The 136,335-nt window shown below is 42.9% G+C and overlaps 1 protein-coding gene across 2 annotated transcripts; it reads right to left on the bottom strand.

Moving 5' to 3' along the window:
- Positions 1–11,212: 11,212 nt before the first annotated feature.
- On the bottom strand, positions 11,213–97,014 carry AP1S3 (adaptor related protein complex 1 subunit sigma 3). Of its 2 annotated transcripts, none has more exons than XM_030802927.1 (5): positions 96,866–97,014; positions 37,753–37,931; positions 35,962–36,070; positions 25,592–25,729; positions 11,213–12,399 (listed from the first exon to the last, which is right to left on the bottom strand). In XM_030802927.1, the coding sequence occupies exons 1-5, from the start codon at positions 96,866–96,868 to the stop codon at positions 12,238–12,240; spliced, it is 591 nt and encodes a 196-aa protein (XP_030658787.1). In that variant the 5' UTR covers positions 96,869–97,014; the 3' UTR covers positions 11,213–12,237. The 2 variants fall into 2 exon arrangements, with proteins under 2 accessions (XP_030658787.1, XP_030658788.1); XM_030802928.1 differs by lacking the exon at positions 11,213–12,399 and adding an exon at positions 15,887–19,335 and having other exon boundaries at positions 96,866–96,994.
- Positions 97,015–136,335: the final 39,321 nt, after the last annotated feature.

The raw sequence follows: 136,335 nt of genomic DNA on the forward strand, positions 1-136,335 counted from the left end.
TTTTGAAGATACATCCAGCAGATCTTAAAGGTGGACTGCAGGTGGGTCAGTAAGGGACAGGATAATCCAGCCCTAGAAGTGGATTCTGTAGGCTGGACTTGCCAGGCACCCTTACAACAACATATAGTAGATTTCCTTGGTTGCCCCCAGAGAGTTGCCCAGAGAAGTGACATTGCCCTGTTCTGCCACTCTGACAGCTGTCACCAGCAGATTCAATATAAGATGGCCTATTCTTCACCCTTGGCTGCCAGTGGGGCCCAAAAAGATATGAGCAGGCTCAAGGGTTGGCAGTCTCGGGCTTGAATCCAGTCCCTCCCAGCTACCAGCTGTGTGGGCTTTGCAAAGCTTCATCTCACTGAGTCCCTCCTCTTTAAAGTAGGGGTAATACAATCTACAATACAATAAAGTAGGAGTAATACAATCTACTTCACAGGTCCGTTGTGAGGACTAAGTTGGAAAACTCTATAGACAAGCACCTACCAGGATGCCTATACTCTCCCACATTGGATATCACCATTAAGTGAATGAAGGCAGCCATCTCCAGGAATCAGTAGTTCTGTGAGCTGTTTAATAAGTACTTGCTGGAAAAATATTTCTGGCACTCAAATACAATTATGAAATACCAAGTTCAAAGGTCTCTTTACAATAGGAGTTTCCAGAACCTGCAATGGGCTAAAGATGTGCTGTGATTTTCCATGAGAAAGAAGAGAGTATGCAAATTTTCTAAATGTTTCTCAAGTATTTTCATAGGACCTTTATTTTCTTAAATATCTCCTGAGATGACTTGGACATTTCACATCTTGGAAAATAGTGGTATAAAAGCTTTGTGGGGTTTTTTTGTTTTTGTTTTTGTTTTATTTAGACAGGGTCTCACTCTGTCGCCCAGGCTAGTGTGCAGTAGCATGATCTTGGCTCACTGCAATCTCCACCTCCTGGGTTCAAGTGATTCTTCTGCCTCAGCCTCCCAAGTAGCTGGGATTACAGGTGCCCATCACCACACTCAGCTAATTTTTTGTATTTTTAGTAGAGACTGGGTTTCACCATGTTGGCCAGGCTAGTCTTGAACTCTTGACCTCAAGTGATCCGCCTGCCTCAGCCTCCCAAATTGCTGGGATTATAGGCATGAGCCACCGCTCCTGGCCACTGTAAAAGCTTTGTATTTCAAGCCCCAAGTGTTTAGCAGAAAAAGCCATTAGCCCACTTGCCCTCTCTGAAGGGAAGTGCATGTAACAGGATCCAGTCCCCACCTTCAGAGCTGCCAGGAGTGGCAGTTCAGAAAAGCGGAATCTGAAGCCAAGTCTAAGAGGTCAAATTTCAGGCAAAAATGCTTGAGCAACATGGAACTGAGAAAAGAAGGCAAGCAGGGAGTCTGGCGTTGGAGACCAGAGAGCAGAGGTGGAAAACCAGAATCCCAAAGGTAGAAACAGGACAACAAAAGAGAAGAGGGAGAATGGAGAGGATGGTTGAATAGAGGCCAATAAAAAAGGAAGGAAGTTCAATCTTAGTTCAAAGCAAATACTGTGACTGTGGGAACGTGGCCCTCTTCCTCCTATCCTTGGCGTGTTCTATCTGGGCTAGGGGCAGGGCCTAAAGAGGCAAGTTCTGATTAGATAATTGAGATGTTCGCATGGACTTGCCAACTGGACAGAAATGGGTTGGTGCCAGGGGTATCTCTTTTGGAGCATCAAACATGTAGAGGCCCCAAGAAGAGGCTAGGGGAGGTAGGATCCAAGCAGGAATGCTCAGCGGAGGCCACTGAAGGACCCCAAAGATGAATAACTTGTTTCTCACTGTTGCCTGCGGTTACCCCTGCTCGGCCCGAAGCTCTAACCTCTTACTATAGGTCACATGTTCATAGAGGAGCCCTGTGTGGAAACCCTCAGTACCTCTAAGGACACCCAGGACTTTGAAGTTCCCTAAAGAAACACCCACATCTCTGTCTTGCCCTCCTCCTCATGTTCAAACTTCCATTCCTCCATTTTGAGCATATTCTTGGCCAATCTAAGACCACACAAAAATCAATTTTTAAAAACATCATGAGGCAGGAATTTGGCCCTTATTCAGCTGTTTCTTTGGCAAAGTTCCTCAACACATTTGTCATCAACCAACTCACCACTTTCCTGAACCAGTTTTTTCTGTGACTGCAGAGTGTATGCTTCAGAAGAATGTCTGCTATCACTGCATCAGCTCAATTCCACTCAATCAAGTCCTCATCACTGGATCTGGCTGACATGTGTTGAGCATTCGCTAATTGTCAGGCCTTGAACCAAGCTCTGACATGCTTTACTTAATTTATTTAATTCCCGCATCCCCACAACAAACTTAAAAGGAAAGGAGGTAATTTTTTTTTCCAGTTTCACTGATGAGAAAACTGTGAAGTTGGGAAAAACCCAAGTTCTCACAGAGAGTAAGTGCCTGAGCTGGGATTCCAACCCAGATCCAAGTGCGCAACCTTACACAGGATGTTAAATAAGAAATCCTAGTCCAATTCCAATGCTGAACTGGGAATCTGGAGGTGCAGGTTCCAGTTCCAACTCTACAATTTGCTTTCTAGTGGCAAAGTCACTCACTGGGCCCCTCCTCCCTTAAAACAGAGGCCTGGGGTTATGAGATGCATACCGAAAGCCCTTTCAGTAAGAGACTAGTCTATATCTGTAGATTATAACAGTCATTGGTCCCTGTGCTCATTTTTCTAAATTTAATGCACCCACCCCAATCTTATCTTGAATTGTAGCTCCCACAATTCCCATGTGTTGTGGGAGGGACCCGGTGGGAGGTGATTGAATCATGGAGGCGGTTTCTCCCATACTGTTCTTGTGGTAGTGAATAAGTCTCATGAGACCTGATGGTTTTATAAGAGGTTTCCCCTTTCACTTGGCTCTCATTCTCTCTTGTCTGCCACCATGTGAGATGTGCCCTTCACCTTCCACCATGATTGTGAGGCCTCCCCAGCCACATGGAACCATGAGTCCATTAAACCTCTTTTTCTGTGTAAATTACCCAGTCTCAGGTATGTCTTTATCAGCAGCATGAAAATGGACAATACACAAAGGTTTTTTCCTTCTATTCAGTTTTTTGAGGCAGCCTGGGGAATTTCCCTGGATTCTTTTCATTCTCTTTTCATTCCCAGGATCCATCTCCCTTCCCCAAAGCACTCTCATTTTCTTGAGGGTGACTCCTACTCTGACCTGTGGGGTGTGGGGTGGGCACTTGGCAGTAGGGTACTTCTGGGCATCTGCCTCCCTCCACAGACATGGAGGGATGCCTTCATCTACCCTGGACAGCCAGGGCTGGGCATGACACCATACCAGAGTCATTCCGATTTACGCTCACTGACCTCAGGACACTAGACACCATGAATGATCTCAGATCAAATCTTGTGGTGCTTTGGGAGCCACAGTTCAGGGGTAGCAGAAGCTACATTACGTGGTATGGCATCTGTGCCAGCTGCAGCTTCCTAGCTACACTGCTTCTGTAGAGCGACTTCAGCTGCCATCCTGCAGCTGAGCTCTCTAGAGCTGTCCTGGGCCCTGCCCTTTTCCCACTCTGGTTTTCTAGACTCTTGATCAATATGATGTGCTTGCTAGTGTCGTTTCAGTTCTTCTTCCCTCTCCTTTCTCTTTCTCCCTTCCTCTCTCTCTTTCTTTCCTTTTTATATTAGAGCCATTGCTTGCTATCAGGAACCCTGGGTAATACTACTATTTAGGTTTGAGTTTACATGTCAAGTATATCCTGGTGTTTGAGATATTTTTTCCACCAATTCTTCCGAAACTAATCTTTTAAAATTACCTTCAAATTCACTTTATAAATCATACACACAAAGCTGGTCTCATTAAATTGACATGCCTTATTTTTACCTAAAATGTTCTCACCTAAGTCAATCATCCACCATATTCTCCAGGCGTCACTTCAAGAAACTTCCAAATACCAAGCGGCCGACCAGTGATTTGGCCACCTCACCAGCTGGCAGGCAAGTGAGAAAACACTGCTCTGGTGATCCTTTCCCAGGGCCAGTTTTGGCTTGAAATTGAGCCCCCTAAGGACCTCTCCCATCCCAAAGTTGCTGCTGCTCTATTACAAACTCATTCATTTCTGCCATTAGCATAATTCACCCAAGTCCTTTCTGTACTTAAGGTATTACTAAATAAGGGATGTATGAACGGACAAATGGATGAAGGAGTGAATAAAAGAACAAATTTTCCATCTTTCCTGGATCTTAAACTCAGACATTTGAACGATGTCAACCGTGATCCAGCCCTGGTTCAATTAACTCCTAGTTCTTTGTGTGTGAGGTGTCTGGCCTAAATACAATCTCATCCACTGGAATTATGAAAGGGATCCTTGGAAGCTGTTTCAAGAACTCCATTTTGCTGTGACACCGTAAATATCTCTAACGTGAGGGAAAGAAGTGGGCACGTTAATGTAATGGCCAGAAGTATAAGGCCCTCACATGATTTCTAGATTTTTTTATTTTTTTATTTTTTTCCGAGACAGAGTCTTGCTCTGTTGCCCAGGCTGGAGTGCAGTGGCATAATCTCAGCTCACTGCAACCTCTACCTGGGCAGTTAGAACCACCGAATCGGCAAAATTGCCAGTCATACATACTGACCCTTTGCTTACTGTCCCCTTCCCCCGGGAACATGGAGATACGTTTTGAGTCAGAAGAAACAAAGCCTGAAGTGTACTAATTGCAAATATTGGCTGAGAGCTTTTACTCAGCCGTGTCAATTCTGGCTCTCACCACATAATCCCAGGAAATTGAGAAGGCCTGACCTTCTCACAGACCCCACTGCACTCTGCCCCCAAAACACCTTCCCAGACTTTCCCTCCAACTGTCCCCTTCCTGGTACCCATAATAGTTTTTTTTGTTTTTGTTTTTGTTTTTATTGAGATGGAGTTTCACTCTTGTTGTTCAGGCTGGAGTGCAATGGTGTGATCTCTGCTCACTGCGACCACCGCCTCCCGGGTTCAACCGATTCTCCTGCCTCAGCCTCCCGAGTAGCTGGGATTACAGGTGCGCACCACCACGCCTGGTTCATTTTTTGTATTTTTAGTAGAGATGGGGTCTCACCATGTTGGCCAGGCTGGCTCCAACTCCTGACCTCAGGTGATCTGCCCACCTCGGCCTCCCAAAGTGCTGGGATAACAGGCGTGAGCCACCGCGCCCGGCCTCCATAATTGTTTTCACATACCACATACCAAACTACTGAACAATAGCATCTGAATTGGGTTGTGTCGGGGGTCCCCAATACCACCCTCAGGCTCAATGATTCCCTAGAAGGACTTACAGGATTCTGAAGCCATTATAGTCACAGTTACAGTTTATTGCAGTGAAAGCATATAAATTAGAATGAGGAAAAGCAAAAAGGCACATGGGGGGAAGTCCAGGAGAAGCAAGGCATAAGCTTCTAGCTTCCCTTCAGTGGTGTCACAGGAGAATGCATTTAATTCTCCCAGCAACAACATGTGGCAACATATGCAAAGTTTTGCCAACCAGGGAAGCTCACCAAGCATCGGTGTCTTTGGTTTTACCTAGACACCAGTTGCCTAGGCATGCAGCACCCATGTGACTGACCTCAGCTACCCAGACTCCAGCCCCTTCACCGAGAGCAAAAACAGTGTTTGGCATAAATTACAAAGCTAGGATCAACCTATCTGGTCACACTGGTACAGCATGGCCCAAGGCTGGGGTATGCAGAACACTCTTATCAGGCAAAACATTCCAGGGGCTCAGACATTATGTCTCAAGAGCCAGCCAGTTCTGGAGGCAGATTTTTAAATGTGCAGAGCTTGAGCAACCTAGACACGCAGAGTTAACTGTTTCCAGTACAGATTGTCAGCAAAGAAAAACAAATCTCCTCAAATGGTTCTATCAACAATATAAAGGAAGGCTGGGCATAGTTGCTCACACCTGTAATCCCTGCACTTTAGGAGGCCAAGGCGGGCAGATCACTTGAGGTCAGCAGTTCAAGACCAGCCTGGTCAACATGGTGAAACCCTGTCTCTACCAAAAATACAAAAAATTAGCTGAGTGTGGTGGTGCATGCCTGTAGTCTCAGCTACTCGGGAGGCTGAGGCAGGAGAATCACTTGAACCCGGGAGGCAGAGGGTGCAGTGAGCCGAGATCATGCCACTGTACTCCACACTCCAGTCTGAGCAACAGAGCAAGACTCCATATCAAAAGGAAAAAATAAAGAACAATTGAGAGAAGTCAATACTGTATAAGGGCCTTAACTTGGCTCTCGGCCCTTTTTTACATTGTTCACTCTAAATTCTTGTTTCACATTTCCATATATAAACAAGAGCACAAAGTGCATGAATCAAACATATGGGGAATCTTTACATTTATCAACATGAAATATCATTCTCTTTTACTATTATCTGTTCTTCCTCACTTGCTCATCTGTTCTAAATAGGAAGGGAAGGGAAGGGAAGGGAAGGGAAGGGAAGGGGAAGGGAAGGGAAGGGAAGGGAAGGGAAGGGAAGGGAAGGGAAGGGAAGGGAAGGGGAAGGGAAAGGAAAGGAAGGGAGGGAGGAAAGGAGGGAAACTACTTTTCCTGTCCCTTATGAATAATATATTACCTAGGTCTCGTATACAATGTATTTGGTAGTCAATCATTCTCCTGGGAACTATCACTTTCAGCTACAGTTAAGCTTCTTTAAATGTATTTTTCCATTTTTGTTTACAGATATGCCTTCCTAGGCTTTATCTTCACATCACTTGCATTTACACAGATTTCACATGGTATCTAAAGAGAAAGTCAACACATTTTTGTAGCAAAGGGCAAAAGGAAGACTGAAGAGACAGAGAGAAATCAGCATGCAACTGCTTTCTACTTCATGACTTGGAAATAATAATAATCAAAAAGTTTTATAATCTTAAAAAGTGATCCCCTATCATAATCTTGCACTAAAATAATAATCTACATGACACATTTAAAAATACAAAAAGTGTACATATTTGGGTAGACTTGAATCACATTTTTGAAAAGCCAATTCCTCCTTGTACAATCACATCAACAAGCCATCAGGTTCTTTTTCATTATGCTGGCAAGGCTTGGCAATGGGCTCCCCACCCAGATGAATAGCTTCAACAAAAAAGCTTGGTGTGTCATGCACATAAATGGTATTGAATGAAGGCTGGCTTGGAAATGTGGCAGTTTAACCTCTGCTTCCAAACCTCTTATTTTTATTTCCCAAGAAAGAAAACATATCCTCATGGTGCCACTGCTAAGTGCTCAGTTTTAATTTTGATCATTTATCACAAGAACAGCAGCAAGCAAGTAATCACCATGTTCATCAACTTTCAGCAGTTACTGATATCTCACTGTGTGCCAGGCACTGGTATGGGTGGTAGGAACCCAGTAGTAGAACAGAAAAATTCTTGGACAGTAGAGTGTCACCTGTCACCTGAAGTTTTGGAATCCTATCAAGCTTCAAAAGTACAATATTTTAATATTATTTCTGGATTCAAGACAACATAAGAGACAGTACAAACTCTCTTGATCGAAAATAAACTATTTGATGATATACCGTAGAAATGATCATACAACTTGCTGGATTCAAGAACTTCTTATGATTCTTCAAAAATCTTCTAGTTTGGCAGTATTAAAAGAAATATACCTTTTGGCCAGGCCCGGTGGCTCATGCCTATAATCCCAGCACTTTGGGAGGCTGAGGTGGGAGGATCGCTTGAGTTCAGGAGTTCGAGACCAGTCTTGGTGACACGGAAAAAAAACCTTCTTTTTTTTTTTTGAGATGGAGTTTCGCTCTTGTTGCCCAGGCTGGAGTGCAATGGTGCGATCTCTGCTCACTCCAACCTCCATCTCCTGGGTTCAAGAGATTCTCCTGCGTCAGCCTCCCAAGTAGCTAGGATTACAGGTGCCTGCCACCACGCCTGGCTAATTTTTTGTATTTTTAGTAAAGACCATGCACCATGTTGGCCAGGCTGCTCTCGAACTCCAGACCTCAGGTGATTTACCCACCTCAGCCTCCCAAATTGCTGGGATTACAGGCGTGAACCACTGTGCCCAGCCGGAAACAAACAAACAAACAAACAAACCCTTCTTTACAAAAAATACAAAAATTAGCTGGACGTGGTGGCATGCGCTTGTGGTCCCAGCTCCAGAGGCAAAGGTGGGAGGATCACTTGAGCCTGGGAGGCAGAGGTTGCAGTGAGCCAAGATCATGCCACTGCACCCCAGCCTTGATGACAAAATGAGACCCTGTCTCAAAAAAAGTTAAAAAGAAAAATACATCCTTTTAAAGGAGAGGTTTTAGATTCTAATCTAGTAGCGATGAGAAATTGTGTCAATGTATGTAAGATATCAATAGACCATTAGGAGACTCAGAAAAGTTATTTCTCTCTCTCCAACGCACACATACACACACACACACAGCCCTCCCACTCATCCTGGACTTTTTATGTCCGGGAAATTTATATTTAAATATCTGCAATATAATATTAAAAGTGATCAATTAAGTACCTTGTGAGGCATAGATTTAATGCAAAGGGATTTCAGAGAAAGGAGAAAGAATGGAATGAGAGAGGATTCAGGAAGACAGTAGTACGTGAGTTGGGTGTTAAAGAATCTGGATATAGGGAGATGGAGCAAACAACATTTAGGTAAAAGGAATAAACAGAACAAGCAACAGCCAAAAAGAAGAGAATAATACATCAACCTGAAGGAACTGTGAAGGGGGGTGGGTATGTAATTTAAAAGTACAGAAGCACTCAGATCATGGAGGGTCTCAAAAGGCAAACTAAGGGGCTGCACCTGTAACCACAGAAGCAGAGTAAAAATCTAGCATAGGGGCAAATGAAAATGCCCAGGGGGCCAGGCACAGTGGCTCATGCCTGTAATCCCAGCACTTTGGGAGGCTGAGGCAGACTGATAACCTGAGGTCAGGAGTTCAAGACCAGCCTGGCCAACATGGTGAAACCCCATCTCTACTAAAAATACAAAAATTAGCCAGGAGTGGTGACACGTACCTGTAATCCCAGCTACTTGGGAGGCTGAGGCACAAGAAACATTTGAACCCAGGAGGCAGAGGTTGCAGTGAGCCAAGATGACGCCACTGCACTCCAGCCTGGGCGACAGAGTGAGACTATGTCTCAAAAAAAAAAAAAAAAAAAGAAAAGAAAAGAAAAAAAAAGAAAATGCCCAGAACTAAGCTAGTACAGAAATCAGAGAAGTGGGCAGGTACAGACAGAGGTGGGGGCTGTGGGAAACAGCAGTGCAAGCCTCCAGCTCCAGCTGATTCTTGCCACACAGGAGTGCAGGGTCAATATTGCCAGCTCTTACAATTTTCCAAGAAAAACAAGACTGTTTGTATGTGAAATAACATGATTGATTCAATTTTTTTATACAGTGACAGTCAAACGAAATTTGTACGCAGGTGCAGGGTAACCTGTGGGACCCAATTTGTGCCTCTACAAAACTGACATGATATGTGAATGGCAACGTCACAGTCTTTCTACTTCTACATTTTGGTGTCTATTTCTTAGAAGCCTGCTTTCCCAATCATGCTTATTATCCACCCTTTTCCAGAGAGTCGCTTGTGTTATCTCTAAAGGGTGCTTTATTTGTGCACTTCCTGTAAATAAACTTGATTTCACATATCCTGATCCTCCTGATGGTAGCGCACAGTTTTTTTTGTGCACTGGGGCATGTTCAATGGTGCAACAAACCCACTGCAGTGGCGTAACACAATAGAGGTTGACTTCTGTTGCTTATATTAGTCCAGTTTGGCTGTCCTAGTTGGTTGGCTTTCCTGACAGCCTTTTTACAGATTCCTCCCATCTCATGGCTCTGCCTTCTCTGGGTCCTGGAGTCTTTTTGTTTAGCTGTAAACAAAGAATGGAGGTCTCATATGGGAGAGTTTTATGAGCCAGACCTGCAGGGGGTATGGGTTACTTCAACCCACATTCCACTGGCCATAATTCCACCATGAATAAACCAACCTTCAAGAGAGGCTGCAAATTCAAGACCAGCAAAAAATGTAGTCTTCCTCGCTGCTCTCCTTTCCTTCTGAAACATGTGAGAAATCCCTCCTCCAAAATTCAACAATGCAAACTTGTTTTTATTTATTTATTTATTTATTTTGAGACAGAGTCTCACTCTGTCACCCAGGCTGGAGTGCAGTGGCACCATCTTGGCTCACTGCAACCTCCACCTCCCCGGTTCAAGCAATTCTCCTGCCTCAGCCTCCCAAGTGGCTAGGATTACAGGTGTGAACCACCATGCTCAGCTAATTTTTGTACTTTTTAGTAGAGACGGGGTTTTGCCACGTTGGCCAGGCTGGTCTCAAACTCCTGACCTCAGGTGATTTCCACCCAACTCAGCCTCCTAAAGTGATGGGATTACAGGCATGAGCCACCGCTCCCAGCCAATACAAACTTGTAATTCCCCTTTTATTCCAGGAGTGGTTCTATCCACTCTTATAATGACATATTTCATTTAAAGAGCACTCAATATTCTGTACTTGTGTCATTTAAAAGGGTGAAAAACATGCTTGAATGTCATTAGGATTGTATTTCATACCAGACTCATCAAATATTCTTATGGGGTAACACCTTTGATCAAGACAAAGTTTAATTAAACAAATGACTAGCACTGGCATTTGATCAAAACATAAATGTTACAGCAATGATTATTCTTCCCTCTTGTATGTATTGAGTGAATTAGACCACTGTATGATCTCATCTGATTCTAACATTCCATCCATTCCAAAGAGCAAGTCCAAGAGCCTTGTCAGTGGCACAGCCAGGACCAGCATGAAGGTCCTCAACTCCTACTCCACTTTGACTCTCTAAACATAAATATGATACTCAGTAATATGGTTCAGAACATCACAACCAGTGTATTATGGACCGCTTGTTTGCTCTGAGAGACTGATAGTTGAAAATCATGTATAGAGATAAAAAAATCAAATCATTATTTTTATTGATCCAAAAGTTCACAAGAGTTGAAGTAATATTTAAGTAGTATTTGGACGGCTGTCTCAGAAAAATTCCTAAATTCAGTAATTATGTATTTTGGCTCAAAATACTTTGAATATAAAAGGCACTGATAGCCAGGCAAGATGGCTCACGCCTGTAATCCCAGAACTTTTTGGGAGGCTGAAGCAGGAGGATCACTTAAGCCCAGAAGTTTGAGACCAGCCTGGGCAACATAGTGAGACCCTTTCTCTACAATAGTTTTTTTTTTTAAATTAGCCAAGTGTGGTGGCACACACCTGTAGCCCCAGCTACTCAGGAGGTTGAGGTGAGACGATTGCTGGAGCCCAGGAAATCCAGGTTGCAGTGTGCTGCTATCGTGCTACTGCACTCCAGCCTGGGTGACAGAGTGAGACCCCATCCCATTTCAAGAAAAAAAAAAAAAAAAGCACTGGCAGAAAGCAGAGAGGACTTGAATAAAAGTCTCTGCACATGAAGCACTTTCTAAAATTATCAGTTGGTTTAATTTTATTAATACTCCATGATTTATTATTCTTGAGGGTATCTCTTTGTAAACGATTTAAATTTTCTTCCAAATTAATTTGCTCTATGCTCTTATATTTTTAATAAATGTTCAACTAATAAAGTATGTACAAATTGTTTTATTATTGCTATTATCATGAGATTAGGTGTTTCAAGTAGAACCAGTAATTGATTTTATTCATTTTTTTCTATTAACGTGCCTTGTTTTATTCATTTATTTATCCATCGTTTTGGTATTGGCTTTGAATATTATAATTAGTCATAGTCTAATGCTTGATAAAATCTCATTAAAAAGTTCTTTCCAGAAATAAAAAGATGCTCATTTCTAAAAACAGAAAAACATAATTAAACCAATTCATTATAGAGGACAGATTATCAGAAATATATTTAATCCTACATAAGTAAAGATACTTATATTTTCATACTTTTTTGAAGTTTATTTTATTAAATGATAATTAATATTTCAATGTTTTCAATTTTACTGCATTCATTTTCAAAATTATATTTTTATTGAACTTTAATTTTTCCATTTATTTTGCATACTAAAAAATGCAAATGACCTAAATTATTTTCTGAACTTAATTTCTGACTACAAATGTGTGTAATTCCCTTAGTTCTTTATTCTTTGCATTTCTACAGTCCTAAGTTTTACAGATATTTTCCACCATAATAAAAAAACTTTATTAAAACTGGAGGCTTCCCAAATTCAACAGATCCCTCCACAAAAAAAAATAGTTTTAAAAAAGTTTAAGTCACTACTGATGCAGTATGAGGACTATCTCACATGTGGAACCAAGCTCTTCATAATTCTTTTTTTTTTTTTTTTTGATACGGAGTTTTGCTCTTGTTGCCCAGGCTGGAGTGCAATGGCATGATCTCGGCTCACTGCAATCTCTGCCTACCAGGCTCAAGCAATTCTCCTGCCTCAGCCTCCCAAGTAGCTGGGATTACAGGTGCCCGCTGCCACATCTGGCTAATTTTTGTATTTTTTTTTTTTAGTACAGACAGGGTTTTACCATGTTGGCCAGGCTGGTCTCGAACTGCTGACCTTGTGATCCACCTGCCTCGGCCTCCCAAAATGCTGGGATTATAGGTGTGAGCCACCGTGCCCAGCCCATAATTTTCCCTTTTCTTCAGCCTAAATGTCTTCTTCTTTTCAAAATGTTATCAAGTAAAGCAATAGTGTCAAGTAAATTATACTGGCATCTTTCTACTTAGCAATCATTTTACACACAAATTAAATAAAAATTTAAACAACGGCAAGTATAATATAAGAAACAAAGTTTCCTAGAAGTTACAGCAGGCTGGGTGTGGTGGCTGACGCCTGTAATCCCAACAATTTGGGAGGCTCAGGTAGGGGGATTACTTGAGCCCAGGAGTTCAAGACCAGCCTGGGCAACATAGTAATAACTCATCTCTAATTTTTAATGCTTTAAAAAATGTTGTAACAATATCAAGTATATCTCATAAAGCTGATTATGAAGTCAGCTAACAATAGCAAAAGCTCATGTAACTCACACAATTGCAGAACTGCTCATTTTACCAATCTGTGTGGAAATTCTCAACATTTTCCAAAGGAAAGAGAAAAAGTGCCACTTTCGAATAATATTATCACTGGATAGAGAACATGCAAAGACACGAAAATAATTTTAATCCAGAATGGTTACGTTGTAAATAGATCATCTCAGGTTAATTGATCCTTGTTAGTTAGTAACTGTGAAACCCTGAAGAGAAATGCTTAAAACATTATTTATTCTGTAAAGCTGCAAAACAAACTAGTAAGCAAAATAGTAAATGAACACTTTAAATAAGTTAAATATAATGGAAACACTGCATAAGTTATGTGATAGCACAGATGCAAGGAAAAAATGCTGAGATTCAGTTAATGCGTGAGCTTATTCATGAAGAATTTATCGAAAGTTCTTGCGTAGGGCTGAATTGCACATTAAATGGTTCTATCAGAAGGTAAGTCTAATAAAGCCTGAGAAGGTCAGGCACGGTGGCTCATGCCTGTAATCCCAATATTTTGGGAGGCCAAGGTGGGAGGATTGCTTGAGCCCAGGAGTTGGAGATCAGCCTGGGAACTCAGGGAGAACGCCCCTCTCCCCCCGCTTCTCTAAAGAAAGTTTAAAAATTAGCCAGGCATGGCAGTGCATGCCTGTAGTCTCAGCTATTTGGGAGGCTGTGGTGAGAGGATCCCTTAAGCCCGGGAGTTTAAGGTTGAAGTGAGCCACGATCATGCCACTGCTCGCCAGCCTGGTCAACAGAGCCAGACCTTGACTCAAAAAAAAAAAAAAAATGGCGGCCCTAAATGTTACAGACCTTTCTGTTTTTAGCAATATGTGACAAAATAGATTATTTCTGCTTAATACCAAAGTACATGGTCTACTGGTAAACTTTTGTCAAGAGTTTGTCAAGAGTTAAAATAAGAATTGAAAAAAAAAATTAATGGTCTTCCTTTGCAGATTATTGGAGAATATTTATTGGCTTGCTTTACTCATATTCCCCAGCATCTGAATGAACTTAATCAAAAATTTTCAGGGACCATTGTGAATAAGTACATTATCAGGTAAAATTTACCAGTAAAATGTATTGATTATAACTTAGAAAGGTGAAATTAAACACAGTTCACCAATGATGTTTCATAGGTATTATAATATGAATTCTAAAGAAGATGCTGGCTGGGCGCAGTGGCTCATGCCTGTAATCTCAGCATTTTGGGAGGTTGAGGTGGGCAGATCATTTGAGGTCAGGAGTTCAAGACCAGTCTGGCCAACATGGTGAAACCCCGGTTCTACTAAAAATACAAAAATTAGCCAGGCATGTGGTGCACACCTGTAATCCCAGCTACTCAGGAGACTGCGACACAAGAATCTCTTGAACCCAGGGGCGGAGGTTGCAGTGAGCCGAGATCGCGCCACTGTACTCCAGCGTGGGCAACAGAGTGAGACTCTGTCTCAAAAAAGATTAGAACAATACATTTGACCAAAGCTTTATCATTATTTTAGGAGGTTTGATATGGAAAAAAACAGTTTGAATCAAAAATCCATTTGCTTTATCACAAGAACTGTCAACTTTACATTTGTTAATGAAAGAAAAGGAGCTGTCACTAGATTTAAAAAATGATCACATCATTAATTACATGTAAAGAGATCAGATTACCAAAATGTAGGTGAATGATGAGAAAAGTCAGTAGGAGCAAAAGCGATAAATACTCTTCTCTCATTTGCTACCACTTACTTTTGAAGTTGCTTCTTGAAGGGGTGGCCTGCCCCTCCACACCTGTGGGTATTTCTAGTCAGGTGGGACGAGAGACTGAGAAAAGAAATGACACAAAGTATAGAGAAACAACAGTGGGCCCAGGGGACCAGCACTCAGCACACCAAGGACCTGCACCGGCACTGGTCTCTGAGTTCCCTCAGTTTTTATTGATTATTATTTTCATTATTTCAGCAAAAAGGAATGTAGTAGGAGAGCAGGGCGATAATAAGGAGAAGGTCAGCAAAAAACATGTGAGCAAAAGAATCTATGTCATAATTAAGTTCAAGGGAAAGTACTATGACTGGAGGTGCACATAGGCCAGATTTATGTTTCTCTCCACCCAAACAGCTCAGCAGAGTAAAGAATAACAAGGCAGCATTGCTGCAAACATGTCTCACCTCCCACCATGGGGCGGTTTTTCTCCTATCTCAGAATTGAACAAATGTACAATCGGGTTTTATACCGAGACATTCAGCTCCCAGGGGCAGGCAGGAGACAGTGGCCTTCCTCTATCTCAACTGCAAGAGGCTTTCCTCTTTTGCTAATCCACCTCAGCACAGACCCTTTACAGGTGTCAGGCTGGGGGACGGTCAGGTCTTTCTCATCCCACGAGGCCATATTTCAGACTATCACATGGGGAGAAACCTTGGACAATACCCCGCTTTCAAGGGCAGAGGTCCCTGCGGCTTTCCACAGTGCATTGTGCCCCGGGTTTATTGAGGCTAGAGAATGGCGATGACTTTTACGAGGTATACTGCTTGTAAACATTTTGTTTACAAGGCACGTCCTGCACAGCCCTAGATCCCTTAAACCTTGATTTTATACAACACATGTTTTATGAGCTCCAGGTTGGGTCAAAGTGGTTGGGTCAAAGTGGCTGGGGCAAAGCTACAAATTAACAACATCTCAGCAAAGCAATTGTTTAAAGTACAGGTCTTTTTCAAAATGGAGTCTCTTATGTCCTCCCTTTCTACATAGACACAGTAACAGTCTGATCTCTCTTTCTTTTCCCTACACTTCTTGTTGGTAGGTACCAAGAAATTAAAGAGGTCATATTAAAGAGACATCACCAGGAATTATGAGTAGCAATTTCAAACATAAAATCTGACTTAAAAAAAAGTATATTCATGAAAACACACCAAGTTCCTCATTAAAAAATGTTAAAACATTTTATTTTGAAAGTTTTATAGAAATTTAACATTTATTGTCTTTCCTTTCCCTTGGTAGTTTGATGGTAATTACATAATATAAAGAAAACACAGTGACTATTTTAGCCTAGGCCCATGTGAGATGTCCCTAAAATCCTTCAAATTTACCCTTTACCCCACTGCGCCATATAGATATGTTTACTTTCTTTCGTTCTTTTTTTTTTTTTTTTTTTTAGACAGAGTCTCACTCTCGTCACCCGGGCTGGAGTGCAGTGGCGCAACCTCAGCTCACTGCAACCTCTGCCTCCCGGGTTCAAGCGATTCTCCTGCCTCAGCCTCCTGAGTAGCTGGCACTACAAGCATGCACCACAACACTTGGCTAATTTTTGAATTTTTAGTAGAGACAGGGTTTCACCTTGTTGGCCAGGCTGGTCTCGAACTCCTGACCTCAGGTGATCTGCTGCCTTGACCTCCCAAAGTGCTGGGATTACAGGCGTGAGCCACCTCGCCCGGATGAGATATATTTACTTTCTATGTGTGACATTGATATGAAGTCTGAGAAGCCCTGTCCATAGCTAGAGTGTCTAATATGGAATTATCCAGAACATGTGTAGTATATTTGAATGAGGTTCAAGAGATATCTTTATCCAAATATGGTGACAAATTTCAAAAGAACTGGAAAAACTGTGATGGATTTACATGAGGTCCATCTTTACAAAATTGTATTGAAAAAATAAAGAATTCAGCCGGATGCAGTGGCTCATGCCTGTAATCCCAGCACTTCAGAAGGCCAAGGCGGGCGGATCACCTGAGGTTGGGAGACCAAGACCAGCCTGACCAACATGGAGAAATCCCAACTCTACTAAAAATACAAAATTAGCCAGGCATAGTGGCGCATGCCTATAATCCCAGCTACTCGGGAGGCTGAGGCAGGAGAATCGTTGGAACCCAGGAGACGGAGGCTGCAGTGACCTGAGATGACATCGTTGCACTCTGGCCTGGGTGACAAGAAGCGAGGAAAGAAAGAAAAAAAAGAAAGAGAGAAAGAGAGAGAGAAAAAGAAAGAGAGAGAGAAAGAAAGAGAGAAAGAGAGAAAGAGAAAGAGAGAGAGAGAAAAAGAGAGAAAGAGAGAGAGAGAGAAAGAAAGAGGGAAAGAAGGAAGGAGGGAAGGAGGGAAGGAAGGAAAAATTCTACCACATTAAAAAGTTAAACCACAAAACTGAAGATTAGCTAAAGTAAACACAGTGATCAATCATGCATGACAAACTTCAAGCTGATGCCATAATTGTAATTACATGGTAACTTGAAGAAATATTGGATAGTAAAACGCTAATGATTATTTTATATGCTAATCTGAGTTATTTCCTTTGAATAATGGTTATATTGAGGAATTGGTGAATTTTTCCCTTTGTTCTTCTGCTTGCTTTGCTGTTTTCCCTAAATATATCTTGAGACGAACTAAAGAGAACATTTTTCCATCAGGTTTTCTAAAAATCTACCAGATGGGATTTCCTAAAGAATCCAACAGGAAACGCACTCTTCTAGGAAATCACTGGAGGTCCCAAACCACTCTAATATGAATGATACCAGACCTCAAAGCTGACATTGAAAATGCACAGGTAAAACATCAAATAGCAGGCAGCAAGACAGAATACTACAAGCTTTTACTTTTTCTTTCTTTTTTTTTTTCTTGAGACGGAGTCTTGCTCTGTCGCCCGCCTGGAGTGCACTGGTGTGATCTTGGCTCACTGCGACCTCTGCCTCCTGGGTTCAAGCCATTCTCCTGCCTCAGCCCCCTGAGTAGCTGGGATTACAGGCACCTGCCACCACGCCTGGCTAATTTTTTTGTTTGTTTGAGAAGAAGTCTCGCTCTGTCGCCCAGGCTGGAGGGCAGTGGCATAATCTCGGCTCACTCCAACTTCTGCCTCCCAGGTTCAAGCGATTCTCCTGCCTCAGCCTTCGAAGTAGCTGGGACTACAGGCGTGCACCACCACACCCGGCTAATTTTTGTATTTTTAGTAGAGATGCGGTTTCACCCTGTTGGCCAGGATGGTCTCGATCTCTTGACCTTGTGATCCGCCCACCTCTGCCTCCCAAAGTGCTGGGATTACAGGCATGAGCCACCACGCCAGTCTAATTTTTGTATTTTTAGTAGAGATGGGGTTACATCATATTGGCCAAGCTGCTCTCGAACTCCTGACCTCAAGTGATCTGCCTGCCTCGGCCTCCCAAAGTGCTGGGATTACAGGTATGAGCCACCGCACTTGGCCTACGGGCTATTTCCCTGTAATAATGTATGATCACTGTTAGGACCTGGTTATACAGAATTTTCATTCCAGGAAGCACAAATGTGATATATTTACAGTAATAACGGTCAGCAGCAAATCTTTTCTTTGGGGAGGAAAGGGCGAGAAAAGAAAAAAGGAGGAAAGGAATCTACCATATAGGCTGTGATAAGCTTAAATGCTCTAAGTAAGCCATGTAATAAGTCTTCAAATGCATTAGAGATACATTAAAACATATTTGAAATGAAATTTCCAGCATCTAAGAGTGCTTGGAACATGAATTTTAAAAAATAGTAGCAATAATTATTATTGCTATTGTTATTAATTCTTATACTATTTTAGAATAATAAAAGAAGTCATAGATGCTGTATCTCTAGGTCTCTATAAACCTTAATAAATATATTGTTTGTAGAAAACCTTATTGGAATGTCCCTTATATTCAATTAAAAGATAAATTAAAATCTCAGTCAAGATAGCAGCTTCTAAGGCATCAAAAACACCTATTAAATTCTATACTCTTTGGTTATTTTCTTAATCTCAATTCTGAAAAAAAATGAATTCAGCACATTAAAATCAGACACTTTGTATGTGAATTGCAGTTACAATACTATTAAGTGTATGAAAAATGTCTAGCATTACATATAAACTCTGCACTAACATAATTTTGAATTATTATACAATTTAAAAAACTAAACATTTAGAAAAAGTATTAATGACATCGCATATACTTTACATTCAAAATCATGGATTATTACAATATTGTGTCAAATGCAAAAAAATTGCAGCTAATTTATCTAAACTAGCTTAAAAACATAACATGGAGTTAATACATTACAAATATTGTCTGTTGGGTTAGGTGGTAGTTACTTTAAACATTTAGAGCTACAAGTAACCTGTACAGTATAATACAGACACATAGTTTTTTTTCTTTGTTTTTTTAAATAATACAGACACATAGTAATTATAAATATGTTAAACAACTTTAACTTTGTTAGTTAACAAAGAATCCCTTTAAATTATTTTTGGCATGGTGCCTGAGGCTCCATCAAAAAACGGGATGAGAGGCATTGCTTATTTACAGCTTCATAACATGTAGTGCTGGAGTCTTCAAGTAGATTTCCAGTTAAAATGTAGGCTTGTTCATGTATTCTTCCATTGTCTGAAAGCGAACAATAAATTAGAACAATTTTCCCTTTAAGTCACATCCTTCCGCAGACTGTGAAATCTTCTGCATTCTTTTATTTATTTGCCATTGTTGAAAACAAGTTGTCAAAAGGATACATGGATATAAAATCTTTGCATTCTAATCAAAGTTTGAGTATAATTTGTATACACATCCATATGGGGCTGGAATTAAGTAACTTTCAACTGAGAAAAAGTTAAGCTTGATCATAAAGTGAATGTCTGATAAGAGAAATGCTTGGCCAGCGTGGTGCTCACGCCTGTAATACCAGCACTTTGGGAGGCTGAGGTGGGCAGATCACCTGAGGTCAGCCTGGCCAACGTGACAAAACCCTATCTCTATGAAAAATACAAAAATTAGCCGAGTGTGGTAGCATGCACCTGTATTCCCAGCTACTCGGGAAGCTGAGGCAGGAGAATTGCTTGAACCGGGAGGCGGAGGTTGAAGTGAGCCAAGACTGCACCACTGCACTCCAGCCTGGGTGACAGAGTGAGACTCCTCTCAAAAAAAAAAAAAAAGAGAGAGAGAGAAATGCTAAAGCAAAGTTGCCAAGATATCACTGTTGACTTAAGATAAACACATTTGCTAAAATGATCAGGAGGACCACCTAGGTACATGTATTAGAGAATGCTGAATTATGTCTGTATAACATATGTATCGTTACCTATATTGTGCAGAGCATCTTTATTATACATGTCAAGACAAAAAAAAATAAACAGACCAAAATTCTTAAGAATTTCTTTACTTCTCTACCAAGTTCACAGGAAAAAAGGTATCGTTTCTGCCATATGTTTTCAAAGGTTTCCTCCCAAAGTATACAAATTATGTTTTTTAACTTTTAAGTTCAGAGGTACATGTGCAGGTTCGTTATATAGGTAAATGTGTGTCATGGGGATTTGTTATACAAATGATTTAGTCATCCAAGTATTAAGCCTAGGACCCATTAGTTATTTTTCCTGATCCTCTCCCTCCACCCTCTGAAAGGCTCCAGCGTGTGTTCCCTTCTATGTGTCCATGTGTTCTCATCATTTAGCTCCCACTTTTAAGTGAGAACATGCAGCATTTGGTTTTCTGTCCCTGCACTACTTTGCTCAGAATAATGGCCTCCAGCTCCATCCATGTCCCTGCAAAGGACATGATCTCATTCTTTTTTATACTGCCCATCAGTTACTAAGTTTGCTAACGTGCCCCAAAGCCATATTTTTTTCTTCAGCATTTAAAAAAAAATGTTTGAACAGACTCACAATTACAGGTAGAGTTCAAAGTTAACAGTGATGTTGCAGGTTCTATACCATGCAAGACAGATGGCCTTTCTCTTGCATGCTCTCCTACTTTAAACATATATATTTGTGTCACACCAGGGCCCCAAGTTGAATCAATAAGAAAGCTCGAGAAGACAAAAAGTCAACCTGCCTCTTTCATTTGAGTCACTATCTGCTCATTTAGCAATCCAAATTCGACTTGTTCTTAAGTTTAAACCCCAGGGTATATGATTTACATGAACCTGCCGGGAAATAGGCTGACATGGGCTGAAGAGACCACGGCTACTGGCCGAGCAAGATTGCTCAGGAGATACCAGGGCTAGAAATCTGCCCTTACCTTCCAAAGAGGTTTTCTAACTGGTTTTCACCAACTCTGTCTAGAATTCCATAGTTCCTCTGCCGAAAAACATTTGTGTTCAGTCATCCACATTTACTCAACAAAGCTCTCACCTCCTAAATGGGCACTGGCCGAGACAGCCGCGTACCCCTCTACCCCTCTACAGATGCTGCCCGTGGGGTCTTTTAACTTAGCAGAGGGATCATACAGGACATTGGGCCATGCTGGTTTTGTGGAATCTAGAGTTTACACCATTTAAATGGGAATACAAAGTTACAAATACAAAATCAGGTATAAAGTGTAGTTAGAATAAGAAAAGAAATGACCTCAGATTATGAACTTTGAAGATGACAAATATCACCAAATAAAAAATGGTTGCATGTTATTTTCATTAATTAATTGCTTGACACTCCTCTATCATATATTATATTGTATGGCTATGTACTTTTTGCAGTTAAAATATCTCATTTTTGCAAAGTGGACAAAAACCCATGACCGGATGAGGGCATTGCTAGGCCCTGCCTGTAGCCTCGAGAGGGGCCTGGAGTTGACACTTTCCTGTCTTTGTGGTTCAGTGGCCGCTAGTCATTGGCACTGCTCACATCACCAGATGACTCAGTCTGCTAAACACCACACCAGCTGCCCTGTCTGAGGCGAGCCAGGCTGTTACTCAAGCTATGTAAACCAATAAGGTAAAAGTTGGTATTTTCTTGAGCTTGCCACTTTAAAGGTTTGGGGCAGACTTTTAGAGCTGGCAGAACCTTAGTTGCCCTTACCTTCGCAAGACAGGAGCTGGAGTGTATCTTGGGGTGTCTTCTGGATACATCTAGCTCTGTGGTGTTTCTTATGCATATAGTACATGTATGTTACGACTTCCTACTGCATTGTGGTTTGGCTTAGCTGTTAACATGGTTTACGCTTTTAAGGGTGACAGTGTTGGGGTGCACCTAGCAGTTTCGCCTGCATCCACACGAGGTATCCTATTGCTCATGAGATACAATCTGACCCTCCCCTTCTTTTTTTTGAGACAGGGTCTCACTCTGTCATCCAGGCTGGAGTGCAGTGGTGAGATTACCGCTCACTGCAGCGCGACCTCTTGGGCTCAAGTGATCTTTTTACCTTAGCCTTCCAAGTAGCTGGAATTACAGGTGCACACCACCGCACCTGGCTAATTTTATCATTTTTTTGTAGAGACAAGGTTCTCACTATGTTGCCTAGGCTGATCTCAAACTCTTGACTTAAGCAGTCTTCCTGCCTGGGACTCCCAAGATGCTGGGAATACAGGCATGAGCCATCGCACCTGGCCTTGAGCCTCCTGTTAGTCAGTGTAAAATATCTACTGTTTGTCGCTCCCATGTATTGCAAGTCCTGTGGTTAATGACCACTATCGCCTTTGAGAGTTTCATTTTCTTTTCTTTCTTTTTTTTTTTTTAAAGACAGAGTCTCACTCTGTTGCCCAGGCTAGAGTGCACTGGCATGATCTTGGCTCACTGCAACCTCTGCCCCCTGGGTTCAAGCGATTCTCCTGCCTCAGCCTCCTGAGTAGCTGGGATTACAGGCGCCCACCACCACGCCTGGGTAATTTTTGTATTTTTAGTAGAGATGGGGTTTCATCATCTTGGCCAGGCTGGTCTTGAACTCCTGACCTTGTGATCCACCCGCCTCGGCCCAAAGTGCTGCGATTACAGGCATGAGCCACTATGCCCAGCATTTTTTTTTTTTTTTTTTTGAGATGGAGTCTTGCTCTGTCATCCAGACTGGAGTACAGGGGCAGAATCTCGGCTCACTGCAACCTCTGCCTTCTGGGTTGAAGCGATTCTCCTGCCTCAGCCTCCCAAGTAGCTGGGGTTACAAATGTGCACCAAGACGCCTGGCTAATTTTTGTATTTTTAGTAGGGACAGGGTTTTGCCATGTTGGCTAGGCTGGCCTCGAACTCCTGACCTCAAGTGATCTGCCCGCCTCGGCCTCCCAAAGTGTTGGGCTTACAGACATGAGCCACCACGCCCGGACAGAGGGTTTAATTTTCCTTCTAATAACTTTGTGCCATTGCCAACATTGTTGTTACCCCCAAATAAGTATCCCCAACCAAGTAAACAGTTCCTTTCTTTTCCTCTTATCAACATCTAGCCACCACACACTCAGAATAAGCTTTGAGCATTTGGAGATTTGAGACTATGTGTCTTCTTACTAAATCTGCAGGCAGGTGTAGCTTTTTAAAAGTTATTATTCTAAGTAGGAGTTAAAGAAAAGTCTTAGGGCCTACTCAAGATTGACAGCTGTTCTCACAGCTAAAGCAATGTCACAAAGGCCTCCCTTAATCTTCAGTAACTACAAATACATGATTGGGTCCAAAGGACAGGAAAAAAAAAAAGCAGTAATTGTTTTCCTTTATGCAAGTATATTACTGGCTCCTATCCAGTTTAAACTTCTTAAGAAGGCAAGATATACAAAGTCAATTTTTCAACAAGCTCCCCAAAATATTCACTGACTTCACTCAATACCAGAGCCCAAGAGAACGCTAATAACACTCTCTGTACTTGGCAAGTGTTGTTAGTGCAACAGGAGAGACTGAGAAGGTGGCCATGACATTGCCTGCTCACAATAGGGACACCAGGGCTAAATGCAAGGTCCCCTGAGACCTACCCATCAAGTCCCTCCACTCAATCACCAGGAACGTGAACTACCAATTAGCATTTAATTGTGAAAGAGCTCACTCTTGAAATACCTACTTCCTAGATTTAAATGGAACTAGCAACACCAGATTTATGACAACCTTTTTAAAACTGTTTCCTAATTTGAGAGGACTTCAAATTAACCCAGTAGTGTGTCTTGGCCCCCAATTCAGCTTTAATTACTGAAGTGCCAAAGACTCCGTTAGAAAGTCTGTTTCTCCTGTAAGGAGATTCCACAGTCAGGACCCTGAGGTCCTGAAGTTAAAAAAAACCTCCACCCCCTCTGCCTGCCCCCAACTCCCAGCGTATTTTATGAAACACTGTTTTGTGAAATTTCCAAACCACTGATTTCTCAAATACCTTGTAAAGTTTTCCTCCCTGTGGCATTTGGAGACAATCAAATCAACATCAGACAGTTTAGATGCACTTTTTGAGGTGAGACACCTCTGGTAATGAATGCATTGGCCTTCTAATAGGCACACACAGCTGCTTACAGCACCCACTCAAATAGATGTTTTCCTCCACATCCATTCACCAGAGGACTGATTCTCTGGCTGGGCGGGAGCAAGTAATCAGCCTAAAGATGCACCAAAATAGTTGCTGGGAATTCACACCTAATGGTGTTTTGTTAATTTAATCACTCTCTTCAAAATAGCAGAAAAAAGTAGCTTTAATACCAGTTTTACTTATTTATTTATTTTGAGATGAAGTCCCGCTCTATCACCCAGGTGGTGCAGCGGTGCTATCTCAGCTCGCTGCAACCACCGCCTCCCGGGTTCCAGTGGTTCTACTGCCTCACCCTCCCAAGTAGCTGGGATTACAGGCACACATCACCATGCCCAGCTAATTTTTGTGTTGTTAGTAGAGATGGGGTTTCACCATGTTGGCCAGGCTGGTCTTGAACTCCTAGCCTCAAGTCATCTGCCTGCCTCGGCCTCCCAAAGTGCTGGGATTACAGGAGTGAGCCACCGCATCTGGCCAAATGCTAATTTTAAAAAGGTGCTTTACAATGCTCTGGATCCTCTTGACCTACTTATTTGAAAATAGGAAGATGGGAAGACCCACTGAGGCTGTGGGAAGAAGAATCTAGAGGTGGCAGGGATGGGATGGAACCCAGCCCCTCAGAGCATCTCATTTGGGAGGGCAGAGGTCAGTGGTGAAGTGCTCTTCCTCACTGCGTCCTGGGAGGAACGGAGGGGCTGATGTAGGTAAGTTCCCTGAGGAGGTATGATGCAAATCTGTGCTGCCTCTAAAAGAACATTCCCACTTTATTTTATATAGAAATCCCAGAGTCCAGGGCAGTACCAAATGGATGCTTCCGGGCCCATTTATACCTTGGCAAGCAAACCACAGTGTTCCCAATTTCTTTATGCAAACAGGAGCACACATACAGCCTTCCCAAAAGGTGTAAGAAATTTTAATTAAAATGATAAATGCCATGCTCAATAATAAAGCTTTAATATCCCTGGCAAACAAAATAACAATGTACTGCTATTCTCCTTTCCCAGGGCAGCATAGGTGTTTTAATGAAAGTCTTTTTATACATCTCATAAAATTATTCTTGAAAAGAATATCACTAAGTATTTGATACCTTTTTGGCAGTGAAGGACTCTTGCACTCCAAAGCTCAGCCAAATGTGAAGAGCAAAGACTCTAAAGCCCAATTGCCTGGGTTCAAATCTCTATTCCACACTTCCTAGCTGTGTGAAATTGAGCAGGTCATTTAACCTCTTGGTGTCTCAGTTTACTCATCTGTAAAGTGGGAGTAACAGTATCACCTACCTTTTTGAGTTGATGTGAGGATTAAATAAGCTAACACATATAAATAGTTTAGAAACCGTACCCAGCACAGAGTAAGTACTCAGTAAGTCTTGGCTAATATTATATTAACACCATCATCATCATCATCATCATCATCATCATCATCATCTTTCTCCCATGGTTTGGGAAACCGTACTGACCTCCTGTAACATATCAGAGTCTTCAATGGCTTTGACAGCAATTTTCTTGGATGTTTCCTGAATTTCTCCACCTATTATAAACTCGTCCAGGATGAAATAAGCCTTTTCAAAATTGAAGATAATATCCAGCTCGCAGACCTGGTGGGACAAAAACAAATGTTTTGATCAACTTGCAGTTGTATCAGGGGAAACATCTGCCCGAATCTCGAGCTTTTTCAGTTTGCACTCATGTGGTGTACCAAAAATAAAAATATCAGATGCCATTTTAAGGACAGAAAAAAAGAACAGGGAATGCCAGGCCTTTAATAAATGGAATGCTACATTCTATTAAAGCAAAGCACGTCCTTAGATAATAATGTTTTGTGTTGCAACAGGAAATTGGAGGCTCAGTAAGGGAATGAGGCCACTCGGCTCCTCTTTCTAACTGCACCAAGAAAACTGAGCCCCAGCTGCATTGCAGGCAGGAGGGCAGAGCTTTATTTCTCCTGCTCTCTGCTCTGTGAATCTTGGCTTCTAGCTTTAGAACTCTCTCAGAAACTAACTCTTCAGAGGAAAATTAGCTCAACTGTGTTAATTTTTCTCAAAATTATGTCACAGCCAGTGGTTCTCAAACTCATTCCACAGGCTCATTAAAACACACTGGTGCTACGGCCCACCCCCAGAGTTTATGACTCAGGAGGTCTAGATAAGAACTGAGAATCTGCACTTTTCACAGGTTCCCAGGTGACGCTGAGGCCACTGGACTGGGGGATTTCACATCCAGAACCCCTGGCATGGACCAAAGCAGAGTCTGATAGATTTTGGTGTTTATTTAAGTGTAGCAAGTATGGCAAGATCGCTCCCATCATCCAAATAAGACTCATTTCCCATACTCACACACCATCCTTGCTGTCTTACTCCCCACTTATTCCTCTACTCACTGACACCTTCTCTTTCCGTACCATACCCCACCCACCCAACTGAAGCTGTTCTCTTGAAACTCTGCTCATTGAGTCTCCAGACTGCATAAATGTCTTCTTTTGAGAAGTGTCTGTTCATATCCTTCACCCACTTTTTGATGGGGCTGTTTTATCTCTTGTACATTTGTTTAAGTTCTTTGTAGATTCTGGACGTTAGCCCTTTGTCAGATGGATAGATTGCAAAAGTTTTCTCCCATTCTGTAGGTTGCCTGTTCACTCTGATGATAGTTTCTTTTGCTGTATAGAAGCTCTTTAATTGGATCCCATTTGTCTATTTTAGCTTTTGTCACTAGTCATTAGAAAAATGCAAATCAAAACTACAATGAGATACTATCTCACGCCAGTTAGAATGGCGATAATTAAAAAGTCAGGAAACAACAGATGCTAGAGAGGATGTGGAAAATGGGAATGCTTTTACACTGTTGGCGGGAGTGTAAATTAGTTCAACCATTGTGGAAGGCAGTGTGGCAATTCCTCAAGGATCTAGAACCAGAAATACCATTTGACCCAGCAATCCCATTACTGGATATATACCCAAAGGATTATAAATCATTCTACTATAAAGACACATGCACACGTATGTTTATTGCAGCACTGTTCACAATAGCAAAGACTTGGAACCAACCCAAATGCCCATCAATGATAGACTGGATAAAGAAAATGTGGCACATATACACCATGGAATACTATGCAGCCATAAAAAAGGATGAGTTCATGTCCTTTGCAAGGACGTAGATGAAGCTGGAAACCATCATTCTCACAAACTAACAGAAGAACAGAAAACCAAACACTGCATGTTCTCACTCATAAGTGGGAGTTGAACAATGAGAACACATGGACACAGGGAGGGAAACATCACACACCAGAGCCTGCCACGGGGTTGGGGGCTAGGGGAGAGATAGCATTAGGAGAAATACCTAATGTAGATGACAGGTTGATGGGTGCAGCAAACCACCATGGCACATATATATCTATGTAACAAACCTGCACGTTCTGTGCATGTATCCCAGAACTTAAAGTATAATTTTTTAAAAAAAGGGAGGAGAAAAAAAAAGAAAGGAAGTCTCCAGACCTCCCCAACATTTACCTCTCAGCTGCATGTGGTACTCTTCACCAATCTCTGTTCCTTGAAAATCTCTTCTCCCTTGCTCCCCTGATTTTGGCAATACCGCTTAATGCCTGTTTTTCTTGTCTATCTCTGATAATTCCTTCTCAGACTCATTGGATAATTTATCTCCCTCCTACCCTGCACTTGTTTAAGAAGTATTTAAGGTGTGCCTAGCACATATCAGTCAACAGAACAGACAAACATCTCTGCTGCATGTTGCTTATATTCTAGCCATCCATCTTCTGCTTGAATATTCATGTTCCTCAAGGGAGCCTCTTCTCTTTGCAAAATGCATATTCTCCTGGGCAATCTTGCTGACTCTCTACAGCTGTGTCTAGCATGCAGGTAGCTCAACAAACCTAGATGACTAGCCCTGATCTCCCTCTGGGCCACTAGTCCAATATTTTCACCCACTAACTAGACATCTTTACCTGCCTATTCCTCAATCCATGTCACCATGTCCCAAACTGATATCAAGATTATTCTTTTTCCTTTAGTCCCTATTTTGCTTAGTAGTTGCAACCTCTTTCTAATTGCTCCATCTAATTCATTCTAGAGTTCAACCAACATACTTCCCCTTCCCCATTCATTCCTCTCCCTCCCTTAATCTCATCTCTCTGGATTTGGTCATCAGTTTCTACTGATTCTATTGTCTAAATAAGTCCCTACCTTCCTCTCTTCTCTGCCTTCACAGCTGCTGCTCAGGCCTACAGCACTTCTCCATCAGGCCACTGTGATGACCTTCCAGGTGGCGGTTGTGCCTGCTCAAGGCCATTGACCACGAATGCTTTGCTAAAATGCTGATCTTGTGCCTCTCCTGTGTAAGGTCTTCAGGACAAAGGCATATAGGAATCTCTACCAGCCTGGGCCCTGCTGTCTGATTTCATGTGCCAGTGCTCATCCACGCATCTGACATGCATGCCACAAACTCACAATGTCACGGTGCTTTTTTGTGCCTTTGCCTTCTGCACATTCCAACAATTCTTGGATTGTGTCCCCAAATGTCCTTTTCTTTATTCTCCTGCTGGCAAAACCAAGCTCATTTTTTCAAGGCCAAATTCAAAAGTCAGGCACATGGCGATTCCCCACATCCCCTTTTCCCCATTCAGATTTCACATCACTTCCTATGGGTTCTCACCTACATCTTCTGTGCACTAGTTTATGCTTATTGATTACTAATCACTCCCCCATACTGCGAGTTCAGGGCAGAAACTTTGTCTTCATCATCTTTATATCCCTGGTTTCTGGCACATTGTAAGACACAAAAAATGCTTGTAAGATAAATGAATGAGCAAGTTTAAGTAGAGGCCTTGTCTGGGCATGGTGGCTCATGCCTGTAATCCCAGCACTTTGGGAGGCTGAGGCAGGCAGATCACTTGAGGCCAAGAGTTCAAGACCAGCCTGGCCAACATGGTGAAACCTTGTCTTTACTAAAAATATAAAAATTAGCCAGGCATGGTGGTGCACGACTGTAATCCCAGCTACTCAGGAGGCTGAGGCAGAAGAATCACTTGAACCCAGGAGGCAGAGGTTGCAGTGAGCCAAGATCATGCCACTGCACTCCAGCCTGGGTGACAGAGCAAGACTCCTTCTCAAAAAATAAAAATAAATAAATACAGGCCTTGTTTCTAATATGCTAGAGATTATGGCATCCCAGATATAATTCTATGGTTGTACTGAATGCTATAACTTTGCATGAAATAGATGTCAATATTTTAGCAAATTCCTCCATATATTTACAAGTTAGGTCAATAAACTAGCAAACTCCACAAGGAACATGGTTGAAGTTGACAGATCCAAATGAATCCAACTTCTGTACAGAATTACCATGGCATACTGGGGATATATCATAGTTTATTTAAGCAGTTCCTTTATGGATATGGGCAGACTTTGGGCTGTTTCCAGTTTTTATTCTAAATGACGCTGCCATAATTTTTGTTGTGTATTGTACACTAATTTGAGTATAGCGTAGGAATAAATCCCTTGGGAAATTGTTTGGTCAAAGGATTTGTTTACTTAAAATTGATAAATACTAAAATGTGCTCCTCCAAAGTAGTCTATAAGACTTAAAAGTTTCACTAACAGTAGGAGTGATTACCTATTTATGCCATCTCCAGCAATGGATAGTCTCTAAATTTTCAGATGAACATTAATTAAATTTGCATTTCCCTGCTTATTAGTGAGACTGTACATCTTATTAGATATGCACTGGCCCTTTCCATTTCTTGCTTTGTCTACAAATTACTTCTTAAAGACTTTTTTTCTATTGCAATATTTGTCTTAGAAATTTGAATGATTCTTTCGGTGTCACAGACACTGTCTCCTTTCCCTGCTGTTGTATATGTTGCAAGCGTTTTCTATGTAGAAGCTAAAAGAATAAGGTAGATTTACATGCACAAATACGGCAAGAGCTCTAAGATAGACTTGTAAGGGGGAAAAAAAAGAAAGTTGTAGAATAATATGCAGAATGCAATCCCATTTTTAAAAACCGTATATGTTTAAAGGGATATGTAAAAATATGCATCATTTTTGCAGTTTTAAACAATAGAAAGAAACAAAAAGAAATCACAATAGATTAGACATCCATGTACATGAAAGAAGGTATGAGAAGGAAGCAGTTACCAGAGGTCAGAAAAGGCAGAAGTCAGGAGTTATAGTAGCAAGCTGAGGAACCTCGGAGTTCAAGGCAGGCGTAGACCAGGAATCCAAGACAGACAGGAGCCTCATTAGGAGAAACCAGCAATTAAAATCCTGCAAAGTGAACCTGACAGATACTAATGAAAATTCTCTAGGAACTTTTTATACCCCACTTTGACGCATCCCCAGGTCTGGGTCCTCCAGCAGCCATGGGGCAATTAATTTACTGTACTAGTTTCAAGGGATAAGGGTAAGGTAAGGTGGTAGGCAGAGTTAGAGAGACAATACACACACACACACACACACACACACACACACACACACACACACACCTTGATATACAGTTACTATCTTTAGCTCTGAAGAGAAATGAATATGCAAGTTCCATAGGCATTATAGAGAATGTTACAACTGAGCAACTATTTCACATACAGCAACTCAAAAGTGCTACCCTATAGTTATTATTTGAGTCTACTGCCATCTGAGAATGAAAGAAAATATCCAGGAAGACCCTTAGACCAGTTCATTTTTTTTTTTTTTTTTTGGAGACAGTCTTACTCCGTCACCCAGGCTGGAGTGCAGTGGAGTCATCTCAGCTTGCTGCAACCCCTGCCTCCTGGGTTCAAACTATACTTCCACCTCAGCCTCCCAAGTAGCTGCGATTACAGGCATATGCCACCATGCCTGGCTAATTTTCTTATTTTTATTTTTAGTAGAGACAGGGTTTCACCATGTTGGCCAGGCTGGTCCTGAACTCCTGACCTTAGGTGATCCCCCCCACCTTGGCCTCCCAAAGTGCTGGGATTACAGGCATGAGCCACTGTTCCCAGTCCCAATTCAGGTTTCTGAAGCTACTGCCTAATTACTCATGCCTGTAATCCCAGCACTTTGGGGGGGCTGAGGCAGGCTGATCATTTGAGGTCAAGAGTTCGAGACCAGACTGAGCAACATGGTGAGACCCTGTCTCTACTAAACATACAAAAAATTAGCCAGGCATGGTGGCACATGCCTGTAATCCCAGCCACTCGGGAGGCTGAGGCAGGAGAATCGCTTGAACCTAGGAAGCAGAGGTTGCAGTGAGCCAAGATTGCGCCACTGCACCCCAACCTGGGCAACAGAGTAAGACTCTGTCTCAGAAAAAAGAAACAAAATAAAATAAAATAATAAATTCCACCTTGAGGTTGTCCCAATACAACAAAAATATATCCTTGATGCTCAAGTGACTACACTCCTTCTAATTATGCAAATACCCCTGGCTTCTTCCTCCCTCACCATGTTAATAAACACATGAGCCTCTTTATTTTCTCGTGTATCTAGATTCTGAATAAAGCTTTAAAAAGATAGAAACTATCATTAAACTTTATTTTCAATGTCCTAGCCTTGTGCTATACTGTAATTTGGCTTGAGGTTCTTTTCTTACAGCAGAATTCATGGTGCAGTGAGATTATTTCTGGCATTTCACCAACCGAATCCTTTTGGACAGAATCTAAGAAGCACATGTACTTATTAAATTGTGCTCTAAAGTAAATACAAAAAGTTTCAAGTTACATGCAGCAAATGCTTCAAATAATAGTAAACTATATAAGTACCATAAAGCTAAATATAAAATAATAACAGGCCGGGCGCAGTGGCTCACGCCTGTAATCCCAACACTTTGGGAGGCCGAGGTGGGTGGATTACCTGAGGCCAGCAGTTTGAGACCAGCCTGGCCAACATGGGAAAACCCCATCTCTACTAAAAATACAAAAATTAGCCAGGTGTGGTGACACATGCCTGTAATCCCAGCTACTAGGGAGGCTGAGGCAGGAGAATCGCTTGAACCCAGGAGGCAGAAGTTGCAGTGAGCCGAGACCGCGCCACTGCACTCCAGCCTGGGCAACAAGAGCGAGACTCCATCTCAAAAATAAATAAATAAATAAAATAAAACAAGAATAATGCAATGTACAACTATATAGAAATGAATAGTTTATTAAGTATTGCTATCACACCATCTCTTTGCCCCTCCCAGCAGCCCTATAAGGTCAGCAAAGTAAACACTTCTCTTAACCTTTTTGAGGGTCATTTTTCTCATCTGCAAAACAGAGATACATGACAGGCCCCAAATCCTTGAATTGGTGAGTGAGTGAGCCTACACCAGCATCTGGGGACTCATAGTGCTCTTCCCCTGAGAGCAAAAAACAAACAAAAAACTCCCTACATCAAGTCCAAAAGCTCTCTGGGACATCAACATCCTCACACACTGAGGCACCAGTAAAAATTCACACTATAGTCTGTAATGCAGAAATATGGCAGGTATCTAAATCCTCAGACTCTTATCTGGCATGAGACTTTGAGGCATTTCCTCTGAGCCTCTATAAATTGGGGTTAATGCTACTTACTGAAGATTGGAAGATTAACTAGCTAATCCTTGTAAATCTCCTTGGAATTGAAAAGTGCTAAAAAAATACACAACTTAAATTAGTAGCCAGAGATTTTGATCCATCTGTCTTCAGCAGATAATATTTTCCAGTGTTATAAGAGAAGCTCAATACCAAGTTTTCCCCTAGATAACATTATATAAGGGCAGAATTCAAGGAAAGCTTTAGTATTAATATGGGAGGAAAAGAAAACCAAAGAGAAATATTTTACTGCTAAAATTATGTCACTGAGAATCAGTACTGGAAGTCTTTGCTCATCACTGTTAATTAACAAGAACTGAACTTCTACTGGGCATATGGCCTTGAATTGCTCTTAGCTGCTCTTAGCTTAATGAAAGATTCATTGAATTTTTTAATAAATTAAATTTTGGTACATGACAAAGACAGAGCTTCCAAAAGTATACCAAAATAGAATGGGAAATTATTGTTAGAGAAATGGGAATTCATTCTGACTCTCCTTGTACTTTAAGTGGGTTTAGCATTGGTGAAGGTCACTCAAGTTCTCTTGAGAAGCAGAATGCCCTGAGATATCTGGCTGAAATTTGGTCAGATAGATTGAGATCAAAATTCAGCCCCAATTCACATTATCACAGTTGGTTTAATCTAGGAAAATGCAACAGGTCAAGCCAGAGTTTGGAAATGAGAAAGAGAAGGCAGGTTATGGGAATGCCCAGACCTCAGGGAAACTTCTTCAGGCTCTTGCAAAAGGCCAAGTCTGTAGTTTATTTCAAAGGAAAGTACAAAAATGTGAGAATTCATTTGAATAATAGTATTAAATTAAATAATATGTTTGAAAACATGTTATTATACATTTGCAAATTTCTCCTTTAAAAAATGAAAATAAACTTGGTATACCAAGACGAGAAAGAAAAGATGGTCTAGTTGTCTTATTACCGTTATATACTGACCAACAACCTGAAATCCCTGAAGCAACATTTGAGTTCTTACAATATCATTTACAAGGGGGAAAAAAGGGAGGGAGGAAAAATTCTTTTAGAAATCTTTCCAGTGTTCATCCTTATGAAAAGTGTTGCAACAAATCTGATAAAATTTGTTCAATATTACAAATACTGCTCATTCATTAAAGAGAATAACAAAAAAACTCTTCTGGAAGTAAATTATCCTAACACTTGACAAAAATCTTCAGTGAGTAAGGAAGAGGGAAGAGGGTATTATGAGAAGAAAACAGTTTCCAAATCCAGTGATTTATTTCTTGAGACTGTTAACTGGATTAAATGTTTTGGAACATTTGCTATCAAATCTGGCCCACAGCTGTTACAAGTTAAGCGGTGGGGGGATAAAATGAGTCACAAAGCATGGTCTCAAGAGAATTGCAATTTGGTGGTCAAGCAAATCGGGTGCCAGTTAGGGACACTCCAAGTTCATTCCTCATTGCTGGAGAACTGTCAGGTATATAAAAAGGGAAATGTAGGCTAGAGGTGGTGGCTCACTCCTGTAATCCCAGCACATCGGGAAGCCAAGGCAGGCAGATCACCCGAGGTCAGGAGTTCAAGACTAGCCTGGCCAACATGGTGAAACCCCATCTCTAATAAAAATATAAAAATGAGCTGGGCATGGTGGGGGGGGCCTGTAATCCTAGCTACTCAGGAGGCTGAGGCAGGAGGATCGCTTGAACTTGGGAAGCAGAGGTTGCAGTGAGCAGAGATCATGCCATTGCACTCCAGCCTGGGCAACAAGAGCAAAACTCCGTCTCAATAAATAAATAAATAAATAAATAAGGGAAGTGCAACAAGGATGGAGGAGTGGTCAGGGATCCATGCTTTGAAAGGTTAAACAACAGGCTAGGGGGTTTGATTTTATTTATTGTACATGATGGAAAGTGGCTGTGAAGGAATGCCACACCTATATCTGGGTTTTTTAAGGAAGATGGTAACTAATAAGGCAAGAGGGCGAACAGAGAAAAGCTCAGAGGCATAAAAAGCCAGGTAGGATGTTTAAGAGAAAAGCAAAATTGAAATCCCAAGTGAACCTATATTAGTGAGAGTGGAAAGAAGGAAATGAATGTCAGCCCAATTTGAATAGACAGAGGCAGATTCTGGTAAAGCATAGAAAAAGACAAAAGAAGCAGCGTCCTTTTGCACTGAAGGATCCTGGAACATGACAAATTCCAATCACGAGACGGAACAGATTTTCAGTAGATGAGTTTGGTTCTGGACCATGAGAAGCCCAGGGAAGACTGTCACCAACAAGGGGAAGGAAAGTCGCTTAGTAAGGGATTTCCAGGACAGAGAGTCAGTACACACAGAGTTAGGAAGAGATGAGGGCATTTAGGGATGGGCGGAGGAAGGGAGCTGAGTGGAAGAAACCAAGGAGGTGCCTTCAGAAATAACAGGACAAGAGTCAGCAGAAATCAATGTCATGGCAAAATCAAAAAGGGCGAATTTAAAGAAAGCGTCATGGTGAGCAAGGGTCCAGCGCTGCAGCGAGAAGCAGGTGAAAGCAGGTGAAGACTCAAGAGGAATCGCTGGTGTCAACCCGCAGGAGGGTTCAATGGTAACTTGCTGATTTCCTTGCAGAGTAAAGATGGATCCATGCTGTAAGCACTGCCAAGTGAAAGAGTTCTGAGGACTGGAGCACCTAGTATAGTATATCACTTGGCAGAAAATGCGAAAAGATTATTGAACAGCAATGTGAAGGAAAAGGATTTGGGTTTTTTGTTTGTTGCTATTTTTCTTATGCATAAATAATTAAGAATACTTACAGCTTAGAAAAAAAGCCAGAGAAAGGATAAAAAGTCAAAACAGAAGAGACGACAAAGCCAATGAAGAATAAAGAACAGAATATCAAGAAATGCTTCACAGTTAAATTCTGGTTCACTGAAATAAGGTCTCTGGTGTATTTGTGGTATGAAGATAAAGACACATCCACTTCTTGAAAGGTTTGGGTGGCCGGGCGTGGTAGCTCATGCCTATAATCCAAGCTCTTCGGGAAGCTGAGGTGGGAAAATTGCTTGAGGCCAAGAGTTCAAGACCAACCTGGGCAACAGAGCGGGACCCTGTCTGTATTGAAAAAGAAAAAAAGAAAGCTTGGGGTCTTTCATTTACTAAGAATTACAGGTTGGGAGAAAAGTCTTGTATTCTAATCTTAGGGGGGCTAAGGTGATCTTCGGTTCAAGTTCAATTCATATTTTAGATGTGACAGAGAGAAGGGATGTGACTAGAGATAGAACTGAAGTAAGAGCTGAGATGGGGACTGTAGCTAATCCTAACCGACAAGGACAACACTTACATTTCCAAAATATTTGTCCAGCAGCTCCACGTAACGATGCACAATCTCTAGCGTCAAGAGCTCATTGTCCTGATTTTCTATTGCACAGCAAAAATATAAACTAGCATACCTTGAAATGAAAGATAACAAAAGCAAAATATGACAATACATTAAGCAACCTGGAAACAGTTTTTCCCGTGAATATGCAAAGTCGCCTCCTCCCTCGCCGAGCCTCTCCTCACCCAAGAATGAAATCATTATTCATCACCCCCAATAGCCTCCTGAAATATAAATCAGAATATATGAAAATTCTGTGGGGGTTGGATTACTTCCGTTAATTACGCATGAAAGGCTCTCAACAAAATTTTACCTTGAAGAGCTATTATCAGGAGAACAGTATCCTTTCGCCCCTGGTAATCAGGGTGTGTTCACACCCCTCTCCAGCTTGTCAATTGTTTTTTGTAAAATAGAAAGCCCTGACCACTGCTGTCAGGAGCCCACGCTCCCCACTCTCCCACTTCACAATGGGCTTCAGTCATTCTGTGTGAGCCTCCCTCCTCAATTTGTCAAACTCCAACCTTGGGCCCAGCAGAAGGAGCTTTGCAGGCACTTGCTGGTAATTTACTCCATTGAATATCAATCTGTGAACGTTACCTCCGTGTTTCCCAACGAGCATTATAAACACCCTTTGCAAGAGCATATCTAAGGAGCATAACTCCTTCCGGAAGTTGCAGTAGGGTGTTGGATGCAGGGTCAAGTCAGCTGTGTTCTGTTCCTGGCTTAGGCATCGATTACCTGGGTCTCCAAGGGCAAAATTATGTTACCTCTCAGGCTTAGTTATCTCATTTATAAATTGAGGGTCCTTTCTAGTATGGTCTTGCCATGGCAAGCAGGTATGGTAAAAACAATATATGGGCTTTAAAGCCAAAAAGATCTAGATTTGAATCCTGGCTCTACCAATTAACACTCAATTACTGTGACTGGGAACTGACTACTTAAACTCTTCGTGTCCTCAATGTACTCACTACAAATTCAAGTAACAGGCATAATAAGAGCTGCCCCACTGAACACATCCCCATCTCTCTGTCATACTAACCTCCATTTTTTCCAAAGCACTTGTTACTAAGTGGAAATATTGTATTTGGTTACTTAATAAATATGTATACTACATGAGAGCAGGAATGTCATCTGTCTTGTTCAATGATGTATCACAGCCATTAGAACAATGCCAGGAATGGCCAGACGTGATGGCTCACGCCTGTAATCCCAGCACTTTGGGAGCCGAGGCAGGTGGATCACCTGAGCACAGGAGTTTGAGACCAGCCTGGCCAACATGGTGAAACCCCATCTCTCTTAAAATATAAAAATTAGTCAGGCATAGTGGTAGATGCCTGCAATCCCAGCTACTCAGGAGGTTGAGGCAAGAGAATCGCTTGAACCCAGGAGGTGGAAGTTGCAGTGAGCCAAGATCATGCCATTGCGCTCCAGCCTGGGTGACAGAGCAAGATTCTGCCTCCAACAAATTAGAAAAGAACAATGCCAGGAATGCAACAGGTGTTCATACCACTTTTCTTGAACGCATGCGTGCACTATCAAGGTGTAGTTTATTTACCTAGAATCCATCCTGGCACCTAGAATTTCTTTCAATAAAATGAGAGTTCTTTTCTAGTTAGTCTATTGGTAGAAATATCTGAGCCCCAGCCTTCAAAGATTTCAGTAAATGATGGAATTGGTATAGCAATCTAAAATGTTCAGGATTAAAACAAACCAAAGCAAGACTGAGAAATTGAGCTCTCAAAAAGTTACTCACACCTTTTATAAACAAGTTTTAGCTCCTTCCAGTCAACAAAACTGCTTGTCCTGTGACCACGGGAGAGAATAATCTGAACAACTTCCCGGGTGATCTTTTTCCTCTCTTTGTCAGGGAGAGTGATGTACCATTTCTGTAGCCGTAATTTCCCTTGTCGACTGAAGAGCAATATGAAATGTATCTAGAACAAACAAAGGACACGAAAAATAGAACCCGATCAGCCAAGTCATTCTGCCGTTCTGCAAAGACACTGAAATTCAATGATGGATTTACATAGAAGGATAATTCTGAACAGATGAAAAAATACTTACCAGCATGAAAACTATCTCATCTGACAAATTATATTTAACCCATCAGAGAAAAAAGAAATGTGTATATCACAAACATAGCTGAGTTTTATTATAGGAGAAAAGTAAGTTTTTTATTTTAATTCTTTCTTTTTTTTTTTTTTTTTTTTTTGAGAAGGAGTCTCGCTCTGCTGCCCAGGCTGGAGTACAGTGGTGTGGTCTCAGCTCACTGCAACCTCCACCTCCTGGGTTCAAGCGATTCTCCTGCAACAGCCTCCCAAGTAGCTAGAATTACAGGTGCCCACTTCCATGCCCGGCTAATTCTTATATTTTTAGTAGAGATGGGGTTTCACCATGTTGGCCAGGCTGGTCTCGAACTCCTGACCTCAGGTAATCGCCCCATCTCAGCCTCCTAAAGTGCTGGGATTACAGGCATGAGCCACCACACCTGGCTTTATTTTAATTCTTTTTAAGTGTTATAAACACACATAGGGAAAAATACATCAAGAAAGTAGTAGTACTTCTGTTTTTAAAACATTAATTTCTTCCTTTACAAGACAAAAAAAAAAGTGTTAAGAACAACAGAAGGATTTACTTTAAAAGTTTTATTCCGGCACCATATTTAACTATAGAAACATAATGATAATATAGAAATAAAGGGGAGAAGGAAAGGAAGTGAGGCTGAAGCAAGGGGAAAGAGAAAGTAAGAAGCTGTCTTAAACGTAAGCTTTTTTTGTTTGTTTTTGTTTTTGGAGACAGAGTCTTGCTTTCTCACCGAGGCTGGAGTGTAGTGGCATGATCTCGGCTCACTGCAACCTCCCCCTCCCAGGTTCAAACGATTTTCATGCTTCAGCCTTCCAAGTAGCTGAGATTACACATGCACGCCACCATGCTCAGCTAATTTTTTTGTGTTTTTAGTAAAGACAGGGTTTCACCATGTTGGACAGGCTGGTCTAGAACTCCTGGTCTCGGGTGATCCGCCTACCTCAAAGCCTCCCAAAATGCTGGGATTGCCAGCATAAGCCATGACATCCAGTCTTAAATGTAAGCTCTTTTCTCCATTTTGCACGTTACTTGGCTGAGAGCTTTAGAATCAACCATCTCAAGTTACAATTGTCTTTGGCTTCACCATAGACTCTTAACAATCTAGACAGTATATTGGCTACACTAGGAAACAACCTGATTTTATTTTCACATAAGTTCTGAAATGTGTATTTGAAATGATGGTAATGAATTTTAAAAGGTTTAAATAAGCAGAAGACATTAGAACATCTGGAAATTTACTTCAAAACCTTGGAAGGTACAGTACTTGGTGGCTCACACCTGTAATCCCAGCACTTTGGGAGGCCAAGGCGGGATAATCACTTGAGCCCAAGGATTTGAGACGAGCCTGGGCAACATAGTGAGACCCCATCTCTAAATTTTTAAGGTTCTGTTAGAATTTTTTTTAAAAAGAAATTTTTACAAACCTTGAAGGTATGGTATATTTAATTTTTGGGAATTGTCAGATGGCCTAGTATTTATTGTATGAGAATTAAGTTTTCTCAATCCACGGTATCAGAAGATCAGGTTTAGAATCATAATTTATTTTGTTAACAGTTTTGTTTTGTTTTTTAAAAAATAAAGTGCATTGTTTCAGTTGTGTCATAAAGGAAATTATATATACTGGGAACAAAAAATTATTAGATTCTAAGAAAACGTTTTACAGATAAAAGATTCAACTTTAAGCCAGGTGCAGTGGCTCATGCCTGTAATCCCAGCACTTTGGGAGGCCGAGGTGGGTGGATCACCTGAGGTCAGGAGTTCAAGACCAGCCTGACCAATATGGAGAAATCCCGTCTCTACTAAAAATACAAAATTAGCCAGGTGTGGTGGCACATGCTTGTAGTCCCAGCCACTCGGGAGGCTGAGGCAGGAGAATCGCTTGAATCCAGGAGGCAGAGGTTGCAGTGAGCCAAGATCACACCATTGCACTCCAGCCTGGGCAACAAGAGTGAAACTCCATCTCAAAAAAAAAAAAAAAAGATTCAACTCTATTGAAAAGGCTGAGGCCTAAATGCCACGACATAAATCATTACAACCCACTAGGTGGCGATATCTGGGGGTCAAATGAAACCATGCTTTTTACTCAGATCTTCCCCTAACCACCTCCCCCAGCTGCCCCACCACCACCCCCTGGCCCCAGCCTACAGAATCTGAGGTCTTCAAATTGGAGTGCAGTGGCTCACTGCAGCTTCAACCTCCCAGACTCAGGCGATCTTCCCACCTCAGCCTCCCCAGTAGCTGGAACCACAGGTGTGCACCTGTGGTTGGCTTATATATATATATAGTATGTGTGTGTGTGTGTGTGTGTGTGTGCATGTGTGTGTGTGTGTGTGTCTGTTTTCGTAGAGACGAGGCCTCCCTATGTTACCCAGACTGGTCTCAAACTCAAGCCTACAGGATATGAGGTCTTCTTTTGGAGGGCAGTGGCATAATCATAGCTCACTGCAGCCTCAACCTCCCAGGCTCAAGTGATTCCCCCCGCCTTGGCCTCCCAAAGTTCTGGGACTTCAGGTGTGTGCCACCATGCCCAGCTAACACTTTTTAAATTTTGTTTTAGAAACAAGGTCTCCCTATGTTGCCCAGACTGGTCTCGAACTCCTGGGCTCAAGCGATCCTCCCACCTCCATCTCACAGAGTGTTGTGATTACAGGCATGAACCACCATGCCCAGCTTGAGGTTCTTAATAGTTCATCTTTTTTGTTTTTCTAGTAACTACAAATTACTTTTTTAATAATTTCAATTTCTGTGTTAGATGCAGGGAGTATATGTGTGCTTTTGTTACATGGGTATATTGCATGATGCTGAGGTTTCAGGTACAACTGAACCTGTCAATCAGGCACTGAGTATAGTACTTAAGTTAGTTTCTCAGCCCTTGCCCCACTCCCTTTCTTCCCCTTCCAGTAGTCCCCAGTGTGTATTGATGCCATCTTTATGTTCATAAGTATCTAGTGTTTAGCCCCCTCTTGTGAGAACATGCAATATTTTATTTTCTGTTCCTGTGTTAATTCCCTTAGGATAACGGCCTCCAGCTGCATCCATGTTGCTGCAGAGGACATATTTTGTTCTTTTTTATGCTGTGTAGTATTCCATGGTATATATGTATATTACCATGTTTTCTTTATCCATTCCACCATTGATGGGCATGGAGGTTGATTCCATGTCTTTCTATTCACTTTCTATTGTGAATAGTGAATAGGTAATCTTCTTAGAAAAGAAACATCCGTTATAATAATGATACGAGGCCGAAGACATCACAGGTGATGAGAAATCAATTTAAGAACCCTCCTCATCAGCAGCTTTAAAAAAAATCACCTTCTTTCTGGAATTTTAACATAGCATTTTTTTTTTTTTTTTAGTATCTGTTTCACTATAACACAGGTATAAACAATTCAATAATCTTGGCCAGGTGTGGTGGCTCACGCCTGTAATCCTGGCACTTTGGAAGGCTGAGGAAGGAGGATTGCTTGAGCCCAGGAGTTTGAGAGTAGCCTGGGAAACATAGCAAGACCCCATATCTATTTAAAATAATACTAAATAATAATAATAATCAAATTCAATAATCAACACTACCTTCTGAGAATTGTATTGAGAAGGGTATTTTTGCTTCCAAGAAGAGATCATAAAAGTGACTGACACTCTACGAACATAAAATAGAATGGTTATAGGATCACAAAGAATAAGGCTCAGCATTGCATCATCACGGTGCGTAAGATTATTCAATCCAATGCCTAGTGAACAGTTCCATTTTTACTGGGAAAATGAAGTCCACACATTTGCCTGGTGTTCTCTTGCATTTCCTGCTAGAAATTTTTCTTCCTCCATCTAACCTAAATCTCTTGTTATAATTTGAACCAGTTTTCCCTGATTTTATCCATAGATTATATAAAAAGAGAATGTATCAAGTATCTTTGGAAGAATAACTAACTTCACTGATTTGGAGACAGCCTTTAAGGCTTTTTTTTTTTTTTTGAGACAGAGTCTCACTCTGCCACCCAGGCTGAAGGGTAGTAGCATGATCTTGGCTCACTGCAACCTCCGCTTCCTAGGCTCAAGTGATTCTCCTGCCTCAGCCCCCCAGAGTAGCTGGGATTACAGGTGTCCATCACCACACCCGGCTAATTTTTGTATTTTTAGTAGAGACGGGGTTTCACTATGTTGGCCAGGCTGGTCTTGAACTCCTGACCTCACGTGATTGGCCCACCTCAGCCTCCCAAAAGTGCTAGGATTACAGGTGTGAGCCACTGTGCCTGGCTGCCTTTAAGTCTTCTTTTAGCCTTTTCCTTCCAGACAAAATAAACCCAGTTTTATGTCTTCTCTTTATTGGTTCCATTTTCAGATCTCATAATCATTGTTGGGCATCCTCTGGGAATTCTCCATAGACTAAACGTTACTTTTAATCGAGGGCACCTAGATCAACGTTGGAAGTTCTATTGAGAGGCGTAACTATTGCTGGGATTAATAGTGGATGCTTTTCTAGTTGGTCTGTAGGGCAAACTTATCTCAGGATCAGGTGCCTGCCTTCTTAAACAAGAATCAACAATGCAGAACAACAAACAAAGAGCAATGTTTCATTCTAACAACAAATTCAAGGAGAAAAGATGATCAGGAAAAGAATACATCCATTAAGCCCATATGAAATGCAAATATGCATTCCAAACTCAAAAACAGCAACAAATAGATTCAAGCTTATCCAATAATTGCATTGCATGAGGCAGTGTTGGAAGATTTAGCCCCCTCACGTTCTGCTCTGCTTGAGAACTGGGCTTGTATTGTCATGTCTGTCACCTCTCCAGATTTAATGAGGTAGCTGGAACAAACTGGCAGAATGAATTGTAATGATTCACAAGAGTTCATCACCTCCAGCAATTAATTTTATCCAATTTATCAGTTTAGTCATTCAGGGCACATTTGAATAATACTCTTCAAGAGGTTAATTAAAAAAATACCATTTTTGATTAGTATTCGCTTGAGAGTAGAAAAAAAAGGCATGGGAAGACTTTTTCAATATTTGCCAAGAGCCAACTTAAATGCAAGTTGATGTCATAAACAAGTTCATCTGACTTCAGAAAACAACACTCTAGCATTCCCTTCAATAATATTGTTGGGACAAAAGGAACAATGGAGGGACTCTCCCAAGAGACACCAACTTCGGCAACAGCTGTAACATCCAATGAGGCGTGGTGACTTCTTACACTTGGCCCAAATGCTTGGCACCAGGTGGGCACCTGGTTCCACCAAGACCTCCTTCCCCACCTCCAAAGGGGCAACTTCTGTCAGCCGCCATTTTGAGAGGTCTCACTTGTTAACAGATTATCCTTCAAACCCAAAGACATCAGGTGATTCCAGCTTTCTTTGTCCTCAGAGTGCCTACTAGAGCAATCCTTGATCTAATTGGGCACAGTCCCAAATTCTTATTTAGACTCAGAACACAAACTTCTCTGGGCGTTTTCTAATCTCTTTCTGAAGCATGTTCTGGGGACACTGTTAGTCCTCTGAGGGCAGCACAAAGCCGAGCAGCACCAGTCTGCTGAGTCTGCGCCCTGGCCAGTGTCGGCATCTTCCTTCTAGGTGAAGAGGAACCCTGAAGGCTTCCAGTAGCAGCTTTGGTTCACATCTTCCTGCTCTTGACCTGGATCCATGAAATGGACCCACAGCCAGCTTCCAAGAAGAGAGACATCCAGGACCCTTCCCTGTCCCCAGCATTGTCACATTCCAAACACCAGCCTTTCCGGACTAGCTCATATCTCAGGAACTGAGCTGCTCAGACAAATACTCAGGCTGTGATTGGCCCACGGTTGTGAAGCCTGTTACAGTATGTTTAGGGGCTATTACCACCTTATTTACAGCAATCTGTGCTCTAACACAGGTTCAATCAACCTGACAGGCCCTCCTCCGGTGGCCCAGATGATGACACATCACTTAACGCCACTGCTGTGATCCTTACTTCCTCAGCCCTTTTTCCCACCTCTACAGCCACTCTGCAAATTCCCAAACCCGATCAGCCCATCCACTCTCATCTTTGCTTTTAGATGAAGGTCTCCAGGCACCCCTGAGAAAAATCAAAGAGGGCTTTGCAAATTGGTGCCACCGTTAAGGTCTGATGACCAAGCTCGGCTGAATCTCCAGTAGCACTTGGAGACCCTCCACGTACCTCTCAATGCAAAGGATTTCCAAGCATCTTTCCCTTTGATCCCCCGCGTGGGTCATTTCATATCACCACCATGCCCCCATACTCCCAGTCTCCATCCTCACTCCCTGACTCTGAGGAGAGGATAAAAGCCGTGCTGAGGACTCCCTTGGCTCCTCCCACACCTGCATACCTGTGTGCACAGACTTGTCACACCTATCCCCCAACACAATGTATTTTCTTCCTGCATCAGAGAGCAACAACGCTTCTCACGTCCTGGCTTTCAACCCTGGCCTACCTCTTTGAGAGCACGGCATCGTCACTCCCACACTGCCAGGCTGTGCCCCCTCTTCTGGGGCTCCTCGCCTGCAAATGCTGAATAACCCAAGTCTCTCTCATCTTTAAAAAACAACCACTCCCCAGACCTCCAACTCTCCTGAAAAGTGACTCAGTAGTAAGTGTCAAGACTCCTACAAGTGCCCATATCTTTGGTTTCAGTAATTCTGCTTTTAAAATCTGTCCTTGACCAGGTGCGGTGGCTCAGGCTTGTAATCGCAACACTTTGTGAGGCCGAGGTGGGAAGATCACTTGAGCCCAGGAGTTCAAGACCAGCTTGGGCAACATAGGGAGACTGTATCTCTACCAAAAAATAATAATAATAATTAAAAAATAGATAAAATATTTCTTAAGAATGTGCCCTAAAATGCAGACAAATATTGAGGCATTAGATGTTTACTACAGTTCTTTATATTAGCATACAAAAACAATAAAACTAACAATGCCTAAATATCCAATAATAGAGTTTAAATGATATTCATTAAATAATTTCAACGAAATAAGAATGCTTATGATACAATGTTGTTTAAAAAAGATGGCCGGGTGCAGTGGCTCACGCCTGTAATGCCAGCACTTTGGGAGGCCGAGGTGGGCAGATCACCTAAGGTCAGGAGTTCAAGACCAGCCTGGCCAACATGGCAAAACTCCATCTCTACTAAAAATACAAAAAATTAGCTGGGCGTGGTGGCAGACGTCTGTAATCCCAGCCACTCGGGAGGCTGAGACAGGAGAATTGCTTGAACCCGGGAGGTGGAGGCTGCAGTGAGCCAAGATCACACCATTGCACTCCAGCCTGGGCAATAAGATCGAAACTCCATCTCAAAAAAAAAATAAAAATAAGAAGATTATATTGTGTGTGTAGTATAGCAAAAATGTAAAACTATTCTTGCAAAAAAAGATTACATGAAAGAAATACACTAAATTGTTGTAGTGGTTATCTTACAACAGTGGAATTATAAATGTTATTTTCTCCTTTGTACTTGTCTGGATTTTCCAAAATTCGTATGTATGATTCTATAATTAGAAAAAAATGCTTGATAAAAAGAATATCAGTGAGTTCAATAAAAATCAGTCAACATTCTATCTGAAGTTCTAATATTAAGTAAATGCCAAAGTCCTTTCAATAAATAACACTTTAGCTCAAAGAGATGGCACACTACTCAGGTGACCCTGTAGTAATGGCAAAAAGAACTGCAGGCTGTGTGGCTGCCAGTGGCTGTGGCAGTGTGTTGGGGAGGGATGAATAGGTGGAGGACAGAGGATTTTAGGGGAGTGCAAATAGTATAATACTATAATGGTGGATCCGTATCATTATAAATTTGTCCAAACTGATAGAATGTCCAACACTAACAATGAACTGTACATGTAACAAACTCACACCTGTACTCCCTGAATCTAAAATATAGTTGAAACTACAAAACAAAAAATAAATTAATTACAGAGAGGAGTCAGTGTAGGCTCATCAGTTGCAGCAGGTGTACCACTCTGTTAGGGGACGTTGATAATGAGAGAGACTCCACATGTGTTGGGGCAGGAGATATATGAGATATCTCATACCTTCCACTCAATTTTGTTGTGAACTTAACACTGCTCTAAAAAAATTAAGTCTTAAGAAATGTACGAACTGTGTAACCAAAGTATCTCCTAGCTATACAACTAAGATGACAATTACATATACATAGCAAAAACAATCATAGGTAAGGATCATTAAAAAATGAACATTGTTGCCTTGTTAAGATGGAGGAGCCCTAATAACTATTTTTCTCTAATTTCAAAGCAATGTCATTTCATTCTGGCAATAAACTGAAGAAAGTGAAAGGGCAAGAAAGTGCAAACCTACAGTTTAGGTTTCATTCACATTAACTAGAGCATTGTTTTTACAACAGGTGCGATCCAGTGGGTTATAAAACAAACTTAGTAGATCGTAATCAACATAATAAAACAATCCAGGGATGGTGACTCCTGCATGTAACCCTGGTACTTTGGGAAGCTGAGACAGGAAGATTGCTTGAGGCCAGGAATTCAAGACTAGACTGGGCAACATAGTGAGACCTTGTGTCTCTACAAAAAAAGTTATTAAATTAAAAAAAAAAAAAAGAAGAAAGCCAGCCGTGGTGGCTCACACCTGTAATCCTAGCGCTTTGGGAGGCCAAGGTGAGCAGATTGCTTGAGCTCAAGAGTTCAAAACCAGCCTGGGCAACATGGTAAAACCCCATAATCTCTACAAAAGATACAAAAATTAGCCAGGCATGGTGGTGCACACTTGTCATCCCAACTACTTGGGGGACTAAGGCAGGAGGATCACTTGAACCCAGGAGGTGGAGGCTGCAGTGAGCTGAGATCATGCCACTGCCCTCCAGCCTGGGTGGCAAAGTGAGACCCTGTCCAAAAAAAAAAAAAAAAAAAAAAAAAAAAGAAGTGATATGGTTTGGATCTGTGTCCCCACTAAACTCATGTCGAATTGTAATCCCTAGTGTTGGAGATGGGGCCTAGTGGGAGGTGACTGGATCATGAGGGTCTGGAGTTCTCATGAATGGGTTAGCACCATCTCCTTGATGTTGTTCTCATGAGAGTCATTGAGTGAGTTATTGTGAGATCTGGTTGTTTAAAAGTATGTGGCAAATCCCCCCTCTCTTTTCTTGCTGCTCCAGCCATGTGAGGTGCTGCTTCCCCTTCACCTTCAACCATGATTGTAAGTTTCCTGAGGCCTCCCCAGAAGCAGAAGCCACTATGCTTTCTGTACAGCCTTCAGAACCGTGGGCCAATTAAACCTGTTTTCTTTATAAATTACCCAGTCTCGGGTATTTCTTTACAGCAATGCAAGAACGGACGAAGACAAGAAGAAATATTTGTAGACATCTGCAACACTCCTGGGTCTTAACCCTTCAGAGTGTGCAAAGCCATATGTCTTCATTTAAGAGAGAAAGGTGTTCCTGAGCTAAGAAGGTTGACAGAAATCTTCAACCAAACTTTGGAAGACAGAGACAGAAATGAGAAGAAAGATTTAGCAAAATAGGGGAAGTTGTCACTGAAAGGGTGAATTCCAAAGAGAAACCAGATATGGCTCCCCAGAGAACGCCTGAGAGCAACACTTGGGGGCACCATGTCCCTAGAAGACAAGGGATAAGGCAGAGTTCTAAAAGCAGGGAGAACGGCTGAAAGTCTCCCTATCGAGTAAACTGACATGTGCCACATGCAGATTTCTAGAGACTACAGCTAAGTGAAAATGCACATGCATATGCAACACACACAAACACAAACTACACCATACAATAAGTTTCCAATTGCTTTATCCAAGGGTACAGAAATTTAGGAACTCCATGGAGTTGGAGAACCTCTTAGAACAGCTTGCTCCAGCCCCCAGAGTCAGTAACCTTCCAAGCAGGGGCTGCTGACACTGTTCACACAAAGCAGGGTATTACCTGATCTGAGAAGCTCCAATGTAAATGCTATAGTTCTTTTTTTCGGGATGGAGTCTCACTCTGTCGCCCAGGCTGGAGCGCAGTGGTATAATCTCGGCTCGCCCGGGTTCAAGTGATCCTCATGCTGTGCCTCAGCCTCCTGAGTAGCTGGGATTATAGACATGTGCCATCATGCCTGGCTCATTTTTGTATTTTTAACAGAGACAGGGTTTCACCATGTTGGCCAGGCTGGTCTCGAACTCCTGACCTCAAGTGGTCCACCCACCTGGGCCTCCCAAAGTGCTGGGATTACAGGCATGAGCCACTGCGCCAGGCTGGACTGCCACAGTTCTTATATACTTAAGGCTTACACCACCACTCAGAGGACTTACATCATCTTCGCCCTTAAGAACAGATATTTGGCCGGGTGCAGTGGCTCACACCTGTAATCCCAGCACTTTGGGAGATCGAGGCGGGCAGATCACCTGAGGTCAGGAATTCAAGACCAGTCTGGCCAACATGGTGACACCCTGACTCCACTAAAAATACAAAAATTAGCTGGGCGTGGTGGTGCATGCCTGTAATCCCAGCTGGGGATTGGGAGGCTGAGGCAGGAGAATTGCTTGAACCTGGGAGGCAGAGGTTGCAGTGAGCCAAGATTGCGCCACTGCACTGCAGCCTGGGCGACAGAGCAAGACCCTGTCTCAAAAAAAAAAAAAAAAAAAAAAAAGAGAGATATTTACAGAAGCCTGCAACCCTCCTGGATCCTAAACCTAATTCAGAGCCTGAAAAGCCATCTCTAGCCTTTGTTGTACAGAAAAACCCATCTCTTAATTCAGGAGACTGAATGATTCTTCCCTGAAGACACTAAATGATAGAGAAAAGACCTTTAGGTACTAACAGTGAAGCCTCCAGTCAACCTGTCTATGCCCTCAGAACTGCCTGTCAGCATTTAAGCACCCTGCTTCTAAAAATGAGTAGAGGAAAAGAGTCCCAGGCATTTGAAAATAGCCTTTGACAAGAAAGAGACAGAAAAGAACAAATAGAAAAAAAACCAACCACCGGATACAGTAACAAATCACAGAGCTGAACAAATTGCTATACACACATACACTATACTCAGAGGTGGTTGAAAGATGAAGTTCTTATGTCAATGAAACAAATACAGAGTTTCCTTTTTAAAAAAGAGCTAAGAAAAAGTTCTTAAAAGTTAAAAACTATGATAACCAAAATAAAGTCAAAGGAATCTCCAATAAACTGGACCCCCCCCAAAAAAAAATTGATGTAAGCTGGGCACAGTGGAATGCTTGTAGTCCCAGCTACTCCAGAGGCTGAAGCAGGAGGATCACTTGAGCCCAGGAGTTCAAGGCCAGCCTGGAAAATACAGTGAGATTCCATCCTTCAAAAATAATTTTTAATAGATGGGAAATTAATAGAAAATATAAAACTATAGAGAGGGTGCTGGGTGTGGTGACTCATGCCTACAATCCTGGCACTTTGGGAGGCCAAGGTGGGTGGATCACTTGAGACCAGGAGTTCAAGGCCAGCCTGGGTCAACATGACAAAAACCTGTCCCCCCCCCCAAAAAAAAAGCTAGGCATGGTGGCACATGCCTATGGTCCCAGCTACTCAGGAGGCTGAGGTAGGAGGATCGCTTAAGCCCGGGAGGCAGAGGTTGCAGTGAGCCAAGATCATGCCACTCCACTCCAGCCTGGGTGATAGTACAAGACTCTATCTTAAAAAAAAAAAAAGCAATCAAATGCAATCAAACAAGAAGATGTAATGATATCAAGAAAGATGAAGCAGAGATAATGGAGAGGAAGAAAATATCAAAGAAAGAATTCAAAACTTTTTCAAGAACTAAGGAGATGAGACTTCAGATTTTAAAAAGCTCATCAAGTGTGCAGCACAATGAATTTTAGAAGCACATCAACAAACTTCAAAAGAACCATGACAAAGAGAGTAGCCTGAGATTCCAGGAAAACAGTTTACATGCAATGGATCAGAAACCAGAACCTGCAATACTAGATGATGAAAGACAAGATGTCTACATCCAGCCAAATTATCAAGAGACATGACATTTTGACACATGCAAAGACTAAAAATACAAAGAAAAGAAATTGCCTCCAGTCTTTTTTTTTTTTTTTTTTGAGACAGAGTCTTGCTCTGTCGCCCAGGCTGGAGTGCAGTGGCATGATCTCAGCTCACTTTAACCTCTGCTTCCCGGGTTCAAGCAATTCTCCTACCTCAGCCTCCTGAGTAGCTGGGATTACAGGCACCTGCCACCATGCCTGGCTAATTTTTTTGTATTTTTAGCAGAGATGGGGTTTTGCCGTGTTAGCCAGGCTGGTCTCAAACTCCTGACCTCAAGTGATTCACCTGCCTCAGCCTCCCAAAGTGCTGAGATTACAGGCGTGAGCCACTGCGCCTAGCAATCATTTGATTTTACCTAATGTAGTTTTTTTTCAACCTGTGCAGGTTCATAGAATAAGGATGTCATTAGTCTACTGGCCTGTAGGTGGAGGAATACACTTTAATATATGTCCTGAAAGATAGTATATATTTATGGTATAAAATGTGATTTTTATACATATACGTTATAAAGTGATTACCACAATCAAGCTAATTAGCATATCCATCACCTCACATAGTTAAAAATCTGTGTGTGTGTGTTGTGACTTTTAAGATCTACTTTCAAGATTCAAATAATCACAATCAGAAATGATAAGAGGGATATCATCACTGACCCCACAGAAATACAACTAACCATCAGAGAATACAAAAACACCTCTATACACATAAACTAGAAAATCTAGAAAAGATGGATCTAGAAAAGATATTTATCCATCTTTTCTAGATTTTCTAGTATACACATAAACTAGAAAAGCTAGAAAAGATGGATAAATTCCTGGACACATATACCCTCCCAAGATTGAACAAGAAAGAAATTGGATCCCTGAACAGAACAATAAATGAATAACTTATTGTGAAGTTGAGACAGTAACAAACAGCCTACCAAGAAAAGCCCAGGATCAGATGGAGTCACAGCTGAATTCTACCAGAGGTACAAAGAAGAGCTGGGACCATTCCTACTGAAAACATTCCAAAACATTGAAAAGGAGGGACTTCTCCCTAACTCATTCATGAGGCCAGCATCATCCTGATATCAAAACCTGGCAGAGATACAACAACAACAACAACAACAACAACAACAAAAACATCAGGACAATATCCTTGATGAACATCAATGCAAAAATCCTTAACAAAATACTGGCAAACCAAATCCAGCAGCACATCAAAAAGCTTATCCACCATGATCAAGTTGGCTTCATCCCCAGGATGCAAGGTTGGTTCAACATACACAGATCAATAAATGTGATTCATCACATAAACAGAAATGAAGGCAAAAACCACATGATCATCTCATTAGATGCAGAAAAGCCCTTCGATAAAATTCAACATCCCTTCATGTTAAAAACTCTCAATAAACGAGATATTGAAGGAACATACCTCAAAATAATAAGAGCCATTTGTGACAAAACCACAGCCAATATCATACTGAATGGGCAAAAGCTGGAAGCATTCCTCTTGAAAACCAGCACAAGATACGGATGCCCTCTCTCACTACTCTTATTCCACATAGTATTGGAAGTTCTGGCCAGGGCAATCAAGCAAGAGAAAGAAATAAAAGTATTTAGATAGGAAGAGAGGAGGTCAAACTATCTTTGTTTGCAGATAACATGATCCTATATCTAGAAAATCTTATCATCTCAGTCCAAAAGCATCTTAAGCTAATAAGCAACTTCAGCAAAGTCTCAGGATACAAAATGAATGTGCAAAAATCACTAGCATTCTTACACACCAACAACAGGCAGGCCAAGGGCCAAATCATGAACCAATTCCCATTCACAATTGCCACAAAAGGAATAAAATACCTAGGAATAAGCTAACAAAAACCACTGCTCAAACAAATCAGAGATGACACAAACAAATGGTAAAACATTCCATTCTCATGGACAGAAAGAATCAATATCTGAAAACGACCATATTGCACAAAGCAATATACAGATTCAATGCTATTCCCGCTAAACTACCATTGACATTATTCACAGAATTAGAAAAAACTATTTTAAAATTCATATGGAACCAGAAAAGAGCCTGAATAGCCAAGACAATCCTAAGCAAAAAGAACAAAGCTGGAGGCATACGCTACCCAAACTATACTACAAGGCTACTACTTTGAGACTACTATACTACTTCAAACTATGCTACAAGGCTATAGTAACCAAAACAGCATGGTACTGGTACAAGAACAGACATGTTGACCATGGAACAGAATAGAAAACTCGGAAATAAGACTGCACACCTACAACCATCTGATCTTCAACAAACCTGACAAAAATAAGCAATTTTTTTGCTTATTTTATTAAATAAATAAAAATAGCCATTTATTAAAAGGATTCCCTATTTGATAAATGGTGCTGGGAGAACTGACTAGCCATATGCAGAAGATTGAAACTGGGCTCCTTCCTTATACCATATAAAAAATCAACTCAAGATGGATTAAATACTTAAATGTAAAACCAAAACTATAGAAACCACAGAAGAAAAGCTAGGCAATACCATTCAGGACATAGTCATGAGCAGATTTCATGACAAAAATGCCAAAAGCAATTGCAACAAAAGCAAAAATTGACAAATGGGATCTACTTAAACTAAAGTTTCTGCAGAGCAAAAGAAACTGTCATCAGAGTAGACAGACATCCTACAGAATGAGAGAAAATTTCTGCAATCTAGTCATCTGACAAAGGTCTAATATCCAGCATCTACAAGGAACTTGAACAAATTTAGAAAAAATAAAAACAAACAAACCCATTAAAAAGTGGGCAAAGGACATGAACAGACACTTGTCAAAAGAAGACATACATGTAGCCAACAAACATGGGAAAAAAAGCTCAGCATCACTAATCATTAGAGAAAAGCAAATCAAAACCACAATGAGATACCATCTCACACCAGTCAGAATGGCCATTACTAAAAAGTCAAAAACTAACAGATGCTGATGAGGTTGTGAAGAAAAAGGAATGCTTTTACACTGTTGGTGGGAGTGTAAATTAGTTCAAACATTGTGGAAGACAGTGTTGCAATCCCTCAAAGACCTACAGGCAGAAATACCATTTGACCGAGCAACTCCATTACTGGGTATATACCCAAAGGAATATAAATCATTCTATTATAAGGATATATGTCTGTGTACATTCATTGCAGCACCATTCACAATAGCAAAGACATGGAATCAACCTAAATGCCCATCAATGATAGACTGGACTAAGAAAATGTGGTACATACACAACATGGAATACTATGCAGCCATAAAAAGGAATAAGATTATGTCATTTGCAGGGACACAGATGGAGCTGGAAGCCATTATGCTCAGCAAATGAATGCAGAAACAAAAAACCAAGTATTGCATGTTCTCACTTGAAGTGGGAGCTGAATGATGAGAATACATGGACACATGGAGGGGGAACAATGGGGAGTGGAGGGTGGGGGGAGGGAGAGCATCAGGAAGAATAGTAATGGATGCTGGGCTTAATACCTAGGTGATGGGATGATCTGTGCAGCATGCTCAAGTATATAATACATTATTATTAATATAGTCACCAAGATGTATATTAAATCCCCAGAACCTATTCAATCTAACTAAAACTTCGTACCCTTTGACCAACATCTCCCCTTTTCCCACCACCACCTAATACATTTTTTTTTTTTTTGAGACGGTGTTTCACCATGTTGGCCAGGCTCATCTCGAACTCCTGACCTCAGGTGATCCTCCCGCCTTGGCCTCCCAAAGTGCTGGTATTACAGGCGTGAGCCACTGTGCCCAGCCTACAATTTTTAAAGAGAAAGGATTGATAGTTTTTGCTGGTTTTGTGTTTATCCTTTGTGTTTTAGTAAGTTACTACATATGATCCTCAGGTATCACCTTTGGATTAAAGAGGTTTCACCTCTTCAGTTTTTTTTTCCTACCATAGGTTTCTTAATTCCCTTATCACTTTGCATTTTTCTTCCTGAATCATGTCTAACTCCATTTCTTGCTCAGAATGGGGACTCACATATTGGTGGAACTGTTAAATTTGGACAAATAGCAACTAGCCCTCTATTAATATTCTGGGTGGAGAATTGCTTTGGCTTTTCTATAGGGGTTAGAGAACACTAACGCCTATAACTAACCCCTATGACACTAACACTCTTGCACCACTGCACTCCAGTCTGGGTGATGCAGAGAGACTCTGTGTCAAAAAAACAAAAATAAATAAAATATAAAATAAAATAAATTATCCAGGAGTCAGCCCCTCCTATGGTTTTCTTGAGAAAGCCTTCCTTTAAAAAGCCCAGGGTTTTACTGGGTATCAGCAACTTACAACTTGAGTTACTTTTCTCCAGATACAATAAACTCAACTAGCATTTGTGTTTGCCACATCTTCTGGCAGCTTATCCTGACAGGTTTAACAGTTCTCTGGTCAGAAGCATCTAATAGCATCTGCAAACCGAGAGACCCAGCTGCCCTCTTCTTTCTGCGAGATCAATTATAAAAATGTTACACACGACTCCTCTGAGCACTCATTCCTCCAGGGCTTCATGGTTTACCTTTGAATGTTGGGATGAGCCCTTAAAACAATTATCCTAATGTCCTTCCTCTAAGCACACTCTGAAAGCCACAAGACTATCTTTCCAAGGCTACTGCCTCTCAGTCCCTCTCCCTTGCGTCTGAACCCCCATCAGAGGGGCTTTCTGAAAGTGGAAAGGAGGGACGTTCACTGTTTCTTCAGCAGCATGGCATATTCACCTTCTCAAAGGACTCCAGCCAAATCCAGTTCCCTCTTCCAAAAGCCAAGTTGCCTTCTCCCTAAAAAGGCCATCTGCAGGCCGGGCGCAGTGGCTCAGGCCCGTAATCCCAACACTTCCAAGGTGGGCGGATCACCTGAGGTCAGGAGTTCAAGACCAGGCTGACCAATATGAAGAAACCCCATCTCTAGTAAAAATAAAAATTAGCCAGGCGTGGTGGCACATGCCTGTAATCCCAGCTACTCAGGAGGCTGAGGCAGGAGAATTGTTTGAACCCAGGAGGTGGAGGTTGTGATGAACCGAGATTGCAGCAATGCACTCCAGCCTGGGCAACAAGAGAGAAACTCCGTCTCAAAAATTAAAAAAAAAATTTAAAAAATTTAAAAAGGCCATCTGCTGAAGCCTTTTGTGATGTATCCTTAGTATAGATTTTACCAGCATGCTCTGGGTAGAAATAAGGTTTGCCAGATGGAAGTTTCTCACACACTTTTTACACATGTTCTTAGGATGAAGATTCACTGACATCTGCCTAATTTAGCGACCCTTTGAAACAAATTTGTTACATTCCACAAATCTAAATGTTAGCTTTTTCAAGCTTGTTGCATGCCATCCAGCCAAAACGGTGTAACTCAATCACTGTTCCGGATTTCGTCCAGGGCCCGCTGGGCATTTATCACTAGGCCAGGCAGAGGGTGCCAGGAGGCAATGGAATAGCTTGGTTGTTAAGTGGAAAACGTTGGTAATCAGTAGCTTGAGAGCTTGTATTTAAATCCTGGCTCTGTCAATTATGAGCTAAGTCGATGTGAAAAAGTTACCTGATCTTTCTAGTCTCCTTATCAACAAAATAGGAAAAACAATGGTAAGGACCTCAGTGATGTTGGGAGAACAAAATGGTATTACATATGTCAACCTCTATAGTGTAGAGTCCAGCAAAGAATGAGCATTCAGTAAATGTCTGTAATCATTAATAAATTACCCAGGCCGGTCACAGTGGCTCACGCCTGTAATCCCAGCACTTTGGGTGGCCGAGGTGGGCAGATCACCTGAGGTCAGGAGATCGAGACCAGCCTGGCCAACATGGTGAAAGCCCTTCTCTACTAAAAATACAAAAATTAGCCAGACATAGTGGCAGGCATCTGTAATCCCAGCTACTTGGGAGGCTGAGGCAGGAGAATCGCTTGAACCCAGGAGGTGGAGGATGCAGTGAGCCAAGATCGCATCATTGCACTCCAGCCTGGGCAACACAGAGAGACTCCATCTCAAAAAAAATTAATTAATATAAAATAAATTATCCAGGGGTCAGCCCCTCATATTTATACTCCCATTTACCTTCATCAAGGCAGGCAAAAACAATCTCTGCTTCCCCATTCAGAATCATCCCATTACTACCCCATTATTTATTTCACTAACGGTTTCCATGTTCTGATGGAAAGAGCCTCTGACAGCCATTTCACAGGTACCCAGAAGGACATTCTTGGGAAACAACAAACTATTTCCTGTCTAGCTGACTTACTTACCTTGTCTCCTTAATCGCCTGGTCTCATCAATCACCTTTCCATTATTATTATGTAAATAATAAGTTTATCCCAGAAACAGCAGGGATATACTTAGAGATGAGTAATCTGGAGTTCCTTTCTTTCTCTTGACCACTGACCAATGGTCTTCTGATCATGTATTTATTCAAGTTTCCTGTAAGGTGTTTACTTCAGGGTTCCCCATTTTCTCACTTAAGGGTGTGTATTCTTCTAGCATCCCTTTTTTTTTCTTGAGATGGAATTTCATTCTTGTCACCTAGGCTAGAGTGCAGTGGCGCAATCTCAGCTCACTGCATCCTCCATGTCCTAGGTTCAAGCTATTCTCCCGCCTCAGCCTCCCAGGCAGCTGGGATTACAGGTGCCCACCACTGCGCCTGGCTAATTTTTGTAGTTTTAGTAGAGACTGGGCTTCACCACGTTGACCAGACTGATCTTGAACTCCTGACCTCAGGTGATCCACCCACCTCGGCCTCCCAAAGTGCTGGGATTATAGGCATGAGCCATGGCACCTGGCCCTCTCTAACGTCTTTTTCTATAATTGAGTGGCAGCAGCAGAATTTTGAATTTTGAGTTTTCACCTTCCCTGCTGATTCCTTAATTGTACTGCATCACTCCTCTAAGGTGAATCACTTTCACTCTTTTCCCACCAGTTTCTACTCACAGACATAGCAACAGTTAGTGGGGATCAGAAGGCAGGTGTGGCCTGAACCAACTTCCCTCGTCTCTCTCTCCAGACCTCATATCTTCATCCAAGAAATAGGAGAGCCAAGTCACATATCCAAATGCCTTTCACAGGCTGGGCAGAGGCAGGTAACATATTAAATAAGGGTAAAGATCAGCATCATACAATAGGGGGTGGAGGAGAGAGCAGCAACTATGAATCACATGCTCCAACGAAAGCCGCAGCCACAACTCTGCCATAGTCAAGTGTGGCCAAGAAAAACGTCAATCACTATTGCTAAGTCTTCAGAATTTTTTCCCAAAAGCCTAAAATCTGGATGGTTAGGTGAAATATTGGGGTTGTCTTAACGTTGTCAATTAGTCATAATAAAACCTTGTTCAGGCTGGACACAGCTCACGCCTGTAATCCCAGCACTTTGGGAGGCTGAGGCAGGTGGATCACCTGAGGTCAAGAGTTTGAGACCAGCCTGGGCAACACGGCAAAATCCCGTTTCTACTAAAAATACAAAAATTAGCCAGCCATGGTTATAGGCAGGTGCCTACAATCTCAACTACCCGGGAGGCTGAGGCAGAAGAATCACTTGAACCCAGGGAGCAGGGGTTGCAGTGAGCCGAGATCGCACCTCTTCACTCCAGCCTGGGCCAAAGAGTGAAACTCCGTCTCAAAAAAAATAAATAAAATAAAATAATAAAACCTTGTTCAAGCTAAACAAAGCACACTGTGTGTGGATGTGGTCTGCAAGCTCTGTTTGGCTGCAGGCCTCATTTGAGGCTGCTGAATCAGATGATGCCTGGAGTCCCTCATCGCACTAACACTCTACAGCTTTGCTTGGCTCAAGAGATTTCTCCTTTCTGTGGCTTCTGAGACTACCTATTTGAGGAAGTGGTCCTCTGACCCAAGAACCTTGCTTCCATATCTCAGCCTAATATTACTGTCAAATCTATTCTGAGGTCAAAGCCTCTCATTTACATATATACATCAAATGTCATAGGTTTTTTTCCCCTCAAGATTGCCAGCTCAGGTTTCTATGATAAATGAGAGGAAAATTTACATAAAACATTTAAATCTACACAATCTCAGAATGTCATTTTTGGCCTGCTGCCAATCTCAGAATCTCAGGTAGGCCTGTCATGTCAGCCTTTTTCCTGAAGTAAAATGTTGAAAAGACATTGACCAACATATTTCAATTATTTTCCTAATCCTTGCACACCATCTGGTGGCAGAACTAGCTACTGTGAAATGTTCAGGGAAAGGCAAATTACGTGGATCTGAGGGAGCAGAACAGAGCTAGGAAGAACAGGATAAGATGAACAACAATAAGGGGAAAAAATGGAATGACACAGAAACAAACTGTTGGCATGTATTAAGTCTATGCCAGCTACAAGTAACCTGCAGAATAAAAGGTTAACTGCTATGAATTATTAAGTAGCCACTTATGTGAAATGTGAACATTCTCTCTATAAAGACAATTCCTCATAAAATTGTCTGTCTGTTATCCATCCACCTGTATGGCACAGTAAAATTTAATGGAAGAAAAGAAGGAAGGAAGGATAGACAGGTAGTTACACTGAAAGGACAGAATAATTCACTTGCTATGAATTGAATTGTGTCCCCTAAATTCATATGTTACAGTCCTAACCCCCTAGTACTTCAGAATTCAACGTTATTTGGACATAGATGTTGCAGCTGGGTGCAGTGGCTCATGCTTATAATCCTAGCACTTTGGGAGGCTAAGGTGGGCAGATCACCTGAGGTCAGGAGATTGAGACCAGCCTGGCCAACATGGTACAGCCCCATCTCTACTAAAAATACAAAAATTAGCTGGGTGTGGTGGCAGACACCTGTAATCTCACCTACTCAGGAGGCTGAGACAGGAGAATCACTTGAACTCAGGAGGCGGAGGTTGCATGGAGCAAGATTGTGCCACTGCACTCCAGCCTGGGCAACAAGAGTGAAACTCCATTTCAAAAAAAAAAAGAAAGAAAAAGAAGAAATAGACATTGCAGATGTAACTAGTTAAGATGAGGTCATACTAGAGTAGGGTGGGCCCCTAGTTCATTGTCACTGGTGGACTCATAAAAAAGGGAAATTTGGGCCTAGACACACACACACACACACACACACACACACACACACACACACCACCATGTGAAGGTGAAGGCAGCGATTGGGGTAGTACAACTGAAGCAAAGGTGCACCAAAGACTGCCCTTAAACCACCGGAAGCCAGGAGAAAGGCAAGCAACCCATTCTCTCTGAGAGTTCCTAGAAGAAACCATTCTTGCCGGGCTTCTAGCCTCCAGAACTATGAGACGATCAATGTCAGTTGTTTAGGCCACCCAGCTCATGGTACTTCCTTATGGCAGCTTAGCAAAGTAATCCACCATGTATCTCTGGTTTTGAATTTTGTGCCTTTTATTTTTAATCTCAAAAATCATCACTGTTGTTTTCTATCTCGTTACAATTCAATTTTATAAAACCAGATCATCTACATTCCAAAGATAAAGTCAGCAGATTCCATTCACCTTAGCAAATATTTATTTAGTATCTACCACAGTGAGGTATTTAAAATGAAATAATAACTCATTCCTAGACTCACAAAATTCTAGCATTAGAAAGGACAATAAAGCCGATTTGGTACAACACTTCTCATCCTAAAACTGAAGAAATCTCATGAACATAAGTGAAAAAAATCTTCAACAAAATATTAACAATTCGAGTCCAACAATATGTAAATAAAATTACACACTACAACCAAGTGGGATTTATCCCAGGATGCAAAGCTAGATCAGCATTCAAAAATCAATTAATGTATGGCCAGGTGTGGTGGCTCACACCTGTAATCCCAGCACTTCCCGAAGTGGGGCAAGGAGGGCAGCTCACTTGAGGTCAGGAGTTCGAGACCAGCCTGACCAGTATGGTGAAATGCCATCTGTACTATAAATATGAAAATTAGCCAGGCATGGTGGCACACACCTCTAATCCCAGCTACTCGGGATGCTGAGACAGATGAATTGCTTGAACCCAGGAGGCGGAGGCTGCAGTGAGCTGAGATCGTACCACTGCACTCCAGCCTGGGCAACAGAGCAAGATTCTGTCTAAACAAAAAAGAAAAAAAAAAAAAAAAGAAATTAATGTAGTCCAAGTATGATGGCTCATATCTGTAATCCCAGAGCTTCAGGAGGCTGAGGCAAGAGGATCACTTGAGGTCAGGAGTTTGAGACCAGCCTGAGCAACATATCGAGAACCCATCCCTACAGAAAATAAATAAATAGCCAGGAATGGTGACGCACGCTTGTAGTACTAGATATTCAGGAGGCTGAGGTGGGAGGATCACTTAAGCCTGAATTCAAGGCTGCAGTGAGCTATGATCAGGCCACTGCACTTCAGTCTGGTGACACAACAAGACCCTGTCTCCTAAAAAAAAAATCAATTAATATAATTTATCACACCAACAGGCTAAAAAAGAAAAATCACATGATTATATCAATAGATACAGAAAAAGCATTTGAGAAAATTGAACATCAATTCATTATAAAACTTCTTAGCAAACTAGGAATAGAGAGGAATGCCCCCAACCTGATAAAGAACATTTACAAAAAAACTACAATTAACATTATACTTAATGGTGATATACTAGAAGCTTTCCCTTTCAGATCAGGAACAAAGCAGGGATGAACTCTCTCATTACTGCTTTTCAATATCATACTAGTCCTAGCTAATGCAATAAGATAAGAAAGGGAAATAAAAGTATACAAATAGGGAAGAAAGAAAACTGAAGAAATCAAGGCCCAGAGACCTGGTGATTATACCTTCAGTGGTACAGTTTGAGGCAGAATTAAGATGATCTCCACATTCCCAGCCCAAGGTTATTTGCACTTAGCATCTGACACTTTTTCTCATCCACCAAAGCTAAAACCCCTACTGTTCATTTTTTCCAGTTATGGAAATAATTATAACCAGAGAAGTCTTTTGCTAATACCAGAGACCTATGTATGGTAGTCGATGGTTGACATGTGTAGGGCCTGCGTCAGACACCATGGAAGAAGTACATTACACGCAGTACTTCATTTAATCTTCCTCATAACCATGAGAAGTAGATACTATTATTATTCCCACTTGATAAGGACTCTAGGGCTTAAAAAAGTTAAGTACCTTGTTCCAGATCAATGAGCTAGAAGGTTTCAGAGCTGGGCTTTGATTCCAGAGCCCATTCTCTAAACAGCAATGCAACATTGCCTCCTCGAGTAGAAAGCAAAGAGATATACACTGGCACCAATTAGACTGGCCTTGCCCACTTTTAAAGTCACTATGATATTGAACCATCCATATAATGAGAAAGTAACTCTCTTTTTTCTTTTTTTGAGACAGAGCCTTACTCTGTCATCCAGGCTGGAGTGCAGTGGCACTGCAATCTCCACCTCCTGGGATCAAGCAATTCTCGTGCCTCGGCCTCCCATGTAGCTGGGAATACAGGCACCCACCATCAAGCCTGGCTAATTTTTGTATTTTTAGTAGAGATGGGTTTTACCATGTTGGCCAGGCTGGTCTCGAACTCCTGACCCCAAGTGATCTTCCAGCCTCGGCCTCCCAAAGTGCTGGAATTACAGGCGTGAGCCGCTGCACCTGGCCCACGAGAGAATAACACTTAAAGCTTCCTCTGCCCTATCTAATACTAACAGTTTCTGTGACCATCATAAAAACAAGCAGAAAAGCCAAAAGGCCTAGGCTTACAGAGATTAAGATAGCAGAAATGAAAATTCAACTGAAGACAATAATGACGCTAGTACTGAGTCATTCTGCATAACTAGTATTACATTTATCACAGACGTGACAATAAAATAGGTAGAAAAAGCTCTAAGCAAAGTTTTTGAACTGCCAACATTTTGCAAAAGATATCCGAGGCCATCTAACTAGTTTAGTTGGATCAGACATGGGCCCTTATCTCTTCCTAGAGAGCGATGAGGAACTTAACTTAGAAAAGATTGTTTGGATATCTCTACTGAGGGTCTGAAACGTTATTGAGAGGAGGAGCCATTACTTCCTTTGAGATTTTAAGATAACTAAACAGACTTTGTATTAGCAGGGAAATCCCTGTTTCTAAGAGAAATGAGATGGGAGGATGGTAAGGAAGGAGGGGAGGAAGGTACAGTCACTGTCTGCTGGGCTTTCTTCCTTATTAAGAAAGCATCTAGTTTTACTTTTTTTTTTTTTGGAGACAGAGTCTCACTGTATTGCCCAGGCTGGAGTGCAGTGGTGCGATCTTGGCTCACTGCAACATCTGCCTCCCTGGTTCTAGCGATTCTCTTGGTTCAAGCAATTCTGCTGCCTCAGCCTCCTGAGTAGCTGGGATTATAGGCACCTGCCAGCATACCCAGCTAATTTTTTTTGTATTTTTAGTAGAGGCAGGGTTTCACCATGTTGGCCAGGCTGGTCTCGAACTCCTGACCTCAGGTGATTCGCCCACCTCAGCCTCCCAAAGTGCTGCGATTACAGGTGTGAGCCACCACGCCTGGCCAAGAGCTCTTAAACAACTTTAACAAATCACCACACAAATCCCAAATGCACAAAAGCCAAACTGTTTTAATAGTGTACTTCACTTTCATTTACTCTGAAACATGTTGGATCACAGTGTGAAATAAATTGTTACCAGTTTCATCAGTGGTTTCAGGAAGGGGCATTTTCTCTGGAGTTTTGATTCTACCCCATGATTCACGGTTCTCAAAAAAAATGTAACTTTCTGGAAACCAAATAATCTGGGAATATTTTTTGAACAACCAACCATTTTTTGTAGTGAAACTGCAGTAAATCTATATCCTGGGCTACATAAATCAATATATGCTAGAACCAAAGTAAGATGGTTTTTCCATTACTACAATTAACTTAATTGTGTTAAAATCTGAACATTTCTAGCAATGAGAATTTCAATATGGTTGACAGTACAGACCAACCTTTTCCCATGACTGCTTGAACCCTGTTGAAAGTAATTTTAAATTTTTATGATGTTATCAAATGTAAACAAACATAAATATATCTACCAATTTTCTTCTTATAAATTACTTCTACTTAATGAAGGCAATCCACCCCAGCTCCAAGATCTTCTACATTCAAGCAGGTCATAAATTTACTTATAAATTCACTCTTTCAGAAAGTTAAAGCTTTATTCAAACTCAAATACGGCCAATTAATTTTTTAACTTACATGCAAGATGAGTCAAGAGGAGCTAAAATGGTATGCAAAATGCTATCAGTAAGGATTTTAATGTCCCAATTCCATGGCACAATTTTAGTGTTACTAAATGTTACTGGTCAAAATTCCATATGTAATTGCTTTTTACTTCATGCAACAAATCATTGGTTTTTTCCTAACAGCATGGCACTTAGGATGGTGGTAAAGGTGATGTATTCAGCGAAAATTGTTCTTAAAAGTGCCAGGATGGCTGGTCACGTCATGCCTTTGTGATGAAAATTGTACACCTGAGTTTAGAAAATAATGTAGGAAATTTGAAGTCACTAAAACAAGGCAGAGGAACTATAAAGATGGAAGTATCTTGGGAGGCCGAGGCGGGCGGATCATGAAGTCAGGAGATCTAGACCATTCTGGCTAACACTGTGAAACCCAGTCTCTACTAAAAAATAGAAAAAGTTAGCTGGGCATGGTGGCAGGAGCCTGCAGTCCCAGCTACTCGGGAGGCTGAGGCAGGAGAATGGCGTGAACCCGGGAGGCAGAGCTTGCAGTGAACCGAGATCACGCCACTGCACTCCAGCCTGTGCGACAGAGCGAGACTCCGTCTCAAAAGAAAAAAAAAAAGATGAGAGTATCAATTCCAAAAGGTACTTAATAATGAGTGCAATTTTCCTGACCTTTGAAAGGTAAAGTGGACAGCACAAATGTAAAGTGCAAGGATGTCCTTATTCAAACTTAAGTAGAATGTTGAATTATACAATCCACCCTACCCTGCATCTCTGATTTCACAGGCTGAACAATGCGCCTTTTTCAAAGAAAAAAATGAGTGTGAATGAGAGTCAGGTAAAGCTAGACATGTGAACCTCCCAATTGATAGCTAGTTTTGTGCTCTTAAATTTAGGTCCTACCCCTGGCTCCAGCAAGACAGAAGCCATCAGCCAGGCAGTGGCTGAGTACAGATCCCACACCCTCAAATTAGCAGCTACAGATCTTTGCTGCCAACCTGGGGGTGTACCCACTAATTGACTTCACAAGGCACCCTCAAGTAAGCACACTTGCTTTGCCAATGCCAGAATTTCCATTCTTCTAGTTTTCAAGGTCATTGATTCTAATGACAGGAGGATAGAAAAGATGAGGATCAGCCCAGTATGGTGGCTCATGCCTGTAATCCCAGCACCTTGGGAGGTTGAGGTGGGAGGATCATTTGAACCCAGTTCAAGACCAACCTGGGCAATATAGTGAGACTCTATATCTACAAAAAAGCTTTTTAAAATAAATTAGGCCAGGCATGGTGGCACATGCCTGTAGTCTCAGCTACCCAGGAGTCTAAGGTGGGAGGATGGCTTGATTTTAGGAGCCATGTTCATGCCACTGCACTCCAGCCTGAGTGACAGAGACTGTTTCGGAAAAAAAAAAAAAGTTTCTAGGAATTACTAGAATCTTCTAGATCAAATGAAAGGAAGAAGAGTGTTTTTAGTAAGGATATTAATGGTAAAATCTGCAAATTATGTTTGGGCATCCAGCTCAAAGATCTACATTTAGGAAAAGACTGAATTTTGCAGCAGTGTTACAGGGAATTGGCAGATCTGGTTCTATTTAGTTGAAAAACACCTTAAACTAAGAATAGAAATGATTTAGACTTAAAACTTACACAGATACAACTATAAGTCAAATGAAAATAACCTGTAAGAAAATATTTATAGAGAAACAACAGCAAAAATGAAGTTGCCTCAGAATAGCACAGCAAAGAAAAAGACAGCATTAGGCAGAAGCCTTAAAAACTCATCAGCAGGCTTAGGAAGAATGAAATAGTGACCACTGCAGCTTTAACATGTTATGGGCCAGGCGTCAAGGCTCATGCCTCTAATCCCAGCACTTTGAGAGGCTGAAGTAGGTGGATCACCTGAGGTCAGGAGTTTGAGAGCAGCCTGGCCAACATGATGAAACCCCGTCTCTACTAAAAAAAGAGACAAAAATTAGCTGGGCATGGTGGCGGGTGCCTGTAATCATGGCTACTTGGGAGGCAGAGGCAGGAGAATCGCTTGAGCCCAGGAGGCAGGGGTTGCAGTGAGCCAAGATCGAACCATTACACTCCAGCCTGGTGACAGGAGCAAAACTCCATCTCAAAAAAAAAAAAAATTGTTACGTACAATTTCCCAAAATACTTCTGAAGATTATGTTTCCTGCCTTCCAATTATAACATACAATGCTACACTTCTGATGTCAAGACAAAATTTAGTCTCAAAATTTATGCTGCTAAATCATTCACCAGGTACTTTATATATTTATCCAACACCATTCTAATTTACTTTAACAAATATGTGCTAAAGCCTTATTATAGCTCAGAACTATGTCTAACTTCTTATACGTCTTAAACAATGTGTTTTGAAACAGCTGGCATTTCTTGAAGGCTGATCCTTAAACTGCTTTGCTCTGAAGTTTCAGTGAGTTCGGTTATTTTTTCCTTTTGCTTTATTCTTTTTTACCCATGTATTATGTATAATTATAATTTTCTCAGGACTTTTACAAATAATTATTATTCTGAGGTTAAATTTGAATATGTTCTGTGCCTTCACTAGGCTGAGTATACCAGAAACCTCCATTCCTAACACTAATTGGCCAAGTGCAGAAGCGAAAATGTCACCGGAGTTGGCACTCTACTAAGAAAACGTTTTACCAAATTACAAAGAGAAAGAGAACTAAAAAGAACATCAGACTCTCAACTTCTAGAAAAATAAATATAACGCCAAACTTGGGTCAAACGCTAGAAAAACGGCATACCTCTCTGGCCGGCAGCCTTGTCAAGTCAAAAAGAAACTAGACAAGTTCCAGTGTAGTAGATGACCACATTTTCACTGTTGAAAGCACCAAGCCCAAATAACACCTCCTGGTAATCAGCTCACTGCAAGCTCTGCCTCCCGGGTTCATGCCATTCTCCTGCCTCAGCCTCCCAAGTAGCTGGGACTACAGGCGCCTGCCACCACACCCAGCTAATTTTTTCATATTTTTAGTAGAGACAGCGTTTCACCATGTTAGCCAGGATGGTCTCGATCTCCTGACCTTGTGATCTGCCCACCTCAGCCTCCCAAAGTGCTGGGATTACAGGCATGAGCCACCACGCCTGGCCAATAAAGGATTATTTTTGTGTCATTTTAGCTGTATATGACATAAATTAGATTGTCCTTTTATTTTCTTACAGTCAGAAGTTACCTTTATACTTTCAATATTTAGAATATGTATACATTCTTATAGATATAAACATATACGTGTGTGTGTGTGTGTGTATGTGAAATTGAGATCATAAACTTTCTTTTTGGGGTCCTAATTATTTCAGCTTTGTTCATATTTATCTTTATAACATCTTAAGAAGAAAATTAGTAGATAAACAACATTGCAATGGCTCTCCCAGAGCATAATTTCAGGTGGTTTTTTTCTACATTTCTGTTTTTTTCTAAATTTTCTACAATAATTATGCATTACTGTCATAATTTTTAAAAATTTAATTAAAGATTGCTAGAGAAATACAAAATAGGCTAGGCACAATGGCTCACCTCTGTAATTCCACCCTTTGGGAGGCCAAGGCGGGAGGATTGCTTGAGCCCAGGAGTTTGAGATCAGCCTGGGTAACATGGCGAAACCCCATCTCTACTAAAAATACAAAAATTTAGACAGGCGTGGTGGTGCACACCTGTAGTCCCAGCTACTCAGGAGGCTGAGGCAGGAAGATTGCTTGAGCCTGGGAGATAGAGGTTGCAGTCAGCCATGATCATGACACTGCACTCCAGCCTGGGTGACAGAGCAAGACCCTGTCTCAAAAAAGAGAGAGAGATAGAGAGAAAAATACAAAATACAATAGCTACTCCAATACAGGAAGAGAAGAACTGGGCTTTCTGGAATTCTGGACAGCTAGAAATAGATATTATTCAGGGACTCCACCTCAACACACCCCACTCAATAAAACAGGGCTTTATTGATACTGAGTTTGGGTCAAGAAACAGCCCAGTATTTGTAAGCATTCTTTTCATCAGAGTGATAAGGTTTGGATCTGTGTCCCCACCCAAATCTCATGTCCAACTGAAATCCCCAGTGTTAGAGGTGGCCTGGTAGGAGGTGACTGAATCATGGGGGCTGAATTCTCATAAATGAGTTAGCATCATCCTCCTGGTGCTGTTCTTGTGATAGTGAGTGAGGAAGTTATCACGAGATCTGGTTGTTTTAAAAGTGTGTGGAACCTCCCCCCGCTCTCTCTCTTGTTCCTCCTCCCCCACATAAGATGTCTGGCTCTCCATTCACCTTATCATGATTTTAAGTTTCCTGAGACCTCCCTAGAAGTCAAGCATGCTTTCTGTACAGCCTGTGGAACTATGAGCCAATAAAACCTCTTTTATTTTAATGAATTACCTAGTCTTAGGCATTTCTTTTTTTTTTTTTTTTTTTTTTTCAAGACAAGGTCTCACTCTGTCACCCAGGCAGTGACAGAGGTGTGATTACGCAGTGGTGCAATCTTGGCTCACTGCAACCTCCACCTCCCAGATTCAAGTGATCCTCCCACCTCAGCCTCCTCAGTAGCTGGGACTCCAGGCACAGACCACCACGCCCAGCTAATTTTTGTATTTTTTGTAGAGACAAGGTTTCACCATGTTGGTCAGGCTGTCAGGTATTTCTTTATAGCAGTACAAAAACGGATTTATACAAACAGTGAACAGAGCTGATATAAGTTCTTCCTAAATGGTGAAGTAAGGCCCCAGAGCAGGAGGAGGTGACATGGTCAGCACTGAGCTTCAAGGTTCAAGGAGAACCCCATCTTGCTCAACAACATCATTGGCAGACATGAGGCAACATTAACCCAGCAGGCCCAGGGAAGCTGGGCTGCAGAGAGCTGCCCCGCTCCTCTGGGAGGGTCCCTCCCTTCTGACAAGCTTAGAACTCTAGGCTAAGTAATGGGGATTGAATCCAATGCTACATATTAGGGTGGGGATGGTATTTTTTTGGTCAATCCATGAATTACCTGAAACACTGCAGAAGAAAGGACTCTTTCCAATCACTTTTATATTAGAAAGTTGCAGAATGTATCATTCCTAATTTTAAATGACCCATCTTTTCATTAGGCAGACCTAAACAGACCCCTAATTTTTGATACTCTGTAGCATATTGACTAGAACACACTAGACTAATGCACTAGAAAACAATCTGGCAACTAAATTTCCTTATAAATACTCAGTTTCCTTCAGAGTACTAAACACTTTGTTTTTCAATAAAATTTAACAGGCTTGGCTGGGCACAGTAGCTCACGCCTGTAATTCCAGCAATTTGAGAAGCTGAGACAGGTGGATTGCTTGAGCCCAGGAGTTCAAGACCAGCGTGGGCAACATGGCGAAACCCCATCTCTACAGAATTAGCTGGGCATGGAGAAACATGCCTGTGGTCCCAGCTACTGGGAGGCTGAGGCAGGAGGATCACTTGAACCCCGGAGGTTGAGGCTGCAGTGAGCTGTGTTTGTGCCACTCCACTACAGCCTGGATGACACAGGAAAACCCCGTCTAAAAAAAATAAAAATGGACTGGCTGGGGAAGTTTGAGGAGACCGCATTAAGAACATTATAACAATTTCTTCAACAATTGCTCCTTTACAATCTGTTGTTAATATAATAGCTCGATTTGTCTTTGGTCAGGGCAGGTCACTCCCCTGCTCAAAACCTCTCTCCAGGAAAGAGCCAAATCCTCACCATGGTCTGCAAGGCCATACTCAACATGCCCCCTCACGATTTCTGAAATCATCTACTCTTCCCTTCACTCACCAGACCACAGGGCCTTTGCACAAGCTATGCCTTCTGCTCAGAACACTTCCCCCAGATATCTCATGGGCCCCTCCCTTACCCCCATTGAATCTGTTCAAAACCCCACTTCTGGCTGGGCATGGTGGCTCACACCTGTAATCCCAGCACTTTGGGAGGCCAAGGCGGGCAGATCACTTGAGGTCAGGAGTTCGCGACCAGCCTGACCAATATAGTGAAACCCCGTCTCTACTAAAAATACAAAAATTAGCCAGGCGTTTTGGCGGGTGCCCTGTAATCCCAGCTACTCGGGAGGCTGAGGCAGAGAATTGCTTGAACCCGGGAAGTGGAGGGTGCAGTGAGTCGAGATCGTGCCACTGCACTCCAGCCTGGGGAACAGAGTGAGACTCCATTTCAAAAAAAAAAAAAAAAAAAGCAAAAACCCCTTCTTACTTAGTAAGGCCTACCCTGACCACCCAATATAAAATGCACCGTTTCACATTTATTTATTTATTTATGTATTTATTTATTTATTTTGAGACAGAGTCTTGCTCTGTCACCCAGGCTGGAATGCAGTCACGCAATCTCAGCTCACTGCAACCTCCACCTCCCAGGTTCAAGCGATTCTCCTGCCTCAGACACACGCCACCACACCCAGCTAATTTTTGTATTTTTAGCAGAGACAGGGTTTCACCATATTGGCCAGGCTGGTCTCAAACTCCTGACCTCGTGATCCATCTGCCTCGGCCTCTCAAAGTGCTGAGATTACAGGTGTGAGCCACCATGCCCGGCCTATTTTACTTTTTATGTATTGCCATTATTCTACACTCTATAATATGAGCTCCGTGGGGCGATGATGTTTGTCCCTCACAGTTCTGGAGAGAAGCCTCTACTCAAAGTTACGTGGCTTATTAAACTGTTCAGGACAAGAATCTGGGGATCCTGACCACAAACACAGTTGTCTTTTGACAAAAGCAAAACACGGCTGAGCCAGTGAAAATTTAGACTAAGTGGCTTAATATATGATGGGGGAAAATAAAAAGACATCTGACCCCATGGCCACCCCTCTCTCTTTTGTAATTTTTTCTTTCTTTGAGACAGGGTCTCCATCTATCACCTGGGCTGGAGTGCAGTGGCACAGTCACCACTCACTATAGCCTCAATCTCCTGGGCTTGAGCAATCCTCCCACCTCAGCCTCCCAAGTAGCCGTAGCTGGGACTATAGTCATGCACCACCAGTCCAGGCTAATGTTTGTATTTTTTGTAGAGACAGGGTTTTGCCATGTTGCTCAGGCTGGTCTCACACTCCTGAACTCAAGCAATCCACCCACCTTGTCCTCCCAAGTGCTGGGATTACAGGCGTGAGCTTCAGTGCTCAGCCTTGTAATCTAATTTTCTAAATATATTACTCTTCAGGTTGCACCTGGCCCAGGGAAGCAGTACTATTTCCTTTCTAGAAACAACACACAAAAGTCTACATACCTAAATGCAAAGATGTGCTGTCCCACTTAAAAAAAAAAATACTATGCAGAAACTGTTCAACAAATACTTTGTGATGAATGGAAAACTCCTAATAAAGTAGGTAGTTATTATTTATATTATAATAAATCATTATGGTATTAAAAGATTCCTTTCTTACAGACTCATTTACTGTCGTAAGAAGTGCATCATCATTTTATTATGGTTTAAATTTTGGCTCCATTTTTTTAATTTTCAAATTTTTAAAATTTTTTTGTGATAAAATATATATAACATGAAATTTCCCATCTTTTTTTATTTCAATAGTTTTTGAATTACAAGTGGTTTTGGTTACATGAATGAACTGTAGAGTGGTGAAGTCTGAGAAATTTACCATCTTAACCCTTTTTTTTTTTTTTTTTGAGACAGAGTCTTGCTCTGTTGCCCAGGCTGGAGTGCAGTGGCATTATCTCGGCTCACTGCAACCTCTGCCCCTAGGGTTCAAGCGATTCTCCTGCCTCAGCCTCCCAAGTAGCTGGGATTACAGGTGCCCACCACCATGCCCAGCTAATTTTTTTATTTTTAGTGAAATATCTGGCCAGGCGCGGTAGCTCATGCCTGTAATCCCAACAGTTTTGGAGGCCGAGGTGAGGTCGGGAGTTTAAGACCAGCCTGGCCAACATGGCAAAACCCCATCTCTACTAAAAATACAAAAAATTCATTGGGCGTGGTGGTGAGCACCTGTCATCCCCAGCTACTCAGGAGGCTGAGGCAGGAGAATCGCTTGAACCCGGTGGGCGGAGGTTGAAGTGAGCAGAGATCGTGCCACTGCACTCCAGCCTGGGTGACAGAGCGAGACTCCATTTCAAAAAAAAAGAAAAAGAAAAAAAAGAAATATCTATTAAGCCCTTTGCCCATTTTTTCATCAGGTTGTTTTGGGCCCCATTTTTAACATTTCCATCTAATACAACTGTTGATGCTGGGGGCATTCTGATTCAACAGCTATTTGAGAATTGGAGTTGTATTTATGTCTTGGGGACTCTTGGACACACACTGTAGAAAACAGAATATGTGATCTGGTAGGTTTTAGGTGTCCTATAATTGTCTTAAGGCCTGCTTATTCTCTGCCTGTTTACTACTGAGCTGATAAAATAATGGCCATACGAAACAATCTGGCACAGTGGCATAAACTGGGGTCAGAAGCCCAGATTTTGCCAAGAACCAGTTGTACATGTTTACGTTAAGTTGACCAGTATCTCCAGGAAGATGAACGTGAGATGATTCCCAAGGTTTAACTTTAACTATCTGACGCTAGACCTTTATCCACAAGGCAATGATAACCATATATTCTTCAAAATACTGGAATTTAGAGAGGGATTCTCAGGTCAGTAGTCAGAAAGCATTTGTTTTACATACTTCTCAGAAGCCAAATATTATAGAATAACACAAATATCACATTTATTGACCCAGATCTTCTTCCATTTATGCATGCAGGCATGTAAGCCTTTTTTTTTTTTTTTTTTTTTGAGATGGAGTCTTACTCCATGGTCCAGGCTGGAGTGCAGTGGCGCAATCTCAGCTCACTGCAACCTCCACCTCCTGGGTTCAAGTGATTTTCCTGTCTCAGCCTCCCGAGTAGCTGGGATTACAGGCATGCGCCACCACACCTGGCTAATTTTTGTATTTTTAGTAGACATGGGGTTTCGCCATGTTGGCCAGGCTGGTCTCGAACTCCTGACTTCAGGTGATCAGTCTGCCTCGACCTCCCAAAGTGCTAGGATTACAGGTGTGAGCCACCGCGCCCAGCCAGTGTGTGAGCCTTTATAAAACGTCACAGCAGTAAATTTTGGTTCCCTTTCCAATTCCTTGCTCTTAGAGAAGTGGCTTTTATGTTTTGGGGATTTTTTTCTAAACACGGAAACTCTAGTTCTGAAAAATAAAACTTAATTATGAAGAATAAAATGTAAAATTTGAGCTACTCTGGTTTAAGAGAGTTTGGAAGGTATTCGGGGATTCCATAAAGCCTGGCCTGAAAAACCACTGCCTTTGAGTGCCACATCTTCCTGTTCAGTAGTAGAGGGAGAGAGAAGGAGTAAATCAGCAATGTGCAGTGAAGTTACAAAAATGAGTAAGGAACTCAAAATTGCCAATAAAAACAATCAAAAATCACTTTTCTTCTATTATTGTTTCATGTACGCCATTTTGTGTGGGTTTTTTTGTTTGTTTGTTTTTTAATTTGAGATAGAGTCCTGTTCTGTTGCCCAGGCTGGAGTGAGGTGGCATGATCTCAGCTCACTGCAGCCTCTACCTCCCAGACTCAAGTGATTCTCCTGCCTCAGCCTCCCAAGTAGTTAGGATTACAGGAGTGTGCCACCACGCCTAGCTTTTGTATTTTACAATAAAAATTTTTGTATTTTCAGTAAAGAAGAGTTTTTGCCATGTTGGCCAGGCTGGTCTCGAACTCCTGACCTCAAGTGATCTACCCCACTCAGCCTCCCAAAGTGCTGGGATTACAGGAGTGAGCCACCATGCCCAGCCCACATATGCCATTTTGAAACCTTAGTGAGCAATTTTCCTATGATTTTCAAAGTGTGCTTTTTGAAATTTATGCCTGGAGATGGTGTTCAGCTTCTCCGTGCCAAATAATATTAATTTACTGCTGCTGTACATTACTTGGAATATCATTTACTACATGTCACGTCTTGTGCTAAGTATTTTACCTCACTTAATCCCCACAGCAAACACATGAGGAGGATAACAATTATTTTCCATCTTTTAAAATGTGGTAACTGAGGATCAGAGAGGTTAAGTAATTTGCCCAAGGTCACACAGCTATAAGTGGTAGAACTGGGCTTAGAAGCCAGGCAGGCTGGCAGCAGATCCCCAACTCTGAATATTTTTACAAACTATAGCCCTGTTTGGAGAACATAGCTGAGCTAAATACACTCTGACACAGACCCTCTATCCCTTCATAAGATATTTTCTAAAAGTTGAACACCAATGTATGTGATAGCAAAGACAAACAAATCATCCTCAGAATAGAAGGTAGTTCCTTGAGTGAAAGGGGTAAGAAGGGAGGGGCAGCCCTCACATTCGCAAAGGGTCCTACGCTTAGAATCATGGCCTTATTTAGGCTGTCACAGAGAAACCCCAATGAGGCCAAAAGACAGAGACATCCTTTATACATCAATAAGCACGTGTCCTATTCCCAGCCCAAGCTCCTGGCATGCACAGTGAGTGGACCCATGCATCTTTACAAATCCTTAAAACATTCTGCAGAAGGCAAAATGAAAGTACCCAGTATTTTATAAATGACACATTCATTAACTTGTTAAACACAAGCCTTTAAAATGTGCCACCAGCTAGCGTCAGATGTGCCCCAATATTTATAACCTTGTTTCCACACTACCTTCATTTTTTCACATACCAGTGGCTTCAGAAAATGGAAGTGGCAGGAGCTTTCCAACCCTGAGTGGCCCTAACTCTCTGTGACTCTGGGAGAAAGACTTCAAGAAGCAAGTAAGAGAAAAAACAGCGGGAAGAGGCCTCAGTGGATACGGCTGGCATCACTAGGTATCTCACACTCTGTTCTTTGTTTTCTGTGTTAACAATGGGACGTGGCTGTTCTCTGCCTTTCACGTTCTGTTCTGCCCCATCTAGGTCATAGCCGGCAGTCTCAGCAAAGACCATGTCCACTATAAGAAGTTTAATAAAGCGGCAAAAATGACAAGCGGTTGGCCTTTCTGCTTCTCAGGCATCACCTAATTCTGAAATCAAATGTACTTGAAAGGTAACATTTAGACCATTCCTGGCCCTCCAGGACAAAGTAATCAGGGACTTGAACATGGGGCTAGTTTTCCAAAGACCCTAACAAACTTCACAAACGAAATTCTCACTGGTTACATGAACATCCACTATTAGCAAAACATTCTCAGTTCAAATATAGAAACTACTTAGTTACACTTCAGTCAAAATGAGGTTTGCACATTAAACTAAAAAATATGACAGGAGTTCTAAGACTATACAGGAGATTTCAGGCTGACAATAAGAACTAAGACTCAATGTTTATTTTTTTTTTTTTTAATTTGAAACAGGGTCTTACTCTGTCACCCAGGCTGGTGTACAATGGCACGATCACAGCTCACTGCAGCCTCAACCTCCTGGGCTCAGGAGATCCTCCTGCCTTAGCCTCCCAAGTAGCTGGGACCACAGGTACAATACTACTACTCCAGGCTAATTCTTTTATCTGTAGAAAGGGGTGTCTCACTATGTTGCCAGGCTGGTCTTGAACTCCTGGGCTCAAGCGATTTTCCTGCCTTGGCCTCCCAAAGTGCTGGGATTACAGGCATGAGCCAGTGCACCTGGCCCCAGTCTTTATTTTAAATAAATGTGATTTAGTATTTGACTTAGACTTTCAATTCATTTTACCAATAGGGTGACAGAGTTAGCAAAACAATACCACTGATTCTGAAAATAAATGTCAGTGTGCCATAAACCATGTTGGAAAAATCTTTGAGTACTTTTTGGTATCAAACTAAGAACATAGTCATCAGTTCTCCTTGCTTGGTAAATTTTAGTCTGGGCTGTAGTCTATGACACATCTTTGAGAGGCAGACTTTGAAGGAGCTAATGCTGGCAGAAACCAACCAGGGTTGATTTTGGATGCAATCCAAGGAAAGCAGAAAGATCAGGTTAATTAATTCCAGTCAGCCCTAAGTAATGATTCTTTAGGGTCTGACCCAACTCTCAAAACAAAAATCACTTTCCCTCCCAAGTTTATGAGCCACCTTCAAATTCCTGAGGACTGTGGTACTAACCAATCTAAAATGAATGCACGCATAGATTTGTAAAGCCAACCAAACTTGTGAATCCTGAAAAACTAAGGTAATCTGTCTTAGTTTCCTAATAAATATAAAAGTGTTTTAATTCCAGAGCAAATAATCCAAGCATATAAACTGTCCTTATGCATACAGTACTCTGTATTCCACAGAATATAACACAGTTTTTAAGTCCTCACTTAACTTCAGCAATAGATTCTTGAAAACTGCAACTTTAAGCAAAACAACATACTATGTAACAAAACTAATTTTGCCACAGGCTAATTGATAGAAACAAGAGTCAAGGACAGGCAGTGACTCAGGTCTCTAATACTAGCACTATGGGAGGCCAAGGCAGGAAGACAGCTTGAGCCCAGGAGTTCGAGACCAGCCTGGGCAACACAGTGAAACCACATCTGTACAAAAAATACAAAAATTAGCTGGGTATGGTGGCGTATGGCTGTGGTCCCAGCTACTCAGGAGGCTGAAGTGGGAGGATCATTTGAGCCTGGGAGGCCGAGGCTGCAGTGAGCCGTGATCATGCCACTGCGCTCCAGCCTGGGCACTAAAGGAAGACCTCTTAAAAATAGAAAGTCAAGTTCCTTTTTTCAAGTTAAATGGCATACAACGTGTCATTTTGCTTAAAGACGCAGTTTCTAAGAACCTATCAACAGCGTTAAGTGAGGACTTACTGTACTACTTTATCACCAGTTGGGTTAATTGGTTAAATAAGGAATGCAATATAATTTATTTGATGATAAACCTCTGTGACAGATAGTGGGCAATTATTCCTTCCTTCCTTCCCCATGCTTCCGAAAAAAACTACTTCAACTGGTCACTTGTCAAAAACAAACGAAGAGATCAAATGGTCTTTTTAAGCAAAGCCAGATTTCCAGGCCATGAACACGTAGCTTTGCTAAGAGAAGCATGAAATGTGAGTAGCCGCAAACCATAACAATCACGAGAACCAACAGCAAGGAACAGATAGCAAGTATTCACAGGAGACCATGGATAGGGTCCCATAATACATCTGTCAATGACTGAGCCCAAAGGCTAGTAAGTGGCAGGAGAGATTCTGATAAGATCAGTCTGACACTAAAGCCTGAGGTCGTCCCAGCATCCATGCCTCAATCCTCCCTACAATCAAATGCTGTTTTCACATATGTGCAGTGTCAGTGGGACTGCTGTTTACCAATATGAGGCTTTTGACTCTATGTTAAATAGATCCGTAACACCAGAGTCAACATACTACAGACTGCTCATAAAGATGACCGACAATCCCCCATAACTTGCCAATTAAAATAAAATAGCCCAGTCTAGGTGCAGTGGCTCATTCCTGTAATCCCAGCACTTTGGGAGGCCAAGGCAAGTGGATCACTTGAGGTCAGGAGTTCGAGACCAACCTAGCCATATTGAAACCCTGTCTTTACTAAAAATACAAACATTAGCTGGGCGTGGTGATGCATGCCTGTAATCCCAGCTACGTGGGAGGCTAAGGCAGGAGAATCGCTTGAACCTGGGACACGGAGATTGCAGTGAGCCGAGCTAGTGCCACTGTACTCCAGCCTCGACAACAGAGCGAGACAACTCTGTCTCAATAAAATAAAATAAAATAGCCTGTAGGCAATAAAAGTAGGCCTCTGTATGAGAGGTGGTCCAGTCAACATGACCACAGCGTAATGTTAGTAAGACATGGCTGGATGACAACCAAAAGTCAACCTGGCTCCAGGGTCTGCCTGAAGATGTGTTAACAGCAATGGTCTGCTTAGAGTCCTGGAAAAAGAAAACAATTTGGCGGCCGGGTGTGGTGGCTCAGGCCTGTAATCCCAGCACTTTGGGAGGCCGAGGCAGGCAGATCACCTGAGGTCGGAAGTTCGAGACAAGCCTGACCACCATGGAGAAACCCCGTCTCTACTAAAATTACAAAATTAGCCAGGTATGGTGGCGCATGCCTGTAATCCAAACTACTCGGGAGGCTGAGGCAGGAGACTTGCTTGAACCCGGGAGGTGGAGGTTGCAGTGAGCCGAGATCGCACCATTGCACTCCAGCCTAGGTGACAGAGCGAGACTCCGTCTCAAAAAAAAAAGAAAAGAAAAGAAAACAATTCGGAAGAGTTTGGGACCACATCTCTGGGGAAAGCTGCCCTGTCTGGCTTCTCTGAGTATCTGCTGTTGATTTATTTAACTGGAATGGAGATAGACACAACAGCTATGAGCTGAAGAACATCAGAGACTATTGGGCCCACTAACTCTTACTACTCTGATTCTAAGCTCTCCCAAGAAATTTTCTGATCATCATCTAACTTCCCAGGAGACTTTTTTCCAAAAAAAGACAAACATGCTGACCAAATAATAAGAACATGGTATTCTACACGACAATTACATTCATCAATAAAAATGACCCACTGCATAGCAGGCATGATGCTGGGCACTTTTATATACATTATATTGTTTAACCCACAAATCTAGGCAATGCGTCATATTGAAGACAAAAAAGATTAAGTTGTTGACAGTTGGAAGACTTTCCCAGAATTATCAAAATATAGGTGGCAGGGTAGGTATCAAATGCAGCTTGGATTCTATACCTCTATAAAAAATGTCCAGCTGGGCACATTCATTCACTCCTGTAATCCCAGCACTTTTGGAGGCCAAAGTAGGTGGATCTCTTGAGCTTAAGAGTTTGAGACCAGCCTGGGCAATATGGCAAAACCCAGTCTCTACTAAAAATATAAAAATAAGCTGGGCATCATGATGTGCACCTGTAGTCCCAGCTACTTGGGAGGCTGAGGCAGGAGAATCACTTGAGTCCAGGAGGCAGAGGTTGCAGTGAGCCAAGATTGAGCCACTGCACTCCAGCCTGGGCAACAGAGGGAGAGTGAGACTCCATCTCAAAAAAAAAAACAAAAAAAAAGTCCAAGTTTCCAAGATAATCTGGAAGGAAAAGGAGTGTCTGTAGGCATCCTGGAAGCATATGAAAAATTTTGCAATTACAAGCAATGCTCTTGGGAAAAGACCCAGAAATGTTAGCAAATTTTCTTTTCTTTTTTGAGATGGCATCTTGCTCTGTCACCCAGGCAGGAGTGCAGTGGTGCAGTCTCAACTCATTGCAACCTCCGTCTCCTGGGTTCAAGCTATTCTTCTGCCTCAGCCTCCTGACTAGCTGGGATTATAGGCACGCGCCACCACAACCAGATAATTTTTGTATTTTTAGTAGAGACGGGGTCTCACCGTGTTGGCCAGGCTGGTCTCAAACTCCTGACCTCAAGTGATCAGCCCACCTTGGCCTCCCAAAGCGCTGGGATTACAGGCATGAGCCACTGCACCAGGCCAAATTTTCAAAGTTGTTCTTACACCAGAAATCCTTAAGGACCACTGGCTGCTTTAAAGATGACATCACTTAATGATTATAGATTTAAGCTTCAGGCATGGGGAAATAATTTGATACTATTTTAATTGCCAATAAAGTAACTGTAGGGCTAATTACCTGATAGTGAGCCAGCCTTCATCCTCAAATCCCACTACATATTTTTTCAGGGCCTTTTTCTACACTTATAATGTGATGTGACTGAGGGTTCGTGTGAAATAAATATGGCATTTGTTCTCTACTTGGTGGCTTCCATCTCCCTACATGAAAGTAGCACAGTGAGTGCCAAAACCACGCCCAGCCCTGGACTGTTTTGGTGTCATAGCAAACAGCCATGTGCAGAGAGATTTAACATCTTCGATTTCAAACACTTGCTTTTTGTTTATTTTTAATCATACCTGCCAAGTAGTTGAACTGCATAAAGCTTTTTTGAGGGAGAATGCAACAGATACTTTCAGGTCCTTTTGCTGGAAATAACCTTTCTTTACATCACTCATTGGAGAAAAAGCACACTCTGTTTGCTCACTTCTTCCACTTGCCAAATATTTTAATTCGTTCTTTTAAAATGCAGAAACCTAACCCAATTTTAGCAATGTGTAGCTACAGAAATAAACCATAAAGTCATTGGCATCCATAAATAACTGGCAGTTGGCAATAAAATTGACATTTAATTATATATCTTTCAAGGGTGTTACAAAAATACTGCTTCAAGATGCCTCGTGTAAAAAAACAAAAATTAAAGTCCTACTATCTTTGTGATTATCTAATTTCACAGTTAACCAAAAAAAGAATTTTGCATCCTTTTTGGCCATTTTTGCTCAAGGTCCTAAATTCTTAGTTTCCATAGTCAAGACTCTAGTACAGAATATAATTCTAAATTAGTAGTATATTATAGAAGCACTCATGTTACAAACATTTGCTAGAAACACAGTGACTATTGCAAAGTTTGTTACCTTATATGTTCTGCTTTTTGAACTTTTACTGATAAAATACTATTATATTCACTGGTTATAAAAAATGAGTTCAGGAAAAATGGGATTTAAAAGCTAGTTATATTTAAAAAAAAACCTTAATGTAACACTTGCTAGAAAGACTTAGTGTGGCCTTTAAAATATCAGTGTTTTGACCCTGAAAATGATTTATGTGTAAAAGAGATTGCAACAATGCAAATTTTATTGGCATAATGTTTGCTAAACTAATTGCTCCAGAATTCCTTTCTATCGTCATTTAAAGGCACTTTGATATCAATTTAACTAATAAATCAGACAAGTCTATTATTTCAAGGAAGCTCACTTTTAAAAGGTTTTTTTCTCAGACTGAAATACATTTATCTTGCAATTGATGTAAGATAAAGGTCTTTTTCCCAGTGATTTACACAAGGGACCAGAGTTGAAGTTTTCGCATTTAGGTCCATTACGTTTTAAAATGTTTTATTCTTAAATATACTTAATGGTTTAGAACTTAATATGCATCGACTGACATATAGCTGTTCAATAAATATTTATTGCCTGAGTATTTTTTTTCAAAATGTCCAAGGCAAACATGAGTTCAACTTTTTCTGAGGCACGGGGTGTGCTTGTTTAACTCATCTTATATATAAGAAAATGAACACAAAACTTTAAACTTCACTTTAATACTTTAAATCAGTAACATCTATATGGGTACATACTATCCCTATCATCCAAAAAAAAATCACAGAAAGGCAAGAATTTAAGTTTAAGTGTTTGTCCCAAGCAGCACCTATTACTTTACTCGTATTCTATATACCTAGGAAATGATGAGTCGGTGATTCCAAACTAGGAGAAAAGAAAAAAAAAAAAAGCCAGACCTTCCTGGACTGCCCTCCAGACAAATGTAAGGAGAAAATTTCCTTTGCAAATCAACATTCTCCACCAAATGACTCCACTTTTTCTCGGGGGCTAGATTGCTGACGTTTTGAGGGTACGTGTGTGTTTCCCAAACTCATTCCCATGGGCAGCCAAACCAATCTGCTTTGCAAACGCTGAAACACACCTTTCTGGAACCATTCTCATTGCCCCAGCTCCTCCTTCCCCCATCGTGCCTGAAATACACTTCTCACTAACCTAAGTCTCTAACATACTTTCAGGGTGCTCTCAAAACACATACTTCCCTATACACAGTGAGCCTCCTGACCATACCTTCATCTTCCATGCTCTTGAGAGAAACTCTCTATTTAGAATGACATCCAAGCTGCTCTAGGTATGGATGCCTTCCCTCCCTGGAGCAGAAGCATAATCAGTTTTGCTAACTTTATTTATCTATCTATTTATACATCTATCTATCTATGGCAGAGTCTCACACTGTCGCCCAGGCTGCAGTGTGCAGTGGCACCATCTCAGCTCACTGCAACCTCCACCTCCCGGATTCAAGTGATTTTCCTGCCTTAGCCTCCTGAATAGCTGGGATTACAGGCACCCGCCACCACACCCAGCTAATTTTTTGTATTTTTAGTAGAGATGGACTTTCACTATGTTGGCCAGGCTGGTCTTGAACTCCTGACCTCATGATCCACCTGCCTCGGCCTCCCAAAGTGCTGGGATCACAGGCGTGAGCCACCACACCCAGCCAGTTTTGTTACCTTTTTATCTCTTAATAATGTCCCAATTCTGGTAGGTATTCAATAAATATATGCCTAAAGCAAAATAGTAGTGCTGTGCTGCTTCTCCACTTGATCTCATTGAAGCCAAAACTGCGCTTACTATAGCAGCTAGACACACAGAGATTCGTGAGCAATGCAAGATTCATGAGCAATGCAGCCACGTGCCCCCTATGTGCATGGCTGTTGGCCCCTCCAGCCAGCTGTGGACATGAAAACCCCCATCTTCCAGCCACACCTGGATGAGCCTGGCTCCTGGGCAACAGCAACACAAGGACATATGCTTAACAACTGAGCATCAGGTCAGCCTTGCTTTTGATTCTGACACACTTGGAAAACAACGTACATTATGTTCATAGAAGCATATTATTATTTTCTTGCAGCTGATAACAGACTGAGAGCCAGAAAAGGTTTTTAAGATTGTATCTCAGGCCCAAGTTCTCATTTGACAACCAAAGACAGGCCCCAGAGAAGCTAGATATTGTGGGGAGGTCGCAGTTATCGGCACAGCTGAGTATAGAAATGAAGTCCCCTCATTGTCCAGTCCAGCAATCCTTCCAAACAATATGCTCTTCTGCCTTACTAATGGTGATTGTCTTAAGCTGCTATTAAAATCAACTCCTGGCCAGGCACAGTGGCTCACGCCTATAATCCCAGCACTTTGGGAGGCTGAGATTGGAGGATTGCTTGAGCCTAGGAGTTTGAGACCAGCCTGGGCAATACAGTGAGACCTTGTCTCTACAAAAAAATAGAAAAAATGAGCTGGGCATGGTGTCACAACCTGTAGTCCTAGCTACTCGGGAGGCTGAGGCAAGACGATTGCTTGAGCGCAGGTTGTGGTGAGCCATGATCATTCCACTGCACTCCAGCCTGAGTGACACAGTAAGATCCTGTCTTAAAAAAAAATAAAAATAGGCCAGGCACAATGGCTAATGCCTGTAATCCCAGCACTTTGGGAGGCTGAGGCAGGTGGATCACCTGAGGTCAGGAGTTTGAGACCAACCTTACCAACACGGAGAAACCACATCTCTACTAAAAATACAAAATTAGCCAGGCATGGTGGTGCATTCCTGTAATCCCAGCTACTCAGGAGGCTGAGGCAGAGAATCGCTTTAACCTGGGAGGCGGAGGTTGCAGTGAGCCGAGATCGCGCCATTGCACTCCAGCCTGGGCAATAAGAGCAAAACTCTGTCTCAAAAAAATAAATAAATAAAATAAAAATAAAAGTAAAATAAAATAAACTCCTCTATTACATCAAACTGAAAAGCTTCTGCACAGCAGAGAAAACAACCAACAGAGTGAAGACACAACCTACGAAATGGGAGAAAATATTTGCAATTCATAAATCCAGTAAGAGGTAAGGTACAAAATACATAAGGAACTCAAACAACTCAACAGCAAGAAAAAAAAAAAAAAACCCAACTGAAAAAAAATGGGCAAAAAACCTACATAGACATTTCTTGAAAAAAAGATATACAGATGGCCAACCAGTATATGGGGAAAAAAATGCTCAGCATCACTAATCATCTGGAAATGCAAATTAAGAGCCACAGTGAAATACCACCTCACACCTGTTAGAAAGGCTACTATCAAAAAGATGAAAGATAATAAGTGTTAGCAAGGTTGGAGAAAAGAGACCTTGGTACACTGTTGGTGGGAATAAATTAGTACAGCTATTATAGAAAAGTATCAAGGCCCTCCAAAAATATTAAAAATAGAACTCACATATGATCCAGCAATCCCACTACTGAGTATATACCCAAGGGATATGAAATCAGCATTTGGAGGAGATATCTGCAATCCTAGGTTCATTGCCGCACTCTTCACAATGGCCCAAGATATAGAATCAACCTAAATGTCCATCGCAGATGGATACAGAAATTGTGGTATATATATACAATGGAATACTATTTGGCCTTTAGAAAGAAGAAAACCCTGTCATTTGTGAGAATGTGGATGAACCTGAAAGGCATTCTATTAAGTGAGACAAGCCAAACACAGAAAAAGTACCATATGATCACACTTAAATGTGAAATCAAAGAAAGGCGAAGTCATAGAAGCAGAGAGTAGAATGGTGGTTACCAGGGGCTGGGGGGACAGGGAGGAAATTGAGGAGATATTGGTTGAAGGATACAAACTTTCAGTTAGACAACAGGAGTAAATTCAAGAGGTCTATGGTACAACACGGTGACTATAGTTAATAACAATGTATTATATACTTGAAAATTACTAAGAGTATATTTTATGTGTTCTCATCACACACACACGATTATAAATATGTAGGTAATACATATGCTAATTAGCTTGATTTAACCATTTTGCAATGTGTATACATATCAAAACAGCCTGTTGGACAGTGTAAATTTATACAATTCTTATGTCTCAATTTTTAAAAATAGATTTAAAAAATAAGCTTCCCTTCTCAAAGCACACATTAAAGTGGCAGAGGAAGAGAGCCTGGGGGCAGACATATAGGGGCATAGAGGGAGATAGTAGATGGTTTGCCTTGTTTTTGTTTGTTTTTTGAAATGGGATCTTGCACTAGAGTGCAGTGGTGTGATCATGGCTCACCGCAGCCTCTATTTCCAGGGCTCAATTGATCTTCCCACCTGAGCCTCCTGAGGTGGGACTACAGGCATGCACCACCACACCCAGACACCCAGCTAATTTTTGTATTTTTTTAGTAGAGACGGGGTTTTGCCATATTGCCCAGGTTGGTGTCGAACTTTTGGGCTCATGTAATCAGCCTGCTTCAGGCTCCCAAAGTGCAGGGATTACAGATGTGAGCCACCGGGCCCAGCTATAGATGGTTTTTTGAAGATATACAAAAATATCCAAAAAAGATACATGAGATAATCCACTCAGAGACAAAAGACATACACAGAGACTCCTAAATACACCTGCAATTTCAACAGCATTATACCGTGTGTGGAAGGTAAGGTAAGGTCATCCCCTAAGCCATGCGGTTGAGTGGCTGAGGCACCTCCTGACTTTGGATAACCCACAAGCTACTTTTGACTCATTTCTCCAAATGCAAAAGGCAGGTGGGGTTTTTGAGAATCTTGCTCTGTCACCCAGGCTGAAGTGCAGTAGCGCGATCTCGGCTCACTGCAACCTCCCCCTCCCAGGTCCAAGTGATTCTCCTGCCTCAGCCTCCTGAGTGGCTGGGATTACAGGCGCCTGCCACATGCACAGCTAATTTCTATATTTTCAGTAGAGATAGGGTTTCACCATTTGGCCAGGCTGGTCTCAACTCCTGACCTCAAATGATCCACCCGTCTCGGCCTCCCAAAGTGCTGGGATTGAAGGCGTAAGCCACCGCAACTGGCCTAAAAGGAAGGCATTAATATTTTTTAACTCTAACTTTTTTTTAGGTTTTTTAGTTATGTGAAAAATTCACACGTGAGAAATGTCACTCCAATAATACTGGATAAATAATTCGTTAGTGGGGTTAACCAGAGGGGCAGATCTGGGGAGAAAGGGTGGAGATGGGAGTGTCAATAAGAAAACAGTTCCTCATGGTTGACCTTCACCCAGTTCTCCTCCAGCATTTCTATTTCCTTAACAATTATTCCCTTTCTTTATTCTACTCACTGACCCCTTCCCTCTCACACGCATATCCAGACACTCATACACACACTGTTTTCTGAAGAGCTGAAGGCGGGGTCATCCCACCCTTCCAGGCTCAGCCCCAGGCCTGTCTCTCCCATCTCCTCCCCACTGAATTCCTGCAGTAATTATATAATTTAACAACATACTTCAGAGCTTAATTTTCCACTCTAGATTTGCTATGCATGTAAAAAATTTTGCCCAAAAACATGACAAGTATCTTGTAATCAAGAAACAGATCTTATATTTGTGGGGTTTTTTTCCTATTAATAATAACCACTGCAGTTAAGAACACAAAGATTGCTGGCCACGGTGGCTCAGGCCTGTCATCCCAGCACTTTGGGAGGCCAAGGTGGGTGGATCACCTGAGGTCAGGAGTTTGAGACCAGCCTGGCCAACATGGGGAAACCCCATCTCTACTCAAAAGACAAAAATTAGCTGGGTGTGGTGGTGGGCACCTGTAATCCCAGCTACTTGGGAGGCTAAGGTGGGAGGATCACTTGAACCTGGGACGAGAGGTTGCAGTGAGCTGAGATTGTGCCACTGCACTCCAGCCTGGATGGCAGAGCAAGACTCTGTCTCAAAAAGAACACACAGATGAACAGGTGGGAAATACCCTGAAACAGTATTATTTTTCCATTCATCATTTTTCCCTGACAGAGTAATCAACTTTGAATATATCCACAACACCTGTCAGTTGTTTAATTTTTTCCTATAGTAAATATGCTGATTGAATTTCTCCTGGAGTCCTTTGAGAATCAGACTAGTCCTGTGTTGTGTTTCAAGTCACCCAAGGAGAAAAAAAGAACTGGAAATAGGGAGCAGAAATTCCAGAAAATTTTCAGTACGACTCTGAAGTTGAATAAAACATTAATAACTTGTGGCTAGGTATGGTGGCTTATGCCTGTAATCTCAACACTTTGGGAGGCCAAGGTGGGCAGATCACTTGAGGTCAGGAGTTCGAGACCAGCCTGGTCAACATGGTGAAACCCCATCTCTACTAAAAATACAAAAATTAGCCGACCATAGTGGTGTGCGCCAGTAATCCCAGCTAGCTGAGAGGCTGAGGCATGAGAATTGCTTGAACCCGGGAGGCAGGGGTTACAGTGAGCAGAGATTGCACCACTGCACTTCAGCGTGGGTGACAGAGAGAGACTCCATCTCAAAAACATAACAAAAAAAAAAAAACAAAATTAATAACTTAGGACTCTATTCATATTTCATAGAGGTGCTTTCTTGTTTTTGTTTTTTTAAGACAGGGTCTCACTCTGTCGCCCAGGCTGGAGTTCAGGGGCACAATCTCGGCTCACTGCAACCTCTGCCTTCCAGATTCGAGCAATCTTTCCACCTCAGTCTCCCAAGTAGCTGGGAATACAGGCGAGCACCACCACGCCCAGCTAATTTTGAGATGCTTTTTTTGAACTTTGCTCAAGAGGCTATGCTTAACTATGCTAAACTCAACACCCTGCATGGTAATGACCACTTAATGGTTATTAAGAACTTTCATTTTCTTCCTACTCAACACTCATTAAAAATCTATCCCCAGGGCCTTTTATACCTTGACAAAGATGACTTCAGTTACAAGCAAAATTTTGTAAGAGGCAGGCAATGGTATATCCATCATACCCTTTCAAAGTTTACCACTAACAAACTTCAGGCACCCATCTGAGAGACAAATCTGCCTTATTGTATATTCAAGTCTTGCCCTCCCCCCATAGTTTTTGCAAAGATGGTTGATGTAGACTAGATTATCGTGAGACGAAGTGGACTTTGAAAGGCAGGACTCTCTTATGTAGTGGACTTAGAACTGAAGACATGACTTCTTAGTAATGAAACTGAAGGTAAGTACTTGTTTACACAACAAAATTAAAAAGTTCTATACAGATTTCTGAATCACACTTTAAAAAAAAATGTGAGATTACTGTAATCCTTACCTTCCCCCATCCCCCAATATCTGCAGTCCATAATTTTGTCTTGTTTTGAGATAGTCTCACTTTGTCGCCCAGGTTGGAGTGCAGTGGCATGATCTCAGCTCACTGCAACCTCCACCTCCTAGGTTCAAGCTATTCTCCTGCCTCAACCTCCGAAGTAACTGGGATTACAGGGGTTTGCCACCACACCCAGCTACATTTTTTTTTTATTTTTAGTAGAAATGGGGCTTTACCATGTTGGCCTGGCTGGTCTCGAACTCCTGATCTCAAGTGATCTACCTACCTCAGCCTCCCAAAGTGCTGAGATTATAGGCATGAGCCACTATGCCCGGCTGATTTTGTTTATTTCATCAGTTTAAATAAATTTCTCAGAGGAAAAAAAAAATTCTGAAGTATTTTCATTAGCTTTTCCCATTTCTCTTAGAAATAGCCCTGGCTAGGCTGGGTGCTGTAATCCCATCACTTTGGGAGGCCAAGGCGGGCTGATCACCTGAGGTCAGGAGTTCAAGACCAGCCTGGCCAACATGGTGAAACCGCGTCCTACTTAAAATACAAAAATTAGCCGGGCGTGGTAGCAGGTGCCTGTAATCCCAGCTACTCAGGAGGCTAGGGCAGGAGAATTGCTTGAACCCAGGAGGTGAAGGTTGCAGTGAGCCGAGATCATGCCATTGCACTCCAGCCTGGGGTACAAGAGAGAGACTTCATCTAAAAAAAAAAAAAAGAAGAAGAAAAGAAAAAGAAATGGCCCTGGCTAGCATTTATGAAATGTGTTCCAGGTGCCAGGCCCTGTGCTGATTGAACCAAGCAGTCTTATTCCATGCTCAGGTGATCTCATGAAATGGGAGGAACCAAGTATCTAAGATCACAGCACTCATACAGGGCCCTGGGGTCATCCCCCTCACCACATTCTCCTCTCTTTTTTTTTTTTTTTTTTTTTTTGAGACAGACTCTCACTCTGTTGCCCAGGCTGGAGTGCAGTGGCACAATCTCGGCTCACTGCAAACTCCGCCTCCCAGGTTCAAGGGATTCTTTTGCCTCAGCCTCCCGAGTAGCTGGGATTACAGGCGTGCACCACTATGCCCAGCTAATTTTTTGTCAAGGCCAACACTGCCCCTACCCCAAGTGCCACGTCTGGGTCCCCACATGGCCCACCTGCAACTTCCCAGGAAATAAAACTGAGATGACTCAAGAATGATTAATATTAAATTCTTCTCCTGTGTGATTGATCCAAAATGTTTACAGAGCTGAGAGAACTCCTCACCAAGAATGTGAGCTCCGTGCAAGCAGGTGGCTTCTGGCTTGTTCAACACAATCTCTGAGGCCCAGACCCAGGGCTGGTTTCTGTGGACACAAGGTCATTACATGGAGAAGCCCTGCATTCAAAAGGACCCAAAACTTGGTTTAATGCTCTGCTGTCATTGTCTTGAAATTCCCAGTAAACTTTGAAAAAGGGATCCTGCATTTTATTTTTATTTTATTTTTTTGAGACTGAGTCTCACTCTGTCACCCAGGCTGGAGTGCAGTGGCGCGATCTCCGATCTCGGCTCACTGAAACCTCCACCCCCCAGGTTCAAGCGATTCTCAGCCTCCTGACTAGCTGGGATTACAGGAGCCTGCCACTGCACCCAGATCGTTTTTGTATTTTTAGTAGAGACGGGGCTTCACCATCTTGGCCAAGCTGGTCTTGAACTCCTGACCTGGTGATCCACCCGCGTTGGCCTCCCAAAGTGCTGGGATTACAGGCATAAGCCACTGCACCCAGCCAGAACCCAGCGTTTTCATTTTGCACTGGACACCGCAAATTACGTAGCCACTCCTGCCTGTCATGGGGCAGGCATCCAAATTATTTGTCCAATATACCTATGAATGAGTTAGTGGAAGCTGCCTTAGAAAATGGGTCAATAAGCCATGACTTACAGGCCAAATCTGGCCTTCTGCCTGCTGTTGTAAATAAAGTTTTATTAAAACACAGCTCCAGCCAGACACAGTGGCTCATGTCTATACTCCCAACACTTTGGGAGGCCAAGACGGGAGGATCACCTGAGGTGAGGAGTTCAAGACCAGCCTGGCCAACATGGCAAAACCCTGTCTCTACTAAAAATACAAAAATTAGCTTGGGAGGCCAAGGCGGGGGGGATCACTTGAGGTCAGGAGTTCGAGACCAGCCTGACCAACATGGAGAAACCTCGTCTCTACCAAAAATACAAAATTAGCCGGGCGTGGTGGCACATTCCTGTAATCCCAGCTACTCGGGAGGCTGAGGCAGGAGAATCACTTGAACCTGGGAGGCAGAGGTTGCAGTGAGCCGAGATCGTGCCATTGCACTCCAGCCTGGGCAACAAGAGCGAAACTCCATCTCAAAAAAAAGTTTAAAATTAGCTGGGTAAGGTGGCAGACACCTGTAATCCCAGCTACTTGGGAGACTGAGGCAGGAGTATCACTTGAACCCAGGAGGCAGAGGTTGCAGTGAGCTGAGATCACACCACTGTGCTCCAGCCTGGGCGACAGAGTGAGACTCCATCTCAAAAAAAAAAAAAACAAAAAAAAAAAAACCACAGCTCCATCCATTTGTGTCTTGTCCACGGCATTTTCACTCTACAACAGAAGAGTTGAGGAATACTGAAAGACCGTAGGGTCCACAAAGCCTAAAATATTTACTATCCGGCCTTTTACGTAGAAAGTTCACTGTCCTCTGCTTTAGTAAATTGTCTCTCCAAATTTTCTATCCAAATAACTGTAACAGCAGGAAAGGCAGGTGGCCTCATGAGACCAGGAGGGTAGCCTAAGCTGCAAGCCATAAACTATATATGTCTTAGGGTTTGTGTGTGTGAATTTTGCATCCGGGAGCCAAATATATTAGTGTATTAATATAAAAATATTTTCTCGGCTGGGCACTGTGGATCACACCTATAATCCTAGCACTTTGGGAGGCCGAGGCAGGCAGATCACTTGAGGTCAGGAGTTTGAGACCAGCCTGACCAACATGGTGAAACCCCATCTCTAGCAAAAATACAAAAATTAGCTGGGCGTGTTGGCATGCACTTGTAGTCCCAGCTACTCAGGAGACCGAGGCAGGAGAACCGCTTGAACCTGGGAGGCAGAGGTTGCAGTGGGCCGAGATTACGCCACTGCACTCCAGCCTGGGTGACAGAGTGAGATTCCCTCTCCAAAAAAAAATTATCATTCTGAACAATGCTCCAGGGATGAGTCGTATTTATCACTTGACAACTCCTGTCTACAAGGATGAGTACACAGAAGATATGGGCACCCCAGTTTGCAAACCATGCCTTCATTCCTCATCTTTGATATACCCAGTGTGGAAGGAAGTCTCCTGTAGCATTTCAGTGTCCACTGAGCTTCAACCCACACCAATCATTTCTTACCAGCCCAGAAAATCCTGTTAGAGAAGATCCAACAAGGACATTAAATACGGAATCTCTTGTGCACTTATTCTTAACTGAATGTACTAGGTCCATGCCCCATTGCACTGAAAGACTAATGAGGGATCATATTTTGCCCCAGGCAGTTTCAGAAGCTACTGAGAGGCAGGAATTTCAGAGCCCAGAGATGCCTGTAAGAAAGTTTTTAGAAAAGGGATGTTGGCAGAGGCCAGTTTCCTCGTGATGGTCGATAGCATTCTATTTCCAACTTGAATGATTTTCAGTATCCCTTTTTCACTGTTAAAATTTTTAATTTACCTTATTACTAGCAGTGATACAAGAAATACATTTTTTTTCTTTTTAACAGAGACTGAGTCTCACTGGTCTCAAACTCCTGGGCTCAAGCAATCCTCCCTCCTCAGCCTCCCAAAGTGCTGGCATGAGCCTCCAACCCTGGCCCCTTTCTCTTTTGGAGATAGGATCTCACTCTGTCACCCAGGCTGGACTGCAGTGGCACAATCACGGCTCACTGCAGCCTTGACTTCCTGGGCTCAGGTGATCCTCTCATCTCAGCCTCTCAAATAGCTGGGACTACATGGGTGCACTACCACGCCCGGCTAATACTTTTTGTATTTTTTGTAAAGATGGGGTTTCGCCATGTTGCCTGGGCTGGTCTCGAACTTCCAGACTCAAGCAATCCACACACCTTGGCCTCCCAAAGTGTTAAGATTACAGGTGTGAGCCACCGTGCCCGGTCAAGAAATGCATTTCCTTAGTCAGGGTGCTGGCTGGATAGTTTCATATGCCACTGAGAGAATTTAGGAGCATTTGCCTCTGACATTTGTGTACATTCTTTCGTGTCATAGGTTATGGGGGAGCTTCACATGGTTTAAAGAGAGTTTTCCTGGATACTTCAGGTTAAACAGAGAAAGTATCAGGGAAAACAAGGTATACCACAAAGGGAGACTCTGAGAGAGAAAAAGACAGGCCCCAGGGAAGAAATGAACCACAGAACCACAGTGAAGTTTCAGGTGTCTGGGAGAAACACTGGCTATGGTAACAACAAAACAATATCAAAAGAACAATTCAGGAAGACATCAAGAAGTACTTGTTCTGTTGGCCAGGCACGGTGGCTCATGCCTGTAATCCCAGCACTTTGGGAGGCTGAGGCGGGCAGATCACCAGGTCAGGAGATCGAGACGATCCTGGCTAACATGGTGAAACCCCGTCTCCATTAAAAATACAAAAAAATTAGCCGGGCGTGGTGGCGGGCGCCTGTAGTCCCAGCTACTCGGGAGGCTGAAGCAGGAGAATGGTGTGAACCCAGGATGCAGAGCTTGCAGTGAGCAGAGATCATGCCACTGCACTCCAGCCTGCCTGGGTGACAGAGTGAGACTCTGTCTCAAAAAAAAAAAGGTATTTATTCTGGGGATTATTAAAGGAGTTTTCTGTGTGTGTGTGTGTGTGTGTGTGTGTGTGTGTGTGTGTGTGTGTGTGTTGGAAAGGGGAGTAGTTTTATCATTATGTCTTAAAATGAAATAATTCATGGGACCCAAAAGGGCAGACATTGACAACACAGTTCAGCAAATACACAGTGTGCTGCTTCCTTACAGCTGTTGTTGGCAAAATGCCACACAAAAGTTATCAGCAGTTGACAGTACTCACCACAAAAAAATAAACAAACAAACAAACAAAAAAACGAGTGATAGAAACTCAGAAATAACAATCCTGGTGAGGAGTAAATACAAGTCTCACTGGTGTTTTTGGGAGACCTGTGGGAAGCGCCAGTGGAGGTGAGCTCTCTTGGGACAACTGAACACCACAAAGGGTCATTTCTCCCCTGATTCCAAAGCCCTCGATCTTACACAAACTGCTGGCCAGCAGCCTAGACCAAGTCTCCGAGGAGGAAAGCACTCATTAGTGTAATAGACCGCTTCACCCTCAAACTGGAACTTAAATTGCCAAAATCATTACATGCTTATTACAATAATTGAAACTTCAGACCATAAAATTGATACAGAAGGGGAAGGGGGCGTGGCAGGACCTACAGGTTCATAGTTCAGTTTTTCCACCCTCACCCTCCACAACTCCATGAGATTACAATGAACAAGGGAATTTTTTTTTTTTTTTTTTTTTTAGGAGAAGGGTGTACTCCTACTATTTCAAACTTAAATATATTCTGAATAAGAAATGGCTTTCCAGTTCTGTTTGGTAAGTTCTCTCAAGTCAGATTTTAAATCATACACCCCAAAAAAATCCTGGATATTTTTTTTAGCATAAGTCTATCCTACTTTACATAAATAACATACATTATGAGAGCAAAATTTGCAACACAAAAAGATGGTTATTCATGTTTCCAAAGGCATCACCATTTGAGTTTCTTTCAATAGGTGGCTCTACTGTTTTGTTCACAATGTGGTTTTGAGTCACCTCAACTTTTCAGAAGCACATGGACTACATACATCAAAGTCCACTTGTGCTTTTATTAAAAGTACCCCAAAGCATTTCAAATGTCACCATATACATCCCCACAGCTATCTTGTTAAAGGCAAAATAAATAAATACCTACACACATACATACATACATAAACAACATAATCCTCCTCCATCTGTCAACATTGCCAACCATTCAACAGTACATTCTGCCCCATAAGCCTTTTTAAGCACACTGGGCTCAGCCCGTGGGATTCCTGAAGTGCAATAGCCCTAACACTGTTTTCCAAGATAGAGATTTCTAAAAGGTGAGATGGAGAAGTACACAGTTGCTTCAAACAGTGTGATCCAGATACAAACACAGTCCCAACACGCACCAGATATGAAATCTCTGTGCCAGAAACCAGGGTCACTGGCACCATGGAATCAAGAACCACTTCCTGTGTGTAAAGTACTAGGTGCCTAGATCTGCCAGTAAGTATCTATCAGTTTCCTAGCATAAGAGTCAGCAAAAGTCAGGAATGAAGCAGCAGGAAAGACAGGGAGTTACATAGTGAGCCTCAACAAAGATCTCAGAGGTGCTGGACACTAGCGAGGGCCGCCGATTCTTTCTTACAACTTGAAGGTAATAACAGAGGAGAGGTGATGGTTACTGAGCACTTACGACGGCAAAGCTGCTTGAAGCACCTTCACACGCATTCACTCGTGGTACCTGTTAAATTCCAGGACGGTGATTATGAAACTTTTCGGATGCCTTTACCCTCTTTATTTATTTATTTGAGATGGAGTTTTGTTCTTGTTGCCCAGGCTGGAGTGCAATGGCACGATCTTGGCTCACCACAACCTCCACCTCCCGGGTTCAAGCGAGATTCTCTTGCCTCAGCCTCCCAAGTAGCTGGGATTACAGGCATGTGCCACCACACCCAGCTAATTTTGTATTTTTAGTAGAGACACGGTTTCTCCATGTTGGTCAGGCTGGTCTCAAACTCCCGACTTTAGGTGATCCGCCTGCCAATCCCAAAGACCTTTTTGTTGATGTGGATTATATCTACTGATATTTATTGTATTTGAAATTAAAATAAAAAATAGATATTAATATATTTTAAAACAATACAGCTTGGGCAACATAGGTAGGCTCCATTTCTACAAAAAGTAAAAAATTCCACTGGGCCCAGTTTTTCATGCCTATAATCTCAGCACTTTGATTACATGAGTTCAGGAGTTCAAGACCAGCCTAGGCAACAAAGTAAGACCTCATTTATACAAAAATCAAAAAATTACCTGGGCATGATGGCACACACCTGTGGTCCCAGCTACATGGAAGGCTGAGGTAGGAGGATGCCTTGAGTCCAGTAGGTTGAGGCTGGAGTAAGCCATGTTCATGCTACTGCACTCTACTCTGGGTGATAGAACAAGCCTTGTCTCAAAATAAATAAATAATTAGCTGGGCATGGTGGCACGTATCTACAGTCCCAGCTACTCAGGAAGCTGAGATAGGAGGGTTGCTGGAGCCCAGGAGGTTAAGGCTGATGTGAGCCATGATCACACCACTGCACTCAGCTTGGGCGACACAGAGACCCTGTCTCAAAAATAAATAAATACAAAGAAAAAACAATAGTAAACCTATTACACATTAAACATAAATAACATTTTTATGACCAATAACAATATTTTTCCAAAGCAAAAAAAAAAAAAATTAGTAAAAAGCATGGCATTGTTTTACAATTTTGCAATCTCCTTAATGTCTGGGCTTATCAAAGACAGTTGGACTTTCCTATCTGCATCTGTGTTCAATCTGTTGTACTATCTCAGCTTATGTAGACATAAGAAAACTTCACTGTAGTCTTGTGAGAATGAGAATGAAATGGGAAAATTAAAATCTTAGTATTATTATGAAAATAGTTTTGACCTTGCAGACCTCCAGTAAAAGTCTTGGGGACTCCTGGGGGTACTCAGGCCACACTTTCAGAACCTCTGCCTTATAAGTTAGGAGATATTGTCTCCATTTTTCATATGGGCAAACTGAGACAGAGAGGTCAAGGAATTGTCCAAGGCCATACTGCTAGAATAGCTCAGAGTAGCTAAAATGCAATGAGCATAACAGATTTAACCTCATTTGTTTGTTGCAAGGATTGAACGAGATCGTGAATATAAAGAGTGGGACATCCTGCTTGTCTTATCACAAATGCCCAATAACATTAATGTTTCCCCGCCAGGTGCGGTGGCTCATGCCTGTAATGCCAGCACTTTGGGAGGCCGACGCAGGTGGATCACGAGGTCAGGAGTTTGAGACCAGCCTGGCCGACATGGCAAAACCCCGTCTCTACTAAAAATACAAAAATTAGCTGGGCGTGGTGGCGGGTGCCTGTAATCCCAGCTACTTAGGAGGCTGAGGCAGGAGAATTGCTTGAACTCGGGAGACGGAGGTTGCAGTGGGCCAAGATCACGCCACTGCACTCCAGCCTGGGTGACAGAGCAAGACTCTGTCTCGAAGAAAAAAAAAAAATTAATGTTTCCCATTTGGCAAAAGCTGGTAGAAAAGCTGGAGAAACTTCCCACATTTCTGATCAACTCATCACACGTATGACACCAGCAAGAAAAAATAAAACTCCACCACAGGTATTGTCCAGATGAGCAGCTTTTCCTCATAGACCAAACCTTGGTCCATTCCTCAGCACAAAGGCAGCCTTTGATGACTCAGAAACGCAGGGCCTTATTCCAGCCTCCGTTAGGCAAATTACATTGGTGGACTGGGCATCTGTCACATAGTTCCTTGGGAAACTTGAGCAAGCCAAGAAACCTGCTCCATTATTTACAGCATTGTTTTTGCATCACGCTGTATTTACAAGGAACCCTCAACAGACAAAAATGACGCCGCTAGTGTGTGCAGCCAAACCTTTAACAGGAACCAGCCTCTGCGGTCTTGCTGGCCAGGTGCTTAGCACTCCCGGGCTCTCTTTGTTGATCAACTTTCTTAGCCCACGTGGCCCACCCACTCCTGCCTCCGGTGGGCCCACAGGGTGCAGGTCACTTCCCTTCTGTGGATTTGGGAAGTGGTCACACACTTGGGGAAGTGGGACTAGTGACATTCAGACCACCACACTCTTAAAAGGCTGCCCCTAAACAGCAGGCAAGAGCAAGAGGAGCCTGAGCTATCGCTTCCACCCAAGTGCAGGTCACCAGATCTCTCACCAGCAGGGCTGCAGCCAGCCTCAGCTTCCAACCTGACCTCCTATCCCCTGCCCTTACACACCCCAGTCCGTTCTCCAACCACAGCCAAAGGGATCTCTTAAAAGTGCACACCAGGCCGGGTGCAATGACTCACCCCTGTAATCCCTACACTTTGGGAGGCCGAGGCAGGCGGATCACCTGAGGTCAGGAGTTCGAGACCAGCCTGGCCAATATGGTGAAACCCCGTCTCTACTAAAAATACAAAAATTAGCTGGGTGTGGTGGCACAGGCCTCTAATCCCCGTTACTCGGGAGGCTGAGGCAGGAGAATCGCTTGAACCCAGGAGGCAGAGCCGAGACCACACCACTGCACTTCAGCCTGGGCGACAGAGTGAGATCCGTCTCAAAAAAACAAAAGTGCACAAAGGGTAAGGTCAGTTTTCTTGCTAAAACGTCCCCAAGGTTTCCCCTACTCAGTTGGAACCAAAGCCAAACTCCTTATTTTGGCCTATAAAAACCCGCCTCAACTGGCAGATGCCCACCTCTCCTGCCACAGACAAGGCCTTCTCCCCTCCGCTTTGCTCTCTCTAATCCACCTGTAGCGCCCCTCCAGGACCTCCAGCAGCTAGAATGTCATGTCCTTGAAGAGGCTTTGCCAAATGAAAAGTTGCCACTCCACCCGGTTGTATTTGAGACTTCAGAGCGCTTCTTACTCTAGAAGTTCTCTTCATTTTACTTGCATATTGCATGTTTCCCTCCCTCCGCTCCCCCTCCTAGAAGGTAAGCTTCCTGGAGAACAGGGGCTCCTCCTGGTCCCCCGCGACATCCCCAGCGCCCAGCACTGAGCCCGGCACAGGCTAAGCACTCAGCTAACGCGGATCGAATGAATGAATGGAGCCGCAGCGCCGACTTGCCGCAGGAATCCCGGGCAAGCGATCCTGGCGCGTCCGCACCGTCCGGGGCGGTGGGGCCACAGGGACGCACGGTTCGGGTGGCCAGGCGGGACTCGGCCCGCACCCCCACCCGGCCGCGCGTCGGGCCCGGCCGCCCCAGGTGCCTCCCCGGAGCGCGAGCGCCCCCACCGCCTAGCCGGGTCGGCGGTTCTCCCGCACTCACCATCGTGGCTGGGCCGCCGCCGCCCCCGCCTTGCGAGCAAGGAGCGCTGGAGAAGCGAGGGCGAGAGGCGAGCGCAGGAGCCGGTGCGGCTGACAGGTGAGGCGCCCGGCTTAGACCATGGCTGCTTCCCACAATGCCCTCGCGCTGAAAGTTTGCAGACTCCTCCCAGCGCGGCTGCCTCCTCACTGCAGGCTCCTCCCCGCTGCCTTCTCCCCGCGTGCTCCTCCCCGCTCCCCCCCTCCTCGCCCTCCTGCTCTCCTTCTTTCTTCCTTTCCCCTTCCTCCTCCCTTCTCCTCCCCCTCCTCCTCCCTCCTTTCTGCCTCTCCTCTGTACCCCCTTCCCGCCCCCGCCTCGGCCGCAGCTGTTCCCGCCCCGCGCCGGCCGCACCTGGAGCGAATGCACCTGCGCGCGCGCGAGTGCCTCTGTACCCCGACATCCCGCAGCTCGGCGCGGGTGGGCAGGCGAGAGCGCGTGGCCCGCCAGGAACTCCCTGCGCGGGGAACTCCGTGCACGGAGAACACCAGGGACCTTTTGCGATTCTGCCGCGCGAGTGTGTCCTGTATTCCTTCCACAAGCGTTTATCAGACCTGGCAAAGATACTTCCACTCGCAGAAAGTGCTGGGGGCTGCCTTATCCTAAGCCTCCTAGTGAGGGAGCAGTTGGAACAGAAAGAACTAGAAGCGATTTCTTATCCCCTTCTGCCGCATTTCACTTTTTAAAAAGTAAACTCTGCAGTCTAAGGGCAAAGATCATTTTAAGCAGGCCCCCATTTATTTATTTATTTATTTAGAGACGGAGTGTCGCTCTGTCGCCCCGTCTAGAGTGCAGTGGGGCGATCTCGGCTCCCTGCAACCTCAGCCTCCTGCGTTCAGGGTGATCCACCCGCCTCGGCCTCCCAAGGTGCTGGGATTACAGGCATGAGCCACTGCGCCTGGCAGCACCCCCCCTTTTAAGAAGTATCTCCTAAGAAGTTGTGGTGTAGAAAGTTCGTTCTCCAATTTCTCTCCTCCCCTTGACTTTTCTTAAATCTAGGGCGTTGAGAGTCTCTAAACCCCCAAGCTGTAAGCAGAGTTTTTTTCTTTTTTCTTTTAATTATATTTACCAGATAGACTAGATGTAAGCAGAGTTTTGAATGCATATTTATGTTTTTGAGAAAGGGAGTCCGCTGGTTTTATCAAATAGCTAAAGAGATCCTAGACCCTGCAAAAGTTAAGAATCATTTCCTAGGCCAGGCGTGGTGGCTCACGCCTGTAATCCCAACACTTTGGGAGGCCGAGGTGGGCGGATCGCTTGAGACCAGAAGTTCGAGACAAGCCTAGCTAACCTGGTGAAACGCCGTCTCTACTAAAAATACAAAAATTAGCTAGGTGTGGTGGCACACACCTGTAGTCCCAGCTACTAGGGAGGCTGAGGCAGGAGAGAATCGCTTGAACCCGGGAGGCAAAGGTTGCAGTGAGCTGAGATCATCTAGCCTAGGTAACAGAGTGAGACTCAGTCTGAAAAAAAAAAAAAAAAAAAAAAAGTCATTTCCTGGGTGGTCCCTGGAACCCCAAATCAGTGAAAGTCCTTCCCAGGATGCGTTGTGTACCTTCTTAGGGATGTAGGCCCACCCAGGTGACTGAAAATAAGGGGAACTCCATCCACCCCCCGCAATCATACTGCAAATATTCATCACTCTAGGTCAGGCCCTACAACAGGAGCCTGGGGGACCCAGCTGGGAACAAACAGGTGGTCTGTCTCCTGGAGCTTACAGACTCTTGTGGGACAACACATAATAAACAAGTAAATAAAATATAAGAAATTAAGATGAGTGCCAAGAAGGAGATATTTGAGTTCCTGGGATGGGCAGAGGGAAGCTACATTGATTTAGCTGAGTGGCCAGGTAAGTGCCCGGTGGGGAGGTGACAGAAGACTTGGATGTGAGAAGCCAGTGCTCTGAAGAAGAAGAAAAAAAAGTCCTTCAAAAAAGGCCTCTATGTGAGTTAAGTGCCAGGAGGCCCAGAGGTAAGCAGGGGCCAGAGGCAATGAGTGTTCTCTACATTAGGGCATCACTGCAAGCCCCCAGGAGAGCCACAGCCTCCAGCCTCAAAGCTCTCAAACCTGGACTTGTAGCATTCTGCCGGGGGCATTGGAAGAGGACTATTTGACAACAGTTAAACCCCAGGCGATGGGATGATTTTGCTTCCTGAAAGAAATGTGAATCTAGGACAGCTACTTTTTAACTCCTGTGTTCTTCCCCCAGGGTCTCTTCCTTCCCAATCTCAGGACATCATGCTTTATCTAACTAGATAGAATCTAATCTTTGTGCTTCTCTTCCTTTCTAGGTAACTTCAGGGCAGGGCCCAGCTCTGTGCCACCATCCAGAGCCTTCTGCTGTAAGGGTTTCTTTGCTAGTGGGAAAGAAATGGAATTACTACAGGTGAATTTCAAAGCTAAAGAAATCTCAGGCCGGGCGCCGTGGCTCATGCCTGTAACCCCAGGACTTTGGGAGACTGAGGCGGGGGGGGGGATCACCTGACGTCAAGAGTTCAAGACCAGCCTGGCCAACATGGTGAAACCCCTAATACAAAAATTAGCTGGGTGTGGTGGCAGGTGCCTGTAATCCCAGCTACTCAGGAGGCTGAGGCAGGAGAATCGCTTGAACCCTGGAGGCGGAGTTTGCAGTGAGCCGAGATCCCCACTGTACTCCAGCCTGGACAACACTACGAGATTCTCTCAAAAGAAAAAAGAAAAAAAAAAAAGCTAAAGAAATCATCTCAGTGCTCTTGCCATGACAGTTAAGTCAAATATTAAAGCAGGAGAGGCCAGTAATCCCAGCCCTTTGGGAGGCTGAGGCAGGTGCATCACCTGAGGTCAGGAGTTTGAGACCACCCTGACTAACATGGTGAAACCCTGTCTCTACTAAATACAAAAAATTAGCCAGGCATGGTGGCACATGCCTGTAATCCCAGCTACTTGGGAGGCTGAGACAAGAGAATGGCTTGAACCTGGGAGATGGAGGTTGCAGTGAGCCGAGATTGTGCCATTGCACTCCAGCCTGGGCAACAAGAGCTAAACTACATCTCAAAAAATAAAAATTAAAAAAATAAAGCAGGAGAAGATTCCCTTACTGTGTGGCTCATGGTTGGAGGGGGTGTAATTAAAGATGTAGAGGTTGAGGGGGGGCAGGTAACTTAAAAATTATTAGTGTCCTTTGCCTTCCCTCCTGGCCTGGCTGAGATAGGCAGAGGATGCTCTCTGGGGCCTCTGCCACCCAGTGTTTTTCCCTCCAGATTCTCACACCATACCCCAAATCACCGAAGAGGGAGGCCTACAGTGAGCTGGACACTTCACAGGGTTATCTTAGCTGCCTCCAAAACAATCCATAAGAAAGGGAGCACTGTGGCCATGGTACAGATGAGAGCCTGAGGCTCAGAGGCTCAACAGCAATAATAAGAGGCAGGCCGGGCACAGTGGCTCAGGCTTGTAATCCCAGCGCTTTGGGAGGCCAAGGCAGGAGGATTGCTTAAGGTCGGGAGTTTGAGATCAGTCTGGGCAACATGGGAAGACCCCATCTCTATTTTAAAAATAATAATAATAAAATAAGTATAAAAAGAAGCTAATAAGAGGCAGGGATAAGCCTAGAATCAAGGCACTAAGATTCGAGTTGGTTCCCCCTAAAACCCTACCCCTGACAGACCTACTCAGAACACAACAGTGAGAGTTAAGCAGTGTTTATTTCATCACTCATTTGTCTCAGAAGACTAACATGCATTTTTAAGCTTTGACTTCTCCTTTAAAAAAAAAAATTCTGTAGAGATAGGATCTTACTATGTTGCCCAGGTTGATCTTGAGAATCCCTGGCCTCAACGAATCCTCCTGTCTTGGCCTCCCAAGGTGCTGGGATTACAAGCATGAGCCACCACACCCAGCCTTAGTCTTGACTTCTGTATCCCATCTTCGCTCCTGTTCAAACTCCTGACTCCACATCAGGCCCACCAATAGCAAAACCTCAGGGAGGACCCAGAGGCCCTATCACTCAAGATGTACCAGTCTAAAGAGGAGTTCCCTGGTCAGATCCTAAAGAGGCTTTTAGATTCAAAATCTAATGTCCTAGAAGACAAGTACAGTGTATTACATGGTCCTGGTTAGGTTGTTTATGAGCTGGTGCATGTGATTTTGTGTGTGTACATTTACTCATAAGACAATGCCCTGGCATTTAGTCAACTTGATTTAGGAGTTTCACTTCTCAGATCATTCTGTATTTAAATATTAGCAGAAGATACAGAGAGAATGCAGTAAAAGCCACCATCAAGTCCACAGAGGGAGAAGAGCAAGTTAGGGACATGATAATAAAGTAAAATAATAATAATCTATAAACCAAAATACTAACTTCCTAGAAATTGAGATGGATCAAGCTGTGAGTTTAAGAAACTGAAAGAAGCAAAGGAGAGGCCAACTTCAAAGTCAGCTTATGCAGTGCCTTCACAGGCATTAACTGAAGCCTGTTCCTGCTGTTCTTTAATGCCCTCTTATTAATGTCTTAAGTAATCAACATCTCCAGTAATCCCTTCTGCAGCATTCAGGAATTCATCTTGTCATGGTGAAACTTTTAGTATGAGGCCTTATCCTCTTTAGAAACCCCCTTTACTTTTCAAAAGAGGGCCTATTATTCCAAATGGAAAAACTCTACTTAATATATTTCTAAAGAATATTTTCAGAAAATTTTTAATTATAAAATAATATAGGTTCATTGCAGATTTAGAAAACACAGAAAGGTGTTATTTTAAAACCTCACTCTAGGCTGGGCACAGTAGCTCACCCCTCTAATCCCAGCGCTTTGGGAGGCTGAGGCTGGCGGATCACCTAAGGTTAGGAGTTCAAGACTAGCCTGGCCAACATAGTGAAACCCCATCTCTACTAAAAATACAAACATTAGCCGGGCATGGTGGTGGATGCCTGTAATCACAGCTACTTAGGAGGCTGAAGCAAGAGAATCTCTTGAACCCAGGAAGCAAGGGTTGCAGTGAGCTGAGACCACGCCATTGCACTCCAGCCTGGGCAACAAGAACAAACCTCCATCTCAAAAAATAAAAAATAAAAATAAAATAAAACCTTACTCTATTTCTGCCAACAAGAGGCCAGGTGAGGTGGCTCATGCCTGTAATTCCAGCACTTTGGGAAGCTGAGGCTGGTGGATGCCTGAGGTCGGGAGTTCGAGACCAGCCTGGCCAACATGCTGAAACCCTGTCTCTACTAAAAATACAAAAATTAGCTGGGCATGGTGGAGCATACTTGTAATCCCAGCTACTTAGGAGGCTGAAGCAAGAGAATTGCTTGAACCCGCGAGGCAGAGGTTGCAGTGAGCTGAGATTGCGCCACTGCACTCCAGTCTGGACGACAGAGCAAGACTCTGTCTCAAAAAATATAATAATAATACTAATTCTACCAATAAGAAATAACTATTGTTATATTTGGTTTATTTTCTTGCATATTTGTATTCTACAGAGATAGAAAAGGATAGAAAGATTTTTTTTTTTTTTGGACAGGGTCTCACTTTGTTGCCCAGGCTGGAGTGCACTAGCATGATCTCACCTCACTGTAGCCTCGACCTCCCTGGTTCGAGTGATCCTCCTGCCTCAACCCCCCATGTAGCTGGGACTACAGGCATGCACCACCACACCCAGCTAATTTTTGTATTTTTCTTAGAGACGGGGTTTTGCCATGTTGCCCAGGCTGGTGCCAAACTCCTGAGCTCAAGCAATCCACCTGCCTCAGCCTCCCAAAGGCTGGGATTATGGGCGTGAGCCACCGTGCCCAGCTGAAATTCTGTTTTTAAAACCAAAATTGAAATTCTATTGCTGTGGTTTGAATGAGAGTTCCCTCTAAATTTCATGTTGAAACTTAATCCCCACAGTGGTAGTTTTAAGAGGTGGGGCCTTTGCAGAAGTGATGATTAGTGGATTAATGGATTAGTACCTTACCAAAGGGCTGGAGGAAACTAGCTTAGTCCCTTTTTAGCCTTCCATCCCTTCCACCACGTGAGGACTCAACTTTCACCCCCTGGAGGATGCAGCAACAAGGCACCATCGTGGAATAGAGACTGAGCCCTCACCAGACATTGAACCTGCTGATGCCTTGATCTTGGACTTCCAGCCTCCTCCAGAACTGTGAGAAATCAAATTTTTTTTTTTTTTTTTTTTTTTTTTTTTTTTTTTTTTTTTTTTTGAGCAAGAGTCTCGCTCTGTCACCAGGCTGGTGTGCAGTGGTGCAATCTTGGCTCGCTGCAACCTCCGCCTCCCGGGTTCAAGCGATTCCCCTTCCTCAGCCTCCCAAGTAGCTAGGATTACAAATGCATGCCACCATGCCCAGCTAATTTTTGTATTTTTTTAGTAGAGACAGGGTTTCACCATGTTGGCCAGGATGGTCTCGATCTCCTGACCTCATGATCCGCCCACCTCAGCCTCCCAAATTGCTGAGATTACAGGCATGAGCCACCACACCTTGCGACAAGTCAATTTCTATTCCTTATAAATTATCCAGTCTTAGGCATTTTGTTACAGTAGCATGAACAGACTGAGACACCTACTCTGTGTACTCTTTTGCATCCTACTGGGTTTCTTGTAGTAGCATAGTTATGGAACAAATATTGTTTGAACATCTACTCTGTGATAAGAACTGTGCTTGGCACTGGGCATAGAACAGTGAAGAGAGGAGTCGTGGTCCCTCTCAGGGTTAATGTACAGTGTTATGGGGGAAGACGAATATGAAATAAATAATAGCATACATAAATGTTTAATTATCATGAATGCTCTGAAAGGAAAGGATAAGATGCTAGCAAACATGCAACAAAGAAATTGCTGGTGGACATTTCCTGTTTGCCTCTCCAGAGTCCATTCCCCTGCTTCCTGCAATTTTCACTTTGGGTTTGGGGACCCAACCCACACATAAACTCTTAACTTTAGGGGTGGCACATGATGCTCTCCTGGCCAATCAGAATATTGCTTTCCCACAGCAATAATGATTGGTTCTAAAATAAGCATATTCCCAGAGTCAAATAATTCAAGCCAATAAGACTAAATTCTGGGCTGGGTGTGGTGGCTCACACCTGTCATCCCAGCACTTTGGGAGGCTGAGGCAGACGGATCACCTGAGGTCAGGAGTTCGAGACCTGCCTGACCAACATGGCACAACCCCATCTCTACTAAAAACACAAAAATTAGCTGGGCGTGGTGGTGGGCACCTGTAATTCCAACTACTCAGGAGGCTGAGGCAGGAGAATCACTTGAGCCTGGGAGGCAGAAGTTGCAGTGAGCCGAGATTGCGCCATTGCACTTCAGCCTAAGCGAAAGAGTGAGACTCCGTCTCAGAAAAAAAAAAAAGACTCAATTCTGGGACATTTTGTGGAACCCTCTTGGAGTGCATCCACTCTTCCTATTAGGCTTGAATATGAAGGAAGAAGCTACAGCAGCTGCAGCCAGTTTAGCACCATGAAGGCTGAGCTTCTCTATGGAGCCAACATCAAGGATTGGACTAAGAGGTGGAGAGATACACAGGTCCTAGTGACACTTTTTGAGGCCTACATCAAACCTGATGCTAACCCTGGACTTTGCAGTTACCTGAACCAATTTGGGTTGTCACTTGTGACCAAGTTGATTCAGGACATAAAAGAGTCAGGGAACAGAAGTATAAACTTAGGCCTGAGGAATGAGCGAGAATTAAGCTGGCCTGGAGCAGAAATGAAACACAAAGAGCAGTTGAAGCAGAGGAGACAGCCTGGTCATGAGCAAGAGACCTGGAGCAGGAGAGGCCACAGAATATTGCAGCAAGAATGCCCGAGTTCAGGAAGGGGGTGGATCATGCAGGTCCTTGGAGGTCTCATTAAGGATTCGGAATGGGAGACCAAGAAATGGAGATCATTTAAGGCTTACACAAGCAGTGAAGTGGCAAGATCATGCTTTAGAGATGTTTATTAATAATTCCATAATCTGGCCGGATGCAATGGCTCACACCTATAATCCCAGCCCTTTGGGAGGCCAAGGTGGGTGGATCACTTGAGGTCAGGAGTTCAAGACCAGCCTGGCCCACATGGTGAAACCCCATCTCTACTAAAAATTCAAAAATTAGCCAGGCATGATGGCGCATGCTTGTAATCACAGCTACTCAGGAGGCTGAGGCAGGAGAATCGGTTGAACCCGGGAGACAGAGGTTGCAGTGAGCCAAGATCACGCCATTGCACTCCAGCCTGGGCAACAGAGCGAGATTTTGTCTAAAATAATAATAATAATAATAATAAAAATAATAATAATAAATAGTTCCGTAATCCTATTTGCTGCAGTGTCGAGAATAGAACCGTGGCAGAAGAGAGAGGATGCAAGGAGACTTGTTAAGAGGTGTAACATTTCAAGTGAGAGATGATATGGTGGCTTCAACCAGGATAGTCATAGTGGACTTTTCACTTATTATACATGAGAATCTCCCAATATCAATTTCTAGCTTTTTTTTTTTTTTTTTCAGACAGAGTTGCACTCTGTCACCCAGGCTGGAGTGCAGTGGTGCGAACTTGGCTCTCTGCAACCTCCGTCTCCCTGGGTTCAAGCGATTCTCCTGCCTCAGCCTCTCGAGTCACTGGGATTACAGGCACGTACCACCACACCAGGCTAATTTTTTGTATTTTTAGTAGAGATGGGGGGTTTCGCTATGTTGGCTAGGCTGGTCTCTAACTCCTCACCTCAAGTGATCCACCCACCTCAGTTTCCTAAAGTGCTGGGATTACAGGCGTGAGCCACCGCACCGGCCAATTTCTAACTTAAAAAAAAAAAAAATCCATGATACTTAAAGGACATTTAATAGGCCATTTTGGACTACTCATTTTCTATTTCCTTACAATTGGATAAGTAATGTAATTCCTGGAGTCTATGTTCTTAAAACAAAATACAGAGATTTTTTCCAGTTGTTATTTTACAAATACTACAACAGAAGTCCTGTGCATAAAATTTGTGTCCAAGCTTCTGGTTATATCAGGATAAATTCATAAAGGGTTTTGTGTGTTTGTTTTTGTTGTTGTGGTTTAGGGTTTTTTTTTTTAAACAGGGTCTTGCTTTGTTGCCCAGGATGAAGTGTAATCACACACAATCACGGCTCATTGCATCAGTATCTATCTATTCATCAAGAAAGATTGTACCGGGTTTCCACTGGTATATGAAAGTCTCTGTTTCACCAATTCCTATCAGTAATGACAACTCATGTGATTCTTGAGTTAAGAATAAATTCCTGCTGGGTGTGGTATGATCTCATTCCACATTCTTTCAATCCACTCTCATTAGGCTTCTGCCCTCACACTCCACCAAGCTACTTTTATAAGATTACCAATGAGATCACCATAAGCTTGTACTGTCTGATCCAATGGGCAACACTCAGCCTTCATCTCATTTCACACATCAGCAGCATTTGACCACACTGCTCCTGACCCTCTCCAGGAAGAAACACTGCTTTCTTGGCCTCTACAGCACCCCTCTCTGGGCTCTCCTTCTCCTTCACTGGCCATGTCCCTTTGTTATCGTTGAATCCCCCTCATCTCCCAAACCTCTCTCTACATGTTGTCATACCCAAGTTCAGTCTTTGGACAGCTCTCGTCTTCACACTCACCCCCTAGTTTAGCTGAAACATGGAGAAAGTTAGGCAAGCGGATGTTTTAAAGCTGCTAGTGTAGGTTGAGACCAATACTTTGAAGACAACTTACGCCAAATGATTTAGACAAGGAAGATTTGTCACAGGGTTTTGAGTCGTGTCGATGAAAAGAGTCAAACTCTGTAAAATATTATAAAATATTTATTCTGAGCCAAATATGAGTGACCATGGCCCGTGGACACAGTCCTCAGGAGGTCCTGAGAACACGTGCCCAAGGTGGTCAGGGTAGGGGCACAGCTTGCTTTTATACATTTAGAGAGGCATGAGACATCAATCAAATACATTTAAGAAATACATTGGTTAGGTCCAGAAAGGCAGGACAACTTAAAGGCGGGCGGGGTAGGAAGGAACTTCCAACATTTTCTGGTTGACAATTGGTTGAGTTTTCTAAAGACCTGGGATGGATAGAAAGGAAGTGCTCAGGTTAAGATAAAAGATTGTGGAGAACAAGGTTCTTTTTGAAGTGGCTGCCCTTAGAGACAACAGATGACACGTTTCCTATTCAGATCTTTAACAGGTGCTAGACTTTTAGTTAATATCTTTACTATTGCAGGGGGTGGCACGAGGGGACCTGGAAGAAAAAGATCTAGCTATGTTAATGGAGATTCTTCGCAGATGCAAATTTTCCCCCACAAAGGACAACTTTGAAGGGCCATTTCAAGATATGGCAAAGAAACATGTTTTGGGGTAAAATATTTTTATTTTCTTCCTTGTCTTGTAATGTTATGCCAGAGTCAGGTTGGAAAGTAACTCATGATATATAGGGCTAAATAAAACCCATCTGATGAGAATTTATGGTTTGTAGGGCATGACCCTCCAGACCCCTTAGATAGGAATTTGGGCAAGATTAAAAAAAAATCAGAGCTTAGTTCTCAGTCAGGATGAGGATGACGGGGGCAGAGTACAGGGCAAGGGGTTAATGTGTGGCTGGAACAAGGCTGTGCCTGGGGGGAGATCAACTTGAGAAGGCATTAGGCTGCAGGGCATAGGGACATAATGCTGGAAGAAACTGTTCAAACAGCTGCGTGCTCAATTGGGTGAGACTTTAAATGTATTTTTTTTTTCAGATTTGAGAAGAAGCTGGTCATCTGGCCATGAAATTCAAAGTCTGTATATAACTTAATTCATAGACATGTGTGCATGTACACACACACATGCCCCCATAGAAAGGACTCTTTGAATTCCTCAAACATTCAGTTATTTTAGGTTGTGGCTCTTATTGCCATTGAAATTAATCACCAAGGAAGGCCAGTATACAAATTCTCGAGTGTTTCCATTTCTACATGAGCATGTTTACAACATGCTTTCCATGCAGTCAGGATTTATGAAAAGAGGGGTACGAGTCCAGAGCCAGAGCCATGGTGGGTGCCAGACAGATCACTAAGGAAAGTGCAAAAGCCAGATGCCACAGATTTACAGTCACCAGGGATGTGCTCCACAGTGGATGCCTTGAGTAGGTCCCTCCCTCTTCAGGAAAAGGCTCGGACTGCCAGGCCCCAGGTCCATCCATAAATTACTTTTGTCCATTATATCTAAAGACCACAAATTCATTAAAATGAAACAAAACATAGCTACATACATATCACCAAGGGTTGGTCTGCCTTATCGTTTGTTTATGACATCTTAGGATTTGTGTAGACATAGCACAATGTGAAACTGTGAGAATGTAAAATTATTAAAGAACAAGGCAAATATACCTAGAGTCACTTTCATCTTCTGCACTAGGGGTTTAATGGCATCTTAATCCAGATAACCTATCATATTAGTCCATTTTCACGTTGCTGATAAAGACATACCCAAGACTGGGCAATCTACAAAAGAAAGAGGTTTAATGGACTTACAGTTCCATGTGGCTGGGAAGGCCTCACAATCATGGTGGAAGGCAAAAGCCGTGTTTCACATGGTGGCAGACAAGAGAAGAGAGCTTGTGCAGGGAAACACCCCTTTTGAAGCCATCAGCTCTTGTAAGACTCATTCACTATCACAAGAACACTGCAGGAAAGACCCGCCCCCATAATTCAATCACCTCCCAGTGGGTTCCTCCCACAACGTGTGGGAATTGTGAGAATTACAATTCAAGATGAGATTTGGGTGGGGACACAGCGAAACCATATCACCTATATCTACTAATTAATACTATTCAAATGTTATCACACTATAAATATTATATGGTTTGCCTGTGTCCCCACCTAAATCTCATCCTGAATTGTAATTCCCATAATTCCTATGTGTCATAGAAAGGACCCAGTGGAAGATAATTGAATCATGGGGGTGGTTTCCCCATACTGTTCTCCTTGTAGTGAGTAAGTCCATGAGATCTGATGTTTTTATAAGGGGTTTCCCCTTTCACTTGGCTCTCATTCTCCCTTGCATGCTGCCATGCAAGACTTGACTTTGCTCCTCCTTTGCCTTCCACCATGATTGTGAGGCCTCACCAGCCATGTGGAACTGTGAGTCAATTAAACCTCTTTCATTATAAATTATGCAGTCTCAGGTATGTCTTTATTAGCAATGTGAGAACAGACTAATACAGTAAATTGGTACTGATAGAGTGGGGCGCTGCTATAAAGATACCCGAAAATGTGGAAGCGACTTTGGAACTGGGTAAAAGGCAGAGGTTGGAAGAGTTTGGAGGGCTCAGAAGAAGACAGGAAAATGTGGGAAAGTTTAGAACTCTCTTGAGAACTGTTGAATGGCTTTGACAAAAATGCTGATAGTGATATGGACAATGAAGTCCATATCTGAGGTGGTCTCAGATGGAGATGAGAAACTTGTTGGAAACTGGAGTAAAGGTGACTCTTGCTATGTTTTAGCAAAAAGACTGGTGGCGTTTTGCCCCTGCCCTAGGTCTGTGGAACTTTGAACTTGAGGAAGATGATTTAGGGTATCTGACAGAAAAAAATTTCTAAGCAGCAAAGCATTCAAGAGGTGACTTAGGTGCTATTAAAAGCATTCCATTTTAAAAGGGAAACAGAGAATAAAAGTTTGGAAAATTTGCAGCCTGATGATGCCATGTGATAGAAAAGAAAATCCAATTTTCCAAGGAGAAATTCAAGCCAGCTGCAGAAATTTGCATAAGTAATGAGGAGCTAAATGTTAATTGGCAAGATAATAGGGAAAATGTCTCCAGGGCATGTCAGAGACATTTGAGGCAGCCCCTCCTATCATAGGCCCTCAGGCCTAGAAGGAAAAAATGGTTTCCTGGCCATGTTCAGGCACCCCCTGCTAGGTGCAGCCTAGGGTCTTGGTGCCCTGTGTCCCAGCCACTTCAGCCATGGCTAAAAGGGGCCAAGATACAGCTCAGGCCATGGCTTCAGAGGGTGCAAGCCCCAAGCCTTGGCAGCTTCCACGTGGTGTTCAGCCTGTGGGTGCACAGAAGTCAAGAACTGAGGTTTGGGAACCTCTGCCTAGATTTCAGAGGATGTATGGAAATGTCTGATGTCCAGGGAAAAGCTTGCTGCAGGGGTGGGGCCCTCATGGAGAACCTCTGCTAGAGCAGTGAGGAAGGAAAATGTGGGGTAGAAGTCCCGACAAAAAGTCCCCATTGGGGCACTGCCTAGTGGAGCTGTGAGAAGAGGGCCACCAGCCTCCAGACCCCAGAATGAAAGATCCATTGACAGCTTGCACTGTGTGCCTGAAAAAGCCACAGACACTCATTGCCAGCCTGTGAAAGCAGCTGGGAGGGAGGTTGTACCCTACAAAGCCACATGGGTGGAGCTGCCCAAAACCATGGGAAACTACCTCTTGCATCAGGGTGACCTGGATGTGAGACATGGAGTCAAAGGAGATCATTTTGGAGCTTTAAGATTTGACTGCCCTGCTGCATTTTGGATTTGCATGGGGCCTTTAGCCTCTTCATTTTGGCCAATTTCTCCCATTTGGAATGGGTGTATTTACCCAATACCTGTACCCCCATTGTATCTAGGAAGTAACTAATTTGCTTTTGATTTTACAGGCTCATAGGTGGAAGGAACTTCCCTTATCTCAGATGAGACTTTGGACTGTGGACTTTTGAGTTAATGCTGAAATGAGTTAAGACTTTGGGAGACTATTGGGGAGGCATGATTGGTTTTGAAATGTGAAGATGTGAGCTTTGACAGGGGCTGGGGTGGAATGATACAGTTTGGCTAAGTCCCCACCCAAATCTCATCTTGAATTGTGGCTCCCATAATTCCTATGTGTTGTGGGAGGGACCCAGTGGGAGATAATTGAATCATGGGGGAGGCTCCCCCATGCTGTTCACATGGTAGTGAATACATCTCTCAAGATCTGTTGTTTTTATAAGGGGCTCCCCCTTTCATTTGGCTCTCATTCTCTCTTGCTTGCTGCCATGCAAGACATGACTTTGCTCCTCCCTTGCCTTCCACCATGATTGTGAGGCCTCCCCAGCCATGTGGAACTGTGAGTCAATTAAACTTCCTTCCTTTATAAAATACCCAGTCTTGGGTATGTGTTTATTAGCAGCATGAGAACAGACTAATATCAAATGCTAGATTGTCTTTACAAAAAAAAAAAAAAGACTGTATATTCAAAGGAAAAGAGGATTTTTTTGGGGGGGCAGAGGGGTGGAATGGACTCTGGCTCTGTTGCCCAGGCTGGAGTACAGTGGTGCAGCCTCAGCTCACTGCAGCCTCTGCCTCTCACGTTCAAGTGATTCTCATGCCTCAGCCTCCTAAGTAGCAGGGGCCACACCACATGATTCACCACATCCTGCTAGTTTTTTTGTATTTTTAGTAGAGATGGAGTTTTACCATGTTGCTCAGGCTGGTCTCAAACTCCTGACCTCAGGTGGTCCGCCCACCTCAGCCTCCCAAAGTACTGAGATTACAGGTGTGAGCCCCCATGCCCAGCAAAAGAGGACATTTTTGTCTATGTGATTATGCAAAGCCTGCCCTAATAGCTATGGAATTATTTTATTTTCTTTTTTGAGACAGTGTCTTACTCTGTCATCCAGGCTGGGGTACAGTGATGCAATCTTGGTTCACTGCGGCCTCGACCTCCTGGGCTCAGGTAGTCCTCTGACCTCAGCCTCCTGAGTAGCTGGTACCACAGGCACCCACCACCACACCTGGCTAATTTTTTTTTTTTTTGTAGAGATGGTGTTTCACCATGTTGCCCAGGCTGGTCTCAATTCCTGGACTCAAGTAATTTGCCCATCTTGGACTCTCAACGTGCTGGGATTACAGGCATGAGCCACTGCACCCAGCCTGAATTCTTAGCAATAGTCTTTGAAATCTGCAAATAGACATGACTTACTTGGCATCATCAAACAAGATTTATCAGGTCTTTCTTTCAGAACAGAGCCCAGTCATAATGGCAATCTGATTAAAGGCTAACTCAACTAAAGATAAGTGCCCCCGGGAGGAGCAGCAACTGAGTTTCTCATTGGCTCAGAGAGGAGCAGCTCCTGAGTTTCTTATCTGGTAAGTCCTGCTGAATATGAAGTACTTGAGCAAAGCATGCTGATGGTTATCACGGCTACATCAAAAAGGAAAAGGTATGGCATGCAAATGCACCTTAGATATGGGCTGGCAGTTATAGTCACAGTCAAAAACGCAGTATATGTCGGAGTAATAGGTGCTAAGACTTAAAGCCATTAGAGCACCCAGAATGTGTTCCCATGTAAAGACCAGCTTTTGAGTTGATCCTACAGTCAGTGTTGGTTGACTTGCCTTCCCCACTCAGGGTCTTGGTTTAAAAGAATGGGCATCATTCCTGACTGCTGCATCCCACTCTTATCTGAGTTCTGCTACCATTTACTCACCATCCACATGCATCCTACTTTGGAAATCTGAATGCTCAAATAATTGCCACACTATAAAAAGTGCTTAGGCCAAGCCCAGTGGCTCACACCTGTAATCCCAGCACTTTGGGAGGCCAAGACAGGTGGATCACTTGAGGTCAGGAGTTTGAGACCAGCCTGCCCAGCCCAACATGGTGAAACCCCGTCTCTACCAAAAAATACAAAAATTAGCCAGGAGTATTGGCATGTGCCTGTAGTTCCAGCTACTCAGGAGGCTGGGACATGAGAATTGCTTGAACTCAGGAGGTGGAAGTTGCAGTGAGCCAAGATCATGCCACTGCACTCTAGCCTTGGGCGACAGAGTGAGACTCCATCTCAAAAAAAAAAAGAAAAGAAAAGAAAAGAAAGAAAAGAAAAAGAAAAAAGGTGCTTATGGCTATTTGACATATCCAGTGGCCTAGAACTCCAGGAGAAGGTGTGGGTAATTGCTCAATACAACAAAGTGATGTTTGGGGCCATGTTTAGAGCTGTGTAGAACAGAGCTTCATACATGAAAGGTCTTTGTTTGGTCTGAAGCTTAATGGTATCACACATTGCCAACCCCCTATCCAAAATACTGAACTCCATAGTTGGTGTTAAATGTCAACATCAGCCAGAGAATCGTTAGTTAGCCCTGGTGCTCCTGATGAGTAATCTTTGGTTTTGTAGCTTTTAGGTGAACTCCCTGTGTAATCCTATGACCATGTGTAGGTTCAGCATAAGTGCAGTCACTAGACAAATGTATATATTGGGCAAGGGACTGAACAAACCTCAAGGACGGTGATTCAAAATCCATAGCATGGTTGGGGGCTTGGAGGGTTGGGGAGGATGGAGAACAATCAGTTACCTAACCCTCAAGTGAGTTGGAAAGGGAAACGTTTGAGAGCTAATCCCTACCCAGGGTATTGCGGATTCATAGTCCTGTGCTGAGCCCTGGATTGTCTTACAGAAGGAGAGAAGCATCTGCAGCCAGAAGCCTTGAGCACTGGTCCAGCTTCTTCTCCTACCAGCCAAGTGACTTTGGGCAAGATACTTCACTTCATTGTGCCTCAGTTTTCTAATCTGTAAAATGAAGATAATAATTTCTATGTCTGCTGGTAGGATTAGTCAGTACTCAATAAGTATAGCTATTATTACTACTAGTATCAGAGGTGTTTTTTTGTTGTTTTTTGTTTGTTTGTTTGTTTTTTAAGACAGAGTCTCACTCTGTTGCCCAGGCTGGAGTGCAGTGGCACAATCTCGGCTCACTGCAACCTCCGCCTCCTGAGTTCAACTGATTCTCCTGCCTAAGCCTCTCAAGTAGCTGGGATTACAGACACACGCCACCGTGCTCTGCTAATTTTTGTATTTTTAGTAGAGACGGGGTTTCGCCATGTTGGCCAGTCTAGTCTTGAACTCCTGACCTCAGGTGATCCACTGCCTTGGCCTCCCAAAATGCTGGGATTACAGGTGTGAGCCACCATGCCCATCCATCAGAGGTGTTTGAACCCAAGTGACTCCATCTCGAATAGGGGCTAGGAAAATAAGGCTGAGACCTCCTGGGCTGCATTCCCAGAAGGTTAGACATTCTTAGTCTCAGGATAACATAAGAGGTTGGCATGTGATACAGGTCACAAAGACCCTGCTGATTAAACAGGATGCAATAAGGAAGCTGGCCAAAACCAACCCAAACCAAGATGGTGATGAAAGTGACCTCTTGTCGTCCTTACTGCTCATTACATCCCAATTACATTAACATGCTAAAAAACTCCCACGGGTGCCATGACAGTTTACAAGTACCATGGCATTTGTAAAGTTACCCTATATAGAAGTTATCCTATGTAGTCTAAAAGACTGTAGGCTATATACTCTAAAAGACCCTATATAGAAGTTACCCTATATAGTCTGTTCCCTCAGTTCTGGGAAATCTCTGCCCTTTTCCCAGAAAATTCATGAATAATCGACCCCTTGTTTAGCACATAATCAAGAAATAACTATAAGTATACTCAGTTAAGCAGCCCATACTGCTGCCCTGTCTATGAAGTAGCCATTCTTTTGTTTCTCTACTTCTCTAATTAACTTGCTTTCACTTTTACTCTGTGGACTTGCCCTGAATTCTTTCCCACGTATGGTTCAAGAATCCTCTCTTGGGGTCTGGATAGGGACCCCTTTCTGGTAACACTAGTGGTAAATGTTAACTATTGTTAATTAAAATTATAAAATTCAGCATGAAAAAGCTGCCTTGCATACTCACTGCTCAAAATAACTTTTTCCAAAGCAGGTGAAGATGGTGCAGTCTTACAAGCATGTTTGAAAGCAATGGTGGGCCAGGCGTGGTGGCTCATGCCTGTAATCCCAACATGTTGGGAGGCCGAGGTGGGCATATCACTTCAGGCCAGGAGTTTGAGACCAGCCTGGCCAACATGGCGAAACCCTGTCTCTACTAAAAATACAAAAAAAATTAGCCGGGTGTGGGGGTGGGTACCTGTAATCCCAGTACTCAGGAGGCTGAGGCTCGAGTATCATTTGAATCCAGGAGGTAGAGGTTGCAATGAGCCGAGATTGCACCACTGCAGTCCAGCCTGGGCGATAGAGCAAGACTCTGTCTCAAATAAATAAATAAATAAATAAAAGCAATGATGAGAGCTGAGTGAGATGCCTTGGGATATCACCAGCAGTGCGAGCCCCACTCGAATTTCACATGAAACTCAACAAACAAGCAGAACAGTCATCGCACACAGAAGCAGGCTTTGCGTGGTCACATGCATAGGATTCTGCAGGGTAAGGAATATAAAAGCATACTGGTATTTGGTGGATCTGTAAAGGGGAGATTGTTACGTGAAAAAATGTCAGTAGGCTGCCTCCCACACTCAGAAATTTATGTGAGAAAATACTTTACCTTCTTCTATTTAAAACAATCAGGGCTACTGCAGTGGCTCATGCCTGTAATTCCAACCCTTTGGGAGGCCAAGTCAGGAGGGTTGCTTGAGTCCAGGAGTTCAAGACCAGCCTGGCCAAGACCTGGCTGTTTAAAAAATAATAGTAAAATAAATAAGGCAATCAAGTACTTTACTTTCTAATTTCTGTCCTTATGATATTATGCCACCTTAAGAATGTAGTTACATGTTGGCTTTTTCTGATGTGGGTCTAAAAACAGTGTTAAATTGGTAATAGGTCCTGGCTGTTCATCTTATCTTTACGTCAAACATTCTGCCCCTTTGACCTAGAGTTGTTAGGCATGGGTGAAGCAATCAATTGCCAGGAATTCTTTCAGCATGCAGGAATTCTCTGCAAACTCATCCTCTTTTTATCTATTTTCTTAAAACAGATTCTTGTCCTTGACACTTGTTTCCTCTTTCCTAACATATTTTAGAAAGCAGTGAGATAGTTCCAGGTCTTCTGTGTAGGTTATTATCCCTCTTTTATCAGCAAGAAAACGTACTCAGAATAAGTAACTTGTTAAGATCATCTCTCATCTGACAAAGGGCTAATATCCAGAATCTACAATGAACTCAAACAAATTTACAAGAAAAAAACAAAGAACCCCATCAAAAGGTGGGCAAAGGACATGAACAGACACTTCTCAAAAGAAGACATTTATGCAGCCAAAAAACACATGAAGAAATGTTCATCATCACTGGCCATCAGAGAAATGCAAATCAAAACCACAGTGAGATACCATCTTACACCAGTTAGAATGGCCATCATTAGAAAATCAGGAAACAACAGGTGCTGGAGAGGATGTGGAGAAATAGGAACACTTTTACACTGTTGGTGGGACTGTAAACTAATTCAACCATTGTGGAAGTCAGTGTGGCGATTCCTCAGGGATCTAGAACTAGAAATACCATTGACCCAGCCATCCCATTACTGGGTATATACCCAAAGGACTATAAATCATGCTGCTATAAAGACACATGCACACGTATGTTTATTGCGGCACTATTCACAATAGCAAAGAGTTGGAACCAACCCAAATGTCCAATAACGATAGACTGGATTAAGAAAATGTGGCACATATACACCATGGAATACTATGCAGCCATAAAAAATGATGAGTTCATGTCCTTTGTAGGGACACGGATGAAACTGGAAACCATCATTCTCAGTAAACTATTGCAAGGACAAAAAACCAAACACCGCATGTTCTCACTCATAGGTGGGAATTGAACAATGAGAACTCATGGACACAGGAAGGGGAACATCACACTCCGGGGACTGTTGTGGGGTTGGGGTAGGGGGGAGGGACAGCATTAGGAGATATACCTAATGCTAAATGATGAGTTAATGGGTGCAGGAAATCAACATGGCACATGGATACATATGTAACAAACCTGCACATTGTGCACATGTACCCTAAAACCTAAAGTATAATTAAAAAAAAAAAAACTATGAAAAAAAAAAAAGATCATCTCACTAGCAAAGCACTGGCATTCCAATTTGGGTTATCTTGGCTCTCAAGCCCATGGTCTTTCCACTGCCCTTATCCTTGCAGCCTCCAGTTTGTATCTGGACTTAGAGCTTTCCTTTATGCCTGTCCTTCATTCTCCACTCATTCAGCTGTATTTATTCTACCCAAACCTTGGATGTTTGTGGGCAAAATTCTGAAGAGTGCCCCCTGTCCTGCACACCACGTTCACATCTCTTCATCCAGCCTGAGGTGTGGAGTTGCCACCCTGGACGTGGGCCAAGGTTCCACGGATTCAAAGACAGAACTCAGACACCCATGGGCCAAGTCCTGCTGAGGCCTCAGGGAAGCCATAGAAACTCTTCATCCAGAGAAGTGGCCTTAGGCTTGGTGTGCAAAGAGTCACTGAAGCAACACACTAAAACCACAGCAAGCTTGGACTAATTACAGCCCCTCTCCGTGCTTCAGTTTCCTCATCAGTAAATGGAAATAATATTAGTACCCAACTCATAGTTTTCTTGTGAGAATTAACCACAATAATTACCTGAAAAGTGTTTAGCATGACGCCTGGTACCTAGTAAGTGCTTGATAAAAGTTAACTGTTCTAGCCAGGCGCAGTGGCTCATGCCTGTAGTCCCAGCACTTTGGATAGGTGAGGTGGGTGGATTGCTTGAGCTCAAGAGTTCAAGACCAGCCTGCACAACATGACAAAACCCCATCTCTACTAAAAATTAAAATTAAAAAAAATTAGCTCGGCGTGGTGGCACATGCCTGCAGTCCCAGCTACTGGGGAGGCTGAGGTGAGAGGATCACTTGAGCCCAGGAGGTTGAGGCTGCAGTAAGCCAAGATAAAGCTAATGTGCTCCAGCCTGGGCAACAGAGTGAGACCTTGTCTCTCTTTTTTTTTTTGAGATGGAGTCTCACTCTGTTGCCAGGCTGGAGTGCAGTGGCATGGTCTCGGCTCACTGCAATCTCCACCTCCTGGGTTCAAGTGATTCCCCTGCCTCAGCCTCCTGAGTAGCTGGGACTACAGGCGCGCACCACCATGCCCGGCTAATTTTTTGTATATTAGTTGAGATGGGATTTCACCATGTTGGCCAGGATGGTCTCGATCTCCTGACCTTGTGATCCACCTGCCTCGGCCTCCCAAAGTGCTGAGATTACAGGTGTGAGCCACCACGCCCAGCCATGAGACCCTGTCTCAAAACAAAAATTTTGTTTTCATCTTGTATTCCTGAACTTTCAATCTCCTCTCTCCTCCTTCAGGGTGCATAGCCCATCTATTATAAATAAATACATAAAAGTTAACTGTTCTTGTTGATACCAAAATTTGTGAACCACTGTCCTAGGCAAACACAAAGAACTTACTTGGACCACATCTGCCCCAAGACCACTAGAGGCGTTAGAGTTCCGACTCTCTCTCTGCCCATGACAAACACATTCCACAGGCTTCAGAGTGAATTATTTTTCTGTTCTCTTCAGCCCCAAACTCTCAATGACTTGCTTCATACCCAGTTCCCCCATCACAAGTGAAGCCTTGAAGGCTGTCTAGGTAGAGAATACCAGATTTAAAGCAGATAATATACCTCGCTTTTTAACATAAATGACTGGGGAATTGCATTGTCTATTAATTTATTAATAATCATTAAATGATGAGAGGCTCCTAGTGCCACTTTCCTTATTCACAAGCACCTCATTTACCCACCATTAGTTATTTCCTTATTAAGCTCTATTCAGCCATCCTACATTAAGTACCTACTATGTGCCAGGTGCTGTGCTAGGTACACATTGTTAAAGCAAACTAAATATGGCCTGAGAAGGACTCCGTACTTCTATATTTGAATCCTTGTAGATAAACTGTAACCTAGCTTAATAGGCAGGCAAGACTGAAAACCTCACTTGGGAGCACGCGCCTTTAACAACACCTGAGTCAATCCCAGTGGCCGTACTTCAACCACTCATAGACTGCTGAGTATTCAAACTGTGTTCAAATACGGCAAATGCCAACCTGTAACCAATCCAGCTGTTTCTGTACCTCACTGCCAATTTCTGTTCATCGCTTCCCTTTTTTTGTCTATAAATTTGTTCTGACCATGAGGCATCCCTGGAGTCTCTGTGAATCGGCTGTGATTCTAGGGTCTGCCCGATTCGCGAATCGTTCATTGCTCAATTAAACTCCTTTAAATTTAATTCAGCTGAAGTTTTCCCTTTAACAGTATGCACCAGTGAATGAAACAGATGGTACTCCTGCCCTACATGGGTTTATACAAAACTTAACCGGGCATGGTGGCATGCACCTGTAATCCCAGCAATTCGGGAGGCTGAGACAGGAGAATTGCTTTTTTTTGAGATGGAGTCTCACTCTGTTGCCAGGCTGGAGTGCAGTGGCATGGTCTCGGCTCACTGCAATCTCCACCTCCTGGGTTCAAGCGATTCCCCTGCCTCAGCCTCCTGAGTAGCTGGGACTACAGGCGCGCACCACCATGCCCGGCTAATTTTTTGTATTTTAGTTGAGATGGGATTTCACCATGTTGGCCAGGATGGTCTCGATCTCCTGACCTTGTGATCCACCTGCCTCGGCCTCCCAAAGTGCTGGGATTACAGGTGTGAGCCTGTAATCGGGAGGCGGAGGTTGCAGTGAGCGGAGATCGCACCATTGCACTCCAGGCTGGGCGACAAGAGCAAGACTCCGTCTCAAAAAATAAAATAAAATAAAAGAAAAGAAATAAAAAAATAAAATAAAATAATAAAATAGTTCTCTGATGGATAAAAACAGGGGCCAGTGATAGAGAATAATGGGGAAATCTACTGAGATGGGGGAATTCTGGGAGAGACTCTCTGAGGAAGAAACCTTTAACCTGAAGCCTGAAAGGAGACCAGCCAGGAAGGGTGTGGGAGGGACAGAGAGTGCCTGAGACTGAATGGAGGCAGGAACAGGTGAGAGGAGATCCAGGGGAGGCAGGCCTGCTGGGCTTTGATGTAGAGATGGAATTTTATTAGAAAACAACCTCTTTCTTTTAGCTTATTGTCCAGAATGGCACCCAAACCTCATTAGCCCTCATCAATAAAGAACTCGTGAACAGAGCCCTGTTCCTTCCTCGCTCTCTCTCTCTCTGTCTCTCTCTCTTTTAAGACAGGTTCTCACTCTGTCACCCAGGCTGGAGTGCAGTGGTGCAATTATATAGCTCACGGCAGCCTCAACTTCCTGCACTGAAAGGGTCCTCCCAACTCACCCCCCAAGTAGCTGAAACCACAGGCGTACACCACCACACCCAGCTAAGTTTTCTATTTTTTTGTAAAGACAGAGCCTCACCATGTTGCCCAGGCTGGTCTCAAATTCCTGGGCTCAAGTGATCTTCCTGCCTCGGCCTCTCCAAGTGCGGGAATTACAGGCATAAGCCGCCACACCCAGTCTCATTCTTTTCTCTTTGAATCCTTTCTCAAATGATGTCCCCCCTCCCAGGCCATGGCAGTAGGGTGCTTGCTTACCCGAGCCTCCCTGTGCAACACAGGAAATCATTTTCCTTGGGAGGTGGCTGGGAATGTCTTACATTTTCCATTTCTCCCGTTTAGTCATCACTGAACATTTGCCTAGATGGTTCTCTGGTATAAAACCTACACTTTCAGGCAAAATGAGAGTCTGAATGCTCAGAGTTGGATATCTGGTCAAAACGAATCGCCCAGAGCAGCACATAAATGTTTCTTTTTCTTTTTTTTTCTTTTTTTTTTTTTTTTCTGAGACGGAGTTTCACTCTTGTTGCCCAGGCTGGGAGTGCAAAGGCGTGATCTCGGCTCACCGCAACCTCCGCCTCCCGGTTCAAGCAATTCTCCTGCCTCAGCCTCCCAAGTAGCTGGGATTACAGGCAAGCACCACTATGTCCAGCTAATTTTGTATTTTTAGTAGAGACGGGGTTTCACCATGTTGGTCAGGCGGGTCTCAAACACCCGACCTCATGTGATTTGCCCGCCTCAGCCTCCCAAAGTGCTGGGATTACAGGTGTGTGCCACTGCGCCCAGCCCACAGAAACATTTTCTATTTTTGTTCTGGACCTTAAAGACTAAGTTAACAGTCTTATAAGAGGCAGATGCAGATGACTTCCAAGGAAAACCAAGGCCATTTTAGGCCAAGGCATGGCAGTGGAGACCTCCTGTGTTCACTGTGAGTAATAGCTACCAGTAAGAGCCTTTCCCCACCCTCTGACCTAGAGAAAATTGAAGGCATTATGTGGGAAAATGTTCTTTATGCACCAGGGTTAAGTATATTTTGTTGATGCTTTTCCGAATGTTTCTTTTTTTTTTTTTTTTTTTTTTTTTGAGACACAGTCTCACTCTGCCCCGCCTCTACTAAAAATACAAAATACCTGTAGTCCCAGCTACTCGGGAGGCTGAGGCAGGAAAATCGCTTGAACCTGGGAGGCGGAGGTTGAAGCGAGCCAAGATCACACCACTGCACTCCGGCCTGGGTGACAGAGTGAGACTCCATCTCAAAAAAAGAAAAAAAAAAAGATCCCCCTGAGGAATGTTCCTGGGTTCCAGATACTCTTCCTTTCTGGACCTCGATTCTCAGCCCCGCAGCTCCATTGGAGGGTGTGCCCCATGCTGAGCCATCCTGGCCACCCTTGGAGAGTGGGGCCTCACCCACACCTCCAGCCCTGCTCATTCCGTCTTTATAGTTCCTTCTTCCAGGAAACTAGCGGGTAACAAGTATTCTAAGGGCTGGGTCAGAGAACTGACTGGCACCACCCGGTACTAGCCTTTTGTAAAAACACCTTACATTTTTTTTTCTTTTCTTTTTTGAGACAGGGTCTCACTTCATCACCCAGGCTGGAGTGCAGTGGCATGATCTTGCTCACTGCAGCCTTAGTCTCCCAGGCTCAAGTGATCCTCCTGCCTCAGAAGGTGGAACTATAGGCATGCACCATCACACCAGGCTAATTTTTGTATTTTTTGTAGAGATGACACCTCGTTATGTTGCACACAGTGGTCTCAAACTCCTGGACTCAAGCAATCCTTCCACCTCAGCCTCCCAAAATGTTGGGAGTACTGGTGTGAGCCACTGTGCCCAGTCTCACCCTACATTCTTTTTAGGCCACGAACCAGGAACTCAGGATGCAACAACCAGTCTACATATGGCAGCTTGCCACTGCGGGGTCAGCTTTGCCTTCCCGATCACTTCCCACAAAGGCTCCTTCTCGTCCATCTCCTTCCACAAGGCAGCTTCAAGCTACAGTTCATCTCCATCATCTCCAGTTGAAAGAAGGAAGCAGAAAGAAACCAATATTTATTATCCACCGTGGATACTAGGCTAGCTACTTTACATGTCTTAATCTTTACATGCATTGTATTATTGCACACTGGTTTTGATTTTACAGAAAATAAAACCAGTGAATGTCCACAATGTTTGCACAACTTGCATGTGTTAACATGGCCAGTGAGTAGCAGCACTGGAATTCAAACCAAGATAAGTCTGAGGCCAAAGTCCAAGCTCTTTCTACCCTAGGCTGTCATGAACATGTTCTTAGCCCCTCCTTTTGGCCACCTCTGGGAGCCCAGAATCTCTGGGCAGGCAATAAAAGGATGTGTTTGGGAAAGGGAAAAAGCAGAATTTGAGGACCATTTTTTCACCTATAAAATGGGAATAAAAATAAATTCCTACTTCAAAGAGTTCTTAAAAGGATTAAATAAAATAATCCAGGTAAAGAATTTAGTACTTTGATTGGAAAAGAATAACAATGCATATTGGGAATTCTTCTCCCCCTCTTTCACCTTTACCTTCTCTGCCCTCTCTGGACTCAGGTGCTCACGCAATAAAAGCAGTAATGCCAGGCTATTTGGAAAAGGAGAGAGCAGCCTGCTTGTAAAGAAAGGTGACCAACTTTGTATCCAGACAGGCTTGGCCTCAAAGGAACACAACCTAAAATCATAGGCTGACAGCAATTTTTCTTTTTTTTTTGAGACAGAGTTTTGCTCTTGTCACCCAGCTGGAGTGCAATGGCACGATCTTGGCTCACTGCAACCTCCACCTCCCAAGTTCAGGAGATTCTCCTGCCTCAGCCTCCCAAGCAGCTGGGATTACAGGTGACTGCTACCATGCCTGGCTAATTTTTGTATTTTTAGTAGAGACAGGGTTTCACCGTGTTGATCAGGCTGGTCTCAAACTCCTGACCTCAGGTGATCCACCTGCCTCAGCCTCCCAAAGTGCTAGGATTACATGCATAAGCCACCGTGCCTGGCCTTTTTATTTATTTTATTTATTTTACTTTACTTTTTTGAGACAGATTCTGTCACACTCTGTTGCCCAGGCTAGAGTGCAGTGGCACAATCTCGGCTCACTGCAGCCTCTGCCTCCCAGATTCAAGCGATTCTTGTGCTTCAGCCTCCCATGTAGCTGGGATCACAGGCATGTGCCACCATGCCTGGCTAGTCATTTATTTTTTAATATGCAATGGAAAACATTTCTGACACACAGACTGTATTAGTCCATTTTCTTCCTCTTTCTTTTCTTTTTCTTTTTTTTTTTGAGATGGAGTTTCACTCTTGTTGCCCAGGCTGGAGTGCAATGGCACAATCTTGGCTCACTGCAACCTCTGCCTCCCAGGTTCAAGAGATTCTCCTGCCTCAGCCTCCTGAGTAGCTGGGATTACAGGCACACGTCACCATGCCTGGCTAATTTAGTATTTTTAGTAGAGACGGGGTTTCTCCATGTTGGTCAGGCTGGTCTCGAACTCCTGACCTCAGGTGATCCACCTGCCTTGGCCTCCCAAAGTGCTGGGATTACAGGCGTGAGCCACAGCGCCCGGCCAGTATTAGTCCATTTGCATACTGTTATAAAGAACTGCTTGTAGCTGGATATCTCCACAAGGTGGCAGGAAGGAGAAATGCCAAGCGGAGGAGGAGGAGACCCTTATAAAGCCATCAGATCTCGTGAGAACTCACTCACTATCACAAGAACAGCATGGGGGAAACCACCCTCATGATCCAATTACCTCCACCTGGTCTCTTCCGAGACATGTGGGAATTATGGGGATTAAAATTCATGATGAGATTTGGGTGGGGACAAAAAGCTTAACCATATCACAGACTAAAAACATAATCATATCCCAGGCATTCTTCCTTAAGAAGTTTACGGAGGCCGGGCGCTGTGGCTTACGCCTGTAATCCCAGCACTTTGGGAGGCCAAGGCAGGCAGATCACGAGGTCAAGAGATCAGGACCATCCTGGGCAACATGGTGAAACCTTATCTCTACTAAAAATACAAAAATTAGCCAGGCGTGGTGGTGAGTGCCTGTAGTCCCAGCTACTCGGGAGGCTGAGGCAGGAGAATTGCTTGAACCCGGGAGGCGGAGATTGCAGTGAGCCGAGATCACGTCATTGCACTCCAGCCTGGCAACAGAGCGAGACTCCATCTCAAAAAAAGAAGAAGTTTATCAGAGGTGTTCTACCAAAATGAGGATGTGAACAGAAAGGAAAGGAGAGGAGAGGAGAGGGGAGGGGAGGGGAGGGGGACAGGAAGGGAAGAAAAGAAAAGGGAAGGAAAGGGAAGGGAAAGAAAAGGAAAGACAGAGAAAGGATAGAGGAAAGTAAGGAGAAAGAAAAGGAAAGAGAAAAGGAAAGGAAAGGACGCAGGACACAGACAATCCAACCCAAGTGAGACCACAGCCAGCTGATCTCACTGTCCTCTCCACTTAGGGCATCAACCACTTCCTTTTCAATCACGTCTCTTTAGCCGAAAGTCCTATAGGATGAAGCAGGGAAAGCCTTCTCTTTTTCCTTCCAAACCTTTTATCCTCCTGTACAAACCATATGGACCCTACCTCAACAGTTGGCTTGTTCCACCATTTTGCTTGGTTCCTCTTGAATACATCTTGGACCGACTGACACAACCCCCAGGGCCTCTTCACCCATCGATCTAACTGGTCTTTAACTAACCATCTCTATGTTCTAGTCAATAATCCCCACTCATCCTAAGTAAGGAGTCATCTCTAATTAACTGAAGTTTCCCAGGAAGATGGACTTTTCCTTCTTATGAAATCCTGTGTATTCCTCAAAGACCTTGGAATTTTTATTAAGATTTAAATAGATTATCAATTGTCACTTGACACCAGAGTTTCAGCTACATTTCCCTGTTTTATTTCTTGATGTTGCAATGTAATGTCCAGGAGGCAGGGATCCATCTTTTGTTCACTGCTATATCTCTAGTGTTTTGCTTAAATTAGTGCCAGCACCTAGAAATGTGAAGAGGATATCTGAATCAATAAGTGGATGAACAAATGAATAAATATGTATCTTCCTAGACACTCTGTATCTTTGATGCCCTATCTTTTAACTTAACTCTCTTAAAGGCACCAATTGGCTTTAGGTAATAACCAATTTCCTTCACTTCATCAGAGATGCCTAGAGGAATATATTGAATCATGTTTTGTTTTGTTTTTTGTTTTGTTTTGTTTTGTTTTGTTTTTTGAGAGTCTCGCTCTGTCACCCAGGCTGGAGTGCAGTGGCACAATCTTGGCTCACTGCAACCTCCACCTCCCGGGTTTAAGCGATTCTCCTGCCTCAGCCTCCTGAGTAACTGGGACTAGAGGTGCCTGCCACCATGCCTGGCTAATTTTTTTATGTTTTGTAGAGGCAGGGTTTCACCATATTAGCGAGGATGGTCTCAATCTCCTGATCTCATGATCCGCCCACCTCAGCCCCCCAAAGTGCTGGGATTACAGGCATGAGCCACCGCGCCTGGCCGAATCATGTTTTTTTGTTGTTCATTAAATTAACTCTAATAAGGACCCTGATGGGGGAAAAAAAAAGTTAAGTAGCTTCAAGACTTACTCAAAGCACACACACTTCCTTTTATGTTCTTTTCAGTATTTGGCTTCTAGACACTAGTGTAAACACTGGAATAAATTCTGTAACGGTGTTTTATTCTCTGAGATGTAACTGCTTCCCTGGATCCTGCTGTGACTTGAGACTTAGGCAATTGGTGTAAATAAATCCAGCACTACGCACTTAATTAGAAGCTTCCACTGGATTCATTAAGATGCGGACACATAGTTTAAATAGATTAAACAGCAATTGAAATGATTATTAGAGCACAGAAACAACTTCACAAACTAGGGAGAATTTTTCTAAATGTGCAATTGCATTTTCAACACAATTAGGTGCTTAATTGTGTACTATCCTTAGTTAATATATTTTAACATATAAAACACTAGATTAAAAATATTTTTTTTAGTTTTTTTTTAAAAAGACATTAGATTTTTCTTTAAAAACTATCTTTGAAGATTTTAAATCTAAAAAAATTTATAAAAGTTCCTTCTTACTCTTCATCCATTACATTTCCAAAGTTTTAAATGGTTAGAATTCACACAAGTATAATCTCAGTCTTTGTAAAACAATGTTTAACATTTTTCTAAAAAATATAAAAGGAGCCATGTGAATGATATATACCTCACATTCTCAGATAGCAGGCACACATTTTACATCATTGCATAATTAGGACTTAGTTTTTTAATCATTAAATAAGAAGGGCCAAGCACAGTGTCACACGCCTATAATCCCAGCACTTTGGGAGGCCAAGACAGGTGGATTGCTTGAGCTCAGAAGTTCAAGACCAGCTTGGGCGACATGGCAAAACCCTGTCTCTACAAAAAAAAACCACAAAGAATTAGTTGGGTGTGCTGGCACGTGCCTATAGTCCTAGCTACTCAGGAGGCTAAGCCGAGAGGATCACTGGAGCCCGGGAGGTAGAGGTTGCAGTGAGTCACGATCGTGCCACTTCTTTCCAGCCTGGGCTACAGGGCGAGACTCTGCCTCAAAAAAAAAAAAAAAAAGAAGATTTGAAATAACCCTACGTTAAAATGAACATTTCTTTCTTTCTTTTTTTTTTTTTTTTTTTGAGACAGAGTAAGACTCTGTCACCCAGGCTGGAGTGTGGTGGCATGATCTCTGCTCACTGCAACCTCCACCTTTTCTTTTACCATGTTGGCCAGGCTGGTCTCGAACTCCTGACCTCAGGTGATCCACCTGCCTCAGCCTCCCAAAGTGCTGGGATTACAGGTGTGAGCCACTGCACCCGGCCAAGATGAATAACTCTTAAATATTGAACTTGAATTAGGAAATAACTTGCTTTTCCCCCTCCTCCTCCTCCACCTCTTCCTTCTTCTTCCTCCTCCTCTTCTTCTTGGAGGTATGCATTAGGAGATCTGAAACTATTTTCTGTATGTACTAGGATTCAACAAATAAATAGATTTATTATGAATAATGGGAGATAGGTTTCTCACAGTTGTGGAAGGGAGTTATAAATCTAGAAAGGGAGGATGATATATGAGCCCTGTAGTGTTGGATTGGAAGTGAAGTCATGAAGAATGTAGAATAGAGGCACAGAAATACACATGTGTGTGTGCAGGTATGTAGGTATACGTGTAAGTCTATCTGTGTGTGTAGAGATATACATCTATTAATAGTTCCTAAGCTCTCTCCACTGAGAAGGCCTAGAACTAGGCACACCACAGAAGCAGTGAACACACCCAGCACCCGGATCTGGTTTCTAATTACCATGAAAGGAACCACAGCTTTTTGAAGAAATGGCAGATACCACAGCTGACACGAGGAGAGTACCAAAAAAATCTGAAATGTCTCCTTGTGCTAGAAAGCAAGGAAGTGCGCAAAGAATGAGAGTGATAGGTCAAGAGGACAAGAGAACCAGACTGAAAGGGCTCCCACTGGCAAAATTTGTAACAATTTAAGCAACAAAATAAATAGTAATAGTTAAGCATTATAACCTACAGAGCAAAATAAAAACTCATAGGTCAGTATGGATTTATTTATTTATAAATAAACAAGCAAACAGATGAGGTAAAGAAAAAGCTCTTCTTACAGCAGAAAGCAGCTAATATAAGTAGAAGGATGCTGGAATTAGAAAATCACCAAGCATGGTGGCACGTGCCTATAGGCCCAGCTCCTTGGGAAGCTGAGGTCAGGAGATGCCTTGAGCCCTGGAGGTCGAGGCTACAGTAAGCCATGATTGTGCACTGCACTGCAGCCTGCGTGACAGAGCAAGACTCTATCTCAAAATGAAATGAAATAAAAGACTATGGGCTGAACATGATGGCTCACATCTGTTATCCCAGCACTTTGGGAGACCAAGGCAGGAGGATCCCTTGAGTCCAGGAGTTGGAGACCAGCTTGGACAACATAGGGAGACTCCATCTCAAATAATTTACTGATATTAGTAAATAAACGAACAGGGTGGTTTCAGACTGTGATAAATACTAAGCAAATCAGGGTAATGTGACTCAGGGTTGAGATTAAGGTGAGGAAAGCCTGGCCATTAGGGTGGAGAATTTAATGAGTCAAGGCTGAGGGGTATCAATCCTGCTCTTGCAGGATCCTGAGAGGCAGAGCCTCCTTAAATTTTGCACCGTTTGATGATACCAGACAGTGACTGAAGGTGAACAGGATTCCACTGAATTTAAGTTGTAATTGAAACTAAAAAGCCAAGGTTGAAAAGCCTTGAGGTGTTCTGAAGCCATTGTAATTTGCATGTAGCCCACATGCCAAAGGAAGTGCTACTATACTTACTGGCTTTCTTAATCACAGAGCTCTCAGTGGACATTCTTCTATTTATTCTTTCTTTGTTTTTCTTTCCTTCCTTCCTTCCTTCCCTCCCTCCCTCCCTCCCTCCCTCCTCCCTCCCTCCTTTCTTTCTTTCTTTCTTTCTTTCTTTCTTTCTTTCTTTCTTTCTTTCTTTCTTTCTTCTTTCTTTCTTTCTTTTCTTTCAAAATTTGAGACAGGGTCTCACTCTGTCACCCATGCTGGACTGCAGTGGTGACCTCCAGGAGTCAAGCCATCCTCCCTCCCCAGCCTCCCAAAGTGCTGGGATTATAAGCATGAGCCACTGCACTCAGCTCACATTCACCCTTCTAAAATGAAATATTTGGTATGGCTTTCCACAGTGGAATAATAAAATGTCTGTAGCCCCTCTTCTCAATAGACAATAAAGGCATCTAACCGAGTATTTCAGACTAGTTCCCCCACCCCACACCCCACATGCTCAAGGCTGAAGATGTTAGCAGAAGGCATTCATTCATGTGGCCTAAGCTGCTCGCATTTCCACATTTCATCAATATCTTTGTTCTATTAATTATGTCCATGTAATATTAATAGAAGTCTAGCAAGATGTAAAAACATATTTTATCTGGCATTCCTGATTAACAGAACATCTGGTGCTATTAATGTAAAAATAAATGTAAAAATGTAAAAAATGTAAAAAATAAATATAATGGTTCAGAAGTCAACACAGCAAAAATACAGATAAACTACAGGTTGGTCATTTACACACCAATACTTGGAAACCATAGATATTTAAATACTTATAGTTAGAAATTATTTATATCTGCAATTTAAAAATTATAGTTAGCACCAAAAAGCAACCTGGCTGTAACAGTTTTAAGTAGCAATGTGTTCAAGCTATACCAGACAATAAACAACAAGAACAGAGACCATTCAAACAATAAATTGGTAAATGAATTAAGTGGACTGTAGATATAAAGATATTGAAATATTTATTGATATGGGAGAGGGGAAATTCAGAAGGCAGTGACATCCATTAAGCAACAATTAATTCTGACTTAAATAGAGATAGCAGTAAATATGAGAAAGAAGCAAGCTGGGCACTACGGCTCACACCTGTAATCCTAGCACTTTGGGAGCCCACGTGTGAAGGTTACTTGAAGTTAGGAGCTCAAGACCAGCCTGGGCAACATAGGGAGGCCCTGTGTCTACAAAAAGTACAAAAATTAGCTGGGCATGTGGTGCACGCCTGTAGTCCCAGCTACTTGGGAGGCTGAGGCAGGAGGATCACTTGAGACCAGGAGTTGTAGGCTGCAGTGAGCCATGATTGCACCATTGCACTCCAGCCTGGGTGACGGAGTGGAAGCACCAACACAAAAAAAAAAAAAAAAAAAAAGCAGCAAATACTAAGAATGCCAGCATATAGGCTTCCAGTTGAGAAAGAATGTTTCTAGAGTGCTCTAGCAGAAAGAATAAGCACACATTGGCGCCAATAAGGGCTGGAATTGAATCCTGGCTCCACACTGAGTAGGTTGGGCAGGTTCCTTAACCACATCACTTTTTCTGCTTGGAAAACTGCTCTGCCCTCTGCCCCTGAGATGAGGAATTAAGAGACCAGGGGCCTATTGTTCAGGTTAGTATCGCCGTGTAACAAATCACTCTAAAACTTAGTGATTTAAAAAAGCCATTTTATTTTGATCACTGTTTTGTGGGTCAGGAATTCAACTCCAGTTCTGGGGGGTCTGATCATCTGCATCATCACATCTGTTTTGTGAAATCTGCAACCATTGCCGGCTGGATCTGCAACCACACTGCAAGCTCAGTGGGGCTGGATGTCCAGATGGCACACTCACATGGCTGGTAGTTGATGCTGCTGGTGGTCGGCTGGGAACTCAGCTCAGCTGTCAACCAGAACACCTGGTGGTCTCAGGCAGCTGGCTTCCCATAGAGAGCCAGATATAAACTGCATGACATATTCTAATCTAGCCTCAGACATCGAACAGTGTCAGTTTTGCCACATTCTGCTAGTGAGTCTATTAGTGATTATTAGCCCCAATTCAAGGGGAGGGACACACAGACCCCATCACTCAGTAGGTGGAAGGAAGGTCTGAAAATGTGCAGAGCTAGGCCAGGCACAGTGGCTCACACCTGTAATCCCAGCACTTTGGGAGGCTGAGGCGGGCGGATCACAAGGTCGGGAGATCGAGACCATCCTGGCTAACACAGTGAAACCCCGTCTCTACTAAAAATACAAAAAAAAAAATATTAGCCGGGCGTGGTGGCAGGTGTCTGTCGTCCCAGCTACATGGGAGGCTGAGGCAGGAGAATGGCATGAACCCGGGAGGCAGAGCTTGCAGTGAGCCAAGATTGCGCCACTGCACTCCAGCCTGGGTGACAGAGCCAGACTCCATCTCAATAAATAAATAAATAAATAAGAAAATGTGCAGAGCTGGGTGTGGTGGCTCATGCCTGTAATCCCAACACTTTGGGAAACTGAGGCAGTAGAATAGCTGAGCCCAGGCATTTGAGACCAGCCTTATCAACACAGTGAGACCCTGTCTCCACAAAAATTTTTTTTAAAAAAAAGCTGAGTGTGGTTGTGCATCCCTCTAGTCTCAACTACACGAGAGGCTGATACAGGAGGATCACTTGAGTCCAGGAATTTGAGGATGCAGTGAGCTATAATCATGTCACTGCATTCCAGCCTGTGTGACAGAGCAAAACCCTGCCTCAAAAAATACAAAATAGACATTTGCAGAAATATTTTAAAACCAGCACACCACACACACAAACATAAGCTGCAAAGTGGAGTTGTCTTAAAGAAAGCTTAATGATGATCAGACCCCCCAGAACTGGAGTTTGATGTTTTAGAAAGACAAGAAAAATCTCATCACATCCCTCATGTATTTATCCTTTATTATCTCTCCTAAACCTTCCTTTAAATGCTCCTTTCTGCATTTGGAGATTGTGAGAATAGCTTGGCAGGTGTGATGGGATGGGTAGGAATGATCATGGTGGGGGAACAGCCATTCAAAACTTTCACTACAGGCTCACTCCCTAAGCAAATCCACATAATTTCCTTTTCACTTATGCATATAGCACCCAAATTATACATATACAAGCATCATTACGTATTAAGAGCCTACTACGTGCCTGACACTGTGCTCATGTTGTTGTAGGCACAAATTCCCTGTCAGAGGGAGGATAACAGGGAGAACTATGTGGCTTGATAGGAATCAGCAGGGAGACTAGTGAGAGATGCCAGAGAGAGAATGACCGACATTTTAGAACTGGAACTTCTACTATGAATGGGATGGGAGCTGTGAAGTTTTTTTTGGTACAGGAATGGCATGATTTGAGTCATGTTTTGATAGCGGCATTGAGAACAAGCTGATAGTGGCAGGGGCAGGAACAAGGAGACTGGTTAGGGGGTGTGATGGTTAATTTTTTTTTTTTTTTTTTGAGACAGAGTCTCACTCTGCCACCCAGGCTAGAGTGCAATGGCGTGGCCTCGGCTCACTGCAACCTCCACCTCCCAGGTTCAAGCGATTCTCCTGCCTCAGCCTCCCAAGTAGCTGGGACTACAGGCGTGCACCACCACACCCGGCTAATTTTTGTATTTTTAGTAGAGACGGGTTTTCACCATGTTGGCCTGGCGGGTCTCAAACTCCTGACCTCGTGATCCACCCACCTTAGTCTCCCAAAGTGCTGGGATTACAGGCATGAGCCACCGTGCCCGGCTGATTGTTAATACTGAGTGTCAACTTGATTTAAGGATGCAAAGTACTGTTCCTGGGTGTGTCTGTGAGGGTGTTGCCAAAGGAGGGTAACTTTGAGTCAGTGGACTGGGAGAGGCAGATCCACCCTCAGTCTGGGTGGGCACCATCTAATCAGCTGCCAGCGTGGCTAGAATAAAAGTGGGCAGAGGAACATGAAAGGCCCAGACTGCCTGAATCTTCCGGCCTCTGTCTTTCTCCCGTGCCAGATGCTTCCTGCCCTCGAACATCAGACTCCAAGTTCTTCAGCTTTTGAACTCTTGGACTTACATCAGTGATTTGCCAGGGGCTCTCGGGCCTGCAGCAACAGACTGAAGGCTACTCTGTCGGCTTCCCTACTTCTGAGGTTGGGACTTGGACTGGCTTCCTGGTTCCTCAGCTTGCAGACCTATTACGGCCCATGATGGGACTTCACCTTGTGATCGTGTGAGTCAACTCCCTTTCACATATTTATCGTTCCTATTAGTTCTGTCCCTCTAAAGAACCCTGACTAATCCAGGGGGCTACTGGAATAGATGAGTGTGGGCTGCCCCATGGTAGTAGCAGCAGAACGGTGAGAAGCGGCTGTTCTGGGGGTCTATTGGAAGGTAGGGCCCTTAGGCCTGTGCCGAGGTTTATGTTGGCACACAGTTGCAACTTGAGATCTGTTTGACAGATAACAGCTGATATGACTCCCTCAGATAATATATACCTGACAATACCAGAAATATCAAAGTACATAGGCTGGGCATGGTGGCTCACACCTGTAATCCTAGCACTTTGGGAGGCCGAGGCGGGTGGATCACTTGAGGTCAGGATTTCAAGACCAGCTTGGCGAGTATGATGAAACCCTATCTCTACTAAAAATATAAAAACTAGCCAGGCATGGTTCACATGCCTGTAATCCCAGCTACTCGGGAGGCCAAGGCTGGAGAATCGTTTGACCCCAGGAGGCGGAGGTTGCAGTGAGCCGAGATTGCACCACTGCATTCCAGCCTGAGCAAAAGAGTGAGACTCTGTCTTGAAAAAAAAAAAAAAAAAAAGTACATGAATAACTTAGAAATAAAGTCCTCAAATCACCTGAGCAAAGAATTGTTTTTATACAGGTAAGTCCAGAAATGAACAAATTTCTGCCTGACCATATGTCTTCTTTTTCCTCTCCCTTTCTTCCTGACACCACAGTGGGTTCATTCAACCAGATGTTCCTAATTATAAAAGTTGCTCTTTAACGAGTTCCTCTAACCCCAACAGCCTGAGGAAAATTGCACAACAGAACTTGCCACACATTCAGCCTAATGTGGCATTTTCAAAGCATGAGAAGAAACGTATCCAGTTTTGCTCTCCAATCTGTGGAATAAATGAAAACAAGATCTAAATAAAGGTCTAAAGATCAGGGACTGAGCAGGTCTTGTGTGATGGACACTGAGGATAAGACCAGCCCCTGTCTTCCAGAGGCTTCCAAGCTAGAGCAGAAACGCAGGTTACAGGCCATTATCATGCATGGGTCAAGTCTCACGACAAGAGTTTAAGCATGTGGTGGATCTAGAAGAATCATTTAAATAAATGTGAAATTGTTCAAAAACAATTTTCCTTTCTCTGAGTTAAGGTTTTTTTGTTTTGAGACGGAGTCTCGCACTGTCACCCCAGCTGAAGTGCAGTGGCACAATCTCAGCTTACTGCAACCTCCGCTTCCTGGGTTCAAGTGATTCTCCCGCCTCAGCCTTCTGAGTAGCTGGGATTACAGCCACCCGTCATCATGCCCAGCTAATTCTTGTATTTTTGTAGAGATGGGGTTTCAACATGTTGGCCAGGCTGGTCTTGAACTCCTGACCTCAGGTGATCTGCCCGCCTCAGCCTTCCAAAGTGCTGGGATTACAGGCGTGAAGCACCATGCCTGGTCGAGTTAAGGTATTTTGAATTCAACAAATTATGCAAGCCTGCAAAACTTGATATCACAGAATTAACCAAAGAAATCTACAGCTATTAAAAAATCTGGTTGTTTGCTATTATCTTGCCAAAACTCAATATCACATTTATTTAATAAAGGAATGATACCTGGAGTTTTGAAATACTAAAATCATGTGATTGTTTTGTAACTTTTATTAGTTGTGTTTGATTTTCATGGTAGAATCTGCAAAGCTATTGGCTATTCTCAATATTATAGGTAGAGATAATATCCCTATTACAAAGGAGGATTTAAGTTAAAAAGTCCTTTAAGAGCATCATAGGTTTAACAGCCGTACTCTAGATGACTGAGTCCCAAGTTCTTTCAAATTTATTAGCTCGATTTTGGGACATCCCTCCATTCTTTGCTGTGCATTAATGTTAATCTATTTTGGATAAAAATTAGGCCAGGGTGGTGGCTCATGCCTGTAATCCCAGCACTTTGGGAGGCCAAGGCGGGCAGATCACTTGAGGTTAGATCACAAGACCAGCCTGGCCAACATGGTGAAGCTTTGTGTCTACTAAAAATATAAAAATTAGCCAGGCGTGGTGGCATGTGCCTGTAGTCCTAGCTACTCAGGAGGCTGAGGCAGGAGAATCGCTTAAACCCGGGAGGCAGAAGTTGAAGTGAGCTGAGATCATGCCACTGCTGTCCAGCCTGGGTGACAGAGCCAGACTTCATCTCAAAAAATAAAAAATAAAATGTACTTTCTAGAAAGAATTAAGACACATGCACACGTATGCTTATTGCAGCACTGTTCACAATAGCAAAGACTTGGAACCAACCCAAATAAAGAAAATGTGGGATATATACACAATGGAATGCTATGCAGACATAAAAAAGGATGAGTTCATGTCGTTTGCAGGGACATGGATGAAGCTGGAAACCATCATTCTCAGCAAACTAACGCAGGAACAGAAAACTAAACAACGCATGTTCTCACTCATAAGTGGGAGTTGAACAATGAGAACACACGGACACGGGGAGGGGAACATCACACACTGGGGCCTGTTGGGGAGTGTGGGGGCTAGGGAAGGGAGAGCATTAGGAGAAATACCTCATGTAGATGATGGGTTGATGGATACAGCAAACCACGATGGCATGTGTATACCTATGTAACAGGCCTGCATGTTCTGCACATGTATCCCAGAACTTAAAGTATAATTTTAAAAAAAATTTCAAAATAAAGAAAATATGGTATCATAAAACACCAATTAAGAATCACTGGTCTTTAGAGAATATAGGAAGTAAATAATTGGTTTGAAATACAGGGTTACTAGAAAAGGAGGTTGGACTTCGGCCTCAGAATTTCCAGTTTTCTACTTGGGAAATTGATATTATTTTCACTGTAAAGTAACTGCCATTCCATAAATTAAGACACTAAGAGATACCTTTTTATTGCCTATCCAAAAACACAAATTCAAATCTTGGCAAGAGTGTGAGGATATTATCAATAACAATAAAAAACTTAATAACATGCATATTCTGACCTAGCAATTCCTTTTTAAGACTTTATCCTCAGAAAATAATTGGAAAAGTGGGCAAGATAAACATATAAGCATGCTGAGCTTGTATATTTTTAAATTTAAAATTTTAAAAAATGTTTAGTGTTTTAATTCAAATGATAATCTAAACATATATAATCTAATTTCATGAGATTGATAAAATACATGATGGTTTAGCCACATAGGACAATGGAATACTGCTATACATGCTAGTATTATGCTGTAAGACACACACACTCAAATCCCTAGCCACTCTCCCATCCCTGACACACACGCCACACACCCCTACCGCAGTGGGCTAAAACAATGATCTATTTCTCGATCATGCAAAGTCCGCTGCAGTCCTAGAGCGGTTGTGATCTGTAGAATGGCTTAGCGTCACACTTCACCAACACATGCTTCATGAGGGGCATGGAAGAAAGTGTCATGGTACCAGAGCCTCTCACCTGCAGTAAAGAGCTTCTGCCCACGTTCCATTTGCTAAAGCAAGTTACAAGGGTCTTTCTTGACCTCAACTGGAGATGTGGGGTCCCAACATGTGTCCAGATGATGGCAAGAGCGAATGTCTACTGCAACTACCCAGCCATAAAGAATACTAACATGGAGCTCTACTTTTTGACAGGGGCAAACTATCCATAACCTATCAAGTGGGAAAACAAGTATGGTCCCATTAAAACAACGTATCTCTAAGTGTGTGTTACATATGTACAGAGACATTTATAAAAACATTGGAAAGATATACAGGATAAGTTTAATGGTGTTTTTTCCAGGTGGTGGGATGAGATTATTTTAAAAACAACTTGTTTTATACGTTTTGGTTCTATCTTTTTCTTTTCCTTTTTTATTATTATTACTATTTTAT

The sequence above is a fragment of the Nomascus leucogenys genome, chromosome 22a (assembly GCF_006542625.1).
Source record: "Nomascus leucogenys isolate Asia chromosome 22a, Asia_NLE_v1, whole genome shotgun sequence".
NCBI lineage: Eukaryota > Metazoa > Chordata > Mammalia > Primates > Hylobatidae > Nomascus > Nomascus leucogenys.

Excerpts from the sequence above, each read along its gene's own strand:
- AP1S3 (XM_030802927.1), bottom strand. Across the intron at positions 36,071-37,752 it reads CTAAAACTTGTTTATAAAAG|GTATGCTAGTTTATATTTTT; the intron begins GTGTGAGTAACT and ends TTTCATTTCAAG. Across the intron at positions 12,400-25,591 it reads ACTCTGATATGTTACAGGAG|AATTGCTTGAGCCTGGTAGG; the intron begins GTCAGTACGGTT and ends CTGAGGCAGGAG.